This window comes from Talpa occidentalis, unplaced genomic scaffold (assembly GCF_014898055.3).
Source record: "Talpa occidentalis isolate TD23 unplaced genomic scaffold, MPIMG_talOcc4v2.1 talOcc4.12, whole genome shotgun sequence".
NCBI classification, from domain to species: Eukaryota; Metazoa; Chordata; class Mammalia; order Eulipotyphla; family Talpidae; genus Talpa; species Talpa occidentalis.
The window spans coordinates 69198421-69314707 of NW_023601212.1; the positions used below are offsets into that span (position 1 = coordinate 69198421).

Sequence of the window (116287 nt, forward strand, 5' to 3'; positions counted from 1 at the left end):
CACATTGTTTTGTTTGTCCCGCTCAATGTATATGTATCTAATCACATTAAAACCACATTTGAGGGGTCTCCCCTGGTGGTGCAGAGGTTGAGCGCTGGGTTGTGAAGCTGCCCTCAGCTTCTGCAGCGCTGGTTCGATCCCTGGCTGCTGGTCAAGGGTCCCACATGGCGCCCGCGCGCTGCTCCCCTCAGCATTGTCCTTTGTCAGTCTGCCTGTTCTGCTCTCCCCTCTGGCTCTGGTGAATTCTCTCACCCTCCCGCACTTCTGGCTGTCCCCAGTGCTTGTATAAATAAATAAATAAATCTTAAAAAAAAAAAAAAAACACATTTGATTATCACAGGGCAACAAGCATCTGGAAATGAGTATTGTTTCCCCTTCACACCTAGCTTACTTTCTCACTCCTCTCATCCCCTTCCCTGTCTGACCACTTAATATATTAACTTGCTATCCTGCACAAAACACATATGTGGGGGAGTGAGTTGGGAAAGGGAGTCAGACCACACACATGGCTTTTCATAACTCTTCACATAAGGCAATCGTCAGCATATTCATGTTGGCTATTTTAGTTACTTCACAAATTTGGTCATAGCCCACTGAATAGTCTGTTATCTAATGATGGAATCCCAACAACTTGTATAACAAAATAAAAATGAGAAGGGTAGAGATGACTGGTTAACTTAGACAAACACATAGCTAGAACAAGTAAATAGGAAAATCCACTTCTGGAAGTGGCTAAGAAGACATAATTAATATCTATGAACTGCGTCCATATTTCACCTGCCCTCAACCAGAGTGACCCAAATGTCTATTTCTGATTCCACATCCAGGCTCTCAGCTGTCCTGCCTTTTTAGTTGTTGTTTGTTCTGATATTTTCCCATTAACCTTCACTGCTAGGTATGAAAGTACTAAGTAGTGTCCCTGGAGAATCCCCTGGCTTCCAGAAATAACCATCCTTGCTCCCATTGTGTAGCAGTCGCCCAGTTTCTCCTAGATTATCAGAATCAATAACACCAGCCAGCCAACTTACCTGTTTTTTTTTTTTTGCAACTTGGCTCAGTGTGCTATAGAACCCCAAATGGCTGGGTGACAATCTCGTCTTCCAAAGCAATGGAACTATTTTTGTGTTAGCTGGTAGAAGCTTTCTCCCTTTGAGGATTAAGCTCTCAAATCAGCAGGCTCGAAGTTGCTGGGAAACAAAATTTCTGTGAATGGATTATTAGGTGCAATAGTGAGTGAGCCACCCCTTCTTCTATCCCCTGACTCCTAAATCCATATATTCTGGCTATGGAGAAGGCAATGCCTCATGGTCTCTAATTTTAATCATATGTTGTATCTTATAGGACAAAACTTTATTCTTTCAGAGTATTATCTTTTAATTTTTTTTTTTAAGATTTATTTATTTATTTATTTATACATATAAGCACTGGGTACAGTCAGAAGCGCGGGAGGGTGAGAGAATTCACCAGAGCCAGAGCAGGGAGCAGAGCAGGCAGAAGGACCTAAGTACACTGCTGAGGGGAGCAGCAGGCAGCAGGAGAGGTCTGCACGCCATGCGGGACCCTCCTCCGGTGGCCGGGGAGCAGCCGGGGATGGAACCAGCACTGCAGAGGCTGCGGGCAGCTTTGCAACCGGGGAGGCCCTATCTTTTAATTATTACTGTGAGTCTTTAGGAAGTCAATCCAGAAACATTATGAGCAAGGGAGACAAATTTGTGTCCAGAATGTGTCTGTTCCAGTGAGGATAAATCTATCCCCTCCACCCTCTTAGCCCCTCTTCTGCCCAATCCCTGCGATGAAAGAGATCCAATGTCATTAACCTGTCATCAAGTGGCTGGCTGGTCCCCCAAAGAAAAGTGCATATAAGGGGTTCAGTGCTTGTCCAGTTGTTTATGTATTAAGCACCCAGCAGTATTTATTAATCAGATCAGCCTTGATAAGAAGTCCATGTTGTTGAGCTCACACATACCTTCCAAGACTGCTATGACCACTTCTTTCAAGGGACTGTTGGGCAAGCATGGGGCAGACAGGTAATGAGGCCTTTGGTGGATATTCACTGTCTGAGTCCATTCTCAGAGTGCCATTCACATAGCTCTTCCCCAGACTTCCTGTAACAGGGTGGTCTTCAGGAAAAGGAGAGTTTCCAGGTTCCCTCACTCAAAGAAGGGTGGAGCTGAGCAGGGAGGATGAGAAACTGGAGAGGAGACTGGATGAAGGAAGGAAGAATGACGGAGAGCAAGGAGACCTAGAGGAAACACATGGAGCAGGGAGACATGAAGAAGCTACACTTGCTTCTTGGTCTTGGACTAGTTGAAACAGAAGTGGGCTAGCGATCCTCAGCCGCCACCCTCCAGGGGGCGCCACCTGTAACAACATGCTTCAACCCCCAGTTGTCACCAAGCTTCCAATCCTGTTTCAGCCAGCCAGACCATTAGCAACTGACCATGAATCAGGGTCATTTGTGGGGTGAAGATCAGGGTGAGGCCAGAGATGCGGGGATGAAAGAATTCACCAGAGACAGAGTGGATTTATTGAACAGAACAGAATAGAACAGAAGAGGTGAATTTATTGAATTACACTGCTAAGGGGAGCAGCAGGTGACATCTGCCTGCTAAGGAGGATTTGAGGCTCTCATTTATATTCAGTTTTTGTGGGCTTTCTAACTTAGGGTGCCAGTTTGCACTAGTTATCAATTGGGATGTCTGGTCTCTGGTACTGGCCTTTGACACAAAAATTTGTTCTGGCCTCTGCTTCTGCATTCCTGGAGCTGGGCTGGTTCTTCTGGTTGTGATGGCCGGTTTTATGGCCTTGTCCCTAAGGCAGCCTTATCCATTCCCTTATCTATTCCAGCCTCCAAACCTTCCTGCTGGGTCAGGAGTGGGAGCTTAGTTTTTTACCTTATTAGACAGGGGTCTAATACATAGCATGATGGTTATAGCCAATAATACTATATCATATGCATGAATGTTGCTAAGAGAGTAGATCTTAAATGTTCTCATAACAAAAAAAGAAATTGTAACTATGTGATGGGATGAAGGTGGTAGCTACTACTATGGCGGTAATCATATCAGCATACTGATATGTATCATATCAACGTGTTGTAGACCTTAAATTTACACAATGTCCTATGTTGATTATAACTCAATAAAACTGGGGAGGGGGAGAAGTTTTTCTGAAGTCCATATTATAGTTCCTTCCCAGAGGACAGAAAACATGCAATGCTGCAATGTTCTTGTGAGAAATTGCTGCTGAAGAGCAGTGTGTCCTGTCCATTGAGTAGAGCACCACTAAGACAGTGGAGTGTTCCTTGGATTTCCTCTCTCGTTATTGTTGTTCAGAAAATAGAAAAGATCAGAACACTTTCTCCTTAGGAGGCAGTCACCCAATTGTGGGCAAAGCCAAATGTGTGTGCTTCCCCCACAACAGTAGGGGCTGTGGAACTGAGCAGATGGAGAGAGAGAGAGAGCGGTAGAGAGAGGAGGAGGGGAAGAAAGAGAGAGAGAGAGAGAGAGAGAGAGGTAGAAGGTTGGTTGGTTGTGTAGTATATGAATGTTTATATTGCTTTAGGTGTAAAATAAATATTAAACAGAACCTCTGACTTTCTTAAAAGAACAAAAAAATAGGAAAGGTCTAGAGAAGAACTCACTCCTCTTTTTGGCAAGATCTAGAACAGAGAGCAAACACAACCTGGTTTAAATTCCTACTGCAACTCTGTGTGACCTAGGACATATTGCCAACTGCAGAATGTTGAGTTTTATTAAGCTAAGAAGTTAATATTTATTTTATATGGGTCATTTAAAAGAAGAAATTGATAATATGTGTGTACCAAGTCACTAAGTACTTGGCATCGAGTAGAAGCTCCATCCATGCTGGCTCCTGCTCTTCTTTATTCTGTTCTGCTAAAGGAAGGGAGAACCTCTCCCCCAACATACACTCAGGGAGCAGGGCCTCACTCACTGTCCAGTGGTCCATCACCATCTGCTCCACATTTGCAATCCACAACACAGATGCCATCTTTTTGTTCTGCAAGGGCTTTCTTTCCTAGGCAGTAAGTGTACTCCCAGCAGAGGCCCCACTCTCTATCTTGCAGACCCTCTCTGAGTGTTCAGCCCACAGTAAGAAAGTATGGCAGTAAGTTTTGGGGGACCAATTTTAGAAAGAAAACGATGGCAAAAAAAAAAGGGTAGGAGAAAGTCAGATTCCTGATTTTCCAGGCTAGTACTGAATGTGGATTTCCAGAGGCTTAGGGCAATAGTCCCTAGCCCCTCAGGTTCAGGGTCCCCTTAATTATCCTAAAATGATATTCATATGTAATATAACGCATATACATAATTCAAAAAATAAATATGATACTCTGTTATAGAGGTGAAACAAAATACTAGTTTACAATGAAGTGCTGGTATTTTAATGCATAATGTTCAGGCGTGATGGCTGGAAGCGTATCATGTAGCAGAATCTTGAGCCAATACCCATGGTGGCAATGCCACAGGTGCAAATGGGGGGCATGGATAGGTATCATGGCCCAAATAGTGCCAGCACTGCCGAGGGCTTGGGTTTCTGAAATGGTTTGCAACTCTTGGTAAAGTTCTGAACATAGTAGTTGCATTTCTGGGAAATTCAATATTTAAAATGGTACAAAAAAGCTTTGTACTTATGTATAAAATGGAGTTGGGTTCTGAGTGCCTTTAGATAATAAGAGGTTAATAACCTACATTTGCACCCATGGGACTTTCAAAAGGTATGTGGGCTGTGGGACAAGTCTATTTTGTGAAGCACTGTCCAGGTCATTTAAGCATGCCTAGCGTGGTTATCTCCTAGACTCTAAACTCTCCTGCCGCTAGCCCCCCCATGAATTTTCAAAACATACCCTAGAGGGCAGTAGCTCCCCCTGTTGAGAACTGGCTTAGAGGCACAAATGAGAGCTGATACCTTCAGAAAAGAGTGGGGTTTACTTTAGGGTGCCCACATATATTCAACCTCATACCCTAAAGTAAGCCTTCTGACACTTCCTTCTTTCTATACCCGAATATCTGCCATAACTTCCCTAGTTCAAACCCCATTTTTCATTTTTCTATCCATTTCATTTCAAACCACTTCTGATTCCAGAAAACTCCCTGGTATATGAATGCAACACAATGAGGAGCTCAAGACACCAATAGAATTCCTGGCAAAGGTGTCAGGAAAAACCCGGATCTGGTCCTTCCTTGAATGACAGGAGATCAAAGAGGTTCAGATTTATTGTGTAGGCATGCCTGAACATGGAAAAACTCTGAGAAAAGAAGCTAAGGGAAGCCCTGCCCTCTGACTTTAGGTGGGCAACATACTAGACAACCAAACCTGCCCTTCATCTTCCAGTTCCTTCTCAAGATGTATAAAGAACAAAAATTCCGGACCCAGTCTGCCTGAGTTCTAGACCCAGCTTAACCACTCACTTACTTTGAGAAGGTTATTTAAATGTGTCTGTTCCTCAGTTTCCTCATTTGTAAAATGGGGATAACAATAGCATTTATGCCATAGGGTTGTAAGAATTAAATGAATTAGTATAGGTATAAGTGCTTAGCACAGGGTCTGGCATATAGTAATTTACAAATCTTAAACATTACTATTGTCATCACCTTTCATGTCCTGCAAGTAGTACAAGGCTAGGGAGTCACCAATTTGAGGGATGAGCATCCCTGAGGACCCTCCCTATGTTGGAACCTAAGTAGACAGAATTGTGTGCAGGTAAGCATACTTTCAGGTGATCTAGTACAGATGGTTCCCCTTGCTTCATTCTTTTTTTTTTTTTAAGATTTATTTGTTTATGCACACAAGAGCTGGGGTACAGGCCAGAGGTGGGGGGTGTGTGTGTGAGAGGATTCATCAGAGACAGAGCGGGGAACAGAACAGGCAGATTGACCAAAGTACACTGCTGAGGGGAGCAACAGGTGAGTCAGGAGAGGTCTGCAGTGACATGTGGGTAGCTCCCTGGCCAGGGATCAAACTTGTGCTGCAGAGGCTGTGGACAGCTTCATAGGTTGCATCTTAACTCCTTGCGCCACCAGGGAAGCCCAGCCCTTGCTTCATTCTTAAAGATCTAAGTAGTTGGGGCATCAGGAAAGGTTACTACTACTGCTAAAGAGCCAGGGGAAGAACAGGATTCTGGGAGAACGAGGGAGGGCAGTCCCTGCCATCCTGACATCTAGGTAGAGGAGGGAAGCCGCCAAGGAGGAAGGGACTTCTGCAGCTGACTTCTGAGCTAACTTTGTGCCCAGTTGTGGGCTCTCTTTGCCTTCATAGCACTGAGGTCAGAGCAGCCACCCAAACAACCAGAAAAGAAGTTAATGTCACTCTTAATACAAAAACAAACCGCCTGACCCCCAAACCCTCGGTTTTCTGAGGCTATATTTGGGGCCGAGGATGGTGGTGTACAGGAAGTGGGCCGCTCACTGGAGAGAACCAGCAAGAACTGGTTCTCAAGGCCAGAAAGGCAGGGACCAGGAAGCTGCTGGTAGCCACGCCCACTGCAAACAACTCCGAAAAAAAGGGAAAAGCAGCTAGGACTGGAGCGGCAGGAGAGGGAGGCAAGGAGATAGGCAGAAAGGGCAACTCCTAAAGAGGACAGCAGGGCAGGGACTAAGTGCAAGAGTAAAAGACACAAGAGATTGAAGAGGTAAAAGCTGGCTCTGTGTTGGGGCAAGACCAAGGTGAGGCCAAGAGTGCTGCCCAGCAACACCAAATCCCTGCAAGTAGGTTGTCCAGGGAAGCCGGAGCCTTGTCCCTTTAGCTCCCTGAATTGCTCCCAAGGTCTTCATCTCCCTGTGTGGGTTTTGGGAACATATCTAAATGTATCGCCTGCTCAGATCTCCAGAACTTTTCCCCTTTTGTCAGCATCTACTCCCACTTCTGCCACCAGACACAGCTGAAAAAGCACGTAGTGAGATACCCGTGCTATTGATGTGATAGCTGCATAATGCTTTCTTCCTTGACTGTTCCTAATAACTGTCTCTTCTGCTAAGCCATTTATAAGAGCATTCACCAACCCCCAAGGACTTGCATTTTTGCTCCACAAAGCAAAGTACTCAGGAGTAATCCTCAGTTCTCAAGGATCGTGGCTCCAGCAATAGATCTAGAGGGACAGAGAAAAGAAACAGGCTTCCAGAGTTCCAAGGAGGAGATCCCAGTGCAAGCCCTGGGCCCCAAGGAGTTGTTCTGAGGAAAAGAGGCTCAACTGGCATGCCCCACAGTAGGAGGAAGCAGCCTGGCAGAGAACCCAGTTATAGAACCTTTACTGAGAACCCCAGTAGGTTCTGCAAAATATGACTAAAGCAGACTGTTTTGCTATCGTGCCCTTTCTTTGTTTTTTCAAGTTTCAGATATTTATTATTGTAAACCCCAACACAATATACCAACATGATTTTGTGCATTTAGAGGGGAAGGATTTCCTTGGTTAAGGAAAATTGTTCGGATGGCTTCTGGAAGACCTCCATTTTAAGCAAACATTTCATTTACAAGTCTGGACCTTTCTGCAGTTGCTGTCATCTGCATTCACTAAGCAGAACTTGTATTGGTCATTGGGACCTCATTTGTTCCAGGGTTCTGGGTCTTTCTTTCTGTTCCGACTGACATCTGGACTGAACCACGCCAGGCACGCGACATGCAGTGCTGCTCCAGTACATACAAAGAGGAGGTCAAGCTAGGATCTTGGGGTGGGGAGTGGGAGGTGGGGCAGGCTGGGGGGGGGAGGGGGTTTGCAGGGGGCGGGATACAAGGCATGGTTGCAGGACAGGCCTCAGGCCAGGAAGGAGAGAACAAATCTTCAAGGCCTGGGACTAAGTCTCTGTACCCAAGCTATGCGGACGTCCATCTTTAAAATATGTGTGAGAAAGAAAAAACAAAAATAAAAATAAAATATGTGTAAGCACAAGTGTAATGCTTTTGGGAAAGTATTGGTGGAGGAAAAAATTCATTTCAGCATTAAATCCAGATCAGTATGGCAAAAACAATCAGCAGCTACCCTCCTAATAGGCAGGGTTGGTGAAGGAGCTCGCCCTGGCCCCACACCAGCCACTGTCCAAACCCACTGCACCAGGAACTGGGAGCCCTGTTTTACTCAGTCCCACTGGGCAGAGGGAGGGACAGCGCACTCACTCCCACGTCCTGTCCAGGGAGCCGGAAACAGGGAGTACCCCTGGTTTACCAGGACACATTGAACACACCTGTGGCCATGAGGCTATCCTTTTATTTGCCCACAAGGCCAGGACTAAAAGTCACCATCATTATTATGCTGCTCTCAGAAAAGATTCCAAACGTAACCTTTTCTCCGGTATCAAAAACGGGACTCCCGTTAACATAGGGCCTGCCCATGAGTTAGTGGGCCATCCTCCTAAGCCTGCAGCCATGAGGTTTGCTCCCCACAATAATCATTGGGAAAGAAGTTACCTGCCAGGGATATTGTCCTTTGCTTCCTACTCAGAGCTGCTATGTTGTTTCAACTCCTGTTTTCTTGACTCAAAAAAGGAAAGGTGAGTATTAAGGGAAGAGTATGGGGGAGATACAGCAGTCCCTTGCTCCGTCTCTAAGCACTGAGCTTCTGGTTTCAATGCATGGATATCATTTCTCAGCAACTTGAGCTCACCTGAAGCCACGATTTGATTTTAATTGTTGTTTAACCTCTTCAGTGTGAGGGTGGTGCTCTTTACTGACCCAGAGTTTGTCTTCTAAATTTGACAAACAATGAGAGAGGGGATGTGAGAGGAAGAGAAACCAGGAGGGCTAAGTCCTTTGAGTATAAAGAGCAAAGATTAGGTTTGTTTTCAGAGGGCTAGGCACCAAGTGTGCTAGGTTGGGAGGGGCGGGGGGGGGGTGGGAGGCGAGGAGAACTCTTGCAGGTGTGCCGGGGGTGGTGGCAGCAGCAGATGAAAACAATGTAGGCAAGAATCAAGGTGAGGGCAAGGTGGGGGAGGGCAAGTGGGTGGGCTTCAGTCTTCTGATGGCTCAGGCAGTTGGTTTCCTGTGCAATCTCTGTGCAATCCCAAGGTGCCTCAGGCTTACATCCAGATTCCTCCCCAGAGAAAACAAGTTAAACGACCCCATGTGAGAGCTCTTTTTATTTTTATAATTTTTAAACATGCTAAAACCACATAGAATATCTATTTCATCTCTGCCCTGACTCCACGGGGTGGGGGCACAGGGGCAGGTGGGCACAGGGGTCACTTGGTTTGTGTGGTCTTTGAGGATGGCTAGACTGGGGCAAGGGGCGGGATTTGTCAGAGTCGGGCAGGTCAGCGCAGCGCCAAGAATCGTCATAATGTACACTTTCACTGGTAGTAACTTGTGTCTCCAGAGACCTCCCCTCTTCACTCTGCTTTCCTCCCCAAATCTCCCCAAGTTCCCACTTTTCTGTCTGTGACCCCTTGAACCTCTTCCACCTCTGCTCCGCATGACCCTAGACTAGATGTTGGAGGAAACTTTCCTTTGTCTCTCCCTTCCTTGGAACTAATCTACTTAGCATGCACTAATGTGTAAGCTGTTTGATTTAGGTTTGCCCAGGGGTAAAGGGAGGTTCTGGTCCCCACTGTGGCCTAGCTCATAAGAGGGAAGTTAGAGGATGTGGTACAGGGGGTGTGAGAAGGGAGGTGTCCCCCACAAACAGTACATAGGCCCCACCCCAAGCACCTTACTTGAAGGCTTCCCCTTCCCACAGTGTCAGGGGTCCCTCCGCAACCTCAAAGTCTCTTGCTGTTCAACCTCATAGGGCAGACATAGGGACTGATAAGGAGCCCATCCCAAGGAGAAACTGTTCCCTCCTTAGGCAGGTGGCTGCCAGTGGAATTCATCTCCCCCAGGTTCCTTGTGCCTCTGCTACTGTGATGGCTTGAGGGGGCCAGAGAACATAATATAGAGGGTTCAACTTGCCTCAATGAGAGACTAGAGGGGCAAAGAGACAATGGTACACAGGAGTCAGAGCTGTGGAGAATGGGGGAGAGGGGAGCAAAGTTGGCTTCTCAGGAGCTGGGGTCCTTTTTCCTTTTCTGGAATCGCCGGAACTTGCCCTGAATGGCCAGGGCAGCCTTTTCTGTTTCTGGTGCTGTCAGATCAATGTCGATTTCTTCCTCCTCCTCAGCTTTCTTAGCATTGCCAGCTTTCCCTGCAGACAGTTGGAGAGATTCATTAATAAGTAAACCTGAATTGCTCCAGTTCCTTTCTCTGGTTTCCCGATACAGTGGTTAAAGTCCACTTTCTGCTGGACTCTGTGATGTCCCCCAATCTTTGCCGGAATGAAGAATGCCTAGTAACTCCCCTAAATGTTTGAGTCAAGGACCTAGGATGAGAATTAACTATAGCTATTTAGCTTTGCTACTTCAGACCAAGACGACGCATGTTTTCTGCCACCACTTATTCTTAAATCCCACAGTTCAGAGTCCCAGAGCACACTCACTTTCCCCAGCTGACCCTCAGTCTCTGAGTGATACAGTGACTGCAATTATCTGAAGTTCCTTCCTGTAGCTGTGCCTGTCTCCAGTCTAGAGCCAGTTTCTAACATCAAAAAGTAAGTTCACGTAGGTTTACTCTTAGGAAAAAGTTGAGAGAAGCCTATAGATAGAGTAGTTCCAGCCTTGTGCTTTGTTTCACTAATCTATTCACTGTTCCATGATTAGCGCTGCCAGGTTTTCACCCTCACTTGCCCTCATGTCCCTTTCTTTATCTTCTCTACAAACTACCTAGCCTAACCCCACTCACCCTTTTCCTCTGAGCCAGGTGCCTGGTTGGTTGCTGGGGATGTTTTGGTGTTAAGCTGGAAGTGAAAGAACAGAGTATTAGATATTTGTGGAAGTATTAAGCTGCCACCTCTTAAACTCACCACATTTTTAAGCCCCCCTATATCCAGGTGCATTCCTTAATGTTTTGAAGTGGGTCTTGAGGTCCAGTGAGAGAGAAAAAAGTCATTGAAATTCCTTCAGTATTTCTTGGTTCTAGAGAAATGGTAGAGGACAGACAAAATTCCTGCTCTGAGTTTACATTCTAGTGTATTGGTAGGCAAATGAATAAACAACATGTTTATTTTGTTGAGTGGTGATGAGTGCTATGGTAAAAAGCTAGGAAGTGGGGCGGGTGTTGAGATCCAGGGTGGCAATAAGAAATACAGTCCACACAGTGGTCAGGCAAAGCTTTTCTCAAAGTGGCATCTGAGTCAAGGGCAGAAGGAGATAAGGGATCGTCTGAGGCAAGGGCCTGGGCCCTAGGTGGAGGTATGACTAGTGTGTTTGAGGAATAACAAGAGACCAATGAAGCTGGGATGAAGAGAGGCTAGAGGAAGGAAGAGAGATGAATGGAGATGAGGTCAGAGATACCTGAGGGTGGAGCAGGTTATGTAGGACCTTGGGGATCTTTTTAAGGAATTTGACTGCCCTTGGAGTCTGATATTTGCCAAAATACAGGATCTGGGTGATTTCACAAATATTTTCTTGGCTCATCCTCAGAACAGCTCAATGGAATATAAAGCATTATCCCCCATTTTATGGATGGAAACTTTGTTGAATGGATGCCATATAGAAGGAGTCTATTTTAAGAAGCTGACAGAATCCAGTTTATGTTATGTAGTTTATGATGTTTCTACCTTACTTTAATAAATATGTGTCAAGCACTTATTGGTATTCGGCACTGTTCTAAGCACTAAAGGGATATAGAAGAAACACAAGATTCACTTTCAACAAATAAATCAGTGTGTAATACATGCCAAGTGTTGTTATAGATATTGGAGATACAGTAGTTAGCAAAATAAAATCCCTGAACTCATTAAACAAATATGCCAGTAAGTGACAAGTGACAAGAAAGAAAACAGAACAGAGGAGTCTATGAAGGCCTCTTTGATGAGTAACATTTGAGGTTTGAGTGTCATATAAGAGCAAGCTAGGTTAAGGTCTAGGAAACGAACCTCCTAGGCACATGAAAAATTAAGCTGAAAGTCACTGAGGCAGATTTGGTGCCTTGTGTGTTCAAGGAAGAGTAAGAAAACCAGCCTGGCTGGAACCAAGTGACCAAGGCAGAGCCTAACAAATGAAGGTAGGTCCTCCCCTGGTGGCGCAGCAGTTGAGCGCTGGCCTGCGAAGCTGCCCGCAGCCTCTGCAGCGTCGTTTTGATCCCCGGCCACCGGAGAGGGTCCAGCATGGAGCGCAGACCTCTCCTGCAGTGTATTTCGGTCCTTCTGCCTGTTCTGCTCCCCGCTCTGGCTCTGGTGAATTCTCTCTCACCCTCCGCACTTCTGACTGTACCCAGTGCTTGTATAAATAAATAAATAAATAAATCTTTAAAAAAAAAAAAAAAAAAGAAATGAAGGTAGATAGGCAGCCAGAATTTGAGGATCTTTGGACCAGGGCAAAGACTTTAGATTCTTTTCTGAGTTGATGGAAAGGCATTACAGGGTATAGGACAGGGGGAAAGATGGTCTGCTATGTTTTAAAAGATCACTTTGGGGCCTCCCTGGTAGCGCAGGTAGTTGAGCGCAGTCCTGTGAGGCTGTCCCCGGCCTCTGCAGCACAGGTTCTATCCCTGCCGGCTGGGAAGATACCCACATGGCATGGCAGACCTTTCCTGTCTCACCCGCTGCTCCCCTCAGGGGTGTGTTTCAGTCGGTCTGCCTGTTCTGTTACCCGCTCTGTCTCTGGTGAATCCTCTCACCTCCCATACATCTGGCCTGTGCCCTGGTTCTTATATGCATGGATAAATAAATCTCTAAAAAAAATAAAATAAAAGATCACTTTGACATCTGACTGGAGAATAGGTTATACAGAGGCCAGAAAGAATCCAGGGAAAACAATTATGAAGGTCTGGGAGTTTGGACTAGAGTGGTAGTGGTATAGTGATAGGAAAGTGTAGGTGAGGCAGGTACATTTTCCTGGTAGAATAAGGTGGGGGTGCTGATGGAGGTTTGACTAAAGATAGTTCTATCAAGAACTTTATTTTAAAGGGCAGCAGAGAAGTTGGACAGGAACTCAGTAAGAATGTGCAGTCATCAGAAGGTTTTTTGGTAAGATGGGAATGATTTCATAGAGAAAAAAATTGATGATGCAGGAGAGAGAGGACATAATTACTAGTACGATGTCTTGAATAGGCAAGAGGGAATGGATTTAGTGTACAGTAGAGGGGTTGGCCTTAAATAGAACTATGGGCTGTTCATCTCCAATATAGGAATGAAGGCATAAAATAAGGATACAGATGCAAGCAGTGGTTGGTACAGAGGGGATATATAGAAGGCCTTTTCTGATTAGAAGGTATTTTCTCAGTGAAACAAGAAGCATGGTTGTCAGGGCCTCCCTGGTGGTGCAAGGGATTAAGATGCAACCTATGAAGCTGTCCACAGCCACTGCAGCATGAGTTCAATCCCTGCCCAGGAAACTACCCACATGGCACAGCAGACCTCTCCTGTCTCGCCCCCGCTCCCCCCAGCAGTGTATTTCAGTCGATCTTCCTGTTCTGCTCCCCACTGTCTCTGGTGAATCCTCTCATTCTCCACACCTCTGGCCTGTACCCCAGTTCTTGTATGCATAAATAAATAAATCTTAAAAAAAAAAAAAGAAGCATGGTTATCAACTAAGAGTGAAGAAGGAGTAGGAAGTATTGAAGGCTTGAGAATGAGTGAAATAATCAAGGAGAGTAAGAGAGTGAATGACTGGTAAGATGTGGTGGGATTACTGCACAGAACTAAGGACTCACATGGAGGTTATTGGCCTTGGATTTAAGTGAAACAAGTCAAAATATTGTCCTATCTTGCAGGGTAAGTGAGGAGATAAAACTGGTACCCAAATAATATTTACTGGACATGTATTATGAGGCAAACATGATCCCATTTAATCCTCTGAAATCCATGAGGAGTTGTCATCCCTACTTTGTATCAATAGTTGAGAAATCAGGCTTAGAGCTGTTCAAGATCTTGGCCAAGGCCAAACCAGACTACTAGAAAATGAAAATCTGCACCAAACTAAGATGGCTTTGTTGATCACATTGATTTTCAAAGGTAAATTGGTCCAATATACACTTTTTCAAATCTGGTGATTTGTGTTTCCTTAGCATCTTGCAAAGTACTGGAGATCATAAGCAGTTGCAAAACAATTACCTGATGCTTTATAAAAGTAGGTTATAATTGGGCCTCCCTGGTGGCGCAGCAGTTGAGCGCTGGGCTGCGAAGCTGCCTGCAGCCTATGCAGCGCCGGTTCTATCCCTGGCCACCGGCAAGGGTTCCACATGATGCGCAGACCTCTCCTGCCGTGCCCGCCTCTCCCCTCAGCAGTGTCCTCCATCTGTCTGCCTGCTCTGCTCCCCGTTCTGGCTCTGGTGAATTCTCTCACCCTCCCGCGCTTCTGACTGTACCCAGTGCTTGTATAAATAAATAAATCTTTAAAAAAAAAAGTAAGTTATAATTGATGTGGTCCAATTTTCTTTAAATTTACTTATTTATGCATATAAGAACTGGGGTGTAAGCCAGAGCTATGGGGGTGTGTGGGTAAGAGGATTCACCAGAGACACAGTGGTTAACAGAACAGGCAGATCTACTGAAATACACTGCGGAGGGGAGCAGCGGGAGAGTCCGGAAAGGTCTGCTGCACCATGTGGGTCACCTCCATGGCCAGGGATTAAACTCTTGTGCTGCAGTTGCTGGCGATAGCTTGATAGCGCTGTCTTTAATCCCCGCACCACCAGGGAGGCCCCTGATATGTTCCAATTTTTATAAAAGATATACAGATTGCTTATACAGAATGTTAAAAGATAACATTTTAATTTAAAAATCTAGAAGAACATGCATAAAAATGTTTCTGCAATTCTGTGGGATACATGCTAGTCACCCTTTCACCAAAAAACAGGTTCCAGAAGAGGAAAGGTTTTTTCCGCGGTTCTTGGGCGACTGACCCAGTCATGACTCTTCCTTTCCCTATGATCTTCCTGTGGTCAATTGTTTGCTTTTCACATGATCAATCTAATAGCCCAATAGCTGCCAAGGTGACATCTTCCACACTGATACATGTCGTCACAAGAGGTTTGTCCTCACTGCAAAAGCATGACATGGATGGGGAGTTCGGTAATAGGGTAACCATTGGTAGTCCAGAGAAGTGGGTCTTGGGGTCCGCACTCAAGCACTATAGCTCCATGATCTCAGACTTCAAATCCTACTTTCTCTATGGCCAGCAAATCCCTCAATGATACTTGCTCTAACCAGTATCCCCGACTCTAAACCTAGTCCCTTAACCCATCCACTCCTTTCCTTCACCCAGCCCCTCCCAGGACTGAGGGGAAAACCTGGGCTCCAATTCCAAATATCTCCCTTCAGGCGGCTGCTTGTTCCTCCACTTTCCTTCTCAGATCAACCAACCTTGAGAGTCCCCTAAGCAGAGATATGTGTCAGGACCAAACCACACAGGCACCCCTTTCTCTCTGCCTTGCCAACTGTCACCCCTTCTTAAGTCTCTCCTGAGATTACTAGTAGCCCTGGAATGGGGCCATGGCTCAGCTGCTATCTGATTCTCCAGAGCTTCCCAACTCCATTTTGCTTACATTTATGAGGTCGCTGGGAAACCAGAAAAGGGTGCTGTAAAAAAAAGAAAATCCCTGGTACTCACCACACCCCTTGAAATCTCCCTCGCACCTTCTGCTTAAAAAGCAGTACACTGAGGCTTCTATCTCCTGCCCCTCCTCCCTCCACCTTCCTCAGCCAGTTCTCAAAATAGCCACTCTGGATTTCTGGATATAGTTGTTTGTGACGTGGTATGGTTGGGAGAAGGGTAGCTAGATCACAACTTGTTAGCTCTCACCCCTGGATAGAACTCAGTCCTTTACTGATCCTGGGTGTCTGTGCAAACCTTCCTGCTCAGTTTCCATAAACTCAGCAATTTTAAATGAATCAAGGTCCTCTGGTACATCCATCTGCAAGCTATCAGACTAAGCATACTTGGGTAAACCAAGGAGGCATGGAGGTCTGGGTTACAAACTCTTAGAAGCTCTTTTGACCACTTCTGACCAAAAATAGCAAGACTGAAATGATTTGGTAACTACTTCCTATCATTTATAGGACTTAGCTGAGGGAATGGGAAGAAATTAAGCAGTTCAGAACACATGTTCACCTTATTTTACCAAAAATCACATAATGCTTACTATATACTAGTCACTTCTTGAAACACTTTATAAACACTAGCATACCGTTTATAACAGTTCCATAAGATAGGTTATTATTATTCTCATTTTCCAGATACAGACACTGAAGTCAAGAGAAATTAATTGACTTGCCTAAGGTCATACAACTGAGAAACAGAAAAGCCAGGGTTTGAACCAATACAGTCCAATTCCAGAGTCCAAGCTGTTGAATATTATGCTAAGCTCTCAGTCTCCAACCAAAAGCACAGCCACGTGCACGCATGTGTGTGCACATGCATGTGCATGCTCAAGGAGGGCCAAGGTCAGACTGATTTAATTAGATACAGCAAAGCAATCCCCAGGTAAGAAGGAAAGCCTTAGGAATCATGATTTCCTTCCATTCCACAGAAAGGCAGCTGTAGTCAAGAACCACTCTTTCCATGCAGAGCCCCAACTTTTTCTTTACATACACACACTACAGGGAACATGGGGGAGAGGGTCCCGTTCATCCATTAAAGGGAAAGTTCATGTTATTTGAGAACCTGGTCCCAGACCATGCCTACTGACTCACACTTCTTTGCATATCGATCTAACTGCCTTCGTTCTGGCTTTCATCTTGACAGTTGTTCCATGGACCCCCTGACACACACCAGGCTGCCCACCGGGGGAGAACCACACATTTTGTGTGTTATTCACTCAGGGTGAGCTGCTAACCCTTCAGATTCTGAAAATTCCATGCAGGATCATTCTGCTGGTTTCCATTTCAATGACTCCATTGCTTATAGTCAAAACTGTTGCCCTAAGTTGCTAGTGAGCTGGAAGTTTGGCTCATTTCAGCCTCACTGCCCACACAGGACTAAATGTTTCTTCTTCTCAGCACACACCAAACACTAATTAGCAAGTACCAGGCCCATCAACTCCTGCCTTTCCCCAGAGGGCCCTAGTTTCTTTCCTGGCCTACCTTCCTGTATTCCTTTCCTCCTCACCTCTGGGCCTGATGTGCTCCAATGTTCCGTTGACGTGCTGCCAATTCCCCATGTGTATACTTTTGTTTCCTTTGCAGCTCAAAGTTGGGGACTCTCCCTACCCATGGGGAAGGGGCAAAAGGAGGAGCAGCCTGCTGATTTAGGGGCCTTTATTCTTCAGGGTTTGACACACAGAGAGGAATAAGACAGTAACCACCCCACCAACCTATCTCCTCCAGGTGTTTATCAGAATTTCAGGATGTCTTGTCGTGTCTTCCATCTGAGCTCATCGTATTTCCTTTCTGGTCTCAAATTTATTTATTTATTTATACAAGCACTGGGTACAGTCAGAAGTCGGGAGGGTGAGAGAATTCACCAGAGCCAGAGTGGAGAGCAGAACAGGCAGAAGGACCGAAGTACACTGCTGAGGGGAGCAGCAGGTGGCAGGAGAGGTCTGCGCGCCATGTGGGACCCTTGCCCGGCGACCGGGGATTGAACCAGCGCTGCAGAGGCTGCGGGCAGCTTCGCAACCCAGCGCTCAACCGCTGCACCACCGGGGAGGCCCTTACTCACTTTATATAAAACCTTTCCCTCTGTTTAAAAGGAAGCAGGGGAAAGCCTTTCTCAATCAAAATTCCTTCTCCAACTACCAATGGAATGAAAAGCAGATCTAGAACGAAGCCTTGAGGAACCCAATATTAAAAGATTAGGGAAGTCTTTTCAATAAATAGTACTGGAATGATTGTATAGCCACATGCCAAAAACAAGCAAACAGAATACTTCAGTCTATACCTTGCACCCTATATAAAAATTAACTCAAAATAGATAGAAAACCTAAAACTTTAAAACCTTTAGAAGAAAATGTAGGGGAAAAAATTCTTTGCAACCTTGGGGTAGGTGAAGATTCTCAGATACATCAATAGCACAATCCCAGAAGAAAAATTATTCCAAAAGATAAAAAATCCAAAAAGAAAAAATTATAAATTGGACTTTATCAAAATTAAGGATAGCTCTTAGAAAGATACTCCTAAGAGAATGAAGAGACGAGCTACAGACTGGAAGAAAGTATTTGCAAATCACATATCTGATACAGGATTTGAATCTAGGATCTTACAATTCTCGATAATATGAATATAGTTTGTAAAAATAGGCAAGATACTTGGAAACTTCACCAAAGATACACGGATGACAAATAAGCACATGAAAAGATATATAACATAAGCAGCTATTTAAGAAATTCAAATAAATTCAATGAGATACCACTACATACCTATGAGAATGGTTTTTTAAAATGATGATACTTTGTACTGACAGAGTTCCATGGGTTTGGAACTCTCCTACAGTTCTGGTAGCAATATAAAGTGGTATAGCTACTTCGGCAGTTACCTTTAGGAATTTATCATAAAATCTAGCAATCCTGCTCTTAGGTATTTCGCCAATTGAAATAAAACTATGTCTACATGTAAACCTGTAAGTAGATATTTATAACAATTTTGCTTGTAATCACCAAAAACTGGAAACCACCCAAATGTCCTTCAACTGAGGACTGGATAAACAAATTGTGGTGTATCTATACAAGGTAACACTACTTGGAATTTAAAAGAAGAAATAAATCATTGATACACACAGCAATATGGATGAACTGTAAATGCATTAAGCTAAGTGAAAGGAGTCAGACCCAACAGCTATACACACATACATATATGATCTCTCTCTATATATATCGATTATATTATGATTATATATTATGATATATATTATGATTATAATAATATGCTGTTCCTTATGAAGGCAAAACTATAGGGACAACAGACAGATTAAGAGGCTGCTAAGAGCTGAGCTCCTGGGAGAACTACAAAGAGCACTGGGGGAGTTTTTGGATGATGGTTGTGGTGATGGATATATGACTATGTTTATTTGTCAACGTTCACAGAATCATATGTGATAAGGGTATTTTGCTGCATGTAAATTATACCTTAGGTTTTTTAATGGGGAAAAAACAGGTGAGGGAGAGGCCAACAAACTAGCTGAAACTGAGAAGGACAAGTTAAGGAGTTGATGGGAGGGATCCAACGGCTCTCATGTCTTTCTTTTCATAGCTTGTCTTCTCAGAAGAACTCTTGCTGTGTGTAGTCCCTCAGTTCCCATACACTCTCCACTCCACTTTAACCGAGCTTCTACTTCAACTCCACTGAATTACTCCACTTAGATTACTCCACCAACGCTCTCTATGATACAGGATCAAATGCAAAAGTGTCAGCTCCATTTCACTTGACCCATTAAGCATTCAGCACTCAATCATTGCATCTTCTTGACACATATTATTTCCTTGGCTCCTGACATCACAGTTTCCCCACCCCTCATCTTCTGGACATTTCTGTCCAACATTTGATTGTTGGAGGCTGTCATTCTTCTTCCTAGATGGTCTTATCTATACCTATGACTTCATTATCTCTTATACCAGCATTTTTATCATTTATACCCACACCCGCAGAACAGGGAACCACAGGCAACCACAGAACAGGCAACCACAATCTGTTGCCAGAACTGGTCTATAGCTTGTTTTTTTAAAAAAAGTTTTACTGGAACATGGTCATACCCATTTACATGTTATTTACATGTTATCTGTGACTGATTTGGCACACAATAATAGAGGTGAGCAGTTGCAACAGCAGTTGCAAGAAGTGAACATATGACCCATGAATCCCAAAATATTTACTATCTGGGGCCTCCCTGGTGGCACAGGGGTTAAAGTCTCAGCGTTATCAAGCTATTGCCAACCACTGTAGCATATGTTTGATTCCCCAGCCAGGGAGCTAACCCACATGGCGCAGCAGCCCTCTCCTCTCTCGCCCGCTGCACCCCCTCAGCAGTGTATTTCAGTCAGTCAGCCTGTTCTGCTCCCCACTCTGTCTCTGGTGAATCCGCTCATCCCCCACACCTCTGGCCTACACCCCAGTTCTTATATGCATAAATAAATAAAAATACCTTTAAAAAATTTACTATCTGGCTCATTATAGAAAGTTTGCAGACCCCTACAATAGAAACTTCTACCATGATAGAAAGGTTTTATACCTGTGCTGACCAGTGTGGAATCCACCAGGCACTTGTGGCTATTAAATACTTTAAAATGCAATTAATGCAATGCTTTGAGGGGAAAATGTATATTTTTATTTAATTTTAAGGAATAAGTTAATTATGAGTGCTCAATAAGTTAAATAGCTGCCTGTGGTTAGTGGCTATTGTATTGAACAGCACAGAATGTCACTGGGGACTCATCCCAGACCTCCCCTTTGGGCTTTTAAATAGCTCCACTTGGATGTTTTATAGAAACCTCAAAATCTGTGTCTCAAACTGAATTCATGATCCTAACCCCCAACCACATCCTCATAAACATTCTCTATCCCAGTTGTACAAGCCAGAAACCTAGAAATTGCTCTTGACAACTTTCTTCCCTTCACTTTATACATCCAGTACAATATTGTCTTGTTAACTTAATCTCCTAAATCTCTTAATCCATTCATTCCTCTCCATGCTCACACCTGACCACCGGTTTCTCACATGGACCACTGGGTGGTTCATGGTTACTGATTAAGAGAACAAGATTCTTTTTTTTTTTTTTCAAAGATTTATTTATTTATGCATACAAGAGCGGGGGTACAGGCCAGAGATGTGGGGGGTAAGAGGACTCACCAGAGACAGAGTGGGGAACAGAACAGGCAGACTGAAATACACTGCTGAGGGGAGCAGCAGGCGAGTCAGGAGAGGTCTCCTGTGCCATGTGGGTAGCTCCCTGGCCAGGGATCGAACTCGTGCTGTAGTGGCTGCGGACAGCTTTATAGGTTGCATCTTAACCCCTTGCGCTACCAGGGAGACCTTAAGATAACAAGATTCTTAACATAATCTAAAAGATCGTACATAGTTCAGCCTCTGATACCACAGCTGCTTCCCCGCCTTCTCTGAACACCCCATGTTCCTCTGCATCTCAGGACCTTGGCATAAGGTTCTCTTCTCCCTGCTTCCCTTTTATGTAGTTAATTCCTACTTCCTCTTCACAGCTCTCCTCCAGGGTTCCTTTTTCCAGGAAGGTCTTAGCTCCCCAGACTAGGTTAAGATCCTCATTATAAGTTTCCATAGCACCCCGTATTTCTCCTTGGCACCACGTATCACTAATGTAATTAAACAACATTTGTGTGGTTAGATATTGAATGTCAGTCTCCTCCAATTCTGTGCAAATTCCTAGGGCCTAGCACAAAGCCTTCACACAAGCCAGACACCCAGTATTTGTTGAATGCCTTACTCTGCTTTATTTGCCACCTCATCTAAATTTCTGAAAACAAATTTGCTTTCAGATAACTGAGGATCTCCATTCTATAGTCAGTTCAGAGACAGTGACCACTGTACTAGAAGCCAGTTCATTTGCTTTTCTTACTTCAGCAAATGTGCTGAAAAAAGTGCTGAGGATAAAGGCGAAAAACTTCAGAAGAGTATCTCACAACTTATTATTGTGTATTTGTCTACGCCTCCTCTTCCCCACCTCACCACCCACCAGATTTCATTTCCTTGAAACACACTCCTATTTATTTGTGTATCACTTGCAGTGACTTCACTCATGTCTCGCACATAGTCAGTACTCAATGGATGTTTATGTGAATTAAAATAGTCTCAAGCCTTAAATTCCTGGAAGAAGCAATAAGGCATATAGGTGGAGCTGGATAGATCTGGGTTCATTCCCTGGATTTCCGCTGATTACTAGTCTCACACTGGCAATGCCATCCCCAGCTGTATAACCAAGGGTAGAACACCTAGCCAAGCTGTGCTCAGACCTCTCATCTGCATAAGAGAAATAACATCTGTCTTGAGGGTAGAAAGAACTATAGAAAATGTTTGTAAGAAGCCTACCACACATTAAGATTAGCGGCCATTATTTTGAACTAATGTAACTCTGGGTTGAATAGGAGAATAGGTTGAGTTGCTGGGTACTGCATGGGCAAACTTCCATCATCAAAGGGTGCAGTTGCCACAGAGAACATCTGACTACATGGAACTGAAGGAAGAAAAGACCTGGGGTTGCTCAAAGAGCCCTTGAGGCTTACCTGCTATTACAGGAACTTGCTAGTGGAGTTACTCTTTTTACTCTAAATCAACCCTGGAAACCAGTCTCCCTGTCTGCCCAATATGTGTCCCCCAAAAGACTGACAATGGCTCTGAAATACTGGGAAAGGGTCCAACAATAGTCTGCTTGGACAGAAAATGTGTTCTGTGCACCAACTGCCAGCGTCCTTGTTTGTCGCCCTGGAGCCTGCTGGAACTACTCCCGGGACAGGGGTGTGCAGGCCTCCCAAGACTGCACCTCCATAAATGTCCATGTTTCAGTGCAACGAACCCTTTGACACAGTTTTTGTTGTTGTTTTTTGAGTTTCAGACCATAGGGAGGAGACAAGTGCTCAGGAGTAAATAAGCCATACAGCCTCAAAAACTACTTTCCTCCACCTTTGTATTCTTGTTAGCACTGTCTTGACAAAGCACCTAAAAAATCAAAGCTGTAGCAGCTTAGGTGCTGTTACCCCATAACTCCAGGCCCAATTCACTCCACCCCCTTCTCCAGCTGAGTTCCCTTTCTTTGTCTCTTTTATCTTTAATGGTGTTGCCGCAGCAACCACTGTCACCAGAAGAGGCAAGACCGTGTCACCCCCTCCGCTGCAAGAGCAAGTTAGAACCAATCATCGGAAAGGTAAAAACTGTCCAGATTCCCCATACTCCTCTTCCCACAGGGCTCTTTAAAGAGGGATCACAGGTTATTAAGAGCAGCAACAGACAGGAACAATGGAGCATCTCCTCCTACCTGGACTGCATATACCCTGCATGTGCATGACAGCTTGGAAGCTGTGCAAATGGAAACACATTCTGTACCCAGCACAGTGCTAGAATCATCTTGTTTAGATGAATAGACTAAGGTATTCAGAATCCCATCCTATAGTCCTGGACAGGGAAACCTAAACAGGGCCTAAATCCTTAAAGTCCTCCATATGGAGCTCTCCAAAGACCCACTTCTTGCCTTGTATTGAAATAAACCCTGGGCCCGGAGGCTCCCTTCTTGCTTTAGAGGCACCGAAAGGGGAGGGAGACAGGAGTTAGTGCATCTGCTTCCAAGAGGTGACAAAGAGACTTAGTCCCCAGGGATCTTCTACCCCTGCTGACATGTTCTTCCCCAATGTTAAATGAAGGTCACTGCCCAAGGACTACAGCGAGGTCTCTGGGATCCCCGGTGGCCCTGAAGGACCCTAGACTGCTGTTTTTGGAGCACTGTTGGATCTGTTTCAATTCTTTCAGTGCAGCAACCAGCTGCAGTCCTCAAATGGCTTCGGAAAGACTTGCTCAAGGTCACCCTCCAGATAATCACAGAGAAAGAACTAGGAATCCTCTCTCCAGGGTCTAAGTGCACATATTCTTCTCCTACTATATGGATTTTAAACCAAATGCTCTAGGTCTTAAGTGCCTCTTGAGAGAGCCATAGAATCAAAGCAGTTTGAGCTCCCAAGCCCCCTGGTCTGTCCCTCTCTTCTCAGCCACCCTACTGCTGTTTCCTGGAATAGCAGTACCCCCACTGGAGTTAGAAGCAGAATTCCTTGGCCATGCCAGCTCACGGTATGCAATGAGTCAACAGTCCCAGCCCGGCCCCTCCAGCATGGGCTGCCACGGTTTAATGAGTGGTTATTTGTGGTGCTTTGCACATAGCCTGGCACGGAGCCTTTACCCCATACTGGGGGCAGGGGCTGGGGGAGAGAGAGTAGTGCCACGGCATCATTTATTACTATAATCTTCAATGTGCATCCCACCCATGGCGTAAATGTCCTAAAATAAACATATGAATCCTACAAAGCAAGCCCTCAGCTGGAGGACTCTGTGTGGGAGGGTGCAGCACCAAGGACAACAGAATGGTAAATGGCACCTCTTTTCCCTCTGTGGGGGACTGGAAACCTAGGTGGGCATGCCTCAAGAGTCGACCTGGAATGAAGAACTGCCTTCAGGAGCAGAATGTGACAAGGCCTAGGTGTTTGGCACTTGTTTACAGGTACCTGAAAGGGTGCAGATTTCTTAGAAAAAGTGGTTTGGCATCTAATTCAGGAGCAAGTCAAGCCAGTTTGAGCATCAGGTCCAGAATAAGATCCAGAAAACCGTGCACTAAGGATCTGGAATCCTAGCAGGCTTTCCTCACTTGCTTTGCCATCCATCGAAAACACTTTTCCTTCTCCCTTAGATTTCTCCTCCCAAAGCCTTTGTACTCTCACTTGGAAGTCAGTGGTCAAATCAAGGGAACCAAATGTCCTGTGCCTGTTTGGTCATCAGATATACCAACTTGACTCAGACACCTGCTTCCCTGCACTGGGCCCTTTAAGTCAAATATTTTAGAGTTAAGAGAATTGCTCTCATTTCTTTCTTTTCAGAAAGAAAACCCATCCTTCCTGTCCCTGATGCTCTGCAGTTATGGAAATCAATGATAGACACCAGACACTAAGATCTCACAAAAAGAGGGACTTGGATTCCTTTTTTCCCTCACTCCTATCAGCTTACACCCTTCTCTCCAGCATTTCACTGCTCCATTTTTAAAGTGACTAGGCATCCTGCAGAAGGAAGGAAAACACTTCCTGTCTAGTATTCTATCAAAGCATATCCTATTGAAAAATATCACTCCATATTGGTCTCCCCCCCTCTGTCCCCATGCTCAGAATTTATTAAATCACACTGCTTAGATATCCTTTGGGAAGTTATTTATAATATAGTCCTAAAAGGTTGCATGTCAGATGAGTAGATAAAAAAAGATGTAGTATATACATTAAATGCAATACTACCCAACTATAAAAAAGATGAACTCGACATATGTGACAACATGGGTGGAACTGGAGGGGACTATGCTAAGCAAAATAAGCCCAGAAGGAAAAAGACAAACATCAAATGGTTTCATTAATATGTAGAGTATATTGAAACAAAACAAGAGTCTGACAATTCCAAACCAAAAACAAACCCTAGAAATCTGACTGTAAAACTGAGGCTATCAGAGCAGGGAAAGGAAGGGAAGAAAGGGAGAGGGGCACAATGTACCATGGTGGAGGACTATGAGTGCCTGGCTGGCAGGTATGGTGTGGTAGCATACACCTAAAAAGGTGGGGTCCTATGTTTCTTTTCTTTTTTTTAAAAGATTTATTTATTTATGTATACAAGAGCTGGGGTGCAGGCCAGAGATGCAGGGGGTAAGAGGATTCATCAGAGACAGAGTGGGGAGCAGAATAGGCAGATTCACTGAAATACACTGCTAAGGGGAGAAGCAGGTGAGACAGGAGAGGTCTGCTGTGCCATATACGGGTTAGCTCCCTGGGTGGGGATCGAACTTGTGCTGCAGTGGCTACGGATAGCTTCATAGTATTGACGCTTAACCCCTTGTGCCACCAGGGAGGCCCAGTCCTATATTTCTTTTTTTTTTTTAAAGATTTATTATTTATTTATACAAGCACGGGGTATAGTCAGAAGCACGGGAGGGTGAGAGAATTCACCAGAGTCAGAGCGGAGAGCAGAGCAGGCAGACTGACGAAGTACACTGCTGAGGGGAGCAGTGGGCGGCAGAAGAGATCTGCGTGCCATGTGGGACCCTCACCTGGTGGCCAGGGATCGAACCAGCACTGCAGAGGCTGCGGGCATCTTCGCAACCCAGCGCTCAACTACTGCGCCACCAGAGAGGCCCCAGTCCTATATTTCTTAATTATATACAATGTTATAAATCAACATGACCTAAAGTTTAAGAATTTTTTTAAATAAAAAGTAGGGCCTTCCCTGGTGGTGCAGGGGTTAAATTCAGTGCTATCAAGCTACTGCTAGCCACTGTAGCATGAGTTCAATCCCCAGCTGGCCGGGGAGCAATCCATATGGCACAGCAGACCTCTCCTGTCTCGACCACTGCTCCCCTCAGCAGTGTATTTCAGTAGATCTGCCTGTTTTGCTCCCCACTCTCTCTGGTGAATCCTCTCACCCCACCCCCCATCTCTAGCTTATACCCCAGTTCTTGTATGCATAAATAAATAAATCTTTAAAAAAAAAAAAGTAATAATGAAACAAGAACAATATAACCAAAAAAAAAAAAGCTGTATTCTCTCTATATCCACTGGGCTAACATGTTAAGGAGTCTAAAGGAAATTTCTTTTGGAATGAGCAGTCAGTAGTTCTGTGTCCTAGTCTTGGTTCTAGCTTACTGTGTAAGTTTACTATGTAAACTTAGATTCATTTTGGGTCTCAGTTTCCTCATCTGTAAAATGACAAGACTTGATCAGATGATCCTTAGGACTTCTTAAGAAATCGAAAATCCCATCATTGAAATGTTTTACTATATTATTATTCAAAAATTTTCCTGGTGAAAGATATACCTATATTTATTTCTTGAAGAATTTTTACAAAAATAAGTGTATTTTTTCCATGATAGAACAGACATATGAGAGACCATTTGGAACTGCAGAAAAATAAAAAGACAGGGGAAGGCATTCATAGAACCACTGCCTGGAAGAAATCATTATTAAACTGAACCTTCTTCCCTCCCTCTGCAACCTAATCTTCATCACTTCCATCAGTTAAGACCCTTCATAGGCAGATGTGAAAGATGCACACTTGGATTCCAGCCACATTATTTATGGACACCTGACCCTATAGAGATTTGACATTTTAAGAGGTAACTGGTCACAGCTGCAGCTTAGAAAAGAGTCATCCATATTCCTAGGTTATAGGATGACAAAGTCACCCACTTTCACCAGCCAGAGGCTCCTGCTCAAACTGCTAATGCCAACAACCTGAATGGGCGACTCAAAAAGGGATGAGCAAGTTAGGGACCAAGTTCTGGTTTCTCATCCATAGGTGGAAGGTATTCCAATACCGAGTGGCTAACACTTCTATTTTATATGTCCAAAATAACTGTAATAATAATAAAATGCCAATAAGAGGATTTGGATTTCCTCCAAATTCCTACCAGGTTCCCTAACAACTGACACACAGAAGACATAATAGAATGATGTTGCCCAACCAAACTGCAATTGTGCAGAAGAGAATGTGATAGCTAAAGTGTGATCCCAATTCCTATTCCTAGGAGGACAGCAAGAAGAAAAACAAAGGAGAAGGTATGAATTTTAGGCTCCCATAGTAAGACTTATCATTGATCTGTCATGAGGATAGTTAGCAGTCATCCACAACCACATTTCACAGAATCACTGTTGGGCCAAGGGATTTCCCTAACTCAATTCACAGTTGGGATATGCAACAGGATCACAGAAGCACTTGCAATTCTGCTTTACCCAGCCAACTATACTACAAGATGAGGGATTATAGGAAAGAGCCCCGGGGGTCTGAATGCATCACCCATTCCCAACCTTTACTGAAAACAGTGAGAAGTTATTACACACTGAGATCCACAGCAGTCAAGTACTGCCTACAGCTGTGAATACAGACGAGCTGGAGAGACTCCCTGAAGCTCATCTGCGCACGCACACACTCACAGGGCAATGCTCTGCTGCAGTGCTGAGTGACAGTGAAGAGCCACGAGGGCAAAGAGGAGCCCACAGTCTTCCCAACAGCCCTGCCAGATCCCCTGCACTTGTAGTTGCTCTAGGTCTGGAGACTCCTCCCTGCTTAGTGTTTATTCTCAGTTGGATAGGAATCTCTTAAAAGATCCCTAGTCCTCTCATTTCATGCAGTTTCTCTGAAGCAAAAAAAAAATTAGCAGGTGCGGGAGGTGATGCTTATATAAGATTAGGGTGCACAGGGCTTCTCTAGGTCAGGCATGTCGGCCTGCAAAAGGAGACCCCTGAGGCTGTGCTGAAAGAAGTGAAGCAGTTTGGAGTCTCCCTAGAGCACCAAGAGCTCTAGGCAACACTTCCACTTTTCATCACAGCTTTTCCAAGAGGAAGAAAACAGGCTGGGTTTTGGCCTCCAGGGACGCAAAGACCCTTTAGGGATCTGGTTCAGAGACAGCTGGCCTCTGGTTATACCCAGGTGGCTGCTTCTGGATTTTATAAATACTCTTCCCTGAACTAGGCTCAGCTCTGTATCAGGAGGCAGCTTCAGCTAAATTGCTAGTTAGAACCAGTTCCCTCTGACAACTAGGAGGTTGGGCAGCCCTGCACCCACTGACAGCTAGTCTCCATCCAAGGAGTTTGCTCTCACCACCCCACTGAGCTCCTGGGTAAAGCTAGCCAAGTTGAGATGCTAAGTTAAGACTTGACTGTCCCCTCAAACATCATATTGTTTTCCTTGCTGTTGAAACAGTTTTGTCAGTCCACCAAATATCACGATTACCAGCCCTGCAGCATGTCCTAGAGAGGGCTGTGCACTCTCCCCCTGCCGCCAAGGCACAGACGAACCACGCTTCTTCTGGCATAGCCTTCAGATCACATACTCCCAGGGGATGGCTTAAATTGCAACTTTCAGATTTAGAAACACTAGTGGGGTGTTGAACTCTAGATTCAGTGAAGAGGGCAAAGAAAACATCTCTCATATTAGAACTAAAAGAAGCAACAGAACAGAAGATTGAACCTTTTTTTTTTTTTCATTTCATTCTGAAAAGCAACCATGGTCATCTCTCACAGTGAGCTGAGGGGCTGGATCACCTGTAGCCCCCAGACTAGATGAATTTTCCAGGATAAACTTAGTGGACATGGCAACCAATGCAACTGAGCAGTTGGTACTAATTGGCTCCCAGGGCGACAACTTTTTGACAGGAGCCAGCAGAGCTCCTACTAAAGACAAGATCTAAATTGATCTTCTGTGATACTCTCAAATAGAAGGAAGCACCAGGGAGATAATACAATAGCTGACATAGCTTGAGTGCCTGCTTTGTGCCAGGAACCCTTCTAAGCATATTTTCTTAATCACTCGAACAATTGTATTATCTTCCTTTTATATATAAAACAGAAGCACAGAGAGGTTTAATAACCTGCCTAAGGCCACATATCTAGTAACTAGTATAGCTGGGACCTGGCATAGCTGAGAAGTTGGATTTAACCAGATCCTGGGTACCAGAAAGGGGGTTGCAGAGAGAAAGCTTGTGATGCCACTGCCCACACTGATTTCACTTGGCCTGGGAGATCTGGTTTCTGGATGTCTAGAAATATAGCCAAACAACGGCGGGGGCCAGGGAGGGGGGCGAAGGGAGAGCTGTTTTCCAAGCCTACTTGGACCCCCACCTATGGACAGTGTTCTCTGAAAGGAAGAAATCACAACTGATGGACTGGGTCTGGATGGGGTGAGCGCCTCAAGCCCGCCTGCCAAGGCACCCAGGATAAAGCAAGCACTGCAGGAGGGTGACTCCTGAAGGGACGTCTTGATGCCTCCCCAGCAGGCGTTTCGGAATATCAGAAATGGTCCTTTCCTGTGGCTGGTTCCTGACCAACCTACCAGGAGGAAAGTAGCCACCCAGGGGCGAGGGATGGAGTTCTTAACTGAACGCCACCTAAGGTGTGCCAGAGCCGCCCGCCTGTCAGGGGCTGAAGGGGAACCCGAGGAATCTGGGAGCAGCAGCACAGATGCAACGGGCTATCCCGAGGAACCCACGTACCACCTGAGACCTCGCCCCCGCCAAACCCGATCCCAGAACCCTCAACTGGGCCACCCGCAGTCGTGGGTGTGAAGCATCCCTCTCCCCATCGGTCCCAGCGCCCGGCAGAGGCGCTCTCCCTCCGGCTGCCGCGCCCCCCTCGCCTCCCGGACCCGAGCGCGGCCTCCGCGCAGCCCTCCCGGAGCGCGGGGCCGGCGCCCTCACCTCGCTCATCGCGGCGGCGAACCCGGCGCGGGGCGCCGCACGTGCAAAGAACGGGTTACGGACCGCAGCGGGCGCGGGCTCCGAGCTGCCGGGCTGGCGAGGGGGCAGCGCTGCCGCCGAGGCTCCGGTGCCGGCTCCCGGGCAGGTCGCGCGGCCGGGGTAGGCGACCCTCCCACCCTGTCCAGGCACAGACGACCCGCGCGCCGCCGGCCCGGCCTTTTATAATGAACCAAGCCCCGCCTCCCAGCCAGCCAATAAGAGTGCGTTCTGGCGCAGAGTGACGGCTCCTTGCATCCAATGGCGGCAGGCTCAGAGGCCTGCTGCATTTCCAAACTAGGGTAAGACAAGTCTGAGAGCGGGAAGGAGGAGGAGACCATGGGGGATGAGAGCACCGAAATGAAGAGGGGGAGCAAAGAGGAGAGCGAGGAAGGAGGAATCCACGAAGGAAGGAAGAGAGGGACGGGAGAAACGTGTGCGTTTGAGAAAGAAAGCCAAGAGAAAAGAGCTAGAAGGAAATTAAGAGGGTATGTGGAAAACAGAGAACAGTGAAGAATGAAGGGGTAAAGCCCAGAGATATTACAGATGGAAATTTTGTGATAGGATGGCAGTTTGGATAAGAGAAGGACCTAAGAGGGCCTCCCTGGTGGGGCAGGAGGTTGAGCACAGCACTATGAAGCAAGCCACAGCCTCTGCAGCACGAGTTCCATCTCCAGCCAGCCAGGGAGCTACCCACATGGCGCAGCAGACCTCTCCTGACTTGCCCGCTGCTCCCCTCAGCAGTGTACTTCAGTCGATCTGCCTGTTCTGTTTCCCACTCTTTCTCTGGTGAATCCTCTCACACACACCCCTGCATCTCTGGCCTGTACCCCAGTTCTTGTGTGCATAAATAAATATATCTTAAAAAGAGAGAGAGAGAGAGAGAGAGAGAGAAGGAACCAAGAGAGAAAAGGATGGGGGAAGAAAGAGGGAATGTGGGAGGGAGGGGGAAAGCAAGTGGATGGTAGTTCATGGCAAAGAATAGGGAAACTGTGAAGTGCTTGTTTAATTTGGAAGAGCATAGATCTTATAAACAGGAAGACATTTTACCATTAATCTTTCCTCATACCCAATGGGGAAAAAAACCCTCTCTAATAAAGTGATGATCACCTAGTATCCACTTGAATAAGTAATGAACACCCCTCTCAAAAAAAGAAAAAAAAAAAAAAAGAAAGAAGCTAACTTACAACCAGTTATTCATTCTATCTCAATCTGACAATGTGCCCTCCAAGGTGCTGCGCATGGTGGTGAAGCTATTTAAAAAGGAGAGACTGGTTTTAACTTTTTTCCTACTGTTGTCACTAAAATCAGTTCCAATAGGCAAGTCCTATGTCCTAAAGTCTAGCTTGTTTCTTTCTGTCAATCAGGTAGCAACCTATTTGGAGGTCCATCTCTAATAGCAAGACTAGCCAAGTGGACTCTGCCCAAATGAGGGGAGCAGACATAGAAGATGAAGCCCACCCTTTTGTCTACAAAGATTATTTTTCAGTAAGGTGAACTATTACTCAATAATTACTATCTTGTATAGGTTTTTTTTTTTAAGATTTATTTTCTTTTTATGCATACAAGAGCTGGGGTATAGGCCACAGGTGCGGGGGGTGAGAGGATTCACCAGAGACAGAGTGGAGAACAGAACAGGTGGATTGACTGAAATACACTGCTGAGGGGAGCAGCGGGCGAGTCAGGAGAGGTCTGCTGCGCCATGTGGGTAACTCCCTGGCCAGGGATAGAACTCGTGCTGCAGTGGCTGCGGTTAGCTTCATAGGTTGCATCTTAACCCCTTGCGCCATCAGGGAGGCCCTATGTTGTATAACTTTTAATAAAAAAAATATGATTAGAGCAAGTTGAAAACACCTTGGTAAGAGTCCTGAACTTTCTGAAAACTCCAACGCTATAACTGTTTATCTAAATAGTTAACTTTCACTTCTACTTAAGGATATCCTTTAAATTCTCTTGCCTGTGATACTTCTAGGTATTGTAAAACCTCTTAGTCTACTTACAGCTTCAGTCAGCCAAAGCCAAACACTTTCAGGGTTAGCTGTGATACTTTCTTTTTTTTTTTTTTTTTTTTTTAATAATACCTTTTTTTTTTTTTAAGATTTATTTATTTATTTATACAAGCACTGGGTACAGTCAGAAGCATGGGAGGGTGAGAGAATTCACCAGAGCCAGAGCAGAACAGGCAAACAGATGAAGCACACTGCTGAGGGGAGCTGCAGGCGGCAGAAGAGTTCTGCGCGCCATGTGGGTCCCTCGCCCGGTGGCCGGGGATGGAACCTGCGCTGCAGAGGCTGCGGGCAGCCTCGCAACCCAGCGCTCAACCACTGCGCCACCGGGAAGGCCCAGCTGTGATACTTTCATGGCCTGTAACAGCTGACTCATTAAAAACTAAGCTACTCTCTGGTGGCAACCAGTCATTGCTCAACAACGGATTCAGGTAATACTGCAAATAGCCTTTCTCAGCGAGACCCTCTGTGCTTTCACATTTTTCTCTACCACGTCAGAAATAGAGGAGATGGGGAAAAAAGGATCCCCTCTTTTTTACATCCACCTGAGCTCTTTTGCTTCTCACTTCCATATGGGAACCTGGTTGCCTTCGTGACTAAATTTCTAACTAGGCTAGCTCCTACCCACTCTATGCAGCCTACTCCTCTAGCTTCCCCCACCTTTCTAATGATCAGCTAATTAGCATCAAAAAAGATTGTCTTTATCGAAACAGACCTCTCCAAAGTTCTTAAAAAGCTGTGCAAAAATTATAAAGAGAATTCAAGGGCCTCCCTGGTGGTACAAGGGGGTAAGTCTCAGCACTGTGAATCTGTCAGCAGCAGGGAGCTAACACTCATGGTGCAACAGACCTTTCCTGTCTGGCTTGCTGCTCCCCTCAGCAGTGGGCAGTGTATTTCAGTTGATCCACCTGTTCTGCTCCCCACTCTGTTGCTGGTGAATTCTTTCACCCACCCTACCTCCCCCCGCACCTCTGGCCTATACCCCAGCTCTTTATGCACAAATAAATAAAATAAATCTTGAAAAAAAAAAAAGACAATTCAAGACCCTAGATCTGAACTCAACAAGCTTTTTCTATCATAGGCAGGGAGTAAATTTTAGGCTTTGCAAGCCTTATGATCTCTGTTGAAATTATTCATCTGCCATTATAGTCTGAAAGCAATCATAGATAGTATATAAACAAATAGGTGTGGCTATATTCTAATAAGACCTAATTTGTGGATACTGGAGTATGAATTTCATGTAATTTTTGTGTCATGAAATATACTTTCTTTTAAAACGTTAATGTAAAAGCTATTCTTAGCTCACAGACTGCAAAAACTGGCAACAGGCAAGATTTGGCTCCCTGGCCACAAATAGCCAACTCCTGCCATAGATGATTAATGTCCAATTGTGGTACAATAGTCATGTAATGGTAGGTAGTAAGAAAGAAGTCAAAGAAAAATGACACTGTCTAAGACAAAAAAGAGACCAAAACCTCTCAGGGAAAATGAGATTTGGTTGGCTTTAAAGGAAGGATAAAATGACGGAAAGAAGGGAGGAAGGAAGAGAGAGTGCATCTGTTTGGCATCTGGCTGATAACGAGAGAAAAATGATGAAAGAAGACTAAGGTTTAAGATAGGGAAGTTGTGGTTCATGTGTGGCTCATGAGAGCCTTGAGATTAGAATAAGGGATTTAAACCTGACCCTCGGGCCTCCCGAGTGGCACAGCAGGTTGAGCGCTGCGCTGTGGAAGCTGTCTGCAACCTCTGCAGCACGGGTTTGATTCCCGGCTGGCCAGGGAGAAACCCACATGGCACAGCAGACCTCTCCTCCCTCGCCCACTGCCCCGTGTATTTTGGTCATTCTGCTTGTTCTATTCCCACTCTGTCTCTGGTGAATTCTCTCACCCTCCCGCACCTCCGACCTATACTCCAGTTCTTGTATAAATAAATAAAAAATAAAATAAAACAAAATAAAACTGACCCTCACACAGAGAGCAGTTTTATTTATTTATTTATTTATTTATAGAGGCATGCTTTATTTATTTGTTTGCTGGTTTTGTTTGTTTGTTTTGTTTATACATGCACTGGGTACAGTCAGAAGCGCGGGAGGGTGAGAGAATTCACCAGAGCCAGAGTGGGGAGCAGAGCAGGCAGAAGGACCGAAGTACACTGCTGAGGGGAGCAGCGGGCGGCAGGAGAGGTCTGCGCGCCATGTGGGACCCTCCTCCGGTGGCAGGGGAGCAGCCGGGGATTGAACCGGCGCTGCAGAGGCCGTGGGCAGCTTCGCAACCCAGCGCTCAACCGCTGCGCCACCAGGGAGGCCCACAGAGAGCAGTTTTAGAGAGGAAACAGAGAGAGCACTGACTTGGCAAGAGAAAGACTAGAAGCAGGGAGACCAAGATGGGGATATGGAAGTTGTGCAAAATCAGAGCCTGGGTGAGTGCAGTGACAGTAACAGACATAAGGGATCAAGAATCGATGAGACTTGATAACTAACAAGATTTAGGAGAGGATTCAAAGTGACTTGAAATCCAAGAAATAGGGGAAATTATTCAATCATTCATTAGTTATTAAGCACACATTGTGGCCAGGACATATGCCTGGTGTTGGGATAAGAAGACCCATATGAGGGCCTCCCTGGTGGCGCAGCGGTTGAGCGCTGGGCTGCGAAGCTGCCCACAGCCTCTGCAGTGCCAGTTCGATCCCTGGCCATAGGCGAGGGTCCCATCATGGTGCGCAGACCTCTCCTGCCACGCTTGCTGCTCCCCTCAGCAGTGTACTTCGTCATTCTGTCTGTTCCGCTCCCCGCTCTGGCTCTGGTGAATCCTCTCACCCTCCTGCGCTTCTGACTGTACCCAGTGCTTGTATAAATAAATAAATAAATAAATAAATAAATAAATAAATAAATAAATAAATAAATAAATAAATCTTTGAAAAAAAAAAAAAAAGAAGACGACCCACATGACATAGAGCTCACAGTGTAGTAGGGAGAGGCAGTCATGTGAACACAAAGGTGTGATATTGTCACAGGTGCTGTGACAGAAGTCCAGGCAGTGCCGTGGGAGTCCAAGAAAGAAATAGAACATGATATAATCTGAACAGACATCAGAAGGGACCACTAAGAACAGCAAGATCCCATGGAAAAGGAGTCATAGGTTTTGGAGACCTTCTCATACCAGAGGGAGGATACATGAAATCAGGTATATAAAGGTGCTCTGTAAACCATAATGTTCAAATATTAGCTGTTTTTACATTTCTCCAGAGCCTTGTGAATAGAGGAATTATTTGGGAGGAACAGCGAAAAAGAAAGGTAGGGAGGATAAAATCAAGCCTTCAAGAAAAACCCACATGCTTAGGACAAAAGAGAATCCAACAGAGGAGGAAAGGAAAAAAGCAGCTAGAAATACAAGTGGAGAGCCAGGAATGATGGCATCATAGCAGCAATGGAGGAAGAGTTCAAAAGAAGATAATTTAGCTGTAAGGGAGTCAAAATCGGTAGGAAGGCTGATTGGGAAAAAATAAGAGAAAATTGTTGAAATTCAACAGGCAACAGAAGATCATTGGTGAATTCAGAGAAAGATTAAAACCAGATTACAAGGGGCCTCCCCTGGTGGCACAACAGTTGAGCGCTGCCTCTGCAGCACTGGTTGGGCCAGGAGGGACCCACAAAAAAAAAAAAAAAACAGATTACAAGCTGAAAAGAAGGTCGCAGGTAACATGAACCTTTCCTCTTCAAAGAATTTTTTGTCTCAGAACCTGGGGACCAGATTAGAAATTTGGCCCAATGGACATCTGAATTAGGCTGACCACATGGCAAATGCAAACATGACTGGTAGGGATAGAAGTTAGGAAGGGTTTAGAAGTCAGAAAGGAGTCAGGACTTAGACTAGAAGGCTAATGGGTACCCCATCAGAGAGAGAGGATGACACAGGATATAGGCTGTGAAGGGATAGCAGCGCAAAGGGGAACAGGAATGAATCCAGCTGACACCATGGGTCTTCTAGTGGAGAAAGCACCTGACACAAAGTGTATAACCAGGACTCCCTGGTGGCACAAGGGGTTGAGACGCAGCACCATGAAGCTATCCGCAGCCACTGCAGCACGAGTTCGATCCCCAGGCCAGGGAGGTGACCCATATGGCACAGCAGACCTCTCCTGGCTCGCCTCTGTTCCCCTCACCAGTGTATTTCAGTCAATCTGCCTGTTCTGTTCCCCACTCTGTCTCTGGTGAATCCTCTCAAGCCCCCACCTCTGGCCTCTACCCCAGAGCTTGTATGCATAAAAATAAATCTTTAAAAAAACAAAACAAAACAAAAAAACACAAAGTGGATACCCACTGGATATTTGTTGAATTAACAAACGTTCACAAATAATGACATGTGCCCACATGCAAAGAACATGAGTTTGTTTGTTTGCTTGCTTAATTTTTTTCATTGATTTTTATTTTTTCCTCAAATTTTATTAATCTATCAATCATTTACATAATCATATCATTTGGAGGGTACATTTTCGCACCTCCATATGTGCACATGCTCATTCACCCTCCACTGAAACTCCTGTACAAATGTCCTCACCCCTCTCCTCCCCTACACCCTCCTACACCCCCCTCATTTCCTCTGGTAACCAGTATATTTTTCACAGAGTCTAAGAATTATTTTTACTGTGCTTTGCCAGTTTGCTTTTTTTGTTATTTACATTCCACAAATAAGTGAAACAATCTGGTAACTGTCTTTCACTTTCTGACTTATTTTGCTTAGCATAATCACCTCAAAATCCATCCATTTTGTCCCAAAAGGCACTATGAGTTTGGAATCAGACCTTAATTCATAATTTAGCCCACTTATCCATCCCAAAGCATTTATTATATGTGCCCGGAGTACATATAATACATGAGACCCGAAGCATCCAGAAATAAAAGATGCAGCTCTTGACCTCAACAACTCACAGTTGATTGACAGAGGCAGACACAATCACTCTGCAACATAAGTGCTGAGACAAACGTGTGCACAGGCTCCAATCCACAGTCCCCCAGGGGTGATCTCCATTCAGGCCTGAAGGGCCAAGAGGGTCAGGAGGAACAGAGGAGGGAGGTCAAAAGTGGGGTGTGTGCAGGGATTCCAGTCAGACAGAACAACAAGGGCAGGTGTTCAGAGGTGAGTATTCAGGATACTGTAAATGCCGAAGCACATCTAGAGCCCAAGTGTGATATGTTAGCTTAGGGAAGGGCAGAGGGTTGGAACAGACGAGGAAGAATAATAAGCAGGAGCCAGTCATAAAGGACTTTTGTGTGACATGCTAAAGGGATTGGATTTTATCCTGAAGGTGATGAGAAGCAAATGAAGAATTTTAAGTAGGGGAGAGACATGATCAAATTTGCATTTCAGAAATAGCAACAGAATGGAGGATGGTTTGGAAATGGATGAGGCTGGTCGTAGGGAGAATAACTTATTAGTCTACTGCAGTAAAAATGGAAAATGATGAGGGCCTGGGCTCAGCTAAAAGGTAGTGGGTGTGTCCAGGTCAGGAGACAGGAATTACAGGACATGGTCTTCATTATTTTTAGGTAATGAGGGAGAGAAAAGAGGCCAGGTGACTTCCCAGCTTTTACTTGGTACCTGGGAGAGAGTGCAGTGCAGGGGAAGGAGAGGAAGAGAGTAAGAGAATGAATATGAGTGGAATCCCTTCCATGTTTGAAGCATTGTGTAAAGGATTTTACATCAATTCTTTATTTGATCTTAACAACAAACCTGGCTAGTGGGTGTTATTAACTTTTTTCCAGATAAGAAAGCTGAAGTAAAAAATAAGAAAAAGAAAAAGAAAACTGAAGTTCAGATATCTTTTTTTTTCCTTTTGTGGAACCCTTGCTGGCAGCCCCACAGCCCAGCGTTCAACCGCTGCACCACCAGGGGAGGCCCTGAAGTTCACATATCTCTTAAAACAGCCCACAACCAACACAAATGTCTTTCAGACCCTGGTCTGGGCAGGCATGTTGGAAGAAGATATCAGTTAACCTTGTGAAACAAGGGAAATAAATCAGAGAAAGACAAGTACTGTAGGATCTCACTTGTATGTGGAATCTAAACAAACAAAATAACAGATACTAGGAGTGGGCAAAAATGGGTGACCATTCATTTCCCAGCTTACCCTTTCAAAACTTCTTGGGACTCAAGCTGCTTGATCTAACATATGAGGTCTCCTAGGCACTGGTCCTGCCTGTATCTCAACCTCAAGCTCATCTCTCTGAACTTCTTTTTTCTCACTCTCAGCCTGAAATGTGAACAAAAGAGGCTAGCTTATGATTCCACCATATCCTATTTTTTCTATCTGGTTTCTTGAACTTGCACCCTCTGCCAGAATTGTTTTTTATTTTCACCTGGTTAACATCAAAGCAGGATTTGGTACCCCTCTTCTGTGGTCCCCCCTGATGCTCTGTGCATAGCGTCATCAGTTATCCAAGTATTTTATCAGTGATCCAAGTGTATTTATGTAGCTATAAATACAGTGATCTAAGTATTTATGGCTATTTAAAAGTCTGGGTCCACAACTGACAGTGTATTTAAACTCCATTAGGATAGAGAGCATTTTTTTAATCCTAGAAGTGTCTAGCAGGTTCTCAGCCAATATTTGTTGATTGAATTAGTATGAATTCTCAGAGTCATACCCAAGCTAAGACATCAGCATACACATAAATATGCTCAATCTCCCAAGAATCAAAGCTAAGCACCTGTGCTCTCTGCAAACCCACTTAATTCAAAATACAGTGAGTTATGCATAGTTGGATATTGTGCCACTTGGGATTAAGGGTGCCACCAACTCTTCCTGGGAATCTAAAGAAAGTTCTTAATTCAATCTCTGTTCTCTCTCTCTCTCTCTCTCTCTCTCTCTCTCTCGCTCTTTTTATTGTTCTAACCTGCACTTGGGTTTTTAACTCATCTTTGGAGCAACATCAATTATAACTTGACTCTTAACTGAAGAAGCAGAAGACATGACAGCAAAAGAAAAAGAGGAAAGGAAAGATGATTTCTAGTGGCAGAAGACTATGAAAGGCTGAAACAACAAACACCCAGCAGATATGGGTGAGGATCTTCCAAAGGGCAAGAATGAAACTTGGACTTTATTCTAGCATGGCAGAGTCAGATTTTTCTTTGGTTTTTTTAAAAAAAGATTTATTTTTATTTATGTATGCATACAAGAACTAGAGTGCAGGCCAGAGGTGCGGGGCGGGGCGGGAGTGGGGTGGGGTTGAGAGGGTTCACCAGAGATAGAGTGGGGAGCAGAACAGGAGAGACAGGAGAGGTCTGCTGCACCATGTGGGTTAGCTCCCTGGTCCTGGATCTAACTCATGCAGCTGGCTGGAGATAGCTGAGACTTTAACCCCTGAGCCATCAGGTAGGCCCCTAGAGTCAGATTTTTCTAACACCAATGTCTCCGATATATTATCCATCCCACACAGTTTTTGAAATTACTTTTTCTGTTCATAGGAGAACAGAAGAGTACATATAATTGAAAGAGTACCTATAACATGGAAGAGTACATATAACTTTTTATACTTACAAAAATATTCTTCAACCCTAGTGAAAACACCCACTTCTGATTCTAAACGTATTAACTAGAAGTTCTTCATCTGGACTGCAGAGAGGACCCAAAACATAATTTTTAGGGCCCCCTGAAAGATAAGAATGTAGAACACATTGTTCAAAAACCATGAAGATTTCCAAGATAGCAAGAGTAGTGCATTAAGCCAAGCCAAAGACCCCTGGGGCACAGGGCCTGTGTCACTGCGCAGGTCACTCGTCAATGAAGCCAACTCTGGTGCAAGAGTCCCCAGATCAACACAATTCTCTTTAATTGTGTTGAGGCGGCCCTGATTTAATCTTCAGCTCTCCTCAGGAAGTGGGACCTCTTCAAGCAATTTGCACAAGCTCTTCATGAGATCCCAATTCTTTTTAAGAAATTCCTTTCGGGGGCCTGTGCAATAGTTATACCGATGCTTTTACGATTTCCAGTGCACATGGAAAAGCTGGCTCCGTCTCTCCTCTTTTCCCAACCCCTCCAGGACCCACGGACAGAGGAGATTGCAGATCTAGCCTAAAACTCAACAGTAGGGGAGATTTCCATGAGTCTGATAAGGAACCACTTCTAATGAGTCATGATAAGGTCCCCACCCACCAGGTCTCCTCCCCACTCCCCATGTGCCAGTGACCAGCACCATGGGCATGCCGGGAACACCTCCCACCCAGGCCTTTGCCCTGGGTCCAGAGTCTGTGCCTGAACTAGGGAGTTGCTGAGAATAACTGGAAGCCACACACAACAGAAATTCTCTGTTTTCCAGGTACCGAGGGCCAAACCCCTAACTCCAACACTGATAGCTCTTGAGATCAAGGGGAAAGCAGGGTGGAGCAGGTTTTGGGGAAGGACATTCATACCAAATTCTGTAGCCTGTAGGTGCATGGTGCCTAGAGGAGCAGGTCGGAAATCTTTTGGGGGCCAGAGACAAAAAGCAATATAGTACAGGCAATAAGGCAGGGGGTCAGGTCAAGGACAGGTTAGGGAAGGAGCTCTGCAGGAGGGAAAGTGGAGGGGAGGAGGAGGGTGAACAGCACCCTCTCTTGCCCCCATGCTGAGCTGACTGCTAACCCCTCCCACACCCAGGGGTCTGTGACAGCCACCGCAATACCTGAAGCCATGGCCAGTAGGGAAGATGAGCCGAGGAACTGTGTGGTATGTGGGGACCGAGCCACAGGCTATCACTTCCATGCCCTGACTTGTGAGGGCTGCAAGGGTTTCTTCAGGTGAGAACCTCTTCCTCAATAGAAACATCCTCCCAAAGTGCTTGCCTTTAAGCCCTGGCACATGCCCGGGCTTGTAGAGCTACATTACTCCCTCATCTCAGAGCCTTGTGCCCTGAGGCTATATCTGGCCAACTTCAACACTGTATAAACAGGTGGGGTAATAACAGAAGAAAGGCCAAGTGTTGGGCCTCCCCAGTGGCGCAGCGGTTGAGCGCTGGGTTGCGAAGCTGCCTGCAACCTCTGCAGCCGGTTCAATCCCCGGCTGCTCCCCGGCCACCGGAGGAGGGTCCCACATGGCGCGCAGACCTCTCCTGCCGCCCGCTGCTCCCCTCAGCAGTGTCCTTCGGTCCTTCTGCCTGCTCTGCTCCCCGCTCTGGCTCTGGTGAATTCTCTCACCCTCCCGCGCTTCTGACTGTACCCAGTGCATGTATAAACCAAACAAACAAACAAATAATAAATAAATAAATAAGACATGCCTCTAGAAAATTAAAAAAATAATAAAAAATTAAAAAAAAAAAAAAAAGAAAGGCCAAGTGTTTGTCCTATGGCTACCACCCCTGAGTCAAAGGAGTATGTTATGATGTGCTCACCACCTGCAAAGCACCCAGCTCGAACTGCATCAACCAGACTTTCCTGAGTGATTCTGGGTCCTCAAGGACGTGCTTGAAATGTGTTGTCTCCCAGCTACCCTTAGGAACCTTTGGGCACAGCTCAAATTTTCCCACAGCACCACAGGTCTTCAGACCATGTCATTTCCCACCCTCACATCCCCACCGGTGCATTGTCACCCCCACCCTCACATCTCTGTCTCTCACAGACGAACAGTCAACAAAAACACCACTCTCTCTTGCCCCTTTGCTGGAAGCTGTAAGGTCAACAAGGCCCAGAGGCGCCACTGCCCAGCCTGCCGGTTGCAGAAGTGCCTAAATGCTGGCATGAAGAAGGATAGTGAGTTGGTCCCCTACCATCCCAGACCCCACGTATTCCCCACACAGCAGGCAGAGTGAAATTTTGGAAACAAATGGGATTATGTCAAAACTTACCATGACTCCTCATCTCTTTCCCTGGTCTAGCTCCCCAGACCACCTCAGACTTTATTTCCTAACTTTTGCCCAGGGCTGCATCCCCCCAGCCACACTGACCTCATGCCACCTTCAGCTGCGCTGGGCACACTGTCATCTGGATTTGCACTTGTACTTGGCATGCCCTCAATCCCATGCTCTTCCCCTAGACATTCTTGTCTTCTCTCGGCTCAAGTATTGCGCCTGTCACTTAGGCACTTGATAATTGTTGACAAATCATTAACGCTCCCCCCCCACCCAACAAAGTAACTGGGTGCCCAAGTTCACTCAGCTAAAAGGTTGTAGTCTGTATTCAAATTTGTCTGTCTGACTCCCAGACCTTAGCTTTTTCCATGATGTCACACTTTTCAGTGTGCAGCAGTGGAAACTGGAGAAGTCAAAAACTCTTGGCTTGAATTCAGTCTACATCTCTTAAGTATTTTGTGAACTTGGACCTGTCACTGAAATCTCTGTTGTTTCTGAAAACAACAGAGGATTGTTTCCTCCAGTGAGATTTGACCTTAAGACCTTTGAAATTATAATGCTCTGCAAACAGAAGTGAGGTTTTAGTTATTTCCACCTCTCCCTCTTCAGTGTCCCCCAGGAGTCAACCTCTCCTCACACCATTCCTTCCTCTCCTGGGGTCAGTTGCACAGGCTGGGGGAAGTGCACAGGACTCCCCTATACCTGCAGGCACAGGGACTCCTGCCAAGCTCAGAGAGCCCTTAGCTTCTCTCCCAGCCCCTCACCCCAGATATCTCCTGGGTCTCACACCAGGCCTGTCCCAGAGTGTTCTGCTGCTCTCAGTAGCGTTGTTGACTCTCTTGCACGGTTGGTCATAGTGATCCTGTCGGCAGAAGCCCTGGCGTTGCGGCGAGCAAAGCAGGCTGAGCGGCGGGCACAACAGGCACCTGTGCAGCTGAGTAAGGAGCAGAAAGCCCTGGTCCAGACTCTCCTGGGGGCCCACACGCGCCACATGGGCACCATGTTTGACCAGTTTGTGCAGTTCAGGGTGAGCACAGAGGCTTTGGGGCTGGAATGTGACCCAAAGTCCCGAGGAGGCTGGCCTGAGGGAAGGGGCGGTGTGCCAGGCACCCATACAGAGGCCAGGACTTCTCCAGACCCCAGCCTAGGCAAGCTCCATGATGAGGAGCTCTCCAAGATGAGGCTGGCGAGGCCTAAAGGCGAGCCCCAGGGCTGGGCCTCTTGCTCAGGCTGTGATCTCTGCAGCCTCCAGCTCATCTGTTCGTCCATCAGCAGCCCTTGCACACCCTGGGCCCGGTACTCCCCCTGCTTGCACACTTTGCAGACATCAACACTTTCATGGTCAAGCAAGTTATCAAGTTCACCAAGGACCTGCCCCTCTTCCGGTGAGTGACCTTCCCTTAGCTTTTGGAAGAAAACACATACCTGGTCAATAATAGCCCCCATTACGCCCAAAAGGGCACTGACCAAACTCATCCCTCAGGCTTCCCAAACACCACTCTTGGATTCCCAGCTTTGTTTTCATGTGTCTCGGTTAGGACTGGGATTCCTCTCCACTTCTGAAGTTCAGGCAAGAGTCTTAAGTGCCTTGTTTTCTTTTTTTCCAAGGTCCCTGCCCATAGAGGACCAGATCTCCCTCCTCAAGGGGGCAGCTGTAGAAATCTGTCACATCGCACTCAATACCACTTTCTGCCTCCAAACTCAGAACTTCCTCTGTGGGCCTCTTCGCTACACGATAAAAGACGGAGCTCATGGTGAGCAGTGCTAGACAGCCAAAGGCAGGTGTCCTTGTGGGATGGTGTGTGCCGAGATGGCCTGGAGGGGCCTAAGCCTAGTGTCTCCCACAGCGGGGTTCCAGGAAGAGTTCCTGGAGTTGCTCTTTCGCTTCCATGGGACACTGCGGCGGCTGCAGCTGCAGGAGCCCGAATACGTGCTCATGGCAGCCATGTCCCTGTTCTCTCCTGGTGAGCATACCTCAAAGCCCTCTTCTGTTCTGCTACCACTACCCACACTCTCCGCTCCTTGAATCCATCCATCCCAGACGTTTTAGCCTTCAAACCTGCAAAACGGGTTTCCAGTGGCCTCAGCTTCCTAGCGCACTGTGTAGACCTGCCCCAGCCCCCACCTTGTCCTTCCCACTTCCCTATCTTACAGACCGACCCGGGGTCACCCGGAGAGAAGAGATTGATCAGCTACAGGAGGAGATGGCCCTGACTCTGCAGAGCTACATCAGAGGCCAGCCGCCCAGGCCCCGGAACCGGTACAGTGGGAGATGGAGGCAGGTCGGAGACAGGGAGATGGGGGCTACCCAGAGCCAGACGAACCCTGAGCTCAGAATAGATGCCTTTTCACTGTCCTTTTCTTTGGGAAACCCACTTTCTTGGGGGTTTAGTGCTTCCCTCCCATGTCATGTAGTTCCAACATCCAAATTGCTCTACTGCTTCTTCATCTCACTTTTTCCAGATTTTTTTTTTTATTCAATAGATGCAAAGTAGCTCACAGGCTCTTTATGACAACATTCCTGAGACCAAGACAGGCAGTTCCTCAACATCCAACTCTCCTGAGAGTTGCTTTCATTCTCTTTCCATGGCCCTTCTCCCTTTCCCATGGGCCAGTTCCTTTCATTTTTTATTCCCCTTGAAGTTATGGTCATACAGTTTCATGGCCAAAGCCAACCTCTGGCTCAACAGTCCTTGACCTATCAGCCCTGGAGTATGTTCCACATCTTTCTTGCCCACTAGATTGGTCAGAAGAAGGGTGCTTCATGCCATAGAATGCACCCACCTTCTAGAACCCCTTTCTAGAACCTGCTCTAGAAGGTCAAACCCTACGATTCCATACAGTTAATGTTCTGTTCAAGCCTGCGGCTTCCTTCACATTTGGCCTTCAGAGTTCTGGGCTCCAGAAAATCTGGGCATGGTGAAAGAAGACATGGGAACCTCTGATAAATGTGTTATATACCAGAGCATGATTTTCTTTCATGTTCATATTTAGCTTCACTGAGGGGTAGGGACCTCAGGACCAGACTCTCAGTCCCCCTATTTTCATCCTCTTTCCCTAATGACTCCACTACTTCCTCCAAAGGTTTCTGTATGCGAAACTGTTGGGCCTGCTGGCTGAGCTCCGGAGCATCAATAATGCATATGGGTACCAGATCCAGCACATCCAGGGGCTGTCTGCTATGATGCCACTGCTCCAGGAGATCTGCAGCTGAGGCCTGACTGTTCATCCCCAGCCCATCTGGACACAACAGACTGGAACAGGGAAGATGCTGGGGCCAGAGGTTGAGACCAGCAGGAAGGGAGCCTGGGGTTGCAATGAAAAAAAGACTAAAGCAATAACTGCCTCTTCATGCGGTCATGGCAGGGGTGGGGGTACAGGGAGGTGACCCTGGGGACACAGTTGTTCTCTGGAAATACGGAAGATAGGGAAGGAGAAAGTCTCGGGGCTAAGGGATATAGAAACTCTTTCTGGGGATAGGTGGACCCCACTTTCTGAGGTCAGAGATTTAGCCCTTCATTCTCAGCCTGAGGTGGAAAACAGGATGGGAAGCTAATCCTATGCAGACTTTCTGTTCTGAAGAGGAAAAGCAGAGAGCTTTAATCCACAGGGAAATGAAGGAGGGCCATGAGGGGGTAAAATTCAGCCAGACATACCCCGTAATCTTTCTCCCTTAGTCCAGAGCCACAGAGGATGGGAAGAGGACATGGGGGCCGATGGCAGAGGTGGGGCCTCAGACCACTGCCCTCAGCTGCCCCATAGCAGCTCCAGTTCTGAGAGGGCATGGTCCTGTCCCCCACTCTGCTCCTGGGACCTAGAGGTCACCCAGTGAGGTGGGCTCTGGAGAGGGGCCTAGTCTCTGGCCCTCAGGCACTGCCTCGGAGGTGGCAGCTGCTGTGGAGATGGACTCTGGGACAACCTCAGCCCACAGTAATGCTGAAGCCACAATGGAATCTGTTGCGCCAATGACTGAGGAAGGCCCCAAGGGCTAGGGTGACGGGTAGGGGGGGCATCTTCTTCTCCAGTACAGCACCCACGCACCAGTTACTATCCACCAACCCTGTAGGGAAAGAAATACAGACTAGGCTATTGAACAGAGCTTGAAGAAAGGAGTCAGCAGAAACAAGGTGAAGCTGCCAGATCCCTCACCCCTCCAAATGGCACCTCAATAACCCTCACCTCAGGCCTCCCTAGTGGCACAAGGTGTTAAGTCTCAGCACTATTAAGCTATCGGCAGCCACTGCAACATGAGTTCAATCCCCCAGCCAGGGAGTTGACCCACATGGTACAACAGACATCTCCTGTCTCACCTGCTGCTCCCCTCAGCAGTATATTTAAGTAGATCCACCTGTTCTGCTCCCCACTCTATCTCTGGTGAATCCTCTCACCCCCCACACCTCTGGCTTACACACCAGTTCTTGTATGCATAAATAAATAAATAAACCCTCACCTCTAAACACCATGTTGGCCTGGGGCAGAGTCAGGTGGTAGCCAAAAGAGAAGGTTGTGTCTTGTAACCTTGTATTTGCCTCAAACTCCACTCCAACCTGAACCTGAGAACCATGAGCAAGGAGGATAGATGGGTCATAGTAAAGGTTAGAGGGGTCCTGAAGGGTAGTCAGCGGAATGAAAGCATGCATGGAAACGTGTTGTATAGGAAGGAAGAGACTAGATCAGCAGGGCCTCACAGGTCTACAGGGAAACACATTCCTGGCCAACTTGCTGCAGTGGGCGATCTGGTTTGCGCTCTCACCTGTTCATTTGCCCTGTGGTAATAACTTGCATGGGCCCCACCTGATCCCACATTCAATGTAGCTACCCAGTGCACAGCTGTGAAAATCAAAGCACAGAGAACAGGAATGTTACATAGGAGGATTTAGGCCTAGACCCTCAGCCAGGTCCAGAACTTCCCTTGCCCTTCACTATTCCTTTTTACCCCATACCAGAGTACTTCCCCGCCAGAGTGAGGATGGCACCCTCTTCGCCTGGTCGCCGGTGGTAAACCAGCTCTCCTCCCAGCACCAGCCGATGAGTGAGGCTCTGCAGGAAGTGAGCGACCATGATCACTGTGGAGGAACAGAGAAAAATGGGGTCAGTCACAGAGAGTCCAGCCTGTCCTTCACTTCAGGAACCCCACCCCAGTATGCCCAAGAAGTTTCTCTTCTAATTCTGGAACTGGACAGACAACAAAGAGATCCCAACACCCTAAGCAAGTGGGCAGCCAGGATAAAAAGGCCTCTGCCCCAACTTCTCACCTGATTCCCCAATCAAGTCAGGATTTCCGAGGGTCAGGGTGGCTGTGTAGTCTTCTCCCCGGTACTCGCCGTCAAACTGCCAAGTCAGGAACTTGGCCTGCTGTGTCTAAGTGAGGAGAGTGAGGAGTAAAATATCCCTCCCTCTTTCCAATCACTATCCCCCTACACCCCAGGGTGGGGTACTCATACAGAAGAAAGGAAACTCTTTAGCACATATAGGCAGGAAGCACGGGGTACCTGGAAGACAGCCTTGGCTCGGAGCCGCTCTGCCAGGAGGAACAGGACCTGGGCGTTGAGGCTACCACTGCTGTCCATGTCCCCTACCACAGTCGGGAACACCTGTTGAAGAGCAGAGACAGTAGGAATGAACTGGGTGGCACCACTGGCCTAAATCCAAATAGAGAATTTCTTAACATCACCCAGCGCCCCCTAGTGGAGCCAGAACATAAACTCCTGGCTCCCGGCACAAGATGTTTCCTCATTCTCTCCCACTCAGAAAAGACACAGGAGCAGGTACCTGTCCCTTCTTGCCCAGAACATACACACTTTCTCCTCCTCTAGACCTAGGGCCTAGGTGGTCTTTAAGGAGATGACCCCGGTAGGTGCAGCCCTCACCTCAGTGGGGCTAAGTTGCCAGTCCCCTGCGTAGGCCGCATGGAGGTGATAGCCAGGCAAGCCAAGGGCACTCATGTGCACAGTGTGAGCCACCTGAGAAAAGAGCAGTCAATGATGGAGAGTGCATCCTGCTCCCCTTCAATCTCTAACCACCCTTCATCGTCTTCCTAGTTCCCATCCAGAAGGCCTTTTAAAAATCCCCAATATTCCAACAGAAAGAGAGGGTCACAAGATGAAAAGCAACAAGTCCCACAGATAAGGGAAGTAAATAGAGTCCCACATCCTCCCTCATTTGTCCCATAGAGCCTGGCTAAGGTTGGAGTATAAAGGAAAGGAGAAAAGGATCCAGGGACAGGCGGGGAAGAATAGTAAAGGGGGGCCAGAGAAGTGGGAGCACCTGGAAATGGCTGCTCAGAACCTTGTTGACAACGAGCTTCACTCCCTCCATCTGTGCTGGGAATACATCTGAAGGGAGCAGGGGGAGGAGGGAAGGAGTAAGCATAGACAAGGAACCCTTACCCGAGGAGTCTTTCCTTTTAATCCCATAGAAAGTGCTTTGGAGGAACTGACCTCCTTTCAAGTCTGCAAGGAAATGCCCCACTTCATTCCAGCACCTGCTCCTCTCTGTAGGCTAGATGCTGAGCTGTGATCTCCCCCTTCCTACTCCCATCACTGGACACCAGCCTTCCAGATCACCATCCCCCACCCGCTTCTACCTCTTCAACTTGAGACTTCCAAATGCCAAGTTCCCACCTTTGCATAGCCGGTGCAGCTCATCGAAGCTTCCAGGGTTGGGCAGAGGTTCCTCTCGACGGGGGCTCCGGCGATGCAAGGCCCCCATCGGTGCCAGGCCTAACGTGTTCCCCATTTCAGTCCAGGGAACGGGAAAGGGGCCGCGGCTAGCTTGGGAATGGGAGCTTTGCTCCTTCTAGCTCCCACGGACCCCACCCCCCATCAGCCAGATCCCTAGTCCCAGAAACTTCCGCATGGTCCGAGGGTAGACCTGCAACAGGAAAAGTGTGGGGAAAGAGCACTCTCATAACCAGTGAGAAGAACGAAACCCAGGTACGATCCTGTCCCATCCCGGATCCCTCTCCCTTACCTGTCACCCCGTCCCCTCCCCCACGCTCTAACTCTAGCCCCCAACACAGACCTCACCCAGCCCCCTACTTTCTCCTCTTAATTCCTAGGCTACAAGATGAGGCTTGCGATGCAGCGGTAGCCCTTACCGTCTCAGACCACTGTGCTGCCCCTTTTCCCCCGGCACTCCCCGGTCATCTTGATGGGGGCAGCCATCTTGAGTAATGGCAGGACTGCGACTTCACGATGCATTTTCAGCGTGGCCATGAGCGCCATCTTGGAAAAGGGCAAAAAGAGAGCTCAAAGACAAGAGCCTCCCCTGATTGGGCCCCGCCCAATCAATTAACAAAAAAGCCTCCAGGTCTCCCGGGGACCAATGGGCGAACAGGAAGCAAAGGAGTGGCAGGCCTACCATCTAGAGCGCTCCGAGCCCGACTCTGCAGAGGCAGGCGGGCCTGCTGTAATTCCTGTACTCAAGCCTATGGCCCTAAGCGCTCCAAGGTCGGAGACCTGTGGTGTGCGGACACTAGGGGGAGCACCTGGCAGCCTGAACCCGTGAGGCTCCCCGCAACAGAGAGCTTAGGGGCTCATTCTGTGAAGAGTGGTGAAGGGAAGACTCGAAACACTGCTTAGAAACCCATGTTCGTGTGACTTGTGGCCCCCAACACCACCCACGAACTCCTGGGGATCCACCTCACAGCGCCCTCACAGTCCTCCTCCAAATGAGGAGGAGAGCGCAGCTCTTCTGAAACATGCACTCACACCTCCCTCCTGGAGTCTACACCTCAGACGTCATGCCTTGACCTCTTGGTGGAATAGGAATGGGTGTGGGAGTTTAGGTGAAAGCAGGGCCTGCAGCCTTAGTTGTGGTAGAACCATTCCCTGAAAGAGTTGTCTGCCTGTAGTTAATCCTTCCTTTCTGATTCCCCACGCAGAGTTGGCCAAAAAAGCTAGGAATATGGACTTCCACCTGCAAATGGAAGGGCCGGGGCAAGTCAGTAGAGAACAACCCAAGTGCCAGCTACTGGGTAGGGGAACACTAAAGAGATATTTTGGGTCTGGTCACTAGGCCTCTCTAGCTCTCATAACTCTCCCTCCCTCAGGAATTCTGAGGGCAAGAGAAACTGCTTCTAATAGCTATTAACTCATTTCACCTGGAGACCTCCAGTCCTTGGAATATAGCTCTGCCTTGCTCACCATCAGCTGGGATGAGGACTAGGGCCTTGGTCTGAGAGAGATGCCGTGGCCCCTGCTAACGCATACTGGCTGACCACCACCTAGACCCTAGAAGACCAGTGACCTTCAACTTTTATATTGATAGAAGACTCTCATTCCCTTCTTTCTCTGCCAGAGCCCTCCAGCTGGGAGGGGGAGGGCAGCCTACTTTCTGAATTTGTTTTACTGGGGGTAGAGTGTGCTCATTGGTTAGTTTCCTGGAGGGTCATGTTTTCTCCCCCATCTCATTACACATTAACTCAAAGAAGGACAGAGTCTGTCACATCTGCCCTCTGACCCTACCTTTCATTCCCTTCCCCCTACCTCTGATTTCAGCTCCTTTCTCCTTTCTTCTGTTCCCCAATGTCTCTCTGACAAGTTGCAGAGAAGGCAGGTAGGGTTGGAGAGATGAAAAATACCTATAAATGGTCAAAGTTACAAAGGGCTGGGGACTTCATGTCAGACCTTCTCTGAGAAAAACTAGGGCTCCTGCTTTCTGTAGCATTCTGCCCCCAAGGACTACTACCCCAGACTCCAATAGAAAGCAGAATGCATCTCCGATAGGGTGGAAGTCACTTCTCTTAAGATCTGTGCCCTTTGTTCCACCCCACCTCCCTATCACCAGAAGGCCTCCATGTGCTTGTCCTCTCCTCCCCTATTTCTCCAACTTGTTTACTCCAACATGGCCTCTGCCCCACTGGACACCTCCACTGTTCTTGTCGCCTGACAGTGGGTGGGGAAGCAAACAGGTATATAACCCCTGACTCCTAGTCAGGACACGCACAGCCAGCAAGGACAGACATTGCCTTGGTAAGGTGAGATAGCAAGAGGTATGGGCAGCATCCAAAGAAGACTAGGTTTTAATGGTGGGAAGGGAGGAAACTGCTTTGGAGTGGGCCCCTGGGTAATGAGATCCCCAGGGAGGGGCTGAAGTCCCTCAGCTTCAGTGTCCTCCCCTGTCTCCAACTGTTCCCAGGCCATCTTCCCCTCCATCACCACCATGAAGCTGCTTGCTTTAACTGTGCTGCTCGTCACCATTTGTAGCCTTGAAGGTGAGTATGATATGGAAAAGAGATCCCCAGGAGGAGGAGGTGCCAGGGGTCTGAACTATCCATCTGTCTGTGTTCCTATGCCCAGTCTGGCAACCAGAGGGCTCAAAAAGGAGAACTTTCCCCCTTAAGACCCAAAAAGCCCATCCAAAGTCCTGGAACTAGATACTAGTTTGGGGAGGGGGCTGAGTACTGGGTACTGGCCAGTACTGGTACTTTGCCAGTACTGGATACTGGCAAAGGTGTGCAGGAGGCCAGGACTCGTTGTTTGAGGCCTAGCTGAGGGTGTGTTTCTGTGTGTGCATACTTGCAGGGGCATTGGTACGGAGACAGGCAGAAGAGCCAAGTCTGCAGGGGCTGTTTTATCAGTACTTCCAGACTGTGACTGACTATACCAAGGATTTAATGGAGAAGGCCAAGGCCCAGGATTTTCCGGCTCAGGCGAAGTAAGTCTCTGGGAAAGTGGTTTAGGGACTGTGGGCCATGGCACAAAAGAAAGGAAGATGGGACACCCAAAGGTGGCTGGGCTCAGGCTAAGGCAGTAGGGAGGATTAGCTTTAAATTGAGAGAAAATTTCCTTCCTCACCATGTGATCCCATGGCCTCTTGGACAGTCAGGGCAGCAGGAACTGGGCTTTAATGTCACTCTGGGGTCTGCTCCTCTGCCCTGTGGAGGCCTTGCTTTTCCTCCTAGGGCTTTGCCATGGCAGGATGGACCAGGCACTAGAGTTTGGGATCCTGGGTCAGACTGCCCACCAGCAGTGAGACACTGCCAGGGCCTCAGGTGCCTGATAGTGACCTGTAATCCCTCATAATTCCAGCGCCTACTTTGAGAAGACTCAGGAGCAGCTGACACCCCTGATCAAGAAGGCGGAAACAGGCCTGTTTAACCTCTTTAGCAGTTTCATAGGACCCAAAACAGAGCCTGCTGCCAAGTGAGGTATAGGGGCCATTTTCCTGCATCCCAGCTGGCCCCTAGAACACTCTCGGCCAAGTCTGGAGCCCTTTGCCCCACTCTCTGCTTGTTTTCTATAATAAATATAGGAGTCAAGTTGTAAGTCTGGTGTGTTTGGGTACTGGGAACTGTGGGGAGCAAGGAATAGGAGGAAGGACCAAGAAAAATATGCTTTTAATAAGAGAGGATTTGGGTGTGCAGGGATAGAGAGTGTTGGAGAAACAGGTGCTAAAAATGACAGGGTAGGGGTGCTAGTGATTTATCTCCAAACCAAAGGACTCTTCCCATAGGCCAGAGGAGTTCTGCAGTGGAGACTAAAGAGTATTTGATTGAACATATTCTGTGGAAGAAACTGAATCCCTAGGTTCCTAGGGAATCACGGGAAATGAAGGCACCCCTCAGAATTTGCTCCTGATCATCCTGTGATCTATCTAACCCTACTACCAAAATCTCTTACCCAACCCCCTGTCTGGGGACACCACCCAAAGTTTCTTCCCTACACTATTTATAGGTCTGGGCTGGGAGCCAGCTCAGAGCCTAGAACTAGTAGCTGTCATAGCAAAGACTGGCTAGGTGGTTCCACAGAAATTTGGGGAACTGTAATAAGTCAAGATGGGATGGAAATAAGGCTGGTTGATGAGGAAAGACATAATCCCAAACCATAGGGCAAGGGAAAATGAGGCAATTTCCATAAAAACTTGTCACACTTTCAAAGTTACTTTCCCTGACTCACCTCTCATCTGAAACCCCCTCTTCCCCAGATAACTGCAGTAGTTCCAATTTCTTTATCTATCAACCAATCTCTTCTGTCTGACCATGAGTTCCTCACTGCTCATGATTACCTTGCTCCCTTTTCTTCCCCAGACTCTATTTTTCACTCATGTAACAAAATATCTAGGGATAAAAGATCTCAGTCTGTCACTGGCAAAGTGGTTTTTGGGTAGGTTTAATTTAAGTTAAATTAATTAATTTCAAAGAGCTTGTGTTTCCTCATGGATTAGTGAGTGGATGGAATGGTTATGCACCGAAACATGTAGTCAAGATGCTGTGGGAAGTATTGCCCAGCACAGAAGTTCAGGTGAAAGCCTGGGATTCAAAATCCACTCTGACAGGGCTCCTGGTTCAGAGATTGGGCAGGCAACTTCTGTTGGGGGTCACATATTGCCAGGGGATCCTACTTCCTGGTGGAACTGAGAATAGGGCCCACACAGACAAGGGGAATGGTGGGGATCCCTTAAACTCACCCTGTGCTCCTAGGAGCTGCCCTCTCATCTGGACCTGCCCAATGCACTCCTTTGCTTAACCCAACATGCCCATTACCTCTAAGGTCCCTCTTGCCCCAGAATCACTGATAACTCAATGTTCCTCATAAAACCTCCCAATAGGTGGGCCTCCCCTGGTGGCGCAGCAGTTGAGCGTGGGGTTGCAAGGCTGCCCCCAGCCTCTGCAGCACCAGTTCGATCCCCAGCCACCGGCGAGAGTCCCACAAAAAAAAAAACAACCTTCCGATAGGGCATCATACCCTCCCCTCTGCCCATTAGACTTCCAGCTGAGCTAATGCTTGTGCATTGCAAGCTGTCCCCACACTTTCCTGGAAGCCTCTCTGATCCACTTTGGTGATTATTTAGGGTTGGACACTTGGGCTCCCCCACAACCCAAGAGTGATTCAATTTGCAAACACAGAAGGCCAGGCTGGGTACAGAGGTCACTTATTAGGTTTGAATAACACTGGATGCACCTAGACTCCTATCCAATTCCATGTTAGAAAATGAGGGGTCAAGGGCCATTCTTTCCCCAGGCACAGTATTCATCCCATACCGCACTGAGAAAAACAGTCCTGAAATCTAAAGACTGTGAACGCTGTAAGGTCAGGAGTGGTGTCTGCCTTACCCAGATTGGTACCTTCAATCGTCAGCCTGGTGTCTGGTGCAAGCAGAATCAATATGTGAGAAATGATTGAAGGAGCAGAGCCCAGTCCATGGCAGTTTATTGGTGGCACTTCCTTTCCATTGTTAGTGGGGTTGAGGATGGGGAAGAGGAGAGGGCTGGGGTCAAAGAGTGAGACTAGAATATAACATTAACAAATAGCATCTGAACAGAAGTTGTTAATGGAAGGAGCCACTGGTGTCCATTAACCAGGGGCAGAGCATCATCACAGGGATAGGGCCAGTGGCATTAAGGGTGTAAAGGCATCTGTGATGCCAACCATGTGGGCTGGGAAGAGGACCAGGATCAGAAGGATGGGACTGAGGGTGTCTGTCCTAAAGTCATTGTGGTGGTTTATCATGCTTCAGAGTCTCGTAAGTCTCCTGATTCCGGGTGCTCAGGCCCTGGAGGTGAAGGTCAGAGAACAATCAGGAGCCTGAAGCTATCACAGGGACCCCATCAACCCCTGCAGACGCTATCTCTTCCAAAGTTCACTGGAAATGCCACCCTCCTGCATTAACTTCCTGGAACTGGGGTGGGTGAGTGAGGAGGGTTTACTTACCGTGTAAATGCCATCTGATTTCTGGGGAGGAAAAAGAGTAAACATTAGAGACCTACCCTCCTTCAGCACCCCAGCATCTTCCCCACCCAGGGGTGGCTGGCTCCCTTGAGTAGCGAAGAATATTTGGACTTTCTGGGGCATGGATACATATTTGCGCACAGGGCTAAACACCCCCCCCCCCCCCAACACACCATACAACTCTCATATACTCATTGTACTGGGCTCTTCCTTGCCACCTGCTGAATATTTTACTTGTGACTCAGCTGGGTGGCAGGGTGGGGAGGGGAGTATGGAGGGAGCCTCTGACGCTTACGCAGTTCAGCACCAAAGAATCATCCCTCTCAGAAGCCATAGGCCACATGGCTAAAGCCCCAGAAGGGCTGAGTTTGAAAATTTGTTGACACCCAGGTTGGGGGGAAGGGAGGCCTGGTCTATACCTCAAATCTGACGGCAGTTGCCTTCCGAACCTGGATCTGAGGAGGGTAAAAGTCATTAGTAACGGTGAAGTCAGTGACCCACCCCCTTCCTCCAAAAGAGGAAACCCCCTCCTTTTATTCCCTCTCCTGAATCCAGGCTGCCACAACCCTCCCACTTCTGACCTCACCAGAGTCTGCTCACCCCTGTGCCCCTTGCCTTACCTTGAGTCGACAGTAGAGCAGGGTGAGGATGATGCCGTACAGAAACAGGATTGCATCCAGGATGTAGCAGAGCTGAGGCTCTCCCAGGGCCTCTGAGAACAGAGGTGCCCATGGGGTCAGGGGTCAAGGTATAATTGGTTCTCAGAGGAGAGGGAAGGGGGATGGGGCTCCAAGAAGTAGCTCAAGGCCTGGAGAAACCTTCCAGAGAAGGAATTAGGTCTCTCCCTCCCCCTAGGTTGGGGTGGTGAGGAAGCATGAGGGGTTCTGTTCCATGGAACTTCTATTGCAGCAGCCCCCAGCCTCTCTCTATAGCACTGCGGTTCCTCAGGTATATTGAGTGTGCACAGCTCTCAGGGGATTCATTCGAGTTCACTGGACTAAGACCACAACCTCAGCCCAAAGGGGAGGGGGAGGGGAGGCAGTGATGAACTTCAGCGCAGAAACCACAGGGGTGCCTCTGCTGAGTCCTGTGACCTGTGGCTGAGGGCCGGACAGGAAGGATGTGCGTTGGGGAAGGGAGAGAAAGCAATTACTCCAGCATTGGTCATTATCTGACCTTGGACTTCTCGCTGGGTCCCACCACCCAACACTTATAACAAAGGGGCTGCTTTCCTAGACCTTAAACATTAAGGATTATGCCCACAGCCTGGGCCAACACCTTAGCCCCCTGCTTCTGAGAGAGGAAGTCTTGTGCAACTAAAAAAATCAGGGGGTCTGCTCTCCTATCTGCTCAGGCTCCTATCAGAAGGGCTCAGGGCGCATGTGACCAGTGAGATAAAGCACTTTTTATTCTCTGAAACTCTTTCCCTAAAAAATTCTGCACAAATCTCAAAACCACCCTGTGAGGTAAACATCATCACTAACCTACAAATGACAAAACCAAGACTTGGAAAAGCTAAGTAACTTGTTTTCCGTTAAGTAGCAGGCTGCTAGCAAAGCCAGTATATTTTGTTAGCTCTGAGTCCCAGCACCGCCTCAGCTCATGGCAGGAGTAAATCCCTCCCACCAGTCGCTGCTGGCCACACAAAGGCTCATGTCTTCTTTCCATTTCCCCAGTTTCATGAGCCCCCTTCACCCCAACAGCAGCTGCAACCCTCCCTCTTCAAAGCACATCCCCTCCCAGTAAAGAGGAGCCAGAGTAAGAAGTGAATTCGTCATGATAGGCCTTAGAGCCGCTGCCACCTCCCCATTTCTGCTTCTATTCCTAGAAATGCCCAGGCTTTAGAACTGGGCCCTTGGTGCTGCCCCACCTCAGGCCAACTGCTAACAGAATGTGGTTCAAAGGTGCCTAGTACTGACCCCAGAGGCAGCAACTGGGTTTTTCATTTCTATGCGCTGTCTTCCCCCTCCCCCCAAGCACATGGACAGATAGCGGCCTTCCTAAAGGGGCTGTAGAAACGTGATTAACCAGCTAGAGACCAACTCCCAACCAGCTCTCCAGGTGAGTTGAGCATGGAAAGTGGAAGCTTGCCCCAAACCAGCTTTTTTGAGCCATAGAACCACACTCCCCTCCCCTGCCCAACGGAAGTATCAATCCTAAAAAAGTGAAGAGGACAAGAAAGGTGGGGACAGGCTTGTGCCCTGAGGGGGACTGGAGAGAACCAGCCCCAGGGTGAGTGCCCATCTGCCCATTGTCGACCTTCTGCTGGTCTGCCTTGGCCCCTAGACCCGAATCTTCCTTCCCACCCTAGAAGTCCTGCTCGCTGTCCTCATCAAACCCTCTCACCTGCTTGTTCAACCAGGAGAAATAAGAGCAAGGCCACTGCAGGAATCATCTTGGGCAGGGGGCCGAAGGGCCAGAGCCGGGCAGACACTGACAGCACTGCGCAGCTGTCTCAGCCGAGGCTCCCTGACCACAGAGTTCCCCCCTTCCTGCCACGCCTTCCCCCAGCTTTGGCCCCTTCCCCTTCCTGCATTCGAGGCCGGGCGGCGCCCGGAAGGGCCAACCAAGAGAGCTAGGAGAGCTGGGCACTTACGCCCGAGTCCCAGGGTGGCCAAGCCCGACTTCCATGCCCCGTGGAAACTCCCACCCCAGGAAGGGCTGTCGAGGCCCGCCCTCTCACACCACCGTTATGAGCTACATGCTGACACATTGCCACTCGAAGTTCCTGAAGACCCTCCATTGCTTTTTCAAGCCACCTGGACTCTGGCCCCTGTCTTGACCAAGGGGTTTACCAAATTGTGTGGGCAACGAGGTTAGTGGGGGAAGTTGAGGGGGGAAAAGAGGAAATGGGGAATGGAGAAGTGGAAAGGACAAGAGTCAGAGAAGGGGCGGAGATGAGCAGGAAAAATTGCTATGAACTGAGTTTAACAGAGAAGTGGAAAGTTAACAAACACTCAAGAGTCCCCTCAAAGTGAAAGACAACAAGACAGCAGAAATTGGGGCCGAGGGGCCGCAGGGCGGCTAATTTATTGTAAGTTCTCCTTTCCTAAGTACATGCTCAGAAAGCCTGACAGCCAGGTGCTCATGTACATGCACACACACATCCACACACGTCCCATCCGAATGTTGACACACTCCATGAAGGGAAATGATTAGCAAGGAGGTCAAATGCCGCTCGCCTGCTCACCGATCTACTTCTCCAAACACGATGTCTTGGGTGCCTAGGAGGTCAGGGGGGAGGAGGAAAAAAGTGTATTATAAAGGATCCAGAACCCATTACCATGCCCGAGAGAGTGGGGATTTGAGTCCATGCTCACAGTCTCTGTGGTACAGGACATGTTCTGTTTCTGTCCCCAGGCAAAGCCCCTTGCCTAGGACATCCCTACCATGGAATAGCTGCGTACCTATGATGGCAACAACGTCAGCCAACATGTGTCCTTTAGACATCTTGTCCAAACCAGCCTGCAGAAATGGAAATAGAACAAGTTAGGAAGGGAAGAAAGTTTATAAAAATTGTGACTAAGGTCAATAATGACTGGATTCATTTGTTTCAGTCAGGATTCTAACTGAGGTTGTTTCTTACCAAGTGGGCAAAACCAGGAGCCTTGATCTTGCATCGGTAAGGGCGGCTGCTGCCGTCAGACACTAGGTACACTCCAAACTCTCCCTGTCCGAGGAAGAAGTTGGCAGCCTCCATTAACAGGAAGAACAAAACCTCCCTATTCACCCTCACATCCTCCTTCACCAATGAATGAGCATTCACTTAACATCTATCTTGGTCACTTCCCCACACACTGCCCTTCCCTCCCGCTTCTCCGCTCACCTTAGGCGCCTCAATAGCAGTGTATGTGGCCCCTGGAGGAACTTGGTAACCCTCAGTATACAACTTGAAGTGATGTATCAGTGACTCCATAGATGTCTGAAAAGAGGAAGAAGGGAGCATCATTGAGCCAGACCCAAACGGTCTTCCCCAGCAAAAAAATGGTCTCTACTCTCAGGGAGACTGAAATCCACATGCAAGTCAGAGAGCAAAGGAGATGCAGGATAAGAAAGGAGGCTGTAGAAGGTTAAGAATCTATACAATGAACTATTTGAAAAAGGAAAACTGAAAAATACAGTGGAATTCAAGGTATTTCTCCTGGCAGCAGGCTCCTTCCCAGACCATTCCCTCCCCTGCAGATGACCTTCATCTCTGCGCGCTTAGGTGGAGACACTTTGGCATCATCAACTTTGATCTCCCCAGGAGGCATCTTGTTTAGACACTGAGAGATGATTCGAAGGGACTGGCGCATCTCCTCCACCCGACACAGGTACCTAAAGTAGATGAAACAGGAAGACAGGAGAAAGCAGAAGAGTATAGCACACAGGGCTGGGCAGGACAAGGGGCTGACCTGAGGCATGCCTGGTGAACAGCCCTCACTCCCTCTCCCATGCAGCGCGTCTCTCTGCCAGGCCACCAAGGAGAGCCTGCAACTTTCTGACTGTCGTCTTGGATCCTTCCCCAAATCCTATCCTACTTTTTCCAGACCATGCCTGACAGTATTTCCCTATTCGCTTACCCTTTGAAATACTTTTTGGACTACAGAACATCAAATAAACTCAAAAAGGAAACAAGAGCAACTCTTAGAGTCAGTAAACAGGAATGGAATTTGAAGCTTAGAATCTAGCAAAAAGAGCAATGATCAAGATTCTAGTCCCATCCTGAGCTAATCTCTTTTTTTTTTTAAATAGAGGCATGTTTTATTTATTTATTTGTTTGTTTGTTTTGTTTATACATGCACTGGGTACAGTCAGAAGCGCGGGAGGGTGAGAGAATTCACCAGAGCCAGAGCGGGGAGCAGAGCAGGCAGAAGGACCGAAGTACACTGCTGAGGGGAGCAGCGGGCGGCAGGAGAGGTCTGCGCGCCATGTGGGACCCTCCTCCGGTGGCTGGGGAGCAGCCAGGGATTGAAACAGCGCCGCAGAGGCCGCGGGCAGCTTCGCAACCCAGCGCTCTACCGCTGCACCACCGGGGAGGCCCCTGAGCTAATCTCTTTTTAAAATAAGAGAAGTAAAACACTTTATTGGTTTCTCAGTAAGTTTAAATCCTTTAGGGGTATATCATCACATAGATTCTGTGTCCTATGGTCTTTTTTTTGTTTTGCTTTTTTCTTTTTTTTTGGTCCTATGGTCTTAATAGGAAGGCTGCTTCAGGGCTTCCCTGGGGGCCTAGGGGTTAAGCCTCAGCACGATCATCACTACGCCTGAGTTTGATCCCCGGCCAGGGAGCTGACCCACACATGGTGCAGCCGACCTCACCTGTCTTGCCAGCTTTCCCCTTATCAGTGTATTTCAGTGAATCTGCCTGTTCTGCTTCCCACTCCGTCTCTCTGGTGAATCCTATCTCCCCTGTTCCCCCTCCCACACACACACCCCTCTGGCCTACACTCCAGTTCGTCTACAAAATAAATATTTTTTAAAATATATATAAAAAAAAAAAGGAAGGCTGCTTCAGAACTTGACACAAACCATGCCACTGTCACCATGGCACATGTGTCATCTTCTCTCAAATGAATCTAGTTTCATTCCATTTACCACCAGGAGTCACTGTGTATTTCTTTGCTCTGTACACATAAGCACATCTCTGGCCTAGAGAGAATCCAATTTCACCTTGAGCATAAACACCTTCAGTTTTAAGAATTGCGTGTTCCCTCTGGTTCTGAAGTAGCCAGCAAAAACGGCCTTGGACCAGTCTTCTAGGCATATTTTAAAAGTCCCATGCCCAACAGGCCTCCACAGGATCCAAGAGGGCAGAAAGAGCTAATACCTAACTTTTATCCTCAGTTTTCAAAATCAACTGTAAAATGCACTCAAAATGAATTCGATTTAGGACACAGGGATGATGTAGGATAAAGCAAAGTGTCACCTAAGTAAAGTGCTTTGAAAGCAACCTAGTTTATCATATACAAGAGCCCTAGTAGATACTGACAAGTATGGTAAAGATGCAGGCAGCCAAGAGAAAAGGTAGGGAAACTAGCTGGACAGCGAGCTAAGCAAGGTCTTACCTATCGTAGCAGTCTCCTCGAGAGCCAATAGGAACGTCAAACTCCACCTGGTCATAAACATCATAGGGCTGGGTCTTCCGCAGGTCCCACTGGATGCCAGAGCCCCGGAGCATCACCCCGCTGGGGAGTGTGTAATAGAAATGAGGGTCCTTCCCACAAACCAAGAGCGGCACACTCTCCCCGTCAACCTCCCCTTTCCTTTCCCTACACTGCCAGCACAGGTTCAAACTCAGAGCATGGCAAGGAAGGTGCCACAGTCCTGAAGCCAATATGTGAGGCCTGAGATCCCCCCACCCTGAGGAGAGAAGTCTGATTCCTCCCACCTAAAACCATAGTTCAGCGCATCTTCTGCTGTCACAACCCCAATGTCCACTGTCCGATTTCGCCAGATCCTGTTGTTGGTCAGCATCTGTGAACCAAGAAAACTGGCGTGTAAACACTCCTCACAACAGCGTTCGAACCCCTCATATTTCTTTACAGCTGGGAACATAACCCCACAAGTCCTTCTTAGGGGAAGAGAGGGACTACTCCCGACTCTTACCTCCTCCACCTCATCAATCCGAAGAGAGAAGTTCTTAGAAAATTCGTAAATGTCATCCATCAGTCCCAGGGGTAGGTCCTACAGTCAAATGCACAGTGATCACTGAGTCCAGCAGAGCCCGCACTGAAGAGAAGAGGTTCAGCCTCCCACCCAGGGCTCTAGGATCAGCAGTCCCATCAGCCAGTGCTGCCCCCCAGTGGCCACCAGGAACCCACAGGCGTGGACTCTTGGGAGGCGGGAGGCAGAGCCTGCTCACCTGGTGCACGCCTCCTGGCCTGACGTAGGCAGCATGCATCCGTGCCCCAGATACTCGCTCGTAGAACTCAAACATCTTGATAGGACACACTGGGAATTAGTGACAAAGCCCTGGGCCCCTAAGTCCAACAACATGGTGGCCCACTCTCCTACCCCCTTCTTGTGCTCAACCAACTCCTCCTGACAACATTCCTTAAGAATAAAACCTAGGTTAAATACACCTTCTTCCCTAAGTGTTCTCCCTGTTCTCTCCGAATTATCTGTTTCCTTCATGCCTTCTCTACTTCCTGTGCTTCCTTCTCTCTTCCTAGACTTCCCTCCTCCTCATACCTTCTCCCTTTCTTCAAACATCCAGAAGAAAGGAGTCATGGCCCCAATGTCCAGAGCATGTGTGGTCACAGCCATGATGTGGTTCAAGAGTCGTGTGATTTCTCCAAACAGCACTGTAGAGAGGTGCGGAGAAGAGAGATAGAAATAGGCACCAAAAAGCTAGGCTGATAGAGCATCTCTGGGCATAGCCTGGGGTCTACATGCCAGGCTTGGGTTCAATGCTGCTAAGGTAGTGGTGGTGGTGGTGCACGGGGGGATAATGCTATACTTGCAGTGGCCGCAGAGGAAGGGTGGATGTACCTCGAATCCACTGGGCCCGGGGCGGAGGCTGGATGTTGAGTAGCTTCTCCACGGCCAATGAATAGGCCTGCTCGTTACACATCATAGACACGTAGTCCAGTCGGTCAAAGTAGGGAAGGGCCTGGGCAGAAGGGGAAGTCTGGTCACATCTAATAGGCTGAGGAGCCTTGGTGCAGCTGCCAGAAGCACTGCTCTCTGTGGACATCAGAAGTCGGTGTGCATAAGAGAAGTCTCAGAAGCCCCTAAGAGGCAGGATGAAACACCCCAATATTCAGTGGTATATTGGGAGATGTTTAAAAACTGGCTCTCTGAAGGGGTAGGAGGACCGTGATTTGTCATTTTTGAACTTCCTCAGTGAAATACCCCTACCAGGGCCAATTTTAAGCTCCCAACATTATATAACTGAACACAGCCAAGGGGAGAGTGGCAGAGCATACACCGTATTTTCACCACACAGATAAAATAAAGTAAATGCCTCAAGAGTGTAGCATAGCATGCTCCCCTCAGCAGTGTATTTCAGTCAATCTGCCTGTTCTGTTCCCTACTCTGTCTCTGGTGAATCCTCTCACCGACCCCCACATCTCTGGCCTGTACCCCAGCTCTTATATGCCTTAATAAATCTTAAAAAAAAAAAAAAAGTGTAGCATGGCAAAGAGTAGTGAGAAAAGGATGGAATAAATTCTGAATACTTCTTTGCTTTGTTTTTAATATAATATTTAATCATAAGTGGTTATCATTCAATTTTCAATAATGGTGATGTTTAACAACTGGCTCACAGAATTCCTGGGAATTTAACATCTGTTCTGGTGAGCAATCCCTGATTCCAGTGACACCTCTGTCAAAGATCTGTGCTTCTCTGAGATGTTGAGAAAGAAGGGTGTGATCAGTCTTAGAAATGCCTGGAAGTGAGGGATATAGGAAGACAGAGCCCAAGAAGGATGGGCTTGGTTTCTGGTAGGAATGTTGGGTAGAAACAGTTGCCAAGAAAGTGATGTCTAATCTGTCTGTTGCTGAACAGCTTCAGTTTCCAGGAAGGAGGCGGAGCCAAGAGGCCCTGTTTGGGACAGCCAGTTCTTGCCCTGATGTCACTGTGACGTAGATAAAGCTGCAGGGTTAACTGCACTGACTCTGGGACCAGAAAGCCCCAGTGCCTCTCAGAGAAATCACATTCTAGTCAGCATCATCTCCTATGAAAATCTTTCTTCATAAGGGAAAACCAGATTCCTATCCCAGATCCAATTCCTTCAAATCTGACCCTCATCACTTGGGTCATGCAGTTCCCCCAGAAATGACAAACTCTCACAAACCCTCCAGGTCACACTGACTCATCAAGTGTTTTGAAAACAGACTTAAAACAGCTAGAAGATACAAAAATCAGCTGTGAATCCTAGGAGTTAACGTCTTTCTCCTCTCCCTGACACCAGGGACACCAACTTTGACGTATTAGTATGTTCTAAGAACAGAGAAACTGAGGCACTAGAGTAAGGGTAAAGAGGGCAGCCAAAAGGCAGCCAGTGAAGAGCCGCAAGTGCAGTTCCAGCTCCAAAGCATTTCTGTAGACAAACCAAATCCAGATGACAATATCCCCAACCACGACTTCCATAATCTCCTCCCCTGGGTTTGTTTTTTTTTATGCTATGCATACAAGAACTGAGGTATAGACCAGAGGTACAGGGGAGGGGGGATAGAGGACTCACCAGAGACAGAGTGGGGAGCAGAACAGGTGGATCTACTGAAATACACTGCTGAGGGGAGCAGCAGGCCAGACAGGAGAGGTCTGCTGCACTATGTGGGTCAGCTCTCTGGGCGGGGATCGAACTCATGCTGCAGTGGCTTCCAATAGCTTGACAGCACTGAGACTTAACCCCCTGTGCCACCAGGAAGGCTCTCCCCTGGAGTTTTGGGGGCAGTAAACCAGCAAAATACCAGGCTAAAGCATCCTGAGGTCCTGTCAAATGTGCAGCCCTCACCTGTAGGTAGGTCTTGTACTCAATGAGCTTCTCCGTGCCCCGGTGTAGCAGCCCAATGTGTGGATCACACTTGCGCACCATCTCCCCACTCAGTTCCATCACCAGGCGTAGAACTCCGTGGGCTGCTGGGTGCTGGGGCCCAAAGTTCAGGGTCAGGTTTGACACCAATGTGTCCTTTGGAGGGTCCACATCTGAGAAGTGAGAAATACTTCAGAGCCAAATGGTAATTCTCTTGGGAAGCCCCAAGAGAGGGCAAGGAGTCATCCTCTCTCCATGGATCCTGCTTGTCACCATTTCATGCCTTAATTCCCTAATCTCTCACACAACCAGTAAGAGGACCGTGAGAGGGAAAGAGGGGATGTAAACTTCCTGATGAGAAGGACTTTGTGCCGCTCTCATTCCATGTTTCCCAGGATACCTTAGTGATAACACTAATAACAATAACTTATAGAGTCCTTACTATGGGCCAGGCAACTACTCTAAGCATCTTATTTATTTTCATTAATTTAGTTGTCACAACCATGTGAGTAGTGGATATTATTATCATCCTCACGTTATTGGAGAAACTGAAACCAGAGAGGGAAAATGACTTTTCACAGTGCTAGTCAATGGCAGAGCCAGCATGTTACCCGCCTATTCAACTCCAGGCTCCACTATGATACACCGCCCTTCAAATGTTTCTGATAAATGGTCAACCAATCATGAAATGTATCCCTAATTCTTACTGCTGAAGGACAATTCCGACCCTAAGAAACTTACAATTTGTTTTGGTCAGTAAGTACATGTGAGAAACGAGTAACTCTGGTGAAGCTTACAAATTACCAAGAAAGTGGCGTAGCCATTAAGTATTCAAAGCAGGGAGAGACCACCATGAAGACTACGTGGAAGTAGGATCTGTTTCGATAACACTTTGGAGGGCTCACCATATGCCAGTCACACATTAAGTATTATCTTACTTAATCATCACAATAATACTATGAAGGAGGTAATTTATTCACTGGTAAATGGTAAATAGAAATTTTTTAAAAAATTATTTTATATATTTTTTACATCATTCTTCATTTTTATACAATGTATGCTTTATCATCTTGGGTATAGTCCCTGTGGAATTCGCACCACCAATTCACCCATGTACCATCACCATAGTCCCCTGTAACAAGCTCTTCCCATCCATTTCGATGCAACTCTCTCCTCCCCCCTGCAGAATGTCTCTAGTTTATAGTTGCCTGTTGATTTTGATTTTTTCCTTATTATAATTGCTTTTTTTTTTTTTCCTGATCCCTTATTGGGATCCCCTACAATCCTCCTATAAGTGAAACCATCTGGTATTTCTTTTTGAAAATTGAGATTTAAAACCACATGCTACCTTTGCAGCTCAAATCCTTCATCATGGGCTTTGGAGTCAGAGGGACCCAAATCTGTCATTCAGACACATTGTGTATCCTCAATCAAGTTTTAATATCCCTGCACCATAATATCCTCAAATTTGGGCTAACACTAGGATTACTTTCATAGGGTTGTTTTGAAATAATGCAAATTAAATACTTAGCACTTGGTAGGTACTCAGTCATTGCTACTGTTAAGTTTTTGAAAGGTAAGTCGAAGTGCCTTTGAAGGTTTTTGAGAAAAAGAATGAATGACCTGGTAAAATGATGTTTCAGGAAGATGTCATGATATTATATAGGAAAGGAGGTGGGAGGCAAGATCAATGGTATGAAGCCAGTGAAAATCCTCCCCCACCCAAAGCAGGGTGGAGCTAGGCAAGTGGAAAAAGCTAGAGAGGACACAGGAGAAGAAAGGAAGCAGGATGGAGAGCCAGAAGGAAACCTGAAGGAGGCACATGGAGCAGAGAGGCATGTGATGGAACTGCGCTTGCTTCTTGGTACTGGACTGATTGAAACAGACATGGGTGAGAGCCCCGTGGAGAGGCTAACAATGGCAGTTTTTATCTTGGTTTTGATTTTTCTCATTTCCTCACAGACTTGTCTGGCTATTTCTGACCATTTTCTATGGGTCCCTGATGGAAGGTGCTTTAGACATGTGGCAGGCTTTTTGGCTTTGCTTTGGGCCAATCCTGTTTGACTGGACATTTACCCACAAGGGGATGGGTAACTTTGGGTGCTTGATTTAGAAACTATATTCTTTGTCTTTTCAGCACTGCACACTAGTTAAAGTTCTTTTCCATTAAAGGTCTTATATGTTTTGTCTTAATGCGGTGGACCGCAAAACCTATTTAGAGCAGGCAGGTTTGGGGGTTCTCCCTGCCCTCTAACAAAAAGTCTCCTGAAATAATCAAGATCAAATATAACAGAAATCTGATCAGGTGTGAAACATGAAAGAATCCTCATGGTTTGGGGAGTAAGTGGACATACACAGAGGGCAAGAGAGAAACCAGCCAAAGACGGTGAAAAAAATGTAGTTCTGAGGAATCAGGAAAATAGGGGTGTCACTGATCCAAACCAAAAGACAAAAGGAAGAGCACGTAATGATGCAGGAAAAACTGTTTGTATTCAGGAAGACCAGTTTATCTGTTGTCAGAAATGGAAGTATACTAAACCTCTGGAAAAAGCTGAAGCTAGCAATTTCGCTTTGGTAGGACCTGGTACCTACTCCTTCCTTTCTCCTGGAACATTGTTCCTTTCCTCTGCTTGACAAATTCCTGCTATTATCACTATTTGTTGAATTGCAGGGTGAAAGCAGCAAAAAGGTTAAAACCTGTGTAAGGTAGAGAGCTCAAGGGCACTTAGGAATCATTTTGGGCAGGGATGGTTGTGGGCTGGGAAGTGGCTGTGGGCACTCACCATTCCAAGGTGGAGGTTTCCAGTGGGCTGTTTCCTTGGTAGGGAACATGACAGCTCCCCCAAACTGTTCTGCCCATTCCACATCTGGCTGCCATTGCCGAGCACCTCTGGGGAGATGAAACAGATAGTAGGCAAAGGGCCTTAACAGCACTTGGTTCCTCTGTTCCCATTCATTCAGAGGGCCCATAGAAAGGGTTCTTGCATTCTTCAACCCCAAATCACTGACAGAGTTAGTGTAGCTTTGGAAGAACAAGCTAAAACACTAGGAGTTCCATTACCACTAACAAATTATGGCAGAATCACTTGACCTGTCACCTGTCCACAGGTTGTGGATCCTAGCCCCCACATAGTGTGCTCATATTTATAGTCCCATTCTGGTGAATAAAAATTCAAGAACAGTGTTTATTCAAGGTCAACTAGAAACTAAGAAAAGGAGAAAAAGAGACAGACACCCTTCATGATGGCTCCAAGGTTCAGCTTAAGTATGGCCAGACTCATGCACTGGGGACTACCGGGCATCTTGCTTTGTGCTCCTCTATTAAAACCCCACCATCAGGGGTGCTTCCACTGATGGCACCCCATGACGGAAAGCGGCAGGCGCAGCAGGGCATAAAGCAAAGGTGACACTAACACTACCGTTGATAGGCAAGGTCCCTCCATTTCACCCCTGGCAGAATGAGCTCAGGGTTTTCCATCCCCCCTCGGGCAGAGCGGGTGCCCCAGCACCCTAGAGCCAGACAGTGAAGACCTGGGCAAGGGAGTCGCAGGCCGGTGTCATGTTTCCTAGGGGCACAAGGCCCGTATAGCTCCCGCACTCGAGAGACCCTAGATTGGGGCGGGCACACCGGAGACGCCCAGGGCCTCACCTGCAGGGTTGGGTCGGCAGTCGGAGCCCTGCCGCGGGTCGCAGCGCCCGGCCCGCGCCACCCCGCAGCCCACATAGCGCCCTGAGCGCCGCCATCTTGCCCGCTGCGGACTGCAGAAGGAGAGCCGGGCGGAAGTGGCGTCGCACCGCCTTGCAGGCTTCTCTCCCGTCAGCGCCGCGCAGCCGCCATCTTGGAAGCGGGCAGCCTGCGACCTGACGACATCCGGGTCTCAGACCGGCTCCGGCTCCGGCTCCGCCCCTACCCGCGTGTCCTGGCTGAGAGTAGGATCGTGCAGTTCCCCTAGGGTCCGCTCCGCGCTCTGTTCCCACCACAGCTTGGGCGCTGCCTTCCCAATCCCCTCCACTTGACTGCCTTCTGGGACAGCCCCAGCTCTGCCAATTACCACCACCTACCCTTTCCCCCATTCCAGAAGTTACAGAGGGGTGCAAAGCCTGCTAATTTCCGTATGTCCTAAATGGATTAGGGTAATGGACCCTAGTGAGGCTGGGCGGGTCTGAGAGCTCCCGCCAAACCCAAATGAGAAAGAGCCTGATGCCAAGGCCACCAGCATGAGAGCATGCTGTCAAGTGGGTAGGGGCCGCAGATCGCAGATGAGAAGGGGAGGCCCCTATGCAAGAGCACCTAACTGCCGGGCTTCCAAATGTACACTTCCAAATTGCACACCCCACTTCCACCCTGGCTGTCTCTTTCTGTCCTGTCTTCCTGACCCAGAGTAGGTCCAGGGCAGCCATCAACAGCATGGAAATGCAGTAGCACCAGAGTTAGTACCCTGTGTCTGTAGGGAAGAGACTGGAGGAGTTTTGCAGCCTCTCCCTTGGCCTCCAGGCACAGCTCCAGCTGGGCCACCCTTGAGTTTGCCCCTCCCTCCCACTCTGAGCCTAGAAAGATGCCTTCTGTACAACTCCCACAGACAGGGTCTCTGGAACACAGCCCACCAGCAACGGGACAGGGTGGGGCGGGCGGGGAATTCTTAGCTGTAGAGAAAGAGGAAAGCCAAACTTCCAGCCTAGAAGTTGACCTAATGGGAAACTTACCAAAGGGTGTGTCCCTATCCCTGCCTTTGGGGACTGCTTGGGACCTGGGCGGACTGAGCAGTCTTCACCCAGCCAGAGGCTCTGCCTTTGTCACCCCCTTAGTTCCCTTCCTTCTCCCTGGGCCTTCTCTCCCTCCACAGTTGGAATATAATGTGCTGTGGGACAGGGGGATGCAATGGACTGCCTTGATTTGCCCTAATTTAGCTTGGGAGAAGTTGGGATAGACACTTTGCTGCTTGGCTCTGGGGGTAGCTTGAGCTGGGACTGATGTGAGGACTCCTGGGGGCTTTAGGACACTGAAGCTTTTGTTACTTCTCCCTGCTACCAACACCCCCACACACCCTCTGGTAGGACTCTAAGGCCCTTTGTCTCTCACTAGTCACCCCCTTTGTCCTCATCTCAGATGGGGGGTGGAGAGGGGCAGTGAGAGGCCTCTGGTGATGGCTCCTCTTGCCCCTGCCTTTTCTAGTCTCCCATCCTTTGTCTGACCGCTTCAGTCACAACCCCCTTAACTTAGAACTAGGGTCAGGGCATGTGGTGGGTCAAGACATATGGCACCCACAGAGGGGGGGGTGAGAGGGGAGTGACAAGGCAGGTATTGGTGACCTGAGCAGGAAGGGTGGGGAAGGGAAGTATCTGGGCGGATATGACATAGGAGACAGGAGGTGACAAGGCAGAGACAGAAAAATGGGGGCAGGGGCAGGTGGTCCACCCTGGAGAGGAAAGGGATAGCTGGCAGCGCTCTCCTTCCTGGGGATATCCTGGGGAAATGAGTTGCCATAGCATGGGCTAAGCAGACTTTGCCCCTAATTCTGAGTCCTTTCCTTCTTTGCATCAAGGGTCCACCCCAAGATGTCTTTCTGAGTTCTCTCCAGTTCAGAATCTGGGAATCATCTTGCTTCTTTTCCCTATGCTATCTCTCCCTTCCAGGCACTGGGCTTATTTCCCTCAGCACCCTTATTTCCCTGTACACGATGTAGCTGCCACCCTTTCCCTGTCCTGGAGGGAATGAGAAATAAAAGATTACTAAATATTCCATGAACATGAAATCTCAGGGCCAAGTAGGTCCAGAAGAGGGAGCCAGGTGGGGCTTCCCTCAATTGATAAAGGGTGCCTCTGGGTTCCAGAGACAGCAAGTCTATCCCTGTACTGGGGCTGGGCCTGCTGACTTGGGGTTGGGGATGGTTTTAAGGCAGTTGGGAGTAGGATCTGGGCCAAGAGCCTGGGGGAAGCTGCTGGGATCTGGGCCAGGGAAGTGGGGAGTCAGGAAATGGGGAGGGGGAGCCTTGGGGGGAATGGAGGCGGAATCATTATTCCGGGGTTTAGAGGGGGTGGGTGGTGGCAGCTCAACTCAGGAAGCCCAAGGGCGGGGGAAGGGCTGTTGGAGAAGAGGAGGTGCCACCTGGAACCCTCTTACAAAAGGGAAAGCTGTTAATCCTCTTCTTGTCCTCTACCCCTACGAGCCCTTTCTAGCAGCTCAGCTGGCATTGGGGCAGCAAATGCACTGACCTCCAGTCTCCAGGACCATCTTTCTGTTTCTGGTACCCTCCAGCTGCCTGGTCCCACCCTGAGCTGTGCTTTCTCAGTTCTGTCCTTTTCTAAGGCATCCTTACCTGTACCTCACCCTCCTCCCCAGAAGCTCCCTCCCTCCCTCAGCCCTAGAAGCAATTCAAGGGGCAGAGGGCAGCCTGAGAGAACCCTGAAAAAAGGGAGACCATGCCAGATTGGACAATGGGAGCCAGAATTCTCCCAGTACTGTGGTCCTTTCTGTGTGTGCTGACCAGGCTTTCTCTAACTTCCTACCCCTGCCTGGGCTCTGTCCCACCAAAAAGGGAAGGAGGCAGCTGAGAGACTGGGGTTGGGAAAAGGCTTGTCATCAGTTGGCCTGGTGCCTCAAATCCGGCTGCTAGAGATTCCCCTCCCCTGGGCAAGTCCTAATTTTTTTTTTAAAGGAAAACAAAAAGTAGGATTTTGGGAAAGCAATGAGACATCCATATGAGTTCTATCGACAGAGCACCAGTGAATGACTTTATCGCTCAGCCAATGGCAGAGGTTTGGGGTGCTTTATAAAAGTGCTGGCACAGAAAGAGGCTGGGGAGACCCATAGACACATAGAGAGGAGGAGACAGACAGACAAAGACACAGTGGAAAGAGGCAGAGCCAGGGCAGGCACGAGGCAAAGACAGACAGAGTCTAGCACAGAGGGGGCGGCTAGTGGCGCTCCAGAAGAGACAGGGAGAGACAAAGATCCAGGAAAGAAGGGGTGGGAAGAGAGTTTAGAGGCTCAGACCACCAGGCACTGCTCCTAAGTCTAAGGCCAAGTTTTCTCCCTCTTCTCCGAAGATTCCAGCCCCTCTGCACACTGCTTCTGACCCTGGCAGGAATCTGAACCCCTGGACCACAAAGAGGAGTTTTCCAAAGCTGGGTTGCTGGTGGGGGCTGGGTGCCCAGACGGCCTCAGTGCCTCCGGGAGGCAGCACGAGGGCCATGCATCCCAGGAGGGCCAGGGTAGGGTGCCGGCCACAGGGAATCTACCTCCACCAGTTCTTCCCTACAGTGCCTCTCCCAGTTTCCCCTTGGCTGCTCCTGCTGCCGCTAGCTTCCCTTCTGCCCTCTGCCGGGCTGGCCAACCCCCTGCCTGGGGAAGAGGAGATCGTGTTTCCAGAGAGGCTCAACGGCAGCGTCCTGCCAGGTTGGAGGTCCCCTGCCAGGCTGCTGTACCGCCTCCCGGCCTTTGGGGAGATGCTGCTTCTAGAGCTGGAGCAGGACCCTGGTGTTCAGGTCGAGGGGCTGACGGTGCAGTACCTGGGTCGTTCACCCGAGCTGCTGGGCGGGGCCGAGCCAGGCACCTACTTCACCGGCACCATCAACGGAGATCCTGAATCAGTGGCTTCTCTGCACTGGGATGCAGGTGCCCTGTTAGGGGTGCTGCAGTATCGAGGGGCTGAACTGCACCTCCAGCCCCTGGAGGGAGGTACCCCTAACTCGGCTGGAGGTCCTGGGGCTCACATCCTGCGCCGGAAGAGTCCTGCCAGAGACCAGGGTCCCATGTGCAACGTCAAGGCGCCTCCTGGAAGCCCCAGCCCCAGCCCGCGAAGAGCCAAGGTAGGCAACCCTGGAATCTGCACCCCGCAGCGTCCTCTGCCAGGCGCCATGTCTGTCCCACTGACCCCTATTCACCTTCTCTCCACCCACTTCCACTTTTGGCTCTTCTGCTGCCCTCCCTTCTGCCTGCCTTTCCTCTTTCCACTAGCCTCCTTTCCTGGGAAGGTTCTGGCTTCCTCCTACCCCAGCCATTGTCCCAGCCAGATCATGTATCACAAAGAGGGTTCCCAGATGTAAGTCAGATACTCTGCTTCCCTCCTCATCCTGCCCTTGACTGGCTATGGCACCTCTGCTGGCACAGTCCTTAGCAATAAGGCTCTGTTAATAGCCCCTTGGCCTTGCCTCTATTCTGTGGCCCAAATTCAATTTTTAGTTTCCCCCCCCTCCATACACACATACACACATCACCTAGAGGAGTGAGGTTTGAGGCCAAAGGGATTCACCTTTCACTTCTGGAGCTGCCTTCAAAAAATTGTTACAGCTGGGCCTCCCCGGTGGCCCAGCGGTTGAGTGCTTGCTGGGTTGCAAAGCTGCCCGCAGCCTCTGCAGTGCCGGTTCAATCCCTGCTGCTCCCCGGCCAGGCCACCGGGAGGAGGGTCCCACATGGCGTGCAGACCTCTCCTGCCGCCCGCTGCTCCCCTCAGCAGTGCACTTTGGTCCTTCTGCCTGATCTGCTCCCCGCTCTGGCTCTGGTGAATTCTCTCACCCTCCCATGCTTTTGACTGTATCCAGTGCTTGTATAAATAAATAAATAAATCTTTTTTTAAAAAAATTGTTACAGCAAACTGCAAAGGAGGGCAGCACCCATTCCTCCTACTCAGTCCCCTTCCCACTGTGGGGTAACTACAAGGCTGCCTGAGGCTCCATCCTTCTTCCCTCGCTGTCCAGTTCCCCTGCTTCTTCCCTCCCTTCTTTTCTCTCTCCTCCTTCCCTCCCTCCCTCAGTCTCCAGCTTTAATCCAGACCAGATCTCCACACCCGCCACGCTGAGAACTGGCCCTGGCCCTAACTGCTGACTGAATTGTTCCTTCAACCACACAGAGCAGACACGTTGCAGCCTGGCTCTCTAGCCCCAATCCTGTGAGCCCCAGTCACACTTAGGCCTTGGAACCCCCTTCCCCTCTCAGATACTTTTCACTTTTGGGGCCCATGCAGCTAGGACGTGGCATCTCCTTCTCCCCTCCTTTACAGAGCCAGCAACTGATTTCTCAGAGTTACCACAAAACCCCTGAGATTTGGGCTTGGAAGAGGGCCCAACCAAGACCCATTAGGAATCCCGTCCCTTGGGGTATGTGCTGCCCAGCTGCCTCTCCTGAGTTCCAGACCCAGGGAGGAAGGAAGAGAGGGGAAAATTGATCCTTGTGTCTGGGAGGATGTTTCAGGACCCTCTTCTCTTTCTTCCCCAGCGCTTTGCCTCACTGAGCAGGTTTGTGGAGACTTTGGTGGTGGCAGATGACAAGATGGCGGCATTTCATGGTGCAGGTCTAAAGCGCTATCTGCTGACAGTCATGGCGGCAGCAGCCAAGGCCTTCAAGCACCCAAGCATTCGAAACCCTGTCAATTTGGTGGTGACTCGGCTGGTGATTCTGGGGCCTGGAGAAGAGGGGCCCCAAGTGGGCCCCAGTGCCGCCCAGACCCTACGCAGCTTCTGTGCCTGGCAACGGGGACTCAACCACCCTGAGGACTCGGACCCTGAGCACTTTGACACTGCCATCCTGTTCACCCGTCAGGTGAGGCCCCCTCAGCACCACAAGCCAGGCACGGCACATCTCTGAAAGCGCCGTTGCCGAGACTGAGGTGCTGGAGTTTTGCACATGGTGCTGGCCAGGCCACACTGCCAGTGCTCTCTGGGCCTTCACGGTGCTGGGAACTCAGTGCCCAGCCCCCACTAATCTGGTGCTCAGCCTAGTGGGCCCTGGGGTCTCAGCTTATGTATCTTCTGTGGTCCCTCTCCACAGGACCTGTGTGGAGTCTCCACTTGTGACACGCTGGGCATGGCTGATGTGGGTACTGTGTGTGACCCCGCTAGGAGTTGTGCTATTGTGGAAGATGACGGGCTCCAGTCGGCCTTCACTGCTGCTCATGAACTAGGTGAGGTGGGATACCTGGGATAGATGAGAGAAGAATCGGGGTGAGATGAGGGGACAGACAGGGAGCTCACTGGGTACTAATAGCAATTACAGGTGTTTCTTCCTCCTCCATGTGCCTAGGTCGAGGGTCAGCATCCTTCTCTACTCTCGGGGTAGACAAATATTTAGATTTTTCCGTTAAATGAAATAATGCCTGGAAACCTACAGGGTGTGTGTGTGTGTGTGTGTGTGTGTGTGTGTGTTTGGAGTGAGTTGGCACTGTATTAAGAGGGATATTATTCACAAAAATCAATGATGAAATGTATAAGTTCAGGGTCAGGAATGTTGACGATAAGGAAAACTGGGTAGAGACAAAGATGTGGCTACATATTGAAGGGCCTCAGAGTCCCCAAAGGTGGGGGCAGGGAAATATGGGAATGGATCTGACAGTCCACAGCAGCAACCAAGTTTATAGTATAGGCCCCTGAGAGTATAAGGAGGGGAATACTGGAACTAGCAGGGCCTCCGCTCCTATAGGCCATGTCTTCAACATGCTCCATGACAACTCAAAGCCATGTGCCAGTCTGAATGGGCCTGGGAGCACCTCCCACCATGTCATGGCTCCTGTGATGGCTCATGTGGACCCCGAGGAACCCTGGTCCCCGTGCAGCGCTCGCTTTGTCACTGATTTCCTGGACAACGGCTATGGTAAGTAGATGCATCCCCTCCACAAAGGGGCTCAGATCTGCCCCACGCTACTTTCTTTTGCCACATTCCACACAGCTCAGGGCATGACTCCTCCAGTGTACTTCCTCTGCAGCATGGAGTAGGTGCGAGACATACTCGTGTGGCCCCACTTCCTCCCAGAACAAAGAGCAAACAGAGAGAGACAGATTGTGGCTCGATAGAAATAGAACTGGCCTTGGGGCCTCCCTGGTGGGGCAAGAGGTTAAGACACAGCACTGTGAGGCTATCTGCAGCCACAGCAGCACTAAGTTTGATCCCCGGTCAAGTATGTGACCCACAGGCACAGCAGACCTCTCCTGTCTCATCCGCTGCTCCCCTCAGCAATGTATTTCAGTTGATCTGCCTGTTCTGTTCCCCTCTCTGTCTCTGGTGAATCCTCTCACCCTCTATACCTCTGGCCTGTATCCCAGTTCTTGTATGCATAAATAAATAAATCTTAAAAAAAATAAATGGAACTGGCCTTCAAAATGTCAGTACTGTCCAACCTCGAGTGCCCATCACTTGAGGTACACAGGCCCCACAGGATGACTAGTGCAAGGCAGTTTGCTGTACAAAGCAGACCCAGTAATATACTGTAGTTGGTGAGAACTGTACTTAGGGTTTCTGTTCTGGTTCTGTTTTCAAATATGTGTACCTGTGTGGCTCTGAGTTCATCACTTCACCTCTACATAACTGATCTGCAAACTAGGCGTGTTAGTAGTCACTACCTCCTAGATTTTGGAAGGATAACAGGAGATAGTGTTGGTCAAGCATTTAGCCAATGCTTGTCTTCCGATAAATTATAACTGCTATTTAAAGCTTCTTCCAACTGTTGGATTTGGATCTCAGCTCCATGGGCCCCAAGGGATCCCAGGCTTTCTGTTGGCCCCTTAGCTCATTGCTGATTTCAAATTTCCTTCCAGGACACTGTCTCTTAGACAAGCCAGAGGCGCCTCTTCATCTGCCTGTGACTTTCCCTGGCAAGGACTATGATGCTGACCGCCAGTGCCAACTGACCTTCGGGCCTGACTCACGCCATTGTCCACAGTTGCCACCGCCCTGTGCTGCCCTCTGGTGCTCTGGCCACCTCAACGGTCATGCCATGTGCCAGACCAAGCACTCTCCTTGGGCTGATGGCACCCCCTGCGGGCCCACACAGGCCTGCATGGGTGGCCGCTGCCTCCATGTGGACCAGCTCCAGGACTTCAATGTGAGCTCTTGACATGGCTAGGGAGGGGTGAGGGAAGGTTGAGGGGAAAGCTTCAGGGCCTGGCCCTGAGCCCAGAAATGTCTGTTAACCCCGCCCTTCCATTCTATGCTTCTGCAGATCCCACAGGCTGGGGGCTGGGGTCCCTGGGGGTCTTGGGGTGACTGCTCCCGGAGCTGTGGGAGTGGTGTCCAGTTTTCCTCCCGGGACTGCACAAGGCCCATCCCCCGGAATGGTGGCAAGTACTGTGAGGGCCGCCGCACCCGCTTCCGTTCCTGCAATACTCAGGACTGCCCAACAGGCTCAGGTGAGGAACGGGAGGGTGTGGGGGAGCAGGAAGGACTGTCCTTGAGTGCAGAGGACCAAAGGGGGTATTGACTATCCCTGCTGTTGAGGGAGTGACTTCATCCTTCTGGAACCTTCCCTGAAGTCTGTGGGGAAGAGGTTCTCTGCTGTCCAGAAGTCTTAAGGGGCTAGGTGGAAGGGCCCATGGGACAGTGTGAGGTGGGTAGAATTCTGACAGTCTGCTTTACCCCTGCAGCCTTGACCTTTCGTGAAGAACAGTGTGCTGCCTACAACCATCGTACTGATCTCTTCAAGAGCTTTCCAGGGCCCATGGACTGGGTCCCTCGCTACTCGGGCGTGGCTCCCCGGGACCAGTGCAAACTCACCTGTCAGGCGCGGGCACTAGGCTATTACTATGTGCTGGAGCCACGGGTAAGGGTCTGTTGATGCTCATGCACACCCCCTGTTTCTGGTGGCATAGACCCTCCAGGACAGCACCTTTGCTGGCACTGGCATTCCCACAGTGGTGCCAAGCCAGCCAGGGCAGCCATGGACTTACTGGTCAGGGGTATTTGGAAAACCAGCCCCAGACTCTGGCTAAGTTCCCAATCAGGTGGCTCTAGTTTCTCCAGTTTCCCCTGCTCACCCCTACCACCACAGGTTTCTTTTCCTCTCTCACCTCCTTCCAGTGCTCCATCTCACAAGAATGAAAGTGTGTGGCCTTTTGGGCAAGTTTTTGTCTCTCCTTCCCTGGGATCCTTTGTTAAATTACAGTGGGGGCCTCATTTGGCTCATGGGTGGTCTGCCCCTGCCCCTGCACTCCCTCTGTGCACAGTGGCAGTAGAAGGCTTCAGAGGTAGAATAAGTCCTGGCCTAGCCTGTTCCTTCGCAGCCACCAGGACAATTCCTGCAGGCTGCTGCCCTCTAGCGTCTATCTTCGGCACTGTCGTCCAAGTTTAACTTCGTGTTGGCCTCAAATACACAATTCCCACCTCGTCTCCTCCACTTAACAGCTACGTCACCTTTGAGCAAGTTCCTAATCTTTCTAAACCTCAGCGTTTCATCTCTAAACCTCCAGTAGTGGTTGTGAGATTTAGATTCTTTCTAATAGAACACTGCTTCATAGTGAGTGCTCTGAAATGGTGACTTTGACATTATGATGATCATCATTGTCACCCCACACAGTGCTTGGGGCTCACTCCAACCACAATGCCTCAAACCCACCCCCCCTGCTTTTCTGACACCCCCTCCCACATAAGAAATGGGAGCCACTCCGGACTTTGGAAGGACCCTTTGTATTGCTCCTTTCCTTCTCAGGTGGTAGATGGGACTCCCTGTTCACCGGACAGCTCCTCCGTCTGTGTTCAAGGCCGCTGCATCCATGCTGGCTGTGACCGCGTCATCGGTTCCAAAAAGAAGTTTGACAAGTGCATGGTGTGCGGTGGGGATGGTTCTGGTTGCAGCAAACAAACTGGCTCCTTCAGAAAATTCAGGTTCCTCCATAATTTATTTGTTCTTCCTGCCTTCCTGGGGCAATTTCTGGGGTCTGAGGAGACAGAGATGACCTCCACACTGTCTCTCCTCTCCAAGAGCTCAGTCTGGTTGGGGAGAGAGCCATGAAAGTAGTGACAGCCCAGAGTCCCACCTGTCCCACAGGTGACAGCAGGCTGCTGTGTTGGCAGAGAGGGCCTCCCCAGGAGGTGACTATGAGCTGCTCATGAAGGGAGGGTGGGAGCTAGATAAGCCCAGGAAGTGGGCCTAAGAAGGGCACCTCAGAAGGAGGCAGTGGGTTTACATGTACAGAGATGAGAAGCTGGAGGGCACATTGCCTGTATCTCAGATCTAGGTGGGACAACCCACGGAGGTGGGGAGACCACCATCCACACACATATGTACATGCATGCAGTCATAAACACAGCTCAGGTAGGTTGAACTGTTCAAAGAGGCTGAACACCCCTCTATTTCTTCCACACAGGTACGGCTACAATGATGTGGTCACTTTCCCTGCGGGAGCCACCCACATGCTTGTCCGGCACCAGGGGCCCCCTGGTCACCGGAGCGTCTACCTGGCCCTGAAGCTCCCAGATGGCTCCTATGCCCTCAATGGTGAATACACATTGATGCCTTCCCCCACTGATGTGCTGCTGCCTGGGGGTGTCAGCCTGCACTACAGTGGGGCTACTGCAGCCTCTGAGATGCTGTCAGGTCATGGGCCCCTGACCCAGCCCTTGACCCTGCAGGTCCTAGTAGCCGGTGACACCCAGAAGGCACGCCTCCGGTACAGCTTTTTTGTGCCCCGGCCAACCCCCTCACCAGTGGCACGGTCCACTCCCCAAGACTGGTTACAGCGCAAGGCACAGATTCTAGAGGTCCTTCGGCGCCGCCGGCCTTGGGCAGGCAGGAAATGACCTCACCATCCCGGCTGCCCTTTCTGGGCACCGGGCCTTGGACTTGGCTGGGAGAGAGAAGGGGCTCCTGCAGCCGCCTCCACCAGAAACAGGGGGCAGAGGCCCTCTTGTGCTCCCTCTGTGCAGGCTGGCCCTGCCCTGGATTCCTGCCCTGGGTGGCAGTGATAGATGGTGGATGAAGATAGGAGACAGGCCCTGTGCTAACTTGCCCCCTCTGCCCTGCTGGCCATAGGAGGGAGGGGAAGGCAGGGTGGGTCCTCTTATATTTATTTCATATTTATTCACTTTCATTTAGCATCAGGGAAGAGGATGAGGGCAGAGGTCCTGGGGAAACTGACCCCCCAGCTCCTCAGAGCCCTCACCTAACTGGGAACTGGTGGTAGGTGTGTATGTGTGCGTGCGTGTGTGTTTGACATCCTGCCCTGCTCACCTCTCCTTGAATCTTATATTCTGGGAAGGGATAGGCTGGGCCTTCAGGGAGTAAAGGGGTATGATATTTTTTAAATATAAATTGAATCCTGCTATTTATGTGCTCCTTTTGGAGTCAGACAGATGTGGACTGCAGTGTAAGATTCCTCATTTGCCAATAATAATACCTCCTTGAAAATTTGTTATGAGCATTAAATAATGTAAATAAAGAAGCAACATCAGGGGGCCTCCCTGGTGGCCTTGGCAGAGGTTAAAGACAGCACTATCAAGCTATCGCCAGCCACTGCCAGGGAGCTATCGCCAGCCACCAGGGAGCTGACCCACATGGCACAGCAGACCTCTCCTGTCTTGCCCACTGCTCCCCTCAGCAGTGTATTTCAGTAAATCTGCCTGTTCTGCTCCCCAACTCTCTCTGGTGAATCCTCTCACCTCCCTTGCACCTCTGGCCTATATCCCAGTTCTTGTATGCATAAATAAATAAATCTTTAAAAAAAAGAAGCAACATCATGCCTGGACTTGGCAAGTGCTCTGCAAATGGTGGCTACTTTTAGTTATTATCACTTCCCCTACCTGAGGGTCCGCAATGTGCCAGAAAGAGGCAGAGATCTGCACCCTAACTCCCAGACTTGCTCCTTTGGTTAGAAGAACCTGAGGCCCAGATCTTAAGGGACTGTCAGAGAAAAGACTGTCCCTGATCTTTAGAGGCCCCCAGTCATGTGATATATAAGAACTACTGGGCTACAAACATGGGTGACAGGAACACGAAGATGCAAAAATGAACGAATGGGGCCTCCCCGGTGGCTCAGCGGTTGAGCACTGGGTTGCAAAGCTGCCCGCAGCCTCTGCAGTGCCGGTTCGATCCCCGGCTGCTCCCTGGCCACCGGAGGAGGGTCCCACATGGCGCGCAGACCTCTCCTGCCGCCCCCTGCTCCCCTCAGCAGTGTACTTTGGTCCTTCTGCCTGCTCTGCTCCCCGCTCTGGCTCTGGTGAATTCTCTTACCCTCCTGCGCTTCTGACTGTACCCAGTGCTTGTATAAATAAATAAAAATAAATTAAAAATAAATAAAAATAATAAAAAAATTTTTAAAAAATCTTTAAAAAAAAATGAACGAATGACTTCTCCAACACAGATAAGCACCTGGTGACAAGAGTTACAGCTGAGGGGTCTGGGGCGGAGGTTGGGGGGGGTAGGTTGTCATGGTAGGGAGAGCCTTGGAACAGAGTGAATGATTTACATTTGAGTTGGGATTCAGTGTCTTCCTAACTGGCCACATTGGTTTTGTCACTGACAGTGGACTTGGGCTGCATGTGCTTTTATGTTATTTTTTTTTAAGTTTATTTTTTTAAGATTTATTTATTTATTCATACAAGCACTGGGTACAGTCAGAAGCGCGGGAGGGTGAGAGAATTCACCAAAGCCAGAGCGGGGAGCAGAGCAGGCAGAGGGACTGAAGTACACTGCTGAGGGGAGCAGTGGGCTGCAGAAGTCTGCGCGCCATGTGGGACCCTCCTCTGGTGGCTGGGGAGCAGCCGGGGATCCAGCCTGGGATCCAGTCGGGGATGGAACTGGCACTGCAGAGGCTGCGGGCAGCTTCGCAGCCGAGCACTCAACCGCTGTGCCACCGCCACCAGGGAGGCCCTGCATGTGCTTTCACATGCACGGCCGGTCCCACGGGTTGCTCTGGGAACAAATGTGAACTGATTTTCACAACAGTGAAGGTTGCACCATGTGAGAACTTCCATTTTTAGACTGCCTAGTGACTAGGGTAGGGTCCCAGAATTAACTAATGAAGATCCAACAGATTTCTTGGAGGAGGTACAGTTAGAAGGGAATTTAATAGAAGGAACAAAACATGGCTTGGTGGTGTATAGCCAGGAAGGCAAAAAGAATGGCCTGGAAAGGGACGCTGGGTGAGGGAGGTAGGTACTCAGTGGTAGCAGAACACTTGAAGGGCCACAGGAAAGAGAAACAATTCCACCTTTCCTTCTGAGCAGGTGACTTAAGAAAGAATTCAGGCCATGGAGAGAACAGGTTGGGAAAGGGTGGCGTGTGGCAGTATTGGTAACAGGATCACTAGGGATTGGGGATTGCATTGATTGTGGAGGTGAGGGAGGAGTTGTGGGTGAAGAAATTTCCAAGATGGGGTTGTTGGGATGTTTCACTCTGCAGTGGCAACTTCTAGCTGGGCCACCTGACATTGCCTTGGATGAGGACCGGGGCCCCGACGGAGGCAGCTTGTGAACATGTGTATATGTGTATGTTGTGCTCCTGGGGCTGACCAAGTTCTATGCCAGGCTGTGCCTTTCTCAGTGCCCAGTATATCACACTTCCCAGCAAGGCCTTACTCCCTGCAACCACAGGGACAGTCCATATTGCCTTCCTGGCCAGTCTGCATAGCCCCACTACTAGGCCCCTTCCTCCTACCCTCTGACCAGGCAGCAGGAGAGCAGAACAAGGTCAGGGTAATCTCCACCAATTTTATCTAATTAGTGAAACTGGACCACAGTAACATGTTTGCAGACTGGAATACTCTGAGCTCATTGTATAATATGAGAACTCTGTGCTAAGCAGGGAAGGTACACAGTACACGATTCATAACTAGAGGGTGTGCTCCTTACCTCCACAGAGAAACAATAGGATGGAACAAAGAGTTGTGTGACAAAGGCCAAGTGACCTGTGCAGAAACTGAACCTGGGCTTAATGGGCTTTAAGGGTCAAGGTGGGTGTGTTTCAGGTAGGCCCTGAGGTTTAGGGAATCATGGTAGTCAGCCTTACTTTTTTTAGTGCTCAGGATGATTCATGCATTGTAAACCACTGCCATACACACTGTTTTATGAGGATGCCCTTTATTCAATGAGCAGACTCCTGGCTGTCATCAAGAAGTTTCTCCCAGGGGCTTCCCTGGTGGCACAAGGGGTTAAGACGCAGCACTATGAAGCTATCCGCAGGCACTGCAGCACGAGTTCAATCCCCAGCGAGGGAGGCAACCCACATGGTGCAGCAGACCTCTCCTGTCTCGCCCGCTGCTCCCCTCAGCAGTGTATTTCAGCAGATCTACATGTTCTGTTCCCCCACTCTGTCTCTGGTGAATCCTCTCACCCCCTGCATATCAGGCCTGCATCCCAGCTCTTGTATGCATTAGTAAATAAATCTTTTTTTTTTTTCCAATTTTTTTAAAGATTTATTTATTTATTTACATAAGCACTGGGTACAGTCAGAAGCACGGGAGGGTTAGAGGATTCACCAGAGCCAGAGCAGGGAACAGTACAGGCAGAAGGACCGAAGTACACTGCTGAGGGGAGCAGCGGGTGGCAGGAGAGGTCTACGCGCCATGTGGGACCATCACCCGGTGTCCGGGATCGAACCGGCGCTGCAGAGGCTGTGGGCAGCTTCGCAGCCCAGCACTCAACTGCTGCACCACCAGGGGAGGCCCAGTAAATAAATCTTAAAAAAAAAAAAGTTTCCCCCAGAGAGGAACTGAGTTTAGACGTCACTCACTGCTTTGGTGAATGCATGGAGGGCAAACAGCAAAAGAAGTGAAACAGAAAGCGAAAAAAGAGTAGTGGGCATCTCTGTGGGACCTGACTGCCTTCTGGAATGCTTTCCTCAAACCATCTTTCCCAGGCCTAGGTTCAACTCTGCCTGCAGTCAGGAGTCCAACAAGTTCTTGCTAGGTGTGGAGTGTGTGCACCTCCCTTCAAGAGCCAAGGAAAGCTGACCTCCCCTACTCCATCTGCTTCTTCTCTTTATGGACCTATGGACCTGTGCTGGGGCTTACAGCTGGAGGAGAAAGAGGAAGAAGGCACCCAGACAGTTTAAGGATGTGGTTTTAGAAGGAAAAAGAGGCCCACTGATGAGCTACAGAAAAAACTTCAACTCCTGGAGGGATTGTCCCCTCCAGGGAGAAGTCCTTGGCAGTGTGGGTAACTTTTATGGGATGGAAGGCGATGTGTGTTGGTATTTGTGGTTTTGTGGGGAGGGGGCTTGAAGTAGTAACTGTGAGTTGGGCTAATTTCTTTCTTTCTTTTTTTAAAAGATTTATTTATTTATGCATACAAGAACTGGGGTACAGGCCAGAGGTGTGTTTGGTGAGAGGATTCACCAGAGACAGAGCAGGGAGCAGAACAGACAGATCTATGCAAATACATTACTGAGGGAAGCAGCTGGTGAGACAGGAGAGGTCTGCTACACCATGTGGGTAGCGCCTGGCAGGGGATCGAACTCCTGCAGCAGAGGCTGCAGATAGCTTCAACCCTTTGAGCCACCAGGGAGACCCCTGGGCTAATTTAAGCTCTTTCTGTAAGCCTTTGAGAGTCTCTGAGTCCGTGGTTAGAGTCAAGGAATCTGGGCATCTCTCCAACTGCTGTGGTGGTGGCAGATTTAGATTCTGCAGAATGGGGGACTCATCTACACTTTACTCCATCTCTAGCCCCACTTCTTTAATCTCCATATAGTACTAATTACAGTATTTAATTTTCTAAAACACCAGACTAACAGCAAGTGACAAAGCCAGCACCCCATTGGTCAGGGTTTGTTGGGGAGGAAGAGGACAAAAGTAGAATTCATTGTATTTACATTTTATTGGCTAAGAGGATGTTTCTGAACCAATTGAATATTTTCCTCATTGACTATTGCTGTGGGGAAACCAAACTCAGTGGCAGCAAGAGTAACCAGCAGGCAGCTGGGGGAAACCACCAGTTCTAAAAATGCCCAGAGTGGGGCCTCCCTGGTGGCGCAGGGGTTAAGACGCAACCTATGAAGCTATCCGCAGCCTCTGCAACATGAGTTTGATCCCCGGCCAGGGAACTACCCACATGGTGCAGCAGACCTCTCCTGTTTCGCCTGCTGCTCCCCTTGGCAGTATTTTCAGTCTGTTCTGTTCCCCACTCTGTCTCTGGTGAATCCTTTCACCCCCCACACCTCTAGCCCATGCCCCAGCTCTTGTATGCATAAATAAATAAATAAATAAATAAATAAATAAATAAATAAATAAATAAAAATGCCCAGAGAGAGATGGGGGAGCAACACTACTGAACAACTTACACAGAAATGACCTTACATAGGGATAGACTCAGAGTGCTTAAGTAGCCTAAGGGAGGGGAAGAGGCTGATTTATGGCATCCCTAAGTCTTTGTAACCAGCAACTGGCCCAATGTACTTCCTGAAGATTTTCATTACTTGGTTAGCTCTCTAGTCTCCTGACTCCCTATCCCCTCACTCTATTGTCTAGTCTTACTGTTACAGGGCAGGGAGAGGGGCACCCCAGACCCTGCTATGAAGCTGTTCACAGCCTCTGCAGTGCGGGTCCAATCCCAGCTGGCCAGTGAGCTACCCACATGGCGCAGCAGACCTCTCCTGTCTCACCCCGCTTCTTCTCTCAGCAGTGTGTTTCAGTCAGTCTGCCTGTTCTGTTCCCTACTCTGTCTCTGGTGAATCCTCTCAGCCTCCAGCACATCTGGCCTGAAACCCAGTTCTTGTAAATAAATCTTAAAAAAAAAAAAACAGGTTCTGCCATCGCCACATCAACACAAAACATATGAGACTTTAATGAAAAGGAACTTTAATACAATTAGGAAACAATACAGGAAAAGCAAAGAATATAGTTTCTAAATCAAGCATCCAAAGTTACCCGTCCCCTGTGGGTAAAAGTCCACCCAAATGGGATTGGCCCAGAGCAGGCCCAAAAGCCTGCCACAAGTGTAAAGCACCTTTCAGTGGGGACCCACAGAAAAGGATCAGAAACAACCAGACAAGTCTGGAAGGAAAAGAGCAAAATCAAAATCAAGACAAAAACCGCCATTGTCACCTCCCCACGGGTCTCTCACCTACATCTGTGTCACCCAGTCCACGACCAAAAGGCAAGCGCAGTTTCTTCACATGTCTTTCTGCTCTTTGCAGCTTCTTCTCTTCTCTTTAGCTCCACCTTCCGTTGAGTGGGGCAGGGAACCTGGAATTTCCACTTTTCCTGGGGACCACCCTGTTACATTACTGATCCCTTCTTTTCTCAGATTTTATTTGGGACTATTGCAACATGTCAAGACAATCCTATCTGGAGAGATTGGGCTCAATTGTGAGTGTGAGGGAATATTTACAGCCAAGGAGCAGAATGAGCTGGGTCTATGGGTGCAAAATTACTTCAAGGGTTGCAAGGAAGATTTTTGTTAAACCAATTTAATTCTTGGATTTGGGATTCTTGTTGAAGGCTGGTGTGTGTGTGGGGTGGGGGTGGGGGGGTGGTGTCTTCTTAAAATGATTTAGCAGGATTATTGCTAAAAGCGGATGGAGGTCCCAGGATGAAGCCTCTGAAAAGAGGACTCAGAGGAGCCTGTCTAAAGTTTGGTCAAAGAGAGTCTTTGTCAATACCTATATAAAAATTAATATTAGGGCCTCTCTGGTGGCGCAAGGGGTTAAGCACCGCACTATGAAGCAATACACAGCCTCTGCAGCACGAGTTCAATCCCTGGCTGGCCAGAGAGAAACCCACATGGTGAGGCAGACCTCTCCTGTCTCGCACGCTGCTCTCCTCAGCAATGTATTTCAGTCAGTCTGCCTGTTGTTTCCCACTCTGTCTCTGGTGAATCCTCTAACCCCCCCGCAACTCTGGCCTGTACCCCAGCTCTTGTATGCATAAATATATCTTTAAAAAATTAATATGAATAGATGAATATAAATAAGATTTTATTTAACTCGTGAGGGACTCTGCAGATGTTATAACTGGTTCAAAAAAATCTAAAGAACAGACACATTTATAGATGAAGAATACAGAAATGAATATGAATGGGAGGAAAAAAATTTTCACAATGTAGGAGGAAGTAGGGGGTTAACTGAACTCTATCAGACAGGACAGAATTTGCTATGGAGCAGAGTTGTAAAATATTACATCTGGGTATCTAAAGTATCTGGAGGATTTAACCAACCACAAATGGAAAATATAGACTATGTAGCTGTGGTTGTATCTGTACTGAACATGTACAGACCTTATTGGTGTGTCATTATTCCATATATACACATAACAACTATTTGCATAGCATTTACATTGTGTAAGGTATTATAAGTAATCTAGAGATAATTTGAAGCATAAGGGAGCATACGCCTAAATTGTATACAAATTCTAGACCTTTTTTACATAAGGGACTTGAGCTTCCTGGATTTGGAGGGGGGAAGGTTTCCCCTACTACCTCACCCCACTCCACCCCACAGATATCAAGGGGTAACTTGGTATGCCCAGTTAGCAAGGGATAACTGTAATTCACACAGAAACAGAATCTTCAGAAGTATAAGGAAGTATAAGGAGTCTGTCAGATTTCACACTAGACATCACTTCTTCTGAGAAGTCATTTCTAAATCTCCACATGTGAATGAGGTGCAATAACTAGGTTACCATGTTTCTTACATTCAGTTGATGACCTCCCTCCCCACCCCCCACACCCCTAAACACACACAAGACCATGAGCTTTTATTATTATTATTATATATATTACATCATTTTTCATTTTTGTACAATGTACGCATTTTCATCTTGGTTATAGTCCCAGTAAAATTCCCACCGCCCTTGTTTTGATCCTACTCCCTGCCCCCCGCCCCCGTAGTGTGTCTCTGGTTTAGAATTGCCTGTGGATTTTGATTTTTTTTTTATTTTGATTTTTTCATGACCTTTTTGAGAGATACTGAGAGTTGCTTCTTCAGGGTGAACATAGGCTTTTACGAATGCAGTATGCTAAGAGCAGCGGCAGCACATGAAGAACGTATTCCACGTTACCGGAGCGTCCATTTTACTTTACAGTTGGGGGGACGTTCTCACATGAAAGCGACCGCTGTCCCCTCGCACCAGCGTTTCCTAGTTTCATGAACGGATTCTATTTCGACGCCTGCGGACACCCTGGTGACACAAAAATGTAGAGAGCTGTCTGCAAACAAGTCCCCCGAGCAAGAAACAATTTTGACATTAAGTCACACGAAGCTGCAGGGGCGCGACTGACGCTCCGGAAAAGGGGCGCCCTCACCAGGGGGACCGGCCGTCGGACGCGCAGCACCGTCCCCCGCGCCCCTCGATCAGTCTCGCCCTGGGAAAGTCCTCGTTTGAGTTGCTGCGTAAGTCTGAGGAGCAGATGAGATGGCGATGAATCAGTGCTTGGAGCGGTGGCGTCCCCCCCAGCCCCCCTCCCCTCAGGCCCCTCCCCTCCCCCTCCCCTCAGCCCTCCTCCCCTCAGCCCCTCCCTCAGCCCCCTCCCCCCAGCCTCCCTTCCCATCCAGGAGGGCGCGCTCCGGAACCCCACGGCCGCGAGGCGCCCCGCCTCGGCCACGCCCCCAGACGGGGGGCGGGGAAGGGAGTCTATGCCCCGCCCCGTGACGTTAGGCTCCGCCCCCGATGCGCCCTCTCCTAAGATGGCGGCAGCGATGCCTGCCCGGCTGTCGGGGTGGCGGTGACGACGGGAAGCAGAAGCCCAGGTAGGTGAACCAGGGATGGTGGGGGTGGAGAGAGGCCCGGGAGAAAGGTTCGGGCGATTGGAGGGTGAGAAGTTTGGGGTAAAGGCTGGAAACGAGCTTAAGCAGGGAAGAGGGTCCCAGCTAGAGTATGGGCAGAGGCCGGTGGGCTTACTTCGCCAGGTAGGGTAAACGCAAGAAAGGGTGACGTGGGATGGGGGGCTCCGAAAGAACTGGGAGGTAACCCGCTGCAGAGCGCTGACCACGCCCCTCCAGGTGAGCTTGCCCAGGTACTCCATCTGGCTTTGCCCATCCCTCCCTCTTCCTACCGCGCTTCTTCTGTAAGCCTCCTTCCCCCACCCCCGCAAGGACTAGGGAAAGGTGGAAAAGGTGCAGGAGCCGCCCCCACCCTGTTCCCCGGGGCTGTTTGCTTACAGCTCCCAGGTGGTCACGCTCCCTGCACCTGCGGAGCTACCTCCCAGGCACGTGAAGAATGGAAAGGCACCTGTTTCTACTCCACCCTGGGTTCTCTTGAGGCCACTCCAAAAGTCCTGTCATGACTGCCTCACCCTCTGGAGAAAATGTTTCCTTTAACTGCCCTGTCCCCACTCCCCAGACTGGTCGGGCCTGTTGGAGTAGGGGGGGTGGTTAGGGACCTAGTGAACCTGACAGCCCAGGGTAGGGTAGAGGGGGCTCTTGCCCCTCCCTCTTATATCACCACTTCCCCTCCTGGGAGACCAGCCTCACCCTTATCTGGACTCTTGCCTCTTTGCTGGTGCCTGGTCATCCCTGACCACTGGTCCCAGCTGGCCCCAGGATTAATCACTTTTGGAGCCTGTGTGGAGCCTATGTTTGTCCTTTGTGACATTTCCAATTTTAGATAATGCCTCACATCACCGTCCCCCCGGGACCTCCTGCAGCCCCCATGATCGGGAAGAAAACAACTTGAATCTAGGTGAGTCTCTCTGTAAAATCGGAAGGGTGGTTCCAGACTTCTGAAATGGAGTAGACCTGAATGATATAGGGTTCTTGGGGATAGGGATTGAGAGTAGTTGGTAGAATTTGTTTGGGGAGGGGTGGAGTGAAACCTGGGCTGGACATGGCAGATGATAGGGTTGCTAGTGGTTACACTGTTTTATTCCTTGCATGATAGCCCACTTGTGCTCCCCTCTCCACTCTGAGACTTAGTTGTGTGCCTTTCTTCCCTCTTTATCCCTGAAATTATCTTCCTCCCCACCACGACCCACTGTTGCTTTGCTCTCTTCCTGCCTGCCCGCAGAGCTTTCCTCTCTCCCTCCACAGACTTCACCCCAGGATGTTGCGGAGGCTGCTGGAGCGACCCTGCACGCTGGGCCTGCTTGTGGGCTCCCAGCTGGCCGTCATGATGTACCTGTCACTAGGAGGCTTCCGAAGCCTCAGCGCCCTATTTGGCCGAGAGCAGGGGCCCACATTTGACTACTCTCATCCCCATGATGTCTATAGTAACCTCAGTCACCTGCCTGGGGCCCCTCCAGCTCTTCAAGGCCTGCCCTACTGTCCAGAACGCTCTCCTCTCTTAGGTGAGTACAGAAGGAAGGAGGTGAAGGCAAGGGTGAGGCATGGGGATAGGAAGATTTGGCCAGGCACCCGGTAGCAGGAGTGGGACTTGGGCAGGGGTTAATGTCATCAGGATGTGGACTGAGGCTGAGAGAAGGGACTTTGAATTTGGAGGATAGATTGGGTCACCACTTTCCACTGTCCTTATACTTACAGATTCTTCTTGCCTTGAGCTCAGAATTGCTTCCTTTGTAGATTAGCCCTGATTTAGTTAGTTGTAATTTTTTCTGATGTCTCTATCCCCTAACTGTAGCTTCCAACTCTGTGAGGTGGAAGAGTTATGAAACCCTAAAATAAGATAATAGCTAGGTAAGGATCCTGTACCATCCAGACTTTGCAAATCTGTCCAAATGATGGGGAGCTCAAAATTTCTGAGTGGGTCTTGGTGGGAGGATCAGAGGTGTTCCCTGTGGGTCCTTCTTTTCTCCTTGTCCCTCCAATCCCTGACCCTGCCGTTCCCTCCCAACAGTGGGTCCCGTGTCCGTGTCCTTTAGCCCAGTGCCATCCCTGGCGGAGATTGTGGAGAGGAACCCCCGGGTGGAACCCGGGGGTCGGTATCGCCCCCCAGGCTGTGAGCCCCGCTCCCGTACAGCCATCATTGTGCCCCATCGTGCCCGGGAGCACCACCTACGCCTATTACTCTATCATCTGCATCCCTTCCTGCAGCGCCAGCAACTGGCTTACGGCATCTATGTCATCCACCAGGTACCCGATCCCACTCTGTTCTCAATTTCTTATAAGGAGACCTCAAGTAAACGCCCTTTATGGATCCCTGAAACAGTTTTAGTACCGTCAGACTGGTGACTAGTTGGCACTATTCTGCCAACACTTTAGCCTGTTTAGGGTATCCCCTTTGCTTTCCACCCTCCATGATTCTTCCTTGGTTGAGTAGTTTGTACAAATTTGGAATTGGATAGATTTGGCCTAAAATTCTTATTCAGCCATCTGTTACATATGTGACCTTGAGCAAGATATTTCACTCCCTAAAATGAAGTGAAGAGCAATTACTAACTTGCCACCCATTTCACATGATAGCTGGTGTCATCATTAAATGCTCAACAGCAGCATGTATGTATCAGGCACAAACTGATGCCCCAAAAAAGGTGTTGCGTAAAAAAGAGATTATTTTTCTCCTTACCCCACATCAACTCTCTACTCCTTTCACTTTACACTTCAGCCTCTCTTCTCCATGCTACCTGCAGTATAATCAGCTTCTCATTGTCTTTCAGGCTGGAAATGGAACCTTTAACAGGGCAAAGCTGTTGAATGTGGGGGTGCGGGAGGCCCTACGTGATGAAGAGTGGGACTGCCTATTCTTGCACGATGTGGACCTTTTGCCAGAGAATGACCACAATCTCTATGTGTGTGACCCCCGTGGGCCCCGGCATGTTGCTGTTGCCATGAACAAGTTTGGATACAGGTAGAGGCGGGAGAGGGTGCTGGGAAGGAGGCAAGAAACTTCCTGAGTAGGGATATCTCCCAGAAGATTTGTGGAATCCAAAGATCTCTCCTTCCCCAGCCTTCCGTACCCACAGTACTTCGGAGGGGTCTCGGCCCTCACTCCTGACCAGTACCTGAAGATGAACGGCTTCCCCAATGAATACTGGGGCTGGGGCGGTGAGGATGACGACATTGCTACCAGGTCAGATTTCCTGCCACCTCTTCCCTTGCTTGCCCAGCCTGGATCTCTGTCCTCTGAGGCCACCCTGGCCTTAGCGCTGACAGCAAGAACCCTTAGCTCTCTACTCCTGCACCATGCCTACCCCTCTCCCTTTGCCTTTCAGTCTACCCAGGTCAGGTTCTATATACTGCTCCCGCTTTGTCCCTTCCCTTTTGATCTGGATGGTTATATTCCTGGAAGAAAACTCAGGAGTGTAATTTGGGATTCCAGAATTGGAAAGGGGCCAAGACAGTTTCATCCCATAGTCTGCTAGGGTTGCATCTAGACCCCTTCCTGTGGGGCTGCGGGAGGATGGGTTCTGCCCCTAGAGCCCAGAATCACTTTTTTCCCCTAAGCCTCTGCCACTGGCATGATGCCAATTCACTTTTTAGCACGTGAAACATTTTGACCTTCAGCTTCAGCTGGCCCAGTTTCCTATCTGTGAATATTTGGGCTTGCTGTGCTGCATCCACTGTCCCCCTCCCCTTGGTGCCCTCTTGTGTGACATCTTTATGAGTTACTCTCTCTGTAAATTTACAGCACCCAGCAATTTCTAAATGTGCACCCTTTCAGTACCTTCCCAGATTATCTCCATTGTGTGTCAGAGGTGGGGCTTCTTTCTTTCCAGGTCCTGATGAGCTGGTTCCACGTATCTAACATTGGGGATCCAGGGCACAGGGCAGAGGAGTCCAGTAGCTCTGCCACTACTCTAAACAAGAATTGCTGAGCTCAGTCTGCATTCCCAGCCTGTTTCTGTCCTGACAAGATGGCTTCTTTCCCCATACTTCCCAGTCTGCAGGGCAGTGCCTGTGGTCATTCAGGGAACAAAGGTGGGAGGTACAGAATTCTCCCTTCCAATTGTTTTAGGCTCCAGGAAGGCCAGCACCAGGCCAGGGGGATTTGGAGACATCCAGCTTTTACATTTCCTCTCCATTTGACTTGGCACTTCAGGCCCTACTACTCATGGTGGCTCTTTGCCCATAGACACAAGCAGTCCCTTCCTGACTGGCCTTAGTGCTTTCTTTCACGGGGGGGGGGGGGGGGGGGCAACTTTCCTCCATTGTGGATCCTCCAAGGTGCCCTCTTTTCTCATAGGGTGCGCCTAGCTGGGATGAAGATCTCTCGCCCCCCCACATCTGTGGGCCACTACAAAATGGTGAAGCACCGAGGAGATAAGGGCAATGAAGAAAACCCCCACAGGTAGGAAAGCAATTGTTCTTAGCTCCTCCGGGTCTGCACCCCAGTTGGTAAATGACACCAGGTCTCTGGATTCCTGGCTGTTCCTTCCTGGGTCTTAGTCTTCAACCTCTAACCTGCAGATTTGACCTCTTGGTCCGTACCCAGAATTCTTGGACTCAAGATGGGATGAACTCACTGACATATCGCCTGCTGGCTCGAGAGCTGGGCCCACTCTATACCAACATCACAGCAGACATTGGCACTGACCCTCGGGGTCCTAGGACTCCTGGGCCCCATTACCCACCTGGCTCCTCCCAGGCCTTCCGTCAAGAGATGCTGCAGCGCCGGCCCCCTGCCAGGCCCGGCCCTCTGCCGACTGCCAACCACACAGCCCCCCATGGCTCACACTGACTCTTTTCTGCCCACTGTAATCATGAAACTGCATCAGAGTTGTTCTTTCCCCACCTGCAGCTCTTCTCTGCTCTTGGAGAGGAGCTGTGTGGGGGCCAGGGACCTCTCCTCACTGCTGGACTGGAGCTGGGCTCCTGTAAACCTGGGAGGCCCTCTTTCTAGGGTCACCTAAGGGTTATGACTGTGAATCCTTGATGTCATGATTTTATGTGATGACTCCTGGGAGTTCCCTGCCCCTGGGGTGGGAGCAGGGCTGGATCCCGAGTCCCTTCCTCTTCATGGAAAGAAGAGAAATCCGGCTTCTCCCGGGACCTCTGTGAATATTTATTCTATTTATGGTTCCTAGGAAGTGTATTTGGTGAAGGAAATGCCTCCCTGTGTGCTCTGCCAGTACTGGAGTAGTTCCCTCTTCTGGACCTGGCTCAGGGGGCTGGAATTTTGATATATTTTCTAATAAAGCACTAAGTCTTGCCTCTGCTACTGCTTTCTGCATTCTGGGCACCCTTTGCCTGTTTTTGCCCCCTACCCCTATCTTTATGCACATAGGTGACAAAGAACAACCAGACCAAGCCAAGCTCTGGTAATGTTTATTTCCCAGGGTGGGAGAATCCATGCCAGCAGGGACAGGAAGAGGTGGGAGCTGGGGATCAACAGTTAGGCTCTGTGCCCAGGACCCGGATTGCTGCCTGGCGCCCACTCTCTATACAGTCATTGACTGCAACCCCTTCGTAGGAGGCCCCAGCCAGAGTCAGGGGCAGCCTCTGAGCAGCCAGGAATTGGGTCGCTGACTCTGGAAGGAAAGGACAAAAGGCATGTTGTAGCTGGGGGTGTGATTTCTTGTCCTGCAGCCCAACTGATTTCCCAACTTACCCAGTTTTTGCCAGTGGCCAAGTGTATACTGGGGGATGCAGTTCTGTGGAGAAAAGAGATATGGGGGGAAGTTTATTATTGATGTCCCAGGCCTTGGAGGATGGATAAGGACAAATACACTAGTCCTGACTTGCATAAGCACCTGAAGGGAGTTCACCCTACTCACTCTGTGTAGATGGACCAAGCAGTGATTTGGTTCCTTCAGTCCTAATTGTGTGGCAGCTGCTTTCTGTGCCTGCTGTTGGAACAGCTCCTGAGATAAGACAGAGCCCCTGGCTTCCAACGACTGTAACCAGGAACCTCCTAGCATCACCTAGGGGGAGACAGAGCACTAACCAGCCTGGCCTCACCTCTGCTAAGGTACAGACAGCCCTTGAGCCCCCACCAAGCAAAGTTGCCTCCTCTCACAGTTACTCTGAGGCCAGGGGGGCTCCCATCCTGCTCAGGGAAAGCAACTGAGTCATACACAATTCCCAGGACGCCTGGATCTTCTGAGGATGGCACCAGATGTCCAAATCCCTAGGGAAAAGGAAGCAGCTGGGTCAGGAAGGGAAGGTTCTAACCAAGCCCACACCTCCCCTTCCTGGGTCATACCTGAACAGGCAGACGAGCTCCTCGGTATTGTAAATTCACCACAGCCACAGACACAGCGGTGATAGTACTCAGGGCCTGAGCCAGAGGTGCAGCTTGTGCAGGGAGCAGCTTGCTGAGCACTGGGGGAGACAGCAGGGCCTGCTTCATGAATATTTGCACCATAAATCTGTCACTCTCCCAGGATTAAACTCAGGGGCATGGTGTGGAAACTAGTTTCCCTCACCCTGGTTGGGGAATGGGAGGGCAGCTATCCCATACCTGAAGCTGGAAGGGCACTGATAACATGGTCGGCCTCCAGGCTGCTGCTCTCTAGAGACACCTAAGCATGGAAACGTTTGAGAGGCACATATCACAGGTATTTTGGCTGTTTCCCAGGCACTCACAGGGCAGGAAAGACCAGGTGCTGACCCAGGAGGAAGACTCAGAGTGACTACAGTCAGCACAAAATTTGCCTCCTATTACTCCAGGAAATAGATTAGCCAGAGGCCAGGGTAGCTGCCCTGAAATGTTTAGGGAAGGGGGGTGGTTCTTTCCGTCTCTGAGCCACTTTATAAGCACTACTCTCCATAGACTTGGGTCAAACAGTTGAAGGAAGGTCCACAAATGTGGCCTAAGAACCTGGGGTAGCCCCAATTCAAATAGTTTCTAAGGCAGAAAAACAACAAGCAACTCCAGTTCTGCCAGGTCTGACCTGGTTAAAACATTTAGGCAAAGATGAAAACTTAACACACAGTTCAGTTCATTCCTGGGGGCTCTCCTACCTTCCAGCGCCCTCCTGCCTGGAGGCTAAGCCCACAGACTGGCTGGCCTCTGAGAACACTGACCCCCCTACTAGTGAGGTGGGTGTCAAGAGCCTGAGGCAATGTCTCCAGGCCTCCTCGGAGTGACCACTGGCTCCAGCGCTCAGCTCGGGCCTGGCGAATGAGTGCTGAGTCTGGCTGTGGGTGCCGGCCTGCAGAGGAGGAAACCGTGAAGATTCATTAAAATACAACCCTGGTCTACAGTCCTTAATCTCTTCATCCCTTGAACCAGTCCCCCCTCACCTGCCCCCAGCAGCAGCCCCAGTAATATGGAACGGTGGGTCTGCTCAGCTTGGAAGAGACTGGGAAAGCAGGACCTGATGCTGAGCTCCTGGCTGTTGCCTGCAAACACTCCACGGCAGAGACTGTCCATGGCTAGAGACGCCACCTTAAGGGCGAGACTGGGACTGAGAGGCCAAGGAATACACTGGCCTAATTCCATTGCCCTACTAGATAGGGAAAAGGATGTGGTTGGGTGCAGTCCCACTATGGCAACCACCAGAAGGAAGTGAAGGCCTTCATCCCCAACACAGCTGTAGAGACTACTGGAAGGAAGAGAAAAGGACGTGCCCAAATATACAGGAGAGTCCCTAGGTGGGTAGATGTGAGGAGGGGCTCTGTGGCAGGTTTACAAGAGGAAGGGTTTGGGGCTGCTGGGCAGGGTCACCTCAGGTCCAAGGCGGCGCTGGGCAAAACTGTGGACGGTCTCATCAGGGTCTTTGCCTCGGGGTGTGGTCAATTCCTTCAGACCGGCCCAAAACAGAGGTTTGGAAAAGGGGGGTGAAGGGCGCAGAAGACCCCTGCACAGAGGAAGACACAGAGAAGACGAGACGCTGGTTTACCTTCCCAGATCCAGGGGGCTCGCCTTTGGCCCCCTCTTACTCACTGGGAGGTAAGGAAAGGAAAGGAAGGCCTCTTTGGTAAGGAGGCAGCAGCGTTACCTGAGGCCGGAGGGCAGGGCGTGCAGGGCGCCGCCCACGTATAGGAATCTGTTGCGGGCGGCTGGGTGGTCTCCCCGGACCGGCAACACTTCGGAATCCAGGCCGAGTTCAGACACCTGCTCTCCACAAGGCCGCGGCCAGAGAGAGACAGGGTCAAGGAACAGGGTGGTCCTCCGCCATAATTCCTTCCGTTCCCCCTTCTAGTGCAATCCGTACCCTGCCCTGGGCGCTCTCCGCAGCCACGTACCAAAAGCAGGGTCCGGGCTCCCAAGGCTCCCGCGGGCCGGATTCCTCGAGGTCCAAGTTCAAAGATGGCTCCATCCGGCCCTCGGACAGAGCGGATCCAGCCTCCCAGCCGCTCGCTGCCCTCCACCAGGACCACCTGGGGGCCGGGGGGACAATGCAACCAGACTCGAGGTGCACGGGGTGAGAAACGCGGAGGGGTCCAAGGAGCTGCCGGGTCAGCGGGGCTCACCTTCGGGGGCCGCGACGCCCGGCTCAGGTGGTAGCTGGCAGCCAAGCCGCTGATGCCTCCGCCCAGCACAACCACGGTTCGGCCCATGGAGAGGTGCGATGCCGGCAGGATGTTCCCCTCAAGTCCACTGGTCCGGTCCCGCCCAGCACTTACTGCTTCAGAGAGACAGGGAGGTCCGCGTGGCCGGGGCTCACCCGGCGGGGAGAGCAGAAGGTGGGGGGCCTCCAGACCTCACCCCTCGCTCTGGGTGCGGAGGCAGATAAGGGGACCGCCCCTGCTATCGGCAGGCTCAGTTAGGGGCGCGGCAGCAGGCGGGCTTGGAAACTCGGGTCCCACCGCGCACGAGGCCCGGGCGGCCACTCCGCCCCCACCATTTTTGGTTCCTCCGACTCGCCGTCTCTCTGTTCTCGGGGCCCGCCCACGCCCTGCTTTCCTGCGTCCGGATTGGTGAGTCCGGGAAGGCCCCGGATCACACTCGCCAATGAGAGCGCCACCTGCCGGGGCTCCCCGAGGAGCGCGGCCCGGGGTGAGCTGGCTCCGGGCCGGAGGGACGCCCTGGGGCCGGCCGGCGCGAGCCTGAGCGCGGCGTCTGCGTTCCCCAGCTCGCGCGTGCCGGGGCCTCTCAGGGAAGGCCCCCGGAGGGAGAGCAGGCAGGGACAGAAGAGGTCGGCCCGTGGGGAGGCGGCTCCATAAACAGCATCCTGATGTTAGCAACAGCCGGGGCCTGCGGGAACTCGGGCCGCCGGGCAACGCGCTCGTGTTTGTCAACAGGGTCCTTTGGCGCCGCGTCCCCCCAACGGGCAGCCCCGAGCCCGCCCACAGCGCCTGCCCGCCAGTTCTGGGTCTCCGCAGCCCGCGGGTCAGCGTGCTTTTCTCCTGTCTCTCCCGACATAAATAGGCCTTCGCCGTTTGGGCTACGGTGGCACCGGCACGTCCGGGTCTGGACCCCCACCCGCCACGCCTCCACTTACCCCCGCCTCCCCCTCCACCCCAGCCTGAGGGCGCCGCTCTCTGCTCAAAGAGGGGACAGGGCCCTGTCCTCCCTCTGCCCCCAAGCACAACTACAAGAACGTGACTTTTTTCTTAATAAATTTATTCACAAAAAGTGATTGAGAGGGTTTGGGGGCTATACATGGGCAGGGTTCTGGGTTGCTCTGTACATGGGCTGGGAGACGAGAGCCTCCAGGTGGAAGGGTACTTTTCAATAAAAAAAATAATGGGAGCTACAACCACCCCCTCCCCCCTCCCCGATTAAAAAGACACAAAAATAGACGTCTCTGAGGTAAACGGGGAGCCTGGGGCTTAAGGGTGTTGCAAGGGTTTCACAGGTGCCAGGGCTTAAAGGGGATGTCACAGGCACCGGGGTGGCTCCTGCATCAGTTGGTAGAACAGCACGTAGCCCTCACTGGATGCCACCTGGTTTTCACTGACAGGGGAGACACTAGGAAGAAGGGAGATGGGGAATTGGGTGTGATCACTGCTGTATATTCCCTCCTTCCCTCTCAGCATCCAAGGAGAAGTTAGGATGGAATCCCCTCTCCTTTCACCAGGTACTCTATTCCCCTGGGGCTTCCTGTTAGGGAAAGGTGTCAGGGCTTCAGTGGGAACGGGGCAGGGGCCCAACAGGAGGCTGTTCTCACCGAGAGTCATTGTAGACATGCCAACCAGTCTGGCACCGGCACAGAGCTGTGTAGTGGCCATAGTGGACGCTGCCCGAATGGTTGCAAAGGGCATACAGCTGATAGATGGGGCTTCCTGCAAGGTGAGACTGGATCAAATTCTATATTCAGAGTTGTGCCCCCCACTACCTTCCCTCCCTGTCCAGTGGCTCCTTAAAACCTTCCTGACCAAACTCACCTGCTTTGTCACTGGCAAAGTCCCCTAGGCTCAGTCGCTGCAGTGGGAAGTCTACACCTACGGAACTTTTCTTGATGGAGCCTCGGGAGGCGGAAAATCGATTGAGATCTAAACACTGGTTAAGGAGAATTTGAAAGGCAGAGGGCCTCTCAAGGGGACTGAGGTCTTGAATGTTGTCCACCCCCCTTCACTAACACACACTGGGAACACAGTGTGGCAGAGGTGGATAGCAGGCTTTTCCTAAGGAAGGAATGCCCAAATGTACAGCCTCTGAAAATACGGAGAATGACAAGGACAGGAAAAATAAGAATGTGGAGATTAGGATACGGAGCACGAGGATTCGGGGGAATCTTTGTACTGTCAACTTTTTGGTACTTCGTGTTTTCTGCCGACATCGATCACACACCTGGATAAAGGTCAAATGTCAGGTTCATATGCTCCTCACCTCAATCAGCCTTTCCCACACCCTAACCCACATACACATTTACTGTGCTCCCCATTACTTCTGTGTCCTCTGAGCCATTCCCCTTTGTCCTCAGAGTACAAGGACTTATCTGAGACACTAACACAAACCCAGACATACAAATAATTGCTCCCCAGATTGAGGCATCATGCAGCCCCTTTTACCTATGTGGTGTCCTCCCCTGATCTCCCACCCTGTGAACCTCTACATACTGGGGCATTCTCCGATTCTAGCTCCTCTTCCTTGGTGAAAAGGCTGAAACAATCCCGCAGAGACACCTTGCCCCCAGCAAATCCTTTCTAGGGGGAAAGGAGAATGAAGGGTCAGCAGGTTCTGAATTTCCAACTCTTCTCAACCAATCCAGGCTTCAGTTCTGCCCCTGACACACACACACAGGGTTCCCTCCCACACTCTGGGGGTGGGTAGAGTTGGGTCACAGACCCCATGTCCCAGCCACCCCTGGAATCCTCTGGAATCCCCACCTTGGGGATGGGCAGGGACAGGTCACAAAAAACCTCGAAGGTCGTGGAGCGATACCCACAGGCCTGGCACTTGAGGCAACTTTTCAACTGGCCCACAAACAGGTCTAAACAGAAGCAAAGAGGCAGGAGACATGGTCATTTTGGATCCTGAGATGCTTCTCTGGTTCCCACCCTTTGCCTAAGTTCTTTTCCCACCACCAACGCTCCTAGCAACCCATTCACACCATGTCCATTTTCATCATTCAGTCTTACGCACACATCCTTTGATTGTATCTGTTTCTTTCCTCCAAGCCTGCACTGCCCCATGCTCTGCCCCATTCCATGTTCCATACCCACAATCTTGCTGTCCTCTCGCTCCAGGTAACGCTTCCACATTAGGTTGGCTCGGTCATCATCACTACCACAGATGAAGGGAAGTGGGGAGCACCCATCAGATAGCAGGAACTCTGGGCACCCCCCCAACACTGACATGCTCCCCAGAGATCTGTAACCACCCATGCCCCAGCTCCTCTAAATGTCAAGGGTAAGTCCTTCAGAGGACTTTCTGGGAAAAACCCCATGAGAAGAAAAGGAGTGCCGGCAAGGAAAGAGCAGGCTGTCTTCTCCCACTGGCTTAAAACCCGTTATGTACCTTGTTGTAAATTCATTATCCCCTCCTCCCTCAATATGGTAACATCCCTAACACTACACTCTGCCTCCATCTGCATCCCTGTCTCCCTCCTCCTCCTCCTTCCTTCCTCCTTCTGTACTGCTTCTCAAACCATTTGCTAGTCTGTGTTTCCTTGGACCCTACATCCTCAATCTTGCCTAGCTCAGTTCTGTGTAGGATGAATGCTGCTTGCTGATAAACTAGAAGAGGGAGAGGGAGCAACCCTACCTTAACTCAGGTTCTTCTAGCAGAGCCCCTCCTCGACGGGGTGGCGAGGGAGCTGGGTTGTTGGCCAGGATTGGTGGAGCCCGGCGGCCTCGTCGGTTGATTTCAAGGTGTAGCCGCTCCATGAGGAGCTTCAGGAATTCTTGGGCATCCTGCTGGCTACAGCCAGACAGAGTGTGGGCTATTGACCCCCACCCAATCTACAGACACAATCCCCTGCCCAGATATTGTCTCACTTTTTGCAGAACATCAAAGGTTCAGAACAATGCTGCCAGGCCCGTGTTTGGCCCTACCCCCAGACATGGTGAGAAAGCCCATACCCTCCAGCTCTCCCACCTGTATCCAGAGAAGGAGGGTACATATTTCTGGAAGACAGCTCGGAATCGAGTAGGATTCACAGCTTCGCACGAGTCAGGGTGCCACAAGGCACCAATCACATCTGCAAAGGCTATTGGAGTGGGAGTGGGGAAGGAAGACAAAGATTAGTGACTGTAGGAGGCCCATAGGGTTGAAACCACCTCTAAGAAAGCAGGCACTGGAAAATACAAATACTGTGGCCAGATTTAAGGGTTGGGGCCACCAACACTGGTACATGAACCTACAAGGAGTCAGGGAAAGAGAACTGAGAGGAGGGATCAGAAGTGGTCACCCCACCTTCAGTGAGCTCTTGGGCTCGGCCCCCTCCAGGCACCTCTTGCCGGAAGTCCCGCCGCAGACAGAAGTCCCGAAGAGGCCGAGTGCTGCTCAGACACTGTAGCACAGCATTCAGGAAGCACTAGGAAGCAGCAGACATGGCCATTATCTCTCCAGACCAGTGCCCAGGCAGCCTTAGGAGTTTCAGCACGCACCTTCCCCAAGTCAGCAGCCAACCCCCTCCCTGCGCCCAGCACCATTTCATATCCCCTTAGAGAGGACCAACAGGAGAATGGCTCTCACCGTGTTTCCCAGGTTTCGGAGGCCAACATGACCAGAGCCCAGGAGCAGGGTGTGATGTGCCTGGGAGGTCAGAGCATAATCAGCAAGCTCCCACACACCCCACCTGGCATTTCTGCCTTTCAATAGCATGCCCCCTCCTCCACCCCATACTGTACCCCTCAAAACTCAACCCACTTTCCCTTGCTGGGTATCGGGATCTCCCTACCTCTCTGGCCATGAGCAGCAAGCCCATCACAGTTGAGCGCACCACGGACTCAGCCATGGCTGTCCCTCCCATTCCCCACCTACTCCTCTGCCTAGCTAGCCGGCGCTGCAGCTCCTGAGGCAACTCCCCAAGCACTGGCATGGTTGCCCAGCTGCTTCCCACTCCCACTTTGCTACCCCCAAGGCCCCCTCCTGCCCCCGTGGCCCCTTCTTGCACCCTCTCCTGATGGCTCCAACTGCAGTCAGCCTAGCTCACTTAGCTCTGGAAATGGGCAACCACACTAGCTCAGATGTTCTGAGCCTGCCTCTTTCCAGCTCCAGAGATTAATTAGGCTGAGGCAGTGTCCTAGGAGAGATGGTGCAGCAAGGGAAAGTAAGGGCCTGGGGATCTAAAGAAGAATTCCAAATGGCTGGGTTAATCCCCCAGGGACTGAAATGGCACACCATGCAAGGGAATCATAGGCTACCCAGCAAAGGGTCTATGGGGCTCAAGGGTACTTAAGAGAGGAGAGTCTGAGCTGCTGTAATGAGAAGTTGAGGAAGAAACTTAAGGGAAAGGAGAGTGATATGATGGCAAGAAAACTGGAAGCATGGAAGAACGTGGGCATGGAAGACTACGTGCACTGGCAAGTCCTCACCATCTTGTCATTGGAGTAGAAAGGTTCAGAGGGCCGGGCAGATATCACGTGGAAGGAGCCATGGGAAGTAGGGGGTTCTGTCCGTATGCTGAGCAGGGTGGGGGGCCCAGGAAAGCCCCCAAGGCGGCGGAGAGAGGTGCTACGTCTCAAAGTGGGTGGCTCAGGCCGAAGTGCCAAACGGCTCAGTGCAGCCCCTAGTTCTCCAGTACCTCGGTGCCCACCCAAGGCAATGCCCATGGGGCGCAAGTCCCCGCTGCTCACAGACTTGGAACGGGCAAGGTTGGTCCGGGATGGAAGAGGCAGAGCCACAGTTGGAGGTGGTGAGCCAGGCAGCGGAACTCCATGATCTGCCCGAAGGGGGCCTCTAGGTCTAGGGCCTGACGTCCGTCCCCGTCCAAGCTCCAGTTTCTTGAGCCGTTCTTCAGGGGGACCTGGCCGGGGAGGCAGAGGTCGTAACATGGGGTTTGGCCCAGGGGCTGGGGTTCGGCGTTCCTTGCTGCGGGCTCGGGGGGCAAATGGCAGCTTGGATCCCACTCGGGGCTGGACATTAACAGGTGGCTCTCGGGTCCGGCCCAGACGGTGCTCAGAGGCCTGTGGCATTGTGGACACCACAGGCTGGACCTGAGGGAAAAAGATAGTCAGATTTGATAGTTCAAGGTTGGTGGGAAGCTAGGCTATGAGACTAGTTTCTTCTGTAAGTACTGAAGACAGGCACATGTCTATTTTATCACTGTCTCACTAGTACCAGGCATAGTGTTAGGCATAAAGTAAATCCTTAGTATACATTTGGTAAATAAATGAATGAATGACAGCAGTCTGCGCTGTGAGTCTTTCTATATTCGTCATCCCTTTCCTTCCTTTCCCACAGAATACCATTTTACTGAAAAATCAATGGTAGTTTCTATCTCTGTGGTCCTTATAATTTATCGGCTCACGACAAGTACCCCCACACTAGGCTAGTCTAGTGGGATGTGCCCTGGGCCACTTAGAACCGCTGGTTAAATGGGGTGTGGCTGGAAGGATAACAGCCCCAAAGCCAGCATTCTACCCTCAAAACCCATGCCCCCCTCCCCCCCCCGTTGCAAATGAAGCCGATTAAATGGGTGACTCGCAAGTCACTCCCTCCCCCACTCCTGAGCTCCAGCTTGGTGTCGGGGCTCAGGGACACTGGCAGTAGAGAGAGGTCGAACAGCCTCCTCCAGACCCCCAATCTCGGCACCTCTCCCACCACAGCAGGGCTTCAGCCGGGTCCGCCCCCCTCGAGGGCAGAAAGGCCGCGGCCGCTGATTGGCTGCAGGGTCCAGCGGCGTATTCCCCGCGGTCCGTGGATGCTATTCCTCCAGCCAGTGCTGCCGGGCCCTGTGGGGACCCCTGCGACTCCACCTTTGTGGAGGGCGTCCTCTCAGGTCTGTAGCCGGCTTCCCTCGGCCCCCCCACCCCACCCCACATAACGTTCTGGCCTGTACCTGTCCCCTGGTGAGGCGGCGGGGGAGGCCAGCCGGGGCAAGGCCCCGCTCAGGGCCACCCCCTCCTACCCCGTGCAGCCTCCCCGCGGGCCTGGCTGCAGCTCCAGCCACAGCTGTCGCCCAGGTCTCTCCCGCCGCAGGGGCCGCCGCCATCTTTGTTGGTCCCGCCCGGCCACCGGCCACCGGCTTCACTGTCTCCCACTGCGCCTGCGTACCCACGCTTGGCATCCGCCCACCTACTTCCTCCGCGCCTGCGTAAGCCCGCCCCCTGAACCTCGTCGCCGACTCCATGGAAACCCAGCCAACTTTAGGGCTGCCAGTTCCCAGCCCGGCCCCGCGTGGTCTTGAAACCATCTTTCCAGAGCAAGTCCTGGAACATAGGGTCCTGTCGCCCGACTTGTGGCCCACAGGACCGTAAGTCTGACAATCATAATGTGGGTCCCAGGCTTTCAGCACAGATCTTTCCCAGAGCACAAGCGTGTGGGTAGCTACACGGTCTAGCTGCAGGCCAGTGGAGAAACATCCAGCACTCCACATAGGGATGGGAAGATCCCTGAGGGCGGGGGATGCTGGCCCAGCAAAACTGTCCTCCAGCAAAGGACTGGGCTCACCGCTAAAGAATAAAGGCATTATTTCAGTCCCAGGGAGAGCAGTATTCAACTCCTTACCAGAGTATCCTCCATATAGTTCCTATAAACTATACTCTATATAAGGTACGGACAGGTGTGTCCATTGATTGTGACAAAACAGCATGGTTATACATGTGTCTTGGATTTTAGCCTGCTCACCCGCTGTCAATAGCCATCAGTGAGAACCACAGATCACCAGAATAAGCAGATTTTATTGTCAAGTTATCTCCAAAAACCAAAAGGATAACATACCCACTTTCAGTCACCCCAATCCCTCTAGGATCTCATATTTCTCAGACACCTGGAGAAGAAAGAGAATTGCCTCTCCATTTTCCAAAGCCCAAGGCTTTCCCCTTCCTGCATAGACTTAGAAAGTTTGTAGCAACACTGTTGTTGTTTTTTGAGCCTTCTATAGCTACTTAGTGACAATTATGGATTAAGAGGGGGGAAGCAGATAAGTAAGAAGATCCATGCAGGAAATGTAGCCTATCAAATGTCTCTCTGTCCTGCTTCTGTGGCTTGATCCTTCATTGGTTGCACTTCTCTTTATGCTGAATCACGCCCTTCTGAATCAGATCAGGGATTTCCACCGCCAGCCATGGACCAAGCTGCAACAGAAGGGAGACCCTGTGAAATTACTAAGACCTAGTCAAGGCCTCTAATTCCATTAGAAGCTCTTTTCCAGAGAGAGAGAGATTCTAGGGGAACATGGCCAGGAGAAAACACTGTTAGCTCTTGTTTACTTTCAGTTAATTTTTTTCTTATACTACCCAGGTCTTAGCCCCTTCCCCCTTTATATGTCAAATACCCTAAAACTTACCCCCAGAGCCATGAGGTGAGCTAGACCAAACTTGGGCACATTCCTGGCCCACAGAGGCTTGAAGTGATCAGTCAGACATATTTTGCCCCCCCTACGAGAGGGACAGAAGGAAGAAGGAGTTGAGGTGCTAAGTTTACCATAAAACATAGGAAGCCTCTTGGGAATACAGGAAGACTACTAGTCATCAGAATTGAGGACAACTAAGTACTTGGTAGAGGGCAGCCTGGAACCCCTCTAGGCCAACAAACTCTGGGAATATTGGTTGCCTCCCAGAGTATTCCCATCTCTCATTCAGTCCTACCTGTACATCTTTGCTGTTTTTCCATCCAGTTCAGGGACTGCAATTTCTGGAGCAGTAGTGGGATATGTGATAGGAATCTGGAGGAATTATAAAGCCTTCATAAAACAGAATCAGAATGAAAAGGAACTAATCTAATTAAGCACACATTTTTCTTGGTTGAAATGACATGTTTGACAAAACTTACCAATCAATACATATACACCAGGATTCTGGACGTGGAGATGAGTAACCATAATCTACGCTTGCTTCAAACCTCAGCTTTCCCTCCCATTTTTTTTCTTTTTCTTAAACTTTTCATTTTGAAAGTTTTCTCTGATCCCTCTAAGAAAAGTTAGCTTGCTAACAATCACCTTCTACTAACTTCCATATTTTCCACTCCATCATACTCACATCAAACTCGATGTCAAACTCATACTTGAGGAGGTCATGGATATACCAGCATTTTCCAAACCACCTGTAAGAAAAACCAAACTTCAATCCAATTTGCCTATTCTTCTCATACTAAAATGGCATCCATTAGGCTTAGGTGACCAGCCTGGAAGATGCATAGAATGGAAACGGGGGAATTTTGGAGCTGTGGGAGTGAAGAAAGCTAATATGAGGCACAGTAGGACTGGCTGTGGGACACCAAAATGCTCAAGCCATGTAAGATTTCCACCCCATACCTCCCGAAAGGGTCTGCCTACCGAGTCCCTTCCTTGTTGGACTCCAGTCGGAACCAATCATTGTCCGCATTCTTGTTGTTCTCCACATACTAAAAGCAGAGAAGGAAGTCTTTGAGGGAGGAGTTGAGACCAAGGGCAATTCCCCTTCCCTCAAAAAAAAAAAAAAAAGTGTGTAATTACTTTCTCTCTTAGTATGTCTGTCCAATTTTTTTGACATAAATAAAGCTGACAAAATTTCATGGTAAGTGGGGGGCTTTCCCAGATCAGAGAAGAAAATACTTGGCTTCCACTCAATTTTTTAGGTGCAAAAGACTTGATGATATCATCGAGGTTCCCTTTACACTTCTTTTTTTAAAAAGATTTATTTATTTATTTATACAAGAATTGGGGTACAGGCCAGAAGTGTAGGAGGGTGAGAGGATTCACCAGAGATAAAGTGGGGAACTGAACAGGTAGACTGATGAAATACACTGCTGAGGGGAGCAGCGGATGCGACAGGGGAGGTCTGCTGCACCATGTGGGTTGCTCCCTGGCCGGTGGGGGATCAAACTCGTGCTGCAGTGGCTGCGGATAGCTTCATAAGTTGCTTAACCCCTTGTGCCACCAGGGAGGCCCTTATCTTGGTTTTGACAAGCACATTACCAAGTCCAAAACTTTATCTTTTAATCCAGACCTTTTCTTAGAACTTCAGACTCCAAGTCCTTCCTGGTGGCGCAGGCGGTTGAGCACCGCACTTTGGGCTGTTAGCAGCCTCTGCAGCACCGGTTCGATCCTGCCTGGCCAGCAAGAATCCCACATGGCGCAGCGGACCGCTCCTGTCTTGCCTGCTGCTCTTCTGAGCAGTGTGTTTCGTCAGTCTGCCTGTTCTGTTCCCTGCTCTGTCTCTGGTGAATCCTCTCACCCTCCCACGCATCTGGCCTATACCCCAGCACTTGTATAAATAAAAAATATAAAAATTAAAAAAAAAAAAGAACTTCAGACTCCAGTATCCAACTATGTATTGAAAGTTCTAGCTTTACTTCAAAGGTACCTCAAACTCACATTAACCTGTGGTCTTTCAGACCCGTTTCTCCACTGACCCTCAATGGAAAATCATTTCCGGGGGCTGTCATCCAAGTCGCTCAGTCACCCAAATCATCCCTGACCCTCCCTTTCCTTTTCCTTAATTCCACCAATCTTTCATGAAGTCCTTCTGATTTTACTTTATGCATATTCTTCAAATCTAACTCTTTCTAACCTCACCATAACTAATCACTTTATTTTTTTTTAAAGATTTATTTATTTATGCATACAAGAGCAAGGGTGCAGGCCAGAGGTGTGGGTGTGTGTGAGAGGATTCACTAGAAACAGAGTGGGAAGCAGAACAGGTGGATTGACACTGCTGAGCAGCAGGTGAGACAGGAGAGGTCTGCTGTACCATGTGGGTCTGGTCAGCTCCCTGGCAGGAATCCATACTTTGTAGTGCTGAGACTTAACTTCTTGCACCACCAGGAAGGCCCAACTAACCAGTTTAGACCATCATCTTCTGCTTGGGTTAATGACAGTGTCCTAACTTGCCTCCTACCTTTAATGTTATCCCTGTCAATTCTATTTTCCTCTCTACTGTCACTGCAATTGATCTCAACCCAAATCTGACCATGTTAGTGCTCAGCTAAAATCCTTTAAAGGTATTCCACTAGGGCTTCCTTGGCGGTGCAGGGAGACCCTAAGTCTCAGCGCTGTCAGGCTATCCCCAACCACTGTGGCATGAGTTAGAGCCTCAGCATGGCGGAACTGACCCACATGGCGCAGCTGACCTCTCCTGTCTCACCCACTGCTCCCTCCACAGTGTATTTCAGTAGATGCTCCTGTTCTTCTCCCCACTCTGTCTCTGGTGAATCCTCTCACCCCCCTGCACCTCTGGCCTAGACCACGGTTCTTCTATGCATAAATAAAATTCTAAAAAATCTTAAAAAAGGGCCTCCCCTGCTGGCGCAGCAATTGAACACTGGGTTGCGAAGCTGCCCGCAGCCTCAGCAGCGCCAGTTCGATCCCTGGCCACCAGCGAGGGTCCCACATGGTGCGCAGACCTCTCCTGCCGCGTGCTGCTCCCCTCAGCAGTGTATTTCGGTCCATCTGCCAGTTCTGCTCCCCGCTCTGGCTCTGGTGAATTCTCTCACCCTCCCGCGCTTCTGACTGTACCCAGTGCTTGTATAAATAAATAAATAAATCTTTTTTAAAAAAAAAAAAAAAAGCAAAACTTAAAAAAAAAAAAAACTTCATTATTTAAAAAAAAAAAAAAGGTATTCCACCACCTCCAGGGTAAAATTTAAATGCTCAAACCTATCTTTTAAACTTGTAAATCATTCTGTCACCTTTCCTCATACACATCTTGCTATTTCTTGCTTCTGTGCCTTTTTTAGTGCTGTCCCTTTTGCCTTAAAATGTCCTCCTCTGGGCCTACCTGATGGCATAGGGGTTAAGTCTCAGCGCTATCACCACGATGGCCTGAGGATCCAGGGAGCGAACCCACATATGGTACATCAGATGTCTCCTGTCTTGCCCCCTGCTGCCCTCAGCAGTGTATTTCAGTAGATCTCCTGTTCTGCTCCCCACTCTGTCTAATGAATCCTCTCAACAGCACCCCCACCCCACCCTGCCCCCCTGGCCTACACCCCTATTCTCATATGCATAAATAAATAAAAATAAATCTTTTTTCTTTTTTAAGTCCTCTTACCCTCAAGTTTTATCAAGCTCACTTATGTTTTACCCTTAACTAAGGCACTGCCACTTCTAAGAAGCTTTTCCTGACCAGACCCTAGCTGGATTATCTCACCTCCTGCTCAGAACATCGTAACAATTTCTCTTTCCCTCTCTCCGCTTAAAAACATTATTATAAAATGGGCCTCCCTGGTGGCGCAAGGTGTTAAATACAGCACTGTGAAGCTATCTGCAGCCTCTGAAGCACGAGTTCTATATCCCAGGACGGTTAGGGAACTACCCACAGCAGACCTCTCCTGTCTTGCCCATTGCTCCCCTCAGCGGTGTATTTCAGTCAGCTGCATGTTCTGTTCCCTACTCTGTCTCTGGTGACTCCTCTCACCGCCCCCCCACCTCTGACCTGTACCCCAGTTTTTGTATGCATAAATAAATAAATCCTTTAAAACAAACAAACAAAAAAAAAACCCACTCTGCTTTTTTCAGCTTTGAGTCCCCTTTCTAGGTGTATAATAAATGTGTTTTAAGTGATGAATAAATGCAGCAGGAGAGCTGGTGGCCTTTGAAACAGATACCACTCAGGGAAGTCAAACTTTCTTCTCTTTCCACAAAAGGGAAATTAACAGAGAAGATGGTTCTATCATGTGAGCTCAGCTCCTTAACTCTCTATAACTAACATCTACTTGAATTTTCACCCCTATCATGTAATCCTCCCTCGCGAAGAGTGAAGAAGATAGCAAAGAGATGCGGACTTGACTTAGGGCCCCAAGAATTCCTTCTGAACACCTTACTCACATCCACCTTACACACCTGGAGCCAGAAAGACACGTCATCTTTCAGGGAGGCGTATCCCCAACATAACTGATGCTTTCAGCCAGAACGTCTAGCTGAACTGTGGTTCCTAACCTGAATCTATTCTGCCACTTTCTCACCACCCCAAAATCCCTGAGCCCCGCAATCGTACAATGTCTAAGAATTTAGGGGGATTCAACTTTAAAACCGGAAGCGACTTCCACACGGAGCATATTCCTAAGGACACCTGACCAAGCGCAACCCCTTTACTCTGCGATCTGCCGCAGATGCCCAACTGACCCGAATAAGAGACTGATACTCCTCCTTGAGTCGCTGCACCCACAACTCGCGATCTCGAGGTCCGGCGTTAGTCTTCAGCACCGGGATCTCAGACACAACGCGCCGCGTTGCCTCGTCAGCCATCTTGGACCAGGGCGTAAGAGAAAGGCGGAAGTGGTATTGCCTGTGATTTACACCCAGGGCGCTGCCATCTTTACTTTGGGAAGATGGGGCGTTGGACTCCCTTAGGACTTCGCTGTGTGCTCTCCTAATCTTGTAACGGGGACAAGTTCGGTAACTGGTTACCTGCTGTGGATGCCACGGAGAGAAGAGGATCGAACCGGACTGTTCTGTCCTGAATATGGCAGATATCATTAAAAAGAATTCCGCAGCTCGCTCATTGGGTAACTTCCGCTCTTGCTCAGAGAAGTAATCTCGGAAAACCCTTCCGGACACTTCTCAATCTTGGAGAGTTGTTAGAATTCCAGAGGGTTCTAGGTGCAGTTCCAGCTCTGCGCTAAAATGCGCAATTCACTTGTTTCCGCTGGTAATAATCTTTCTTAGCTTCCATGCCATCCTGCTGAGGTCCCAGAGATTTAGAGTTTGGTGTTGTTTTTGTCTTTCGTCAGCCTGCTATGTATTTCTTTCTGTGTTTGTTTCTTTTTTGTTGTTGTTTTTTAAGATTTATTTATTCAGGGGCCTCCCTGGTGGCGCAGCGGTTGAGCGCTGGGTTGCGAAGCTGCCGGTGACCTCTGCGGCGCCAGTTCGATTCCTGGCTGCTCCCTGGCCACCAGAGGAGGGTCCCGCATGGCGCGCAGACCTCTCCTGCCGCCCGCTGCTCCCCTCAGCAGTGTACTTCGGTCCTTCTGCCTGCTCTGCTCCCCGCTCTGGCTCTGGTGAATTCTCTCACCCTCCCGCACTTCTGACTGTACCCAGTGTATGTACAAACAAAACAAACAAACAAATAAATAAATAAATAAAACATGCCTCTATTTAAAAAAAAAAAAAAGATTTATTTATTCATTTACACAAGAATCGGGGTACAGGCCAGATTCGCGGGAGGGTGAGAGGATTCACCAGAGACAGAGCGAGGAACAGAACAGGCAGACTGAGGAAATAAACTGCTGAGGGGAGCAGCGGGCGAGACGTGTATTTCTTTCTGTAAACTATTGGATAAAGTAAAGCAAAGTTTTGCAATACCTCACTAGAGAGTTCTTTCCTCGGAGGAATAAAAATATTCTTTGTTGGGTTTAGGCACTGTTGTGAGCTACAGAGAAGATATTTGGAGTCATAAGACTTTGGAGATGTGAGGTGTACTGGGGAAATGTAGGTCAAAGAGTACAAAATTTCAGTTATAAGAATAATAAATTATGAGAATCTAGTTACTGTATGCAACTACAGTTAATAATAAGGTCTGTATACTTGCCCATTACCGAGAGTAGAATTTGAGCATTCTAGTTACATGCACACAAAGAGAATGAACTGTATGAGGTGCTGGCAATATTAATTATCTTAATCTTAGTAATCATGCACATGTATATTGAATTTTTTTTTAAGATTTATTTATTTATTTATACAAGCACTGGGTACAGTCAGAAGCACGGGAGGGTGAGAGAATTCACCAGAGCCAGAGTGCGGAACAGAACAGACAGACTGACTAAATACACTGCTGAGGGGAGCAGCGGGGGAGACAGGAGAGGTCTGCGCGCGCCATGTGGGACCCTCGCTGGGGGCCAGGGATCGAACAGGTGCTGCAGAGACTGCAGGCAGCTTCGCAGCCCAGCGCTCAACGCTGTGCCACCAGGAGAGGTCCTATCGAATCATTTTAAATACATACAATTATATGGCATTTATTTCTCAAGATTGGGGGAAAAAGACTTTGAAGAGTTACTGTAATTCTAGGAACTGTATTTCTCACTTATAAAAGGAAAATAATAATGCTTATAGAATTGTAACTATACACACAGTGTCTCTTCATTCACACAATAGGCTTTTCGGATGAAATTCAGATTAAATATATGGCAGTAGTTTTCAAACTTTTGTGGTAATAGAGTCAGGTTTTTACAAACAAAACTCGACTTGGAATCTCAAAATTAAAAAAAAAAAATCAGTACAGAGCTGTTCTCATTCAAGTACAGGCAGAAGACCGCGTCCTGGAATACTTCCCCTAAGGCAACACATATCACACTTTATTAATTGCTTAATTGTCTTGATGGACTAGAAGCTCAAGGAGGGGACTGTATGTCTATCTTGTTCATCGCTAAAACCCAATACTGTAATCAATATTTTTATTTTATTTATTTATTTATTTTTTAGTCAATTTATTTATTTTTTAGTCAATCCGTCTGTTCTGTTCCCCACTCAGTCTCTGGTGAATCTTCTCACCTCCCACCCCACTTCTGGCCTCTACCCCAGTTCTTGTATGCATAATAAAAAAAAAAAAATCTTAAGAAAAAAAAAGAATACACACAAGACAGCCAGCCCCCTGTCGTGAATGTCTGAAGTGTGCACAGAACACTCTCGGGGATTGGTATCACCCATTGGGACTTTGGAACCATGGACTTGGAGTTTCTTACTATGAATTCACCCCAGCTCTTGTATGCATAAATAAATAAAATAAATCTTTAAAAATAAAAAAAAAAATAAAAATCTGGGCAAAGGTTGGGAGTACCAGAGGATTTGGTTAATAAAGATAAAAAATCATAGTCTTTGAGAAAAAGAAAGTATTATGCAGATAATTACCATAAAACAAGAGATATCCAAAGTACTGTCTGAGTCAATGTGTCTCTGAGAATCTGGTAAGATTGAGAGCATTTATACGAGAAGTCTTAGTATGAGTACATTGAACAATCAGGGACAGAGAAAGCGGGGAAAGAATGGTATTCTAGGCAAACAGAAGAGCATATGTATGACAAGAAGGCATGAGGGAATATAATATTTTATTTATTTTTTTTTTTTTAAATTTTATTTTATTCTTTATTTATTTTTTTTTAATAGAGGCATGTTTTATTTATTTATTTATTTGTTTGTTTTTTTTTTTTTTGTTTATACATGCACTGGGTACAGTCAGAAGCGCGGGAGGGTGAGAGAATTCACCAGAGCCAGAGCGGGGAGCAGAGCAGGCAGAAGGACCAAGGTACACTGCTGAGGGGAGCAGCTGGCGGCAGGAGAGGTCTGCGCACCATGTGGGACCCTCCTCCGGAGGCCGGGGAGCAGCCGGGGATCGAACCGGCGCCGCAGAGGCCGCGGGCAGCTTCGCAACCCAGCGCTCAACCGCTGCGCCACCGGGGAGGCCCAGGAATATAATATTTTATTAATAATTGCAAATATTCAGGTATTTTAACAGAAGGGGAAAAGCGCTTAGAAACCATCAATGTTACATTAATTCTATGCAATATGCTGTATGGAAATATCTATAAAATAAAGTCAGAACACAAAATTTCGTATACATGTGGTTTTAAAATATTTGAATAGATAATGTCTTTTGAATAGATAATGTCTGAACCTGCTCAAAATTCAAAAGGTATCTTCTCCAGGAATCATTTCTCTCCAGCTAGTTTTTTTTTTTTTAAGATTTATTTATTTATGCATACAGGAACTGGGGTACAGACCAGAGGTGTGGTAGGTGAGAGGATTCACCAGAGGCAATGGGGAACAGAACCGTTGGATTGACTGAAATATACTGCTGAGGGGAGCAGCAGGTCAGTCAGGAGAAGTTTGCTGTGCCATGTGGGTCAGCTTCCTGTTATGTCCATTTAAAAAGATATATATTTGTTATTTTATTTCCTTAGTGTCTGTCTTCCCATGCAAACAGTGAACTCCATGCGTACCCTAGCCTATATACCTAGCATAGTACCTGAAGTTACTAATGGTTAATAAATGTCCAGTAAGGGCCTTCCTGGTGGCGCAGGGGTTAAAGACAGCACTGTCAAGCTACTGCCATCCATTACAGCAGGAGTTCAATCCCAGGGGGTCCAGGGAGCAACCCACATGGCTCTCAGCAGACCTCCCCTGTCTCATCCGCTGCTCCCTTCAGCAGTGTAGTTCAGTGGATCTGCCTATTCTGCTCCCCACTTTCTGGTGAATCCTCTCACCTCACATCTGGTTTATACCCCAGTTCTTGTATGCATAAATAAATAAATCTTTAAAAAAAAAAACCCACATGTATCCATTAAGTAAATGATGCATCACTCTCCTCCCCAGTGTAACTAGATTAGCAGACCTGGAGAACATCATAGAGTCAGTGTATCTTATTAATTTCAGAGAAGCATCAGTTTCCTGACATGTTCTTTGACAGAGACAGAGCAGGCCAGAGTTTAGGAGCATTTTTATTTGATTGAACAAACAACCAAAGAATTGATTAATTCTCTAATTTGCTGGTGGTGTTGATGAGACAGGGCTGTTTCTTTTTATGGTGACCTGTAGGATGACCAAAGGCTTGGAAAAAGCCATCCCCATGAGGGCAGCAGAGAGCATTAGTAAAGAAACTAGAATCTCTGAGACCTGGTGAAAATTGTTATATACAAATATTATCTAATATTTATGGAGCACTTACAATGACCTAACACTTCATAGACATTATTTAAATATAATCATTAAAACAATGATTATACTTGCCTCTTTTACATAATGAGAAAACATACTCAAATAGTTAAAAGACTTGCCCAGTCATATGAGTGAGGGTGATATCAGGGGAATGAAGAAAAGGAAACAGGCCAAGGAGATTTTGAACATCACATTATTAGGATTCGGTGACTACTCATACTCAGGAATCAATAGACACAGGAATTCGAAGTAAGGATGTATAACTAGATTGGAAGCTCAACTTAAAGTAAGAGCCAGTGTGATACCTGGGTAAAAATGAGTAACTGGATCAGCTTGGAGTTGAGAGGAATCAGGAACTAGAAAAGATTGTTAGGTCAGCAAGTCATTGCAGGAGAAAATGAAGAGGAAAGCCCAGGCAGGGATGCAGGATCAATGTGGGCCTGGAAGAGTCAAGAGGATACTTAGTGACAATGGGCTGTAAACCACTTTAAGTGAATTTCTGACTTTAAAGATCTTAATTCTGGCAGATCTGGGGAATAGCATGGACAGGAACAATCAATAACTATTGAGATTGGAAAAAATAAGAGCTACAGTACTTAGAATTGGTACTGTTGTTGACCTGGAAGAAATATTCAGTGGGGACTTGGTAACTATCTGAAGAAATGACATGTAGCCATGATGTGTAAGCCCAGTGAGTGGGAATTACAAAGAGCTATTTCTAAGTGCAATAAATAAATAATATATAGTAAAGGTTTTCTAATAACTAAGAATTACAGTGAATTGAGAATTATAGCACAGGATATAGTGGAAATAGGAGCACGTGAATGGTGGCTGAATGATATCAAGTTTAAGACTCTGATAAAGGAAGATAATTGTGGGGATAGAGTATGTTGAGCAGAAAGGAGTGGCAAACAAGGTCAAGCAGAAGAGGTCAGTCTTTGAAAGCTGGAGGGATGTTTTCTCAGCTGTGTCTTCAAGGAAGAGACAAGAACCCATGTAAACAAAAAGATGTGAAAGGCAAAGGACTTTGACAAAGAATCCTACAAAGGGTTCTCAATCTCCTCAGTAGTTTCCTCACCTTGTGAGTTGGAGCAAGGAGAAGGTGGAAAAAGAACATAAGGCAGGAGAGTAAGCTTTTGCTTTAACTATACAGAGGATGTATAGTTTAAATCCAGGGGCGTGTGTGTGTGTGCGCGTGTGTATGTGTGTTTTTACAGTTGGTTGACCAGAACTAACAACAAAAAGAATTCTTAAAATGCTTCAAATGTGTTCTTTTTTTTGTCCCCCTCAGTGATAGGTATGAGAAGGCCCACCTCTACACAGGTCTTTGGTGTAGCTAGCATTTACTCCATTTCACCTCAGAAAATTGGCTTTTTTTTTTTTTTTTTAAGTTGGTGTCTTTATTAAGATCTCTTCAGCACCTGTTTACTCTCATAGCTGCATGTCTAAAGGGTGAAATTCCTGGGCCTTTCTAACAAAATATTCTTACAAATGTAACCATGAATGGAATGGCTAGCTTAGGACAGCTGGTCAGGCAACTGTTCCAATGGCTGGAATTTGCAACTTTCAGTTGTTTTTTTTTTTTTTTTTTCCTTAAAGATTTATTTATTTATTTTTCTAAGATTTATTTATTTATACAAGCACTGGGTACAGTCAGAAGCGCGGGAGGGTGAGAGAATTCACCAGAGCCAGAGTGTGGAGCAGAACAGGCAGAAAGACCGAAGTACACTGCTGAGGGGAGCAGTGGGGGGCAGGAGAGGTCTGCATGCCATATGGTACCCTTGCCTGGTGGCCGGGGATTGAACCAGCGCTGCAGAGGCTGTGGGCAGCTTCACAACCCAGCGCTCAACTGCTGTGCCACCGGGGAGGCCCGATTTATTTATTTTAATACAAGAGCTGGGGTACAGGCCAGAGGCGCCCGGGGTGGGGGGGGTGGGGGGGTGGGGGGGTGAGAGGATTCACCGGAGGCAGAACAGGCAGATAATAAAAATACACTGCTGCGGGGAGCAGCGGGCATGACAGGAGAGGTCTGTCATGCCATGTGGGATTCTCACCAGCCGAATGGGATCAAACCCTCACTGCAGAGGCTGCAGACAGCTTCACAGTGAGGCGCTCCACTCACTGCGCCACCAGGGAGGCCCTGTAACTTTCAGTTGTTAAGGTAGATTTGGTACCAGAGAAAAGGGTTGAATACCATTTGTCCTGCAGAAGAAGTTGGATTATTTTGGAGGTCTAAAGACAAATCCCTGTCCTTCCTATAGCTTTCTATTCTGGGTGAAGGTGGCAGCCTGTTTGTTTTCCATAGGCTGCAACAGCAGACTGGTACCACACAATCAGAGAAGGCAGCCCTTGGCACCAGCACTTCTAATTCTTTTTATTTTTTATTTTTTTAAAATTTTTTTTAAAGATTTATTGATTCATTGATTGATTGATTTATACATGCATGCATACAAGCACTGGGTACAGTCAGAAGCGCGGGAGGGTGAGAGAATTCACCAGAGCCAGAGCGGGGAGCAGAGCAGGCAGAAGGACCGAAGTACACTGCTGAGGGGAGCAGCGGGCAGCAGGAGAGGTCTGCACGCCATGTGGGACCCTCCTCCGGTGGCCAGGGAGCAGCCGGGGATCGAACCGGTGCTGCAGAGGCTGCGGGCAGCTTCGCAACCCGGCGCTCAACCGCTGCGCCACCGGGGAGGCCCTCTTTTTATTTTTTTAAAGATTTATTTATTTATGGGCCTCCCCGGGGGTGCAGTGGGTTGAGTGCAGTGCTGTGAAGCTGTCCGCAGCCTCTGCAGTGCCAGCCGGCGAGAATCCCACATGGTGCACTGACCTCTCCTGTTGCACCTGCTGCTCCCCACAGCAGTATATTTCAGTTGTCTGATTGTTCTGCTCCCTGCTCTGTC

At 48.8% G+C, this 116287-nt stretch overlaps 11 protein-coding genes across 26 annotated transcripts; 4 read left to right on the plus strand and 7 right to left on the minus strand.

Annotated features, from left to right (window-relative positions):
• Window positions 1–9077: 9077 nt before the first annotated feature.
• PCP4L1 (Purkinje cell protein 4 like 1) lies at window positions 9078–29970 on the minus strand. Its single transcript, XM_037506618.2, has 3 exons — window positions 29860–29970; window positions 10720–10774; window positions 9078–10126 (listed from the first exon to the last, which is right to left on the minus strand). Exons 1-3 carry the CDS (start codon window positions 29866–29868, stop codon window positions 9984–9986), a joined length of 207 nt encoding a protein of 68 aa, XP_037362515.1. The 5' UTR covers window positions 29869–29970; the 3' UTR covers window positions 9078–9983.
• A 10598-nt stretch (window positions 29971–40568) lies between these two features.
• Window positions 40569–45069, plus strand: NR1I3 (nuclear receptor subfamily 1 group I member 3). The gene is made up of 8 exons (XM_054693531.1): window positions 40569–40675; window positions 41493–41623; window positions 42579–42748; window positions 42967–43106; window positions 43330–43475; window positions 43557–43685; window positions 43840–43981; window positions 44806–45069. The coding sequence occupies exons 1-8, from the start codon at window positions 40569–40571 to the stop codon at window positions 44933–44935; spliced, it is 1095 nt and encodes a 364-aa protein (XP_054549506.1). The 3' UTR covers window positions 44936–45069.
• Window positions 42857–48916, minus strand: TOMM40L (translocase of outer mitochondrial membrane 40 like). Its single transcript, XM_037506623.2, has 10 exons — window positions 48821–48916; window positions 48345–48594; window positions 47989–48056; window positions 47592–47684; window positions 47214–47315; window positions 46977–47082; window positions 46665–46787; window positions 46475–46551; window positions 46172–46274; window positions 42857–45781 (listed from the first exon to the last, which is right to left on the minus strand). The coding sequence occupies exons 2-10, from the start codon at window positions 48457–48459 to the stop codon at window positions 45642–45644; spliced, it is 927 nt and encodes a 308-aa protein (XP_037362520.1). The 5' UTR covers window positions 48460–48594; window positions 48821–48916; the 3' UTR covers window positions 42857–45641.
• Window positions 46785–51975, plus strand: APOA2 (apolipoprotein A2). Of its 8 annotated transcripts, none has more exons than XM_054693530.1 (4): window positions 46785–46812; window positions 50863–50938; window positions 51249–51381; window positions 51756–51975. In XM_054693530.1, the coding sequence occupies exons 2-4, from the start codon at window positions 50887–50889 to the stop codon at window positions 51871–51873; spliced, it is 303 nt and encodes a 100-aa protein (XP_054549505.1). In that variant the 5' UTR covers window positions 46785–46812; window positions 50863–50886; the 3' UTR covers window positions 51874–51975. The 8 variants fall into 8 exon arrangements, with proteins under 8 accessions (XP_054549505.1, XP_037362525.1, XP_037362527.1 ...); XM_037506628.1 differs by lacking the exon at window positions 46785–46812 and adding an exon at window positions 48286–48656; XM_037506630.1 differs by lacking the exon at window positions 46785–46812 and adding an exon at window positions 49081–49172.
• Window positions 51976–53823: 1848 nt separating this feature from the next.
• On the minus strand, window positions 53824–56875 carry FCER1G (Fc epsilon receptor Ig). The gene is made up of 5 exons (XM_037506633.2): window positions 56742–56875; window positions 55016–55107; window positions 54815–54850; window positions 54378–54398; window positions 53824–54219 (listed from the first exon to the last, which is right to left on the minus strand). The coding sequence occupies exons 1-5, from the start codon at window positions 56788–56790 to the stop codon at window positions 54157–54159; spliced, it is 261 nt and encodes an 86-aa protein (XP_037362530.1). The 5' UTR covers window positions 56791–56875; the 3' UTR covers window positions 53824–54156.
• A 523-nt stretch (window positions 56876–57398) lies between these two features.
• Window positions 57399–67615, minus strand: NDUFS2 (NADH:ubiquinone oxidoreductase core subunit S2). Its single transcript, XM_037506621.2, has 14 exons — window positions 67506–67615; window positions 66640–66746; window positions 63839–64029; window positions 61869–61989; window positions 61569–61681; window positions 61240–61314; window positions 60984–61061; window positions 60766–60851; window positions 60443–60562; window positions 58583–58712; window positions 58222–58317; window positions 57982–58065; window positions 57803–57860; window positions 57399–57619 (listed from the first exon to the last, which is right to left on the minus strand). Exons 1-14 carry the CDS (start codon window positions 67598–67600, stop codon window positions 57582–57584), a joined length of 1392 nt encoding a protein of 463 aa, XP_037362518.1. The 5' UTR covers window positions 67601–67615; the 3' UTR covers window positions 57399–57581.
• Window positions 67616–70555: 2940 nt separating this feature from the next.
• ADAMTS4 (ADAM metallopeptidase with thrombospondin type 1 motif 4) lies at window positions 70556–82520 on the plus strand. Of its 2 annotated transcripts, XM_037506620.2 has the most exons (10): window positions 70556–71665; window positions 73071–73394; window positions 73623–73755; window positions 74271–74441; window positions 75383–75669; window positions 75787–75973; window positions 76208–76383; window positions 77269–77444; window positions 77927–78057; window positions 82414–82520. In XM_037506620.2, the coding sequence occupies exons 1-10, from the start codon at window positions 71048–71050 to the stop codon at window positions 82461–82463; spliced, it is 2253 nt and encodes a 750-aa protein (XP_037362517.1). In that variant the 5' UTR covers window positions 70556–71047; the 3' UTR covers window positions 82464–82520. The 2 variants fall into 2 exon arrangements, with proteins under 2 accessions (XP_037362517.1, XP_037362516.1); XM_037506619.2 differs by lacking the exon at window positions 82414–82520 and having other exon boundaries at window positions 77927–79803.
• Window positions 82521–87145: 4625 nt separating this feature from the next.
• B4GALT3 (beta-1,4-galactosyltransferase 3) lies at window positions 87146–92531 on the plus strand. 4 transcript variants are annotated; one of them, XM_054693534.1, is made up of 8 exons: window positions 87146–87237; window positions 88094–88168; window positions 88493–88772; window positions 89279–89514; window positions 90039–90229; window positions 90329–90451; window positions 91565–91669; window positions 91789–92531. In XM_054693534.1, exons 3-8 carry the CDS (start codon window positions 88529–88531, stop codon window positions 92057–92059), a joined length of 1170 nt encoding a protein of 389 aa, XP_054549509.1. In that variant the 5' UTR covers window positions 87146–87237; window positions 88094–88168; window positions 88493–88528; the 3' UTR covers window positions 92060–92531. The 4 variants fall into 4 exon arrangements, with proteins under 4 accessions (XP_054549509.1, XP_037362532.1, XP_037362533.1 ...); XM_037506635.2 differs by having other exon boundaries at window positions 88516–88772; XM_037506636.2 differs by lacking the exon at window positions 87146–87237 and adding an exon at window positions 87248–87489 and having other exon boundaries at window positions 88516–88772.
• PPOX (protoporphyrinogen oxidase) lies at window positions 91531–96128 on the minus strand. Of its 2 annotated transcripts, XM_037506634.2 has the most exons (12): window positions 95740–96128; window positions 95512–95646; window positions 95265–95380; window positions 94991–95123; window positions 94567–94711; window positions 94285–94475; window positions 93782–93842; window positions 93524–93642; window positions 93338–93448; window positions 93096–93242; window positions 92930–92972; window positions 91533–92849 (listed from the first exon to the last, which is right to left on the minus strand). In XM_037506634.2, the coding sequence occupies exons 1-12, from the start codon at window positions 95824–95826 to the stop codon at window positions 92707–92709; spliced, it is 1431 nt and encodes a 476-aa protein (XP_037362531.1). In that variant the 5' UTR covers window positions 95827–96128; the 3' UTR covers window positions 91533–92706. The 2 variants fall into 2 exon arrangements, with proteins under 2 accessions (XP_054549507.1, XP_037362531.1); XM_054693532.1 differs by lacking the exons at window positions 93782–93842; window positions 94567–94711 and having other exon boundaries at window positions 91531–92849; window positions 93396–93448.
• A 685-nt stretch (window positions 96129–96813) lies between these two features.
• Window positions 96814–102836, minus strand: USP21 (ubiquitin specific peptidase 21). Of its 4 annotated transcripts, none has more exons than XM_037506637.2 (13): window positions 102660–102836; window positions 101194–101814; window positions 100352–100411; window positions 100070–100190; window positions 99752–99863; window positions 99419–99574; window positions 98874–98938; window positions 98542–98645; window positions 98272–98358; window positions 97924–98002; window positions 97597–97704; window positions 97380–97494; window positions 96814–97180 (listed from the first exon to the last, which is right to left on the minus strand). In XM_037506637.2, exons 1-13 carry the CDS (start codon window positions 102810–102812, stop codon window positions 97090–97092), a joined length of 1872 nt encoding a protein of 623 aa, XP_037362534.1. In that variant the 5' UTR covers window positions 102813–102836; the 3' UTR covers window positions 96814–97089. The 4 variants fall into 4 exon arrangements, with proteins under 4 accessions (XP_037362534.1, XP_037362536.1, XP_054549510.1 ...); XM_037506639.2 differs by having other exon boundaries at window positions 101455–101814; window positions 102660–102691; XM_054693535.1 differs by lacking the exon at window positions 102660–102836 and adding an exon at window positions 102413–102557.
• Window positions 102837–103460: 624 nt separating this feature from the next.
• Window positions 103461–109289, minus strand: UFC1 (ubiquitin-fold modifier conjugating enzyme 1). Its single transcript, XM_037506641.2, has 7 exons — window positions 109149–109289; window positions 108864–108986; window positions 105096–105163; window positions 104800–104863; window positions 104410–104486; window positions 104109–104199; window positions 103461–103896 (listed from the first exon to the last, which is right to left on the minus strand). The coding sequence occupies exons 1-7, from the start codon at window positions 109215–109217 to the stop codon at window positions 103816–103818; spliced, it is 573 nt and encodes a 190-aa protein (XP_037362538.1). The 5' UTR covers window positions 109218–109289; the 3' UTR covers window positions 103461–103815.
• Window positions 109290–116287: the final 6998 nt, after the last annotated feature.

Bases quoted from the DNA above. Each gene is read 5' to 3' on its own strand.
- NR1I3 (XM_054693531.1), top strand. From the start codon at position 40,569: ATGGCCAGTAGGGAAGATGAGCCGAGGAACTGTGTGGTATGTGGGGAC. The intron at 41,624-42,578 runs GTGAGTTGGTCC...GGTTGGTCATAG, and splicing joins TGCTGGCATGAAGAAGGATA to TGATCCTGTCGGCAGAAGCC. The intron at 43,107-43,329 runs GTGAGTGACCTT...TTTTTTTCCAAG, and splicing joins AAGGACCTGCCCCTCTTCCG to GTCCCTGCCCATAGAGGACC.
- FCER1G (XM_037506633.2), bottom strand. From the start codon at position 56,790: ATGATTCCTGCAGTGGCCTTGCTCTTATTTCTCCTGGTTGAACAAGCA. The intron at 55,108-56,741 runs GTGAGAGGGTTT...CTCTGTTCTCAG, and splicing joins TCTCCTGGTTGAACAAGCAG to AGGCCCTGGGAGAGCCTCAG. The intron at 54,399-54,814 runs GTATAGACCAGG...TTTCCTCCCCAG, and splicing joins CAACTGCCGTCAGATTTGAG to AAATCAGATGGCATTTACAC.
- PCP4L1 (XM_037506618.2), bottom strand. The intron at 10,127-10,719 runs GTGAGTGGGGTT...AACTGTCTGCAG, and splicing joins ACCTGGCTCAGAGGAAAAGG to GGAAAGCTGGCAATGCTAAG.
- PPOX (XM_037506634.2), bottom strand. From the start codon at position 95,826: ATGGGCCGAACCGTGGTTGTGCTGGGCGGAGGCATCAGCGGCTTGGCT. The intron at 94,476-94,566 runs GTGAGGGGGGAC...CCTCCTCTGCAG, and splicing joins GGGGCTGCTGCTGGGGGCAG to GCCGGCACCCACAGCCAGAC. The intron at 92,850-92,929 runs GTAAGTTGGGAA...CTTTCCTTCCAG, and splicing joins TGGCCACTGGCAAAAACTGG to AGTCAGCGACCCAATTCCTG.
- UFC1 (XM_037506641.2), bottom strand. From the start codon at position 109,217: ATGATATCTGCCATATTCAGGACAGAACAGTCCGGTTCGATCCTCTTC. The intron at 104,487-104,799 runs GTGAGTATGATG...TAATTCCTCCAG, and splicing joins AGTTTGACATCGAGTTTGAT to ATTCCTATCACATATCCCAC. The intron at 104,200-104,409 runs GTAGGACTGAAT...TCCCTCTCGTAG, and splicing joins AAAACAGCAAAGATGTACAG to GGGGGGCAAAATATGTCTGA.
- APOA2 (XM_054693530.1), top strand. From the start codon at position 50,887: ATGAAGCTGCTTGCTTTAACTGTGCTGCTCGTCACCATTTGTAGCCTT. The intron at 50,939-51,248 runs GTGAGTATGATA...GCATACTTGCAG, and splicing joins CACCATTTGTAGCCTTGAAG to GGGCATTGGTACGGAGACAG. The intron at 51,382-51,755 runs GTAAGTCTCTGG...TCATAATTCCAG, and splicing joins GATTTTCCGGCTCAGGCGAA to CGCCTACTTTGAGAAGACTC.
- USP21 (XM_037506637.2), bottom strand. From the start codon at position 102,812: ATGGCGGCGGCCCCTGCGGCGGGAGAGACCTGGGCGACAGCTGTGGCT. The intron at 100,412-101,193 runs GTGAGGACTTGC...CTGACCTCCCAG, and splicing joins TCTACTCCAATGACAAGATG to GCACATCACACCCTGCTCCT. The intron at 97,705-97,923 runs GTATCCTAATCT...ACCAGTGTTTAG, and splicing joins CCCCCGAATCCTCGTGCTCC to ATCTCAATCGATTTTCCGCC.
- NDUFS2 (XM_037506621.2), bottom strand. From the start codon at position 67,600: ATGGCGGCGCTCAGGGCGCTATGTGGGCTGCGGGGTGGCGCGGGCCGG. The intron at 61,062-61,239 runs GTGAGCAGGCTC...ATTTGACTGTAG, and splicing joins GGCCAGGAGGCGTGCACCAG to GACCTACCCCTGGGACTGAT. The intron at 58,066-58,221 runs GTGAGCGGAGAA...TTCCTCGGACAG, and splicing joins CTGCTATTGAGGCGCCTAAG to GGAGAGTTTGGAGTGTACCT.
- TOMM40L (XM_037506623.2), bottom strand. From the start codon at position 48,459: ATGGGGAACACGTTAGGCCTGGCACCGATGGGGGCCTTGCATCGCCGG. The intron at 47,685-47,988 runs GTGCTCCCACTT...CTCTTTTCTCAG, and splicing joins TTCTGAGCAGCCATTTCCAG to GTGGCTCACACTGTGCACAT. The intron at 46,788-46,976 runs GTGAGAAGTTGG...GTTCCTCCACAG, and splicing joins TGACTTGATTGGGGAATCAG to TGATCATGGTCGCTCACTTC.
- B4GALT3 (XM_054693534.1), top strand. From the start codon at position 88,529: ATGTTGCGGAGGCTGCTGGAGCGACCCTGCACGCTGGGCCTGCTTGTG. The intron at 90,230-90,328 runs GTAGAGGCGGGA...CTCCTTCCCCAG, and splicing joins ATGAACAAGTTTGGATACAG to CCTTCCGTACCCACAGTACT. The intron at 90,452-91,564 runs GTCAGATTTCCT...CTTTTCTCATAG, and splicing joins GATGACGACATTGCTACCAG to GGTGCGCCTAGCTGGGATGA.
- ADAMTS4 (XM_037506619.2), top strand. From the start codon at position 71,048: ATGCATCCCAGGAGGGCCAGGGTAGGGTGCCGGCCACAGGGAATCTAC. The intron at 74,442-75,382 runs GTAAGTAGATGC...ATTTCCTTCCAG, and splicing joins TTTCCTGGACAACGGCTATG to GACACTGTCTCTTAGACAAG. The intron at 77,445-77,926 runs GTTCCTCCATAA...TCTTCCACACAG, and splicing joins GGCTCCTTCAGAAAATTCAG to GTACGGCTACAATGATGTGG.